The sequence below is a fragment of the Ylistrum balloti genome, unplaced genomic scaffold, assembly GCF_031769215.1.
Source record: "Ylistrum balloti isolate Yb309-2 unplaced genomic scaffold, AGI_CSIRO_Ybal_v1 Utg369772, whole genome shotgun sequence".
Taxonomy (NCBI): Eukaryota; Metazoa; Mollusca; class Bivalvia; order Pectinida; family Pectinidae; genus Ylistrum; species Ylistrum balloti.
In genome coordinates this window covers 1,054,828-1,182,926 of record NW_026781965.1, presented here as the reverse complement: position 1 = coordinate 1,182,926, position 128,099 = coordinate 1,054,828, and the positions used below count along the sequence as shown (strand labels likewise).

Genomic DNA, 128,099 nt, shown 5'->3' with positions numbered 1-128,099 from the left:
CTTGAGGTTGGCGATAAATGAGGGTGGCGATAGATGGTGACCGACAGGTACAAGTGATTACATATTCTTCACTTCCTTGTGTCAAAAGGACTTGCGATGGCGCCTAAGGTGTCACAAAGGCATAGAAATGTATACCGATGAAAAATATAAAGACAAAAATATTGCCAGGCACATGCCACATAGGGACGAAAATGAACATATGCATGCTATTGGCATGGTAGAGACTGGAATATCTCAGAATAATGTAGCAAAATAGTTTGGGTGCACATTAATACGATGAATGCTTTGTGTATGCGTTTTCATCAGGCGAAAATAACACCGGACCTGCAATGAACAGAACTTCTGGATGTGACGTAACGCCGGCGAGATAGTACACTGTACATACGAACACCGTATTTGCGTCATCGGTTCCAGTTCTTATAATTGGCCGCTTGAGTCATTCCAGGACTTGGACGGATCAGTTCTAGAACAGTACGAAGCAGATTGCGAAAGGCAAGTATCCGCCTGCGACTTAACACTATCCGTCCAGTTTTGCTTCAAAGTCGTAGAGTTGCGTGTTGACCATGAAGCCGGGGACATCTGCGATTCACTAAAATGAACTGGTTAGATGCGTCCTGTTTCACCTTGATAGCAGAAACGGTCTTGTTTGTACGTCAGTTCGGCGGAGGGATAATTATAGTATGAGTTGGCGTCATAACTCATGAAAGGACACTTTTGTTTAGAGTGGAAGGCAAATTGGTCGATATGCGCTACCTTGACGAAAGGACAACGAACGACTACACGTGTTTTCGGGGCATATCTACAGCAACAGAAAGTCATCTTGGTACCTTGAACTATTATATCACCAGGCTGGTCTCCAATCGAGCATGCTAGGGATAGAGCGACGTTTTTTGTCAGGAATAAAACCCATCTGCAACGGCATATGATATTACTTAATCAGATCCATGCGTGGCGGTTGTGTGGCATGCGTATTCAACATGTGAAATTGGACATGCACCAATTCATTTCTGTGATCTTATTTCATTCCCAAACGAACAATTCACCGTGTTTTTATGAAGATAATACGTTTTAAAGAATTATTTGGCTCAAAATACAAAATGTTGTTTTGCGTATGGGTTTATAGATTAAACAGTAGAAACATTGTGTATCTATGGTATGGAACGATATAACTGCTTGAACGGTAAACATTCTTCTTGTTGTTGATAAGAAACAAAGAAATGATGATAAAAGACTATCGGTAGTAAACAAAGTCGATCTAACGGTGCAGCTGAGGAAAAATAAAAGTGAAATGGAAAGGAGGATGTTTGGAAGGACCTATAACTCATACGATACAACGATTATATACAATACGACACGAAGATAAAATATTTAGGAGTGCTTGGGGGGGAATATGCATTCTTTCTCCTTGTTCCTTTCTCCTATTGCGTATGTACCACACTATACGTAAGACGTAAGGTGTTAGTGCGCTGGGAGAGTTAACCTTAAAGTTAGAATAACGACCCATCTGATTGGCTACCATTTAATGATTACATTTAGAATGCAAAGATTACGAAAGCGCCAGTGCTTTGAAGGAATGGCATCAGAAACAATTTTTGGACTACAAAAACGTGCGGGAAAGGATTAATGGAATAATGGATAACACAGTGAAGTAACCTGACATTGGAGACATTTTGGAAAGAAGTGATCATTGCAACGATAAGCGTGTTTGGTGATTTAAAAATCCAAAGGAGTCACCAGGAGGGAGATCACGCCACGGTACTACCGCGAGATATCCGGGCACATCCACACTATCACACTTGTTCTCTCGTTCATCGGTTCTAATCAATGCGTTCTCTCATTAGTACCAGATCGCATCTCCCGCGCCACCGGAAGTTGTGTGGGCTTATCTCCAGCACAAGATGAACGCTGTTCCGGTCTAGTTATTGACTGGACGCTAGATCATATTTAGTCGTCAGATATTTACAGTTATTGAAGTTTGTATAGAATTACACGTAGAGAGTAAATAGCCATTTGTTGTCATCCTTGCGCTATAATAAGCTAATCTTGATGATAACAAACTCTGCTTAAAACGCATTTTATTTGTTTAAGTTCTACAAATTGATTATTATATGATGTAATCTTCCTCCACAAAAAACATGTATGTATCATGTATATTACGATGTAAAGACACGTGTATGATGTAATTATATCACGTGATCATTGTACGCATATAAAACATTTTAATGAACTCCGACAACACTGTAACATCAATACAGTCATATAACATCAATGCTATATAAGCATACATTATTACTTATCAAACTGATATGTATACGTTTGTGTGCAGTTTTCGTTACAAATCATTTGGATTTCCATCGAAGTGGTGACTGATGAAGAATACTAGATTTTAGGGACAAGTTTTTATAGAATATACATTTCATCACTATCTGTTTGAGGGTGGTCTTTATGATTTGGTGAATTGATCCTACAGTTGTAATACATGTAAGATAACAATACACCAATGCTGAATTATCACTGCACAATATACTACACATAATCTGATGATCACTACACAATATCTGATGATCACTACACAATATACTACACATAATCTGATGATCACTACACAATATCTGATAATCACTGCACAATATACTACACATAATCTGATGATCACTGCACAATATACTACACATAATCTGATGATCACTACACAATATCTGATGATCACTACACATAATCTGATGATCACTACACAATATCTGATGATCACTACACATAATCTGATGATCACTACACAATATCTGATGATCACTACACATTATCTGATGATCACTACACATCATCTGATGACCTCTGCACATCATTTGATGATTACTACACAAGATCTGATGATCACTGCACATTATCTGATGATCACTACACAATATCTGATGATCACTGCACATCATCTGATGATTACTACACAAGATCTGATGATCACTACACATCATCTGATGATTACTACACAAGATCTGATGATCACTACACATCATCTGATCACTACACATCATCTGATGATCACACCATATCTGATGATGATCGACACATAATATTTGATGATGGCTTTATCGGATAATTCATCAAATTTGATGATCACTTCACAAAACAAAATAAAATCATCTCACAGTATTACTATATCTTTGTTATTTCCATGTTTCGCAGCGCCAAGGTGGGTCTGAAATATCAGGTAAGGAGTACTGGGAAGTCGTTCACTTGTGAGATAATTCGTATAGACAAGTGTCGACATACTCTGATAGTAAAAGCTCATAGAATAAATCTTAATAGCGCCTAATTCGAAATTCTCCTATACAATTTTACGGCGAGATATTCTTACGGAGGCGTAAACCCCGGCCCCTTATCTGCTGGCATCTCTAGGTCACGAAGGGTTCATTTAACAGTTACCATAGATTTTCCGGTATGGCATACTGCCGAGTACGTAGCCAGGAGTAAACCTCTGATTTCTAACTTTAAAATTATGGTTTGTGCCAGAGAAAAGAGCTAAGACCACGATAATGAACTGTTTGTGCACGCTTCTGTTTATCATAAAAACATATACTGACAGTGGAGGGTTGTTCCTGTTTCTTAAATCTCGAAACAAACAATACACTTTGTAATAGTGTAGTTCCGCGTACCTATATTACAAAGAGAACGCGGCTGTTTATGAGGGAAACAAGCCCTGTAGCCAGAACTTAATTGTTCCAGAAGAATTTTCCAGAAACTGTGTAAACATTACTCTGTAATAAGCATTATAAACGTGAAGTCGGTATATATGATGGATGACGGAACCGAGGCAGTGGTATACACTAACCACGGAACTCTCAGACTTTTCAAGACTAACATCAATTGTAAAGGTCATTTCAAGGTCATTGCCATACCCTGATATGTTTTGCAATAGTGCTTTTTCACAGCGTTTAACTCACGAGAGCAACAACTATACGTGTATCTAGCCATATGCACACTTTATTTAACACTATTTAAAACGATATCGCCTTAGTGTGATGTTTCTGTACTAGAAATAAACGTTTACCCTAGCAGTTTTAGATAAGTTCTAAACAAAAAATGCAAATTTGCAATCATCTTAGATAATGATGCTCTAATTTATAGCAATTTATTTGTTTCTAAAAATGTCAGGTTTGACACTCGTAGTCCATATGTGACAAGGGTTTAATGGCCAGCATCAGCGGGCAATAAACATTCTGAACGAAAGGCCATTGTTATGAAGTAAACAATCTAGACGACTTAATTTGAATGATTCCTGTGATTGTTCAGTAATGACGTTCGTCTTGGTAACTCCGTCGTTTTGTATTTGTCCTGTAAAATATGAAGGCGATAACATTATGACTCGTTGATTCAGCCTTCTCCATCAGTAAACAATCACACTGACGTGTATGATGAGTGGACATTTCAAGATGGCGGCAGGTAAAACGACGAGCACCTATGAAAATGATTTCAAAGCCCTTTTCTGTTGTTTTGAATAATTTTTACCGAATCTTTGCAGACAAATTTTTCCTGAGAACAACACAAAAGAAAAAACAAGCATTCAAACCGAAAAAATAAGAGTTACCGTTCATTTGAAAAAGAACTTTGTTAGAAATCTGACAACGAAGCGAAGATATCTGCGCTATATGTATATACATATGTATATGCCTAGCTCTCTTTATGAACTAGTCAATCGTGAATGTGTAACAGAGAAGTAAGAAATCTAGTAGAAAGCGAAAGTTCCTTGCGTCCTCTCTACATCGAATTCTCTTTTCCAATTACCAACTATTTCGGATAAATAAATTTAAAAACTCGTCTGTAAATGCCGTATAGATGAAGCCACGAGATCTCTACTGAAAGATTGGGGCCAGAATATTGGAACCTTAGTACGATGTACTTAATCGCCGTCATCTTGAAATGTCCTCTGTGGATCTCATACACGACAGTAAATCACTGTAGTCGGAAATTCTGCGAGTTATCATTCGACGGGAGTTAGTGTACAATACACGTTCTCGAGTATAAATTTTCCTCGCTCCCCAAACCCAAAACAAGCGGGATGTTACGGAATGCTAAAATTAATTTTAGCCTGAAGGCAGATAAACAGTGCAGGCGGCCATGTTCTTTTTTGTTTTAATACTGACATTCCTTCCGATGAATTTATACCTGATAAACATCTATATATAAGAACTTGATCACATCTGTACATGCGAAACACGCATGCACATTTTCATCCTAATGCCTGCCGCCGTGTCCATCCAGAGTTGCATCCTCTGTACAAGACTTTTATATAATTATATCTGAGGAATCTGCCAGGAAAGTTCTGGAGAATCTGCCCTGTATAAAATATAATACGGAGTACGTTTTCGCTGTAGAAGATCTGTATCTCGTCATCGATAGTTAGTGCGTTGTTCTTGTCACAAACACAATCTCCAACTGAACATCTCGTCTGCATTTCGGATACTAGGTCAAGGTGACTGCGGAGAACGCGCACTTTCGTCGGTGTCCTACATCTGCACTACGCATTTCCTTGTATATCTTCCAATTAAAATGTACGTGTAGCTCCAACGTCAGAATGAACAAGAAAACAGAGACTATAAATGTAAATATTACCTAATACTAATTTATTTCCTCTGTCATCCGTACGGCATTTTGGTGAGATGACGCCTTAGGAGGTTGTCCTAAGAGTTATTGAAATCCTCCGAATTCTTCCAACATAAAACACTTGTACGTAAAAAATTTAATTCTGATGCCGAGTCAATACTTTAGATAATTTTCTAATAATAATTTAAATAATAAAAAATGAAAGTTATAACATCTCGAGTGCCCAACATAATAATACCTCGTGCACTGGCCATATAAACATAACACTTAAATATAAATGTATATGTTAATTACAGTACTGATGAATTTCTAGACCAGTAAAGTATAACAAGTTACATAATGATGTGATAAATTTTACCTATTATCTTACAGTTATAACAGGAGCTATATTAAGTAAATAGAGAAAATAAGTCGAGTGCGCGAGTTCTGTTGAGCGCTTGAAAAGTGAAGTGTAGCGTTGGAGAAGTTAAGTCGAGCGCACGTGCGGTAGAGTCAAGCGTTCGAAATAACTAATATAGAAAATAATATTGTTCATGTCCTAAAAGTATGATATTTGTTATTATAACAATGTCGGACACCAAAACATTAAGCATGAAGATGTATTATGATAGTATGTTGTTCAAGTTAATTTTCAGTTTTTACAATTTTCCCTCTATGATTGGAAATAACTAAAACAGTAGTTTCCTTTATGTCGTGGATGGCATCGCCTACACCACTTTAGTTCACTGCGACTTTGAGAGAGTTTATTGTGAGAGCTATATACATGAACACAAATCGCGACTGACATATTTTCATGACTGGAAAGTTTTCTTAATATTAAAGCGTCAGAGTGGGCGTAAATAAAGATTTTTTTTCTTTCTAGTTTTTCCAAACTAATGCTTCAAGCTTATATTTGATACTCAGCATCAGTTCACACAACTTATAATATACACACCCTCCTATTATACCCACTGTAACAATCGTACTCCCACACAACTTATAATATACACACCCTCCTATTATACCCACTGTAACAATCGTACTCCCACACAACTTATAATATACACACCCTCCTATTATACCCACTGTAACACTCGTACCCTCACACAACTTATAATATACACACCCTCCTATTATACCCACTGTTACAATCGTACCCTCACACAACTTATAATATACACACCCTCCTATTATACCCACTGTTACAATCGTACTCCCACACAACTTATAATATACACACCCTCCTATTATACCCACTGTTACAATCGTACTCCCACACAACTTATAATATACACACCCTCCTATTATACCCACTGTTACACACCCTCCCCACTGTTATCACACCCTCCTATTACTCCCACACCCTCCTATTATACCCACTGTTACAATCGTACCCTCACACAACTTATAATATACACACCCTCCTATTATACCCACTGTTACAATCGTACTCCCACACAACTTATAATATACACACCCTCCTATTATACCCACTGTTACAATCGTACTCCCACACAACTTATAATATACACACCCTCCTATTATACCCACTGTTACAATCGTACTCCCACACAACTTATAATATACACACCCTCCTATTATACCCACTGTTACACTCGTACTCCCACACAACTTATAATATACACACCCTCCTATTATACCCACTGTTACAATCGTACTCACCACACACACTTATAATATACACACCCACACCCTCCTATTATACCCACTGTTACACACAACTCACACCCTCCTATTATACCACACAACTTACAACTAATATACACACCCTCCTATTATACCCACTGTTACACTCGTACCCTCACACAACTTATAATATACACACCCTCCTATTATACCCACTGTTACAATCGTACTCCCACACAACTTATAATATACACACCCTCCTATTATACCCACTGTTACAATCGTACTCCCACACAACTTATAATATACACACCCTCCTATTATACCCACTGTTACAATCGTACTCACACACAACTTATAATATACACACCCTCCTATTATACCCACTGTTACAATCGTACTCCCACACAACTTATAATATACACACCCTCCTATTATACCCACTGTTACAATCGTACTCCCACACAACTTATAATATACACACCCTCCTATTATACCCACTGTTACAATCGTACCCTCACACAACTTATAATATACACACCCTCCTATTATACCCACTGTTACAATCGTACTCCCACACAACTTATAATATACACACCCTCCTATTATACCCACTGTTACAATCGTACTCCCACACAACTTATAATATACACACCCTCCTATTATACCCACTGTTACAATCGTACTCCCACACAACTTATAATATACACACCCTCCTATTATACCCACTGTAACAATCGTACCCTCACACAACTTATAATATACACACCCTCCTATTATACCCACTGTTACAATCGTACTCCCACACAACTGTTACATCATAACATTTGTACCCCACATTGTAAATAATACCCGTATCCTCCCATTCTTCACAAACTTATAATATACACACCCTCCTATTATACCCACTGTTAACACCCTTGCACAACTTATAATATACACACCCTCCTATTATACCCACTGTTACAATCGTACTCCCACACAACTTATAATATACACACCCTCCTATTATACCCACTGTAACGCATCTGATTTATATTATTTTGAAAAAAAAATATTATGAAGCTGATATACACCAATCCACAGACGATACTATACACACCGGGATGTAGCAGTAGGAAGGCAGGTTATTAATACAAGTATGCAGTGATTAGTGTCGGGTACAACAATACACGATGCACGGAGATTTTGGTGTAGGTAGTATGGTATAATTAGTCACAGCTTGGAACTCATTACTGCAGCACTGGTACATATCTACCAACCAGAAACAGTTTCTGTTTTTCACACACCTATCTACCTATAAACCTGTAAACCCTATCAATAGATTTATTTTGCGATAATTTTCAAACAAGTCATATAAGCATTGACTTATTGCGATATGTCATTTATGGCTGATGTAAATGACAGAGGAGATTTGCATGTAAACATCAGGTGGATACATAGCACCTAACGTGAGATATAGTAGCTAAAGACATATAGAACCTAACATAATAAATGGTATCGAAACAGAAAAATTAAACATGAATTGAGAGATGGTATCAAAAGAGATAAAAAAAACTAGCGTGGTAGATGGTATCCAGAGAGAGAGAGAACCTATAATGAGAGATGGTATTCAAGGAGAGAGAGAACCTATCATGAGAGATGGTATTCAAGGAGAGAGAGAACCTATCGTGAAAGGTGATATCTAAACAAATAACGAACCTAACATGAGAGATGATATTCATGGTGATAGGGAACCAAACTTGAAACATGGTATCTAAAGAAATAACAAAACTGACGGGAGATGTGGTATCCAAGGAGATAATTTAACGTGAGGGAAATAGTAACTTAGTATGTAAATAATCTAACATGAGAGATGGTATCTGGGTGGATGTAGATTCTACCATGAGAAATGGTATCCGGGTAGATATAGATTCTACCATGAGAGATGATATCTGGGTAGATATAGATTTTACCATGAGAGATGGTATCCAGGTAGATATAGATTCTACCATGAGAAATGGTATCCAGGTAGATATAGATTCTACCATGAGAGATGGTATCCGGGTAGATAAAGATTCTACCATGAGAGATGGTGTCTGGGTAGATATAGATTCTACCATGAGAAATGGTATCCGGGTAGATATAGATTCTACCATGAGAGACAGTATCTGGGTAGATATAGATTCTACCATGAGAGATGGTGTCTGGGTAGATATAGATTCTACCATGAGAGATGGTATCTGGGTAGATATAGATTCTACCATGAGAGACGGTATCCCGGTAGATATAGATTCTACCATGAGAGACGGTATCTGGGTAGATATAGATTCTACCATGAGAGATGGTGTCTGGGTAGATATAGATTCTACCATGAGAGATGGTATCCGGGTAGATATAGATTCTACCATGAGAGATGGTGTCTGGGTAGATATAGATTCTACCATGAGAGATGGTGTCTGGGTAGATATAGATTCTACCATGAGAGACGGTATCCGGGTAGATATAGATTCTACCATGAAAGACGGTATCCGGGTAGATATAGATTCTACCATGAGAGACGGTATCCGGGTAGATATAGATTCTACCATGAGAGACGGTATCCGGGTAGATATAGATTCTACCATGAGAGATGGTATCCAGGTAGATATAGATTCTAACATGAGAGATGGTATACGGGTAGATATAGATTCTACCATGAGAGACGATATCCAGGTAGATATAGATTCTAACATGAGAGACGGTATCAGGGTAGATATAGATTCTACCATGAGAGACGGTATCCAGGTAGATATAGATTCTACCATGAGAGATGGTATCCAGGTAGAGAGAGAACCTAGTGGGAGTAGCCTTAAAGAGGGAGATCGTATTGAGCACGTATGGCGATATATGGAGACATAGAACAGTGGTTGTGTATTGAAAGAAGTGAGCATTTTAGTGTATGTCGGGGGGATGGTGGATGTGGTGTTGCAAATAACATAAAAATCATTGCAATTTTGTAGGAATGCCGTGAACGTGGAGAGTTCCAGCCATACTGTAACTCCCGCAAATTCCTACGTAGTCGAGGACTCCACAGATTATCGAGGTTACACCAACCCCAATGTACAGTCCAGGTCTTTCAAGATTCTACAGGACTCGCTCCAGTACGCAGAGATGCAGGAAGGTAGGCCTTAGACTGGACTTCAACACCAGATCCCGCCGGGCATGGTGACAAGTGTATGAAAAAGGCTCAACTATTTCTTGTAAAAATCGCTCCATGATTTGAAATATGGCTAGCCTTGTCATCTGCAGGCGATGCTTGAAACTTCTGTACAAGTCTTTGTTTGCAATATCTGTCATAACTGTCTGTTAATACTATTAAATGTGCTCATGTAGCACTCAGTACTTCACAAAAACAAGACGAGAAAGTTATGTGTCACGCTGTATTCCAGATAATGACTGTGATGGACTGTGGGCATATTCAGTGAGCAAAGCTCCTGTCTTCTTGTTTCTAAAATCAGACAATCAATTTGATCTATGGATTGTTCACCAATATCTCGTTATCCTGAAAAAACGATAGTTTGCCTGGGTATTTAAAGTGATATTACCATATATCTGTCCCATTAGGCGCTCATGTTTCCCAAATTGTGAAACAGATTAGTCTGGTTGTTGTCCGTACAGGCTTGGACGTATGTTATATCATGGACTCTTCGTGTCATCTGTTTTAGGTAAATGAAAACAACAGAGGGATTCCGAAAAAAAATTGACGAGGAAGCGGTGGACACAGGAAGCTGGAGTCTCTTAATGCGACTAAACATTATTCGTCGTCTACTCAAAGACTTTCAGGAACAAGAAAATTATTCTGTCACGCCGGTTCTAATATCCATTAGGGACTATTGCAATGAGATATATATATGGTATAGAACAAAAGGTTGTTTCAATAGAGGTGTTTCGTGGATAATTGCACTGGAGTGGCTCTACATTATTTAAGCATGGAACTATTTGAATTGAAATTTTGAAAATCAAACACAAGTAAAATTGCAATAAAAAATATATTCCAATATTCTAAACTGATTGTGTTGATATAAGTACTGATTACTGATATCTAAAGTCAGATGTTGAAATAGGATTCATGAATATAACATATAACTAGCAATAGACTGTTAGGTATGAAATGTGATAACATTAGATGGCTGTGTGATAAATCAAGTCTGTATTACCAGTTGGTTGTAATGACCAGATATAATTGCTCTTGTTCCTGACATGTCTACATCCACATCAATATGGCATTGTGATATAATACTGATTGATTTTTTGCCTATAATGATGTATTGTTTGTTTCTAAAGAAAATCAAAATAGATTGACCGGAGATGAAAGCTGTAGTAAATGTGAACAATACTCTGTTAATGAATTTTTGTATAGTCATGTGTTGTTTTGTTTTTATGTATATATGTGTTAACAGTACCAGGTTATTGATATTTTCAGTCCCAATGAAATCACTTTAATTGACCAGATGGGGTTTATCATCACCCTACCTGCTGGTTTTTTTTTACCTATAATTATAATCCTTTTATGTGTATAGATGAGATCAGGTTGTATATTTAATAACATTGGATACAATGAGTAGGTTCTCCAGTAATTTATATATATATATATTTTTGATTTTGATAATGCATGGAATTGAACAAAGATATTGTTATTGTCAATCCCCTTTTTGTTGAAAATTCCTCTCTTTGTACACTAGGATATTTACCAGCTTTTGGTATAGTAGCTTTGCCTGTTTCTTTGTTCACTCCAGTATTTACATGTTTTTGGTGTGGTAACTTCTCTCTCTTTTTCTGCTAATGACTGTATCAGAATTTACAAGGTTTTGGTATGGTAACTTCTCTCTCTCTCTTTCTGCTAATGACTGTATCAGAATTTACATGGTTTTGGTATGGTAACTTCTCTTCTCTCTCTCTCTCTCTCTCTTTTTTTCTGCTGATGACTGTATCAGAATTTACATGGTTTTGGTATGGTAACTTCTCTCTCTCTCTTTCTGCTAATGACTGTATCAGAATTTACATTGTTTTGGTATGGTATCCTTCTCTTCTCTCTCTCTCTCTCTTTTTCTGCTGATGACTGTATCAGAATTTACATGGTTTTGGTATGGTAATTTCTCTTCTCTCTCTCTCTCTTTTTCTGCTAATGACTGTATCAGAATTTACATGGTTTTGGTATGGTAACTTCTCTCTCTCTCTCTCTCTTTTTCTGCTAATGACTGTATCAGAATTTACATGGTTTTGGTATGGTAACTTCTCTTCTCTCTCTCTCTCTTTTTCTGCCAGTGACTGTATCAGAATTTACATGGTTTTGGTATGGTAACTTCTCTTCTCTCTCTCTCTCTTTCTGCTAATGACTGTGTCAGAATTTACATGGTTTTGGTATGGTAACTTCTCTTCTCTCTCTCTCTCTTTCTGCTAATGACTGTATCAGAATTTACATGGTTTTGGTATGGTAACTTCTCTTCTCTCTATCTCTCTTTCTGCTAATGACTGTAACAGTATTTACATGTTTTTGTGTAGAGTTCGACTTGTTATTGTGGTATATGATGTATGTACATGTACCCACATTCAGTTTGATTTATTTCAGGTTTTAATGTTGTCATGTCTGCTTTCAATATTGAATGTAAGATTCCTTTACTTATATATATATATATATATATTTCTGTATTCCATTAGTGTATATTTGATATAATTGTAAATACATTATTTAATGGTGTGAGTATTTTTGTAAGTATATACTGTACATGATACCCCATAATTTAAACTGTTAAATGGAATGAAACCCTTTCCATTTCAGATAGAAATTATACATATTAAAATAGAATACAACCTTCTGGTACCAGATTCAACACTTAAGGTTTCCAGTTATTGTTAAATCATATGTATCTTTTTGGGCTCAAATTCCATAATTTTACAAAAAAATGCATATTTTTAGGCATTTGATTTCACGAGCAAGATTTTTCCACCTGATTTCATGGATAAATCTTGCTCATGAAATCTACCATTGTTAAAGTTATTTATAAAAATGAAATTAGAATTATATCATTAACTTTTCATCATTTCATGAATACTCGGTATATGAATTTATGGATTAGAAGTACCATAAAAATTTAAGGAAATAAAATTACCACAAAAATGAATCATTTCTACAGTAATAGTGAAGTAAACCAAAAGACTGTATAGACATGGCTGTAATGTTAGGGTTAAGGGATATTACTGACAATTTGGAGACCATTCTATTTATCACTTATACCTGAATTACCCAACATCAATCTGGTACTCTTGTCTTTCTTCTGCAGGATATTCTCTTCTGATTATGTGCTTTCCAAGGAGAGTTTTATCTAATTTGTTGAGTGAATAAAAATGTTTTGTGCAAATAATGGTATTTCCTCGACTTTATGAGTTGTGATATACATGTATTATTAAATACTGATTTAACAAAATATTCCTACATTAATCACATCCATTTTTACATAACTTAAGCAAATAATAGAAATGTCATACAGACTGAAAGAGATCATTTTCAAAAGAAATGTTTAATTTGGTAAGATTAAGAATGAAAGAAAAATCTGTCATGGCATTATATGTTATACATATATATATATATGACCACCAGTCTGTCACAGCATTGGTGGTCAGTCATGGCATTATATACTGACAGTGACCACCAGTCTGTGTCACAGCATTGGTGGTCAGTCATGGCATTATATGTTATACATATATATATATATATAGCGGAATACATTTGTCGTGTTGATTTGATGATTTTTTTCAACTATATATATATATGACCACCAGTCTGTCACAACATTGATGGTCAGTCATGGCATTATATGTTATACATATATATATATATGACCACCAGTCTGTCACAGCATTGGTGGTCAGTCATGGCATTATATGTTATACATATATATATATATATAGCGGAATACATTTGTCGTGTTGATTTGATGATTTTTTTCAACTATATATATATATGACCACCAGTCTGTCACAACATTGATGGTCAGTCATGGCATTATATACCAACAGTGACCACCAGTCTGTCACAGCATTGGTGGTCAGTCATGGCATTATATACCAACAGTGACCACCAGTCTGGTCACAGCATTGGTGGTCAGTCATGGCATTATATACCAACAGTGACCACCAGTCTGTCACAGCATTGGTGGTCAGTCATGGCATTATATACTGACAGTAACCACCAGTCTGTGTCACAGCATTGATGGTCAGTCATGGCATTATATACTGACAGTGACCACCAGTCTGTGTCACAGCATTAGTTGCAGTTGCAGCATTTGTGAATGTGACCAAACATTTTGTGTCACAGCATTAAACTTTAAACAGTGATACAGAACACAAAATGAAACATCAAATATTTTATTCTTAAAAATATTCTGACACATGCATATATAGCACATACGTTCATATCATAAATTATTGATATTTACATGGAATGTTGCTTTCTTTATTTTCTGAAAAATGTTTGTTAAGATTGGACGGATTTGTTAACATTCACATCAATAAAAACACAATATAACTACTCTGACAAAATCATTGTGATATTGATAGATTAAGGAAAACTAATCATAGTGAACAATATGTATAAAGACATCTTGTCCCCAATATCACACACTTTGAGTATCCTTAAGCTAAACTGAAACTTTAAATAATTTACTAGACACTTAAACTCGGTTCTAAGTGCAGAATGGTGTCAGAAATACATCCTTCAGTAAGAAATATTACAGCAGACATTATAAAAATGATCTTACAGTGTAATGCATGTCTAGGTCTTCAGTAATGTTTCATATTCGCTCTAAAGTACTCATTCTTGCTTTTCAAAAGAGATTCAAATAAATACTAAATATGTCTTAAAGTTGAAAGTCTTTGTAATAAACAAAATATTTAAATTATTACAAAAAAAAACAAATATTCGACCTATATCCAAAACAGTATTGCAATACTTGTTTAATATTTCTTATCTTAAAAAACTCATTCTATCAATGACATCAGAACTCTTTATGCCAATGCCATTTACTGGCGGTTTTTCATATAAAAGACATGCAAAACAACAAGTGAGATAACAGAGAAAGGCATTCAACATGCACATGCTTATTTCTGGAGGAAGAGATGACAGGATCCACAGTACAGGCTGGCTGCCTACAGTGATACAGTAATAGTTTCTGTCCAACCAATAACAGACCTCAAGATGTAATTTTAACTGTAGACTTATTAGCATCAAAAGCCTAGACTGAATGTATCCAAAGTAGATGAGAGTTGTATTATGACTATAACAGATGTAAACCATTCTATATTGTCTGTATTTATGTCCTGTGAGATCCTATGGAATGGCTACTAGGTTTTCCTTGGCCCACTTTTTCATGGTCCTGACCATGTATTCCACCTGAGGGTTGCTGGAATTCCTCAGCATGTTGATGACGTCCCTCAGTGTGTCTCTGTAGAGGCAGACAAGGCTATATCAGACAAGCGCATAACAAACACAACCAAACATCAGAAATTTTCAAATCTTTTTATATAAGGTAGCCATTGTTTGGGGTAACATGACTTCCAGATCGCTGGTGGTGGATATGATCGTTGTCTCTTTGATTATAAATGGTTAAAATCACTGCATCAATCCAAAACCTCCCAAAACAAACTAAACAGAAGGCAGCAATCATATGATATATCATAGACCATTATGGAATCTACATTGAGGTTTGTTATTGAATATGTGGTTTTTAAATTTCAGCAGACTGATCTAAGTTTACGACACACTGACACTGACTGAAGACATATAAATATAAACCTTCACATCATATAACAGCTATAATGCACAATATCAATGATATGTTATATCTTATGATATATTTGAGTGGTATGTCATAGTATCAAATCTGATTCAATTTGTTTATCTTATTCTATTTAAGCCACTCCCCCTCTCCCCTATACTCACAAAATATATCTCTTTTTGACCCCTCCCCAACATATATCTAGATACTAAGCTTTCCCTATACTTACAAATGACTATAGATCAAACGATTTCCTTACTTAAAAGAAAAATGAAGCAATGATGTTTCTATGGTGAAAAATGAAACAAAACAAACAATATTGATCAGCGTGCCGTTAGGGCAGATCTTACAGCTATAGTAAGCATGCTGCAAGGTGAGAATTACATACATAAGCTATAATGAGATTATGTTCATGCATTGGTTGTAGAATTTTAAATATTTACAAATGACTATTCTGATAGACATGCATCCTACCACGTATATACAAAAATTAATATCTATATATCTGTTTACCCGGAGGAAATAAAATGGGACCATTGAACAGCCTATGTAATAAACAGTACAATATACCAGACCTAATGTAGACATTAGTTCTTCCTATCAGCATCTGAATCTGTTTATCAAATGATGACTTTAATGAGTGAAGTTATCAAATGAATATCTAAAACTTACATATTTGAAGTCATAACCTAAAATTAATTAATAAAGCTGATATAAAATCCTAGATAAATACATAACGTCACTTTCTATGTAAAATTTAATCCTTGTGTGCATAATTATAAAACTGATGTTAAACACGATATTTTATCAGTTTATATAGACCTGGAGGGGGATATCAACTCTGTATGATACATTTCCATTTACTCTCAAGAAAATGTGATGTCAGACGAACCTTTCAAACGATACATCTCGGCCTAATGTGACCACAAAGCTGAATGGACTATTCTAGTCAGAGATCAATATCATTAGAGAAGTTTAGTCAATTAAAATCTCAGACAAAGACAACACTTGTGTAGAAGAACCATGCTCTAATCATTTAGATTAAGCATGATTTTATTTTAAGAATTTCAAAAACAAAAAAAAATGTCAGCACTTGATCTTGTAGTCTAGTTTTGGGATAAGGATATTGTACTAAATTTATATCAAGGTTTGGATTGGATACAGCATTAGATCCTGTAGTTAAGTTTGGGACCTGGATACAGTACTAGATCCTGTAGTTAAGTTTGGGACCTGGATACAGTACTAGATCCTGTAGTTAAGTTTGGGACCTGGATACAATACTAGATCCTGTAGTTAAGTTTGGGACCTAGATACAGCATTAGATCCTGTAGTTAAGTTTGGGACCTAGATACAGCATTAGATCCTGTAGTTAAGTTTGGGACCTGGATACAGTACTAGATCCTGTAGTTAAGTTTGGGACCTGGATACAGCATTAGATCCTGTAGTTAAGTTTGGGACCTGGATACAGCACCAGATCCTGTAGTTAAGTTTGGGACCTGGATACAGTACTAGATCCTGTAGTTAAGTTTGGGACCTAGATACAGCATTAGATCCTGTAGTTAAGTTTGGGACCTGGATACAGCACCAGATCCTGTAGTTAAGTTTGGGACCTGGATACAGTACTAGATCCTGTAGTTAAGTTTGGGACCTAGATACAGCATTAGATCCTGTAGTTAAGTTTGGGACCTGGATACAGTGCTAGATCCTGTAGTTAATATTTTGACCTGGTAACAGTACTAGATCCTGTAGTTAATTTTTGGACCTGTACTCAGCACTAGATAGAGTAGTTAAGGTTGGGACCTGGATACAGCATTAGATCCTGTAAAGTTTGGGACCTGGATACAGCATTAGATCCCATAGTTAATATTTTGACCTGGATACAGCACTAGATCCTGTAGTTAAGTTTGGGACCTGGTTAAAGCATTATATCCTGTAGTTAAGTTTGGGACCTGGATACAGTACTAGATCCCGTAGTTACGTTCAGGACCTAGATACAGCATTATGTCCTGTAGTTAAGTTTGGGACCTGGATACAACATCAGACCCTGTAGTTAAGTTTGGGATCTGGATACAGTACTAGATCCTGTAGTTAAGTTTGGAACCTAGATACAGCAAAAGATCCTGCAGTTAAGTTTGGGACCTGGATACAGTACTAGATTCTGTAGTTAAGTTTCGGACCTGGATACAGCATTAGATCCTGTATTTAAGTTTGGGACCTGGATACAGCATTAGATCCTGTAGTTAAGTTTGGGACCTGGATACAGTACTAGATCTTGTAGTTAAGTTTGGGACCTGGATACAGTACTAGATCCTGTAGTTAAGTTTGGGACCTAGATACAGCATTAGATCCTGTAGTTAAGTTTGGGACCTGGATACAGTGCTAGATCCTGTAGTTAAGTTTGAGACCTGGATACAGCACTAGATCCTGTAGTTAAGTTTGGGTCCTTGATACAATGTGATTATATGCCAGTGCCTTACATCAGCCTCAGAGCCTGCATTTTAGTTTGTTTTGAGAACTAAAAGACATTGCTTTACAATAAGCCTGAAGATATATTTACCAGTTCTAGACCCTGTAATTTAACTTGTGACCTTGAGACAATGCTAATGGTCCTGTGTTTGCAAAAATGTGGTATATTTCGTTCTTATTTGGACAATCACACTGAGTGAATAGTTAAAAAGGCACAAACAGGTCTGTACAACACTGATGTGTCACGCTAGCAAGTTTGCTGAGAAAGAATGGAGCTGACTAGATGATCATACTAATCTACCAGTATTCATGCACACATCATCAAGAATATTTATGTATAGTAAGCTGTACAGGTTGATTACCTAACTGATCTATCTCTCTTTGATTTAAATCTTAAGCATTTTGAATACAGAGGTAAAAAAATTGCTTACAATAATTACTTTCATTGACCAAAAACCTCTAATTCAGCTCACACATACAGTATTGTCAAAAAGAAATTCTAACAGCTGAAGGCATTAACCTGCGTCTGATGAACGAGACTGGTATTAAACAATAGTCTAAAGGCATTCGGTAACCAGAAGTACTTGTTATACCATTGTATAAACGTGGTGTGCCATTAATACTTGTGATAGGGCTTGTGAACTACTACATTCGGCTCTCTAAATCTAGGAATCTCAAGTGTAGAACACTGTTATCATACTGTAACAACTATAATAAGGTCTTTGGTAATACTATGTACCAAGAGCAGGATTAAGAGGAAGTGATCATGCATGCACAGAATAAAGACAGGGGTCATGTCATCCTTGCAAAAGTTTGATCAAAGAAAAATCAGATAAGGGCTTTTGTTCTCATTAACATTATTGTAAATTATCAGAGAATATGTGTCATCTTGATCCTAAAAGAACTATCTAAATGAACATGCAGTTTTAGTGAAGGTATGTACAGGATTTACATGTTGTATAAGGAAACAAGATGCCAGGCTACCAAGACACTTTGTTCTCTTTGCCCCATTTTTTCATGGTGCGAGTGATGTATTCCACTTGTGGGTTACTAGTGTTACGAAGTAGTTGAACCACTTCCCGAAGTAGCTCTCTGCACAAATAAAACAGCAAGGTATAAATGTTACTTTCTCTAGAAAGCTAAGTAGTGTAAATAACTGTAAACAGATACCTTGAAGTCTAAATCATACTGTTTTTAAATAAAGGACAATAAAAGGGAAAGGATATAGCATTCTTAAAATTCATGAAAGCAACTACTGGATCTGCTTTAAACTGATCTTTTTATCAACCAACTTGAAAAATGAGAGCATGTTGTGTGGTATTGGTTATATGCAGACAAATTATTGAATCACTTAACATGAAAGAATCAATGATGACAAAGTAAACAAAAACTATTGACAAAACAACTTCCAATCCTTGATACCAGAATGTATTACACGATTCATTATAAATCTAGTATCCTCCTCTCTAATTTCAGACAACTATCAACAAGTACCTATTAGACTAAACTGACTGTTGATATTATCTAATGCTGCCTCCTGTACAGCTTGAGAAGTTTACAAAAGCCAAAATACAGGAAAATTTATCAAATGAAATCAGTTTTAGATCAAGATGAAGAAATTTAAATTTGCAAGAAAAATAGTATATTTACTTCATTAAAAAACAATTGTAAAGTAAATAAGCCCTGGTCAGAAATGCACTGAGCTATTATTTTTTCTCTGGTCATCCAAAACAGCAAGCTTTATAAACTGATTGGCCCAATAGTCTTCATTAGAGGGCCATACTCATAAGTTACTATTCACCCTGATACACCTACTCACTACATTGTGGAAATTATAATTCTTTGGAATGAGAGATCACTGTTGTGAACTAATCTTGGTTTATACATAATTCTAGGGAAAGACAGATCACTGTTGTGTATACTGACCTTGGTTTATACATAATTCTAGGGAAAGACAGATCACTGTTGTGTATACTGACCTTGGTTTATACATAATTCTAGGGAAAGACAGATCACTGTTGTGTATACTGACCTTGGTTTATACATAATTCTAGGGAAAGACAGATCACTGTTGTGTGTACTGACCTTGGTTTATACATAATTCTAGGGAAAGACAGATCACTGTTGTGTATACTGACCTTGGTTTATACATAATTCTAGGGAAAGACAGATCACTGTTGTGTATACTGACCTTGGTTTATACAGAATTCTAGGGAAAGATAGATCACTGTTGTGTATACTGACCTTGGTTTATACAGAATTCTAGGGAAAGACAGATCACTGTTGTGAATACTGACCTTGGTTTATACAGAAATATTGGGAAAGACATATCACTGTTGTGTATACTGACCTTGGTTTATACAGAATTCTAGGGAAAGACAGATCACTGTTGTGTATACTGACCTTGGTTTATACAGAATTCTAGGGAAAGACAGATCACTGTTGTGAATACTGACCTTGGTTTATACAGAAATATTGGAAAAGACATATCACTGTTGTGTATACTGACCTTGGTTTATACAGAAATATTGGGAAAGACAGATCACTGTTGTGTGTACTGACCTTGGTTTATACAGAATTCTAGAGAAAGTCAGATCACTATTGTGTGTACTGACCTTGGTTTAAACAGAATTCCAGAGAAAGACAGATCACTGTTGTGTGTACTGACCTTGGTTTATACAGAATTCTAGAGAAAGACAGATCACTGTTTTGTACTGACCTTGGTTCATGTCCAGCAATGATGAGTTGGAATACGCCCACACAAGCTCCTCGCTTGCCCTCCCAGTATTCAGGGTTGGGGTCAAGTCGCTCCAGTACATCAAAGGATTTGGCAGCATAGTAAAACTGACCCATCTGTAATATGTAGTTAAAGGTAATTCTATATGGACACTGACAGAACATATGAGATTCAAGAACCGATGACAACTCAAGTAAAAAACATCATCTGTATGATTTTACACTAATAATAAGACTTATAAAACAAGTAAAAAAAAAAATCTGTCAAATACACATTAAGAGATATAAGAGTATTTACCATTTAGTGTGGAATAGGAATAATCTATAGAAATCTAAAAAAGAAATTAAAAATCCTGAATGATACTGCTTTTATAAGCATATAATTTCTTTACTGACCTTATAGCAGTCATTAGCAATGAGTTGAAGCAGACTAAATGACTCTCCTGATGTCTCCATCTTAAGGTATAACTCCCATGCCAGGCGAGCCTTTCTGTTCATGATATCTGTAACCAACCACATGTACCAGATCATTATGTTATAAGGCCATTTCAATCAATTCTGACAACAAATAAATTGTCAAGGTGACCAATGAAGCAGTGTTTTCCATTTAAACCAATAGCATATTATAGATAACCAAGTGTTTCATCAATATCAATGTTTTAGCTATACAGAATAGATAACAGAAGTGATACTTACAACATCTAGCCAGCCAGCTGAGATAGGTGTAATCATTTTTAATCTTCTCCATCTGTATCAACAGGAACACCTGATGCAATACAAAGTACTATTATCAATAGTGACACCTCACACAATAAAAGTACTATCTGTCAATAGTGACACCTCACACAATAAAAGTACTATCTGTCAACAGTGACACCTCACACAACAAAAAGTACTATCAAAAACAAAATCTCAGGCTCTAGAGATTCCAGTTTTACAAAGCGTAAAGATTTAAAACATACCATGCCCTAACTTCAATGACCATTATTGACAGTAACCCTGGTATATCAAAGTAAGTCACTAATGTTGACAAACTTTGTCCCTACATAACACAAACCTCCTCTGCCTCCTTGTAGTTCCCTACTGCAGCTTTTGCCTGAGCGTAGTTAAAGTTAAACAGATCATCGTTGTAAAAATAGCTCTGGAAAATTAAGAGAATACATATTATCTAAAAAGTTGCAAGGTGAGTATATCATCAATTTTCTGTTCATTTTCTAAATAGTTTCAAAATCCGGTATCTTTTGCATATGATTATGGGATTGATATTGCTATAGACCTAGTTAAGGCATAGACTTCGCTAAAAACCTGAAGTTGAGAGAAAGATCTTGCTATTGACCTAGTTAAGGCATAGACTTCGCTAAAAACCTAAAGTTAAGAGAAAGATCGTGCTATAGACCTAGTTAAGCCATAGACTTCGCTAAAAACCTAAAGTTAAGAGAAAGATCGTGCTATAGACCTAGTTAAGCCATAGACTTCGCTAAAAACCTGAAGTTAAGAGAAAGATTTTGTTATAGATCTTGTTACTGGACAGATGTTGTTATAAATCTTGTTTAGGGAACAGAACTTGCAACAGACCTAATTAAGGGACAGACTGTACTCTAGACATTGTAGTCTAAGGATTAGTGATGATCTCACCTTGACAGAGTTGAGATAAATCAAGACATCTTCAAACTGTCGAAGTAAAAAGAAACAGGATGCCATACACTGTCTGCCAGGAATAGTGTCTGTAACAAATAGGTACATTGTATATGTAACAGAATTTTTAACATCTCCTGATCACTATAAAATGAAATGAACAGTATAACATGAACCTAAATACGAAACTTCAACTGTAGTAAATTATTTCATATAGTTATCAATACAGTCACACTTTGGCCAGAACTATGACATTGTGTATGTAGAAGATACTTACCACATTCACTGGCTGATCCTCCGACTAGTTGAAAGTACTGCTGGGCAATCTTCAAGTGCTCCTTCTAACCCAAAAGAGATCATTATATTTAGAGATATCCTGACCATCACTGAACTGACATGTTTTAACGCATCAGAGAAAATTTATCGAAACCAACACTATACAATGCCCTGTGTTACTGTGGGTGGGGGTACATGTAGGTATAACTTAGGTGACATGTAGTATTAGGAGTTAAAGTTATTTGTAACAGTACTCAGACATTCCTTATGTTGGTTTACTTTGAAAACTTACAAAAACTTTTAAACTGACATGACGATAGAAGTGCCATACCTATTAGATGTGTAGATGTTGGATCTTCATTGTGATGTCATAATAGCGCTATAATTGCACTAAAAAGCACCAATTTTCAGAGTTATTTAATCAAATGAAATATTAAAATCTTTGATTTTTAAGGTTGGCAAGAACTTTCGGCTGAAGTTGAGGTAGAGAGAGTAATTTCTACCCTTAGGATGATTGTCTTCAAATGTTTCATCCCTGGGTTAATATTGTCTTATTGATACCCCAATTCCAGACAAAGGCAGTATTTACAGTACTGCTCACACAATTACTTTTATCAAGGAAAGATCAAGGACAATTGTCCAGGAACTTAATAGTATAAATTAACCAACAACAGTATTGCTAGACTGATGGTATTTCGATTTAATGGTTAGTGGAAAGAACTCCTGTTTCAAGGACAACAATTTAATTGAAAATCTGATAATTTGTTTAACAAAAAAAAAATCGTAACTAACACCAACTAAAAAATGTTGGAACTGTAACAAACATTGAATTGTTACCATAGGGTTTGAAATTCCTTCATCATATGCTAATGACTGTAGATAAAACATCAAAACACGATGATCTGGTATTCATTATGATCTATTATGACCAGGACTTTATGTAACTTCATATCTTAAAAATCTTCATGAAAATATTCAGTACAGGATAACAAAGAAAGCAATTAACATATGAAGACAGGTGTCAGTGCTGGTACTGATGATGGTACTGACCGAACCCTGCTCCTGTCCTAAGGCTGCATTCACCACACCCTTCAGGATGTACTCCTGGGGAGTTGTCGGCTCAAGTTCTTTGATCAAATTGTAAGCTTCAGCAATATCATCTAAAAAAGTAATTGTATAAGCTTTTGTTTACCAACATACATATATCACAACTGGTATTATGTTCTCCATCTGATACTAAATACCTGTGAAATTAGTGGAGGACTTAATTTCACCATATTCTCATTCATCAAAAATAGCACAAAATTATCTATCAATCCTTTTTTAACAGCAAGTCAAAATCTTAGATAATATATGTTACAGGCCTGTATATATTGATACCAATGTATATAATGTATACACGAAAATCCGTACTTGTTAACTTACCCAAACAACAACAACAGTGAAAAAATTAGACCAGCAAAACAAAACAAATGCAGGGTACCAGTTACATACAGACACAACAGGTTGCCCTGTTTAAGGTAACAGGAAACAACTGGTTACTTTTGTTTGAGGAGACAGACACGACTAGTAACTTTTGTTTGAGGAGATAGACACAACTGGTTACTTTTGTTTGAGGAGATAGACACAACTGGTTACCTTGTTTGAGGTGACAGACACAACTGGTTACTTTGTTTGAGGAGATAGACACAACTGGTTACCTTGTTTGAGGTGACAGACACAACTGGTTACTTTGTTTGAGGAGATAGACACAACTGGTTACTTTGCTTGAGGAGACAGACACAACTGGTTACTTTTGTTTGAGGAGATAGACACAACTGGTTACCTTGTTTGAGGTGACAGACACAACTGGTTACTTTGTTTGAGGAGATAGACACAACTGGTTACTTTGCTTGAGGAGACAGACACAACTGGTTACTTTGCTTGAGGAGACAGACACAACTGGTTACTTTTGTTTGAGGAGACAGACACAACTGGTTACTTTTGTTTGAGGAGATAGACACAACTAGTTACCTTGTTTGAGGAGATAGACACAACTGGTTGCTTTGTTTGAGGAGATAGACACAACTGGTTACCTTGTTTGAGGAGATAGACACAACTAGTTACCTTGTTTGAGGTGATATATGACAAGGTTGAGTCGAGCCTCTGGGATAACATCTATGAGTGGGGGCAGCACTTGTAAGGAACCTTCTCCTCCACGAAATACAACCTTCAGATAGAAAGCATGGTAGTTACTAAACAGATCAGTTAATCATAATAAAGTATCTCAAAACATCACTATCTCAATAAGCTTTAATTAATCTGCTGGCCAGGAATCAAATAAAATGAAACATCCCTGAACATGCGAGATGTATGATATCGTTACAGTTTTTGATAGTTACATTGATTATTTTCTTTTCCAAACTCATGTAATTCATTAGGATAAAGATAACCCTATAAACGACAAATATAATCCTCAATGATATCCCATCATTACAATACATTTAATCCTATCTAGAATTACTATCTACTCTTGTTACTTACCAATAAGGTAACTAGATTACAACAAAACCAATGTATACAAGACCCATATCTAAGCCATAAATCATATTTGTATCACATGCAATATTCTGTAAAATGGTTTCTTCTCTGTGAGATTTGTGTATCCCATACATCAATATTGAATACAGGAAACATGTACAGGCCTTGCTCTAGTGAGCAATGTGGACAGCGACAATTTGTCTCCTTAGCTGGCCCCACAGTGAAATCACATTGAGGTAATCTTTAATATTGATTCTAAACACTGGACTGTTTCTGTCCTAACTCAGATTGTTCAGGGTATATTTTTCTTAATTACATGTGAAAGGATAGAATCCTTATTACTTCAATATATCCTTATTCAGTCTGACAACCACTACACAATGATTAGTGACCTTGTCCTTTGTGGAAAAATAAGGTGCACAGTGTTCTCTAGCTCAATGTTACTAAAAGATGCGAGATTACTAATAAAATATTCGTCTTAAAATTAATGACTCTAACTATTGATTTTATTATCAACAGCAATTATACAATGTGCTGTAGTAGCATCATGAGGCAGTCCATTTAATGAGAATAAAGTGACTCTTATGATACCCTAACACACAAGTGACCCTGATGTTATTTTTGACATACAGTTGACCCTGATGATACCTTGACAAATATATATGACCCTGGTGTTACTCTGACATACAAATGACTTTAATATTACCTTGAGGCATAGGTGACCCTAATGTTACCCTGACATACAACTGACCATAATGTGACCTTGACATACAAATGACCCTGATGTTACCTTGACATACAAATGACTGTAATATGACATGGACGCACAAACTACTACACTTACCATGTTATGTTTGATGAGATCTCGAGCGAACACAAATGACGGCGTAGACATTTCTTGTAAGCTCTTCAACTCAGCCTGGAAATGTCAAAATTGATTACTCAATACAGAACGGTGACAAGGATAAGTTATTGTATTAACATTGTAACAAATGTCTTAATCATATAAAGCAAAGATACAATGGCTGCAATTTGGATTGAAACTAACAATGATTCAACAATATGGTATTGTTAGGCAATATAAATATATGAGGATGTGAAATGAAAAGTGGTGATATGTTTCAGAAGTATCATCAATGTGACATGGCTATGATTATTGATATAAATAAAAAAAAAACAGAGTGATAAAAAGGACACCAGGAATTAGTTTTATCATTTAAACAGCTTCTGGTTTCATATATGGATGTAAAACAACAAAAGGACATAGAGATTTCATAGACAGATCATACAAATGGAAAAAAAATGATATTAGAGAAATGCCAGTCATGTTAATGTTATACCAGGAGTGACTCACATCATCACCTACTTCTTTAGCCTTTTCATTGTCATGTCCAAGGTCATTACAGGCCCTTAGGTTGAGTCCTATTGGTACCTACCTCTGCAGCTTTTCCACTGTAGAGTCTGAAGTGATTACAGGCCTTTAGGTTGAGTCTAATTGGCACCTACCTCTGCAGCTTTTCCATTGTAGAGTCTGAAGTGATAATAGGCCTCTAGGTTGAGTCCTACTGATACTTACTTATGCAGGTTTTCTATGGTACATTCTAAGGTCATTATAGGCCTTTAGGTTGAGTCTTATTGGTACCTACCTCTGCAGCTTTTCCATTGTAGAGTCTGAAGTGATAATAGGCCTCTAGGTTGAGTCCTACTGATACTTACTTATGCAGGTTTTCTATGGTACATTCTAAGGTCATTATAGGCCTTTAGGTGGAGCCTTATTGGTACCTACCTCTGCAGCTTTTCCATTGTAGAGTCTGAAGTGATTACAGGCCTCTAGGTTGAGTCCTACTGATACTTACTTATGCAGGTTTTCTATGGTACATTCTAAGGTCATTACAGGCCTTTAGGTTGAGTCCTATTGGTACCTACCTCTGCAGCTTTTCCATTGTAGAGTCTGAAGTGATAATAGGCCTCTAGGTTGAGTCCTACTGATACTTACTTATGCAGGTTTTCTATGGTACATTCTAAGGTCATTATAGGCCTTTAGGTTGAGCCTTATTGGTACCTACCTCTGCAGCTTTTCCATTGTAGAGTCTGAAGTGATTACAGGCCTCTAGGTTGAGTCCTACCTTACTTATGCAGGTTTTCTATGCTTTTCATTACAGGCCTTTAGGTTGAGTCTTATTGGTACCTACCTCTGCAGCTTTTCCATTGTAGAGTCTGAAGTGATTACAGGCCTTGAGGTTGAGTGCTATAGCACTGTCAGGGTACTGTTGTAAGTATACTGCTAATACCTCCTGTAATGCAAGCAAATGAATAGGTATCATTCACCTATCATAATTAGCACCATACATATTAGAAAATCTTCAATTAACAATTAATTGAAACTGCTAGCTCTACATGTTTCCAGGCTGATCATGACCATACCATCTTGTCATATCTATTCTGCATGAGCCATGTAAATAACTAGATAATATTGTACAAACTGCGTTAGATTAAGAAAGTTGTGTCAAATGTTTTCTCGTATTTAGTATATCTGCATATTTTGTTATACTGTTACTATTTTATCTTTTTATAATAACATAAGAAGTTTATCAGGATAACATTTATAAATTTTCTATTTCCTTGAGTTTGAACAATTTGAATCAACGTATTTCATCTGTGTTCACAGGATTTGAGAAAATGTTAACACAAAAAACATTCAGACATTTTATGAGTGTAACATGTTTTTAAGTGAATACTGAAGTAAAAAAATTGAGAGAAAAAAACCTGTCCCTTGTTTTAACTGTTTTTATCTCACTTACCTGAGAGACATCATAGTAGTCTAGTTTGTAGTAGCACAAAGCCACATACACATTTAGAGCCAGGTAATCTCTGTAATAGACAACACAACATTCTTCAAATGACAATATGTATGTATAGATTTCTTTATTAATATCAAATAATGCCTTTCATTTCATGCTGATTAATTCCTCGTGAAGTATGTATCCTGTGCTGTATATACATATATGCCTTGCTCCGTTATGTAAATCATACAGTCTATTCTGTTACGTATGCTCTATGATCTGGAGCATATGCAAAATATATTAAGTGCTGTTGCAGTATACTTTGAAGTCAATACAGAGTATGCCTATGTGTTATACGCCCAATGCTATATAGATTTGGAGGGCTAGTGTAATATTCCCTCATTTGTATGTCCCGTGCTGTACGACCTAAACTATCTGTATGTCAAGTGCTATGTACCTTATGCTACATCCACTGCTGTACACCATAAATACTATTTGTATGGCAAAAGCTGTGTGCTTTGTGCTATGTGCTGTAATCCCTATGCTATCTGTATATACAGTGCTGTATGCCCAATGCTATTTGTATGCCCAGCCCTAAGCACTTCATGCTGTCAGTGCTGTAAGCATTATCCTTTTACGTTCAGTGCTGTGTCTTCATGCCAACAGAACTGTATGCTCTATGCCATTTGTATGTCCAATGCTGTATACCATATGTTATGTATATTTGTATGTCTAGTGCTGTATGCCCTATGCTATTATTTTTATATGTCAAGTACCATATGCCCTATGCTATTTGTTACAATATCCAGTGCTGTATGCCCTATGTCACTTGTACATCCAACACTGCATGCCCTATGTTACTTGTATGTCCAGCACTGCATGCCGTGTGTTACTTGTATGTCCAGCACTGCATGCTGTGTGTTACTTGTATGTCAAGCACTGCATGCCCTGTGTTACTTGTATGTCCAGCACTGCATGCTGTGTGTTACTTGTATGTCCAGCACTGCATGCTGTGTGTTACTTGTATGTCCAGCACTGCATGCCCTGTGTTACTTGTATGTACAGTGCAGTATACCCAAAGTTACTTGTATTGAGTGCCTGACCTGTTGTCTAGGAGGATCCTTTTGTAGATGTCGATGGCTTCCTGGTAATGACTGCGGAGGTAATGTATAGAGGCCAGAGATAACTGGTCCTCTACTATGTCCTGTAGATTCTGATGGTAGGACATCAGTCGCTTCTCTTCATTAAACTTATGAGACAGATGAAAGCCCAGTCGGTTCTGGAGTCGGCTTTTTGGACCTGAAACATCAATACTTGTAGTTGTTATTCATATTCTGAAACTTTTGAACATATTGTATCCTTCAGATATTCAAAATTATAACTTGTTCAAAGTCATCACATGGGCACCTGTTTACTGTAAACAGTACCAGTTTAAAACTACAATAACCTGAAAGAAAAACATAGTAGAAATAAAACATATTAACTACATATAAGCTGATGTATGATCTATATCTTGCACCCTTATAAGTTAAAATCATTGATGTACCTTTCATTACGACTATACAATATATATACAGAATACCAGTATTTAAAATGTTTTGTTAAGTAGTTATATCGTGTATTCAGAAAGACCATCGACCTTAAGTTTAAAATAATCACATTTTTTCTTGATTAACTGAGAGTGATGTCTTATTTAAGATCTCTTTCAGAACACTTTAAAACTTCTGTATGTCACTGTAGCTTCATGTCCTGGTGTCCTGAGTGTGAAAGGAGACTGACTGTATCATGTCTAGATAGTGTTGAAACATGGAGTTGATATGAACATGGGCAAACACTTGGGCTACAGATTTGATCAAAGCAAAATTAATTACCTTAATTAATTTCAAGCAGTAAAATCATTCATTTTCATGGTGTTTTCATCATTGATTTTGTGGATCAATCCAAAAATCAATTAAAAATCATAAATAAATCAACTATTAAGAATTTGACATGAATTATTCTAGTACGTATCAGTGGTCTTCTTGAGTAACATCTATCCACAAAATTAAGAGTCCATGAGAATATATTTTTTAAACAACTGAATGAAGTTTTAACCACATGAAAAAAGTATTTAACATTATCTACACCATAAGGCAATAAATGAAATGAATTTTCTTTCTTGGATAATTCTGAATTACATCCAGTAATTAATACTATCATGCGATTCCAGTGTTATTCTGTGTCGTCACTCATGTCATAGTTTTTCCATTAAGATGTCACACAGAGGAAATGAGTATAAGATAGAGACAAGAAGGCTTTAAGAATAACATAGAAAAGAGATTTTGGGACAGATTTTTGCAGAAAAGTTGACCATGTGATACAATGCAAAAATGATCCTGAATCAGTTTCCATATCATACAAGACTAGTGAAACAAATATTTTCAATTTTAGCTTACCAGAGACTCCCCAAAAAATAAAACTTGTATAAGTGGGAAAACCATTCGTTTGAATATTGTTCCCATCAAAACACATTTAATGTGCCTCCAAGTTAAGCTTCCTCGAGTCACTGGGGTTATCTAGGTGTATACACTCTAATAAAGGAGTAGAATTACTATTGTTCTGTACTAGATCTTTTTTTTTAATTCATTATCACAACCAACAAGATAGCTCCTATCTCAAACATTAAAAATATCAAAAACAAAGTTAAAATGTTTAACAGTTCTTATGTAAGAAGTATTGCATGACAGCTTTTATACTTGCTTAAATATTGCTACCAGCAACTTACTAAATAACATTGACATTTATAACATGAATGATGTCATAATGGATTTGTTAGTAATGCCCAACAGACAAAACTTGTGTACTCCACTGTATCCTGGCAGTACAAATTTGATAGATTGACAAATATTTGTCCCTTGGTCGTGTGAATTTGGAATACCTAAAGGGCTTCATCACATAAGACTAACATTTACATGCGTTGTAACAGTAACGTGTAAATAACGCCCAGCAATCTAAATAACAAGGCAACATAACAGCATCTATCAACCAGACAAGCTCTAAAGAAGACCTAGATCATTTTCACATCACTGATTGAATTTCAACATATTTCAACTCCTGTCAAAAATATGAAATGACAAAGCTTACTGGAAAATTTTTGAATGACCATGACAAAATGGAATTCTACTTAGTTACCAAATGAGAGGTTCTGAATTAGTGAATTTTTGATTTTTCAATAAACTGTGCGTGTCACAGAATTCCTCAATTTCCTACAGCGATAAGGTCTGGCTCCATACCAGAGTGACCAAATATTCATATGTCCATGTGTGTTATGTTGGGGCTAGAAGAAACTTGGACTAGCCATAACATTTATCATATAATTCATTGCCATGGCATTGGTAGCCAAAGGAAACACACGTCATAACAGACATATTTTATCATTATTTACACAAAAACAAACAAAAAAAAAAAGGTTTAGTCAAACAGGAATGAAAATAACATACAATTTAATGGCAAATATATATATATATATAGATCTCTCAGTCATCACCACTGGACCTGATAAAGGAATGTGTTGTCATTGTGTGGACAACACATTCTGAAGATTTTATGCCCTTGCATATTGTTAGCCTTGTCACTACCTGGAATCCTCAGTATTGTATCTCATCAATCAGTCAATAGACCATTCTTGCTGGCCATTACAAACAAGCTATCTATGGATAAAATGATCCTACCGGCTACGTGAATTAAAAATAAGCTAGATTCTATAAGTAAGTGTTCTTTTATTTGTCACCCATGATACCTTGTGCCAACTTTCTACCTAAGATATTGGAGTGATTAGTATCATAAGAGACAATGATTTTGTTAGTTCAAGTGAAATATGATGATTGAAAATAACAAAAACTAAGAACAAACTTGTAACAGTAAATCAAAATGAACTATTTCCACAGGATATAAAATACTCACAATACCGCAGTTTAGTCTCTAATGGTTCATTAGGGTCTAGAACTAACTCAAAATAGTGATATTTATTAATACTACTCACTAATATCCTGATTGAGATTCACAGTACGAATCCTGTCCTTCACATGGAAATTCACATGTAATGAGTTCAAAAATCATACATTTCTAAGATCTTCATGATATAGAAAAAGATTTAAAGCCAAATATTCTTCTAGAACATAGCAACCAACTAGGGGCACATAATTTTTTTTAAAATACTAGGCAAGTGACCTCGAATAATATACTTGTTCACATTGCCATCCCACTGGCTTAGATATAAATAATTATATTTCACCATTTTACTCCCTTGTTTGTCAGTTTTGCAATCATACTACAGTCTTGTATAAGTGGTAATTAATGAAAATAATCAATGCTACACATATCAGTTAATACTCTCTTTTGTCTTAATATTTATTCATAATAAATTCATTTATGGTCATTATATGATAATCCATTTCATAGCAGCAATGGGCGGGACACAACTTAATTCAGAAGGAAAAAACAACATTCCTAGGTTTCAAAATGATGTAGTGTTGATACTTTTACAAAAATTATCCTAACTATACTGGAAGTAGAGTGTGAGTGATGTTTAATTAACGAATGATTGTGATCAGGATTGCAGTGAATTTCACAATTTTATCTTTTTTTACATAAGAACTATAACGACCAATTGTGAAAGCTTTATGATGATGAAATGATCACACACACAGAGTATATGATATAAGGTCACAATGGAGACAATAGATATAGAGCCAAGATTGCAAAGTTTGGTTCATGTGATTAAAATTTTGTTTCCATTTCATAGCAGAAAAAAATATTGAAAATACAAATTATTCATTCTGGTGAGGTTAAATGAAGATTGTTAGACTCTTTTTAACAAATCCAATATGAAATGGAAACTCATGTGGGATCCTTTCTGTATCCTTCTTGTACACGATAAGGATTTGAAATTTCATGTCTGATATTGAGATTTAATAAAGAATGTCAAAACAAGTTCCAACATTAAAAAGTTAATAGAATAATTTGTTATCAACCTTTATTTACAAAACAACAATATTGATATTTATTGTAGACTTATTGTTGACTGTATATCTGCCATCATTGAAAATAGAAGCAAAATTCAGGGTGCACATCATAAAGAAACTTCTAGCTTGCCACTTTGTGAAATATACAAAGAGGCATCGCATGGCATGACTGATATAATGCTTCAAATCCACAGAAAAACGGACAACCAGTGCAAGATCAAATGAAAAGCTTTACATTACCAAGGTCACTGGCTGCTCATGTGTACAAAGCAAGAGACAGAGTTTACAAAGATTACAGTACAGCAAATTTGAGCTCTATAAGCTAATACATGTTAAATATTTCCTGGAAATATTCAGCTCAAATTCAGGAATAACAATTTTTTTTCTTCATTTTTATGTTTTTTTCACTGGTTTACTTATAACAAAACACAAAATAATGTCACATATATATTGAAAGCATTTCAGCAAGATTGAACCACAAAAGCTTTGATTGTTGCTGAATTTTCTTCATTTTTCAATGTGAATGTTGAATGTATTCATCGACTTAATTTGTATTGATATTTCACTGCAATCATTTCCAAAATTCCAAATTGATCATGCATCAGATTTTATCTTTGGAACCTTATTTATTGCTGCAAACTGCACTAGCTTCTTGTAATAGATAATTTTAACCCAGTTGAAGGTTAATTCAGTACAAGTTAAGATTTATTTTTATAGAAATTGTAAGCCTAAATTCACTATACAATGTTTAAACATACAAATTTTATTTTGTGGAAATTCCATATAGATATAACTAGATCAAATTACAAACGTAAACTTCCAATGATTCAGTCATTAGTTTCTTTTTCATTAGCTAAACAGTGTGAAATATTTGTGTTATTTAAAATTGACAAGAATTAAGCCAAAAAAAGCAATGCAATTCTGATCCAATTAGAAATTATAAGTGAACAGTGAATCGACCTGCATATTTAACCAATACTTTGCATAAAATCTATCATCTAGTCAAGGACTGCATTCTAGATTCCACAATGTGATATATCTACTCAGTCTAATTTTATGTTAGCAAGGGACGTTTCCTTCAATTCTGCCTGTCTAAATAAATTGAACCTAGGAAAGATATTTTGATACTAACAATAGTTTTAAAAATCTTAAAATGTGCAAAACTGCAGGAAATTTGCCAACTTGTGCAAAATATCCCTTTAAAATCTTTTAAGATACAACGTTCCACACTATAATCTAGTCATAGCCATTTGGTTGGTTATGACCTGAAATTGTTTTTTCATGTTGTGATATCACTCTTAACACATGTTGTCACTCCAACAGAAAATGAACGAAAGTATGTCGTACATCTAAACTGTAATAATACACTTTTCGTTAAATTTAGTAAATCAGAAAACATGAAGCTGTTATGTAAAACAAAGTTTTAATTGCGGTCATTGTATGCAATGTATATCCCCAATGGTTTAGCTCCAAAAATAAATATGTTCGCCAAAAAATTCACTATTGTATACCTTGAATTATGACCTGAAGTGCCATGATCAATATTTTTTTTTACATCCTGGCATCCATTCTTGGTTGTAAAATCGAAACATATATATGGATATATACGATATTGAATTCATCAGAATGGCATTAACACTTAAATGAATGGGGAAAAAATTATGAAAAAATTCTGGAGAAGTATGTTATGTAAAGTAACCGGAGGACAAAAAGCTCACATATCTGACAAGTGGTATCCTAAAACAGACATTTATCATGCATTTGCAAACCATATGTACTGTTACAGTTTCTAAATGGCAAACAATAATATTTTTGGGCATTGTACAATATGCACATCAACATATCATGTAGGTCCAGTTCCTATTTAATTACTTTGACAGGAGTACTTTTTGGTTTAGCTTATATTTAACTATCTTGAACAAAACTAAATATTTTGAAATAATGTAATTCAGCAATATTTATATCTGATTTTGGACACACAGAAGTGGTTAATACTGATACTTGTATGCATAATTGATAGCAGCTATTGTCAATGTAAAAGTTTAGTATACTGTAAGAGATCTCAACTCTTACAAATCTTTTTACCTAGCATAACTGTATTGATAGGCAATTCATTTTTTGGAGGCACAATAGTGCTTCAATAATAACAGTAAATATTGTCTTACCTCTTTGGGCAGCCTTATCAGATTCTGTGTACATCCCAAGGAAAAAATAACAACAAGCTAAATTTATCCACACATCAGGATGGCAGCCATCTCGTTTTGTCATTCTCTCATACTCCTGAAATATGATATCATATGTTTTTAATGAGCTTAAAATAAACAAGGGACTTTCCAGTATGGTTGGACAAATGACTTCTAAATTTACATTGACTTAAGACCATTCCATGAATAAATTTTCTTTGTCAGAAAATTCTGCACCGCTATGAAACAGCAACAACTGTATGGAATGGAGCCATATATATGTAGTGTTATTCCTAACTATGAATTCTTGAAAATATACATAATGTATATATATGCAGTGTCTATGATCAGCTGATTTGACAATCAAATGTACTTCAATTAGTTCATTTCAAGATATCATAAATGCTGATGTTGTATAAAAAGGGAAAAAAAAACATCAATAGTAAAAACATCAAAAGTTGTTATAAATACAATAATTCTTGACAAGTCAAACTTATAACCAGCCAAAACATTTATTTAATAATATAACTGATGAAAGGTGCTTACCTCCATGGCACGTTTGTAATCTCCCAAATGAAATGCACAGTAAGCAATCCAGAGATCTGTTTCTTCATTTCCTTTTCCACTGATTCTACTGAACTGTAAGAGAAAAAAAGCAATGAATCCAAAACTCGAGTTTTCTACTGGTTTTTCGTGAAAGACATTTTTACATCAAATAGGCAAATTTGACTGATCAAAAGATATAAACTCATTAACTTAACCATTTTTTTTTTCACAAAAAATTGTTTTTATTACCTCTGATAAGGTTATTGCTCCAGTATAGTCTCTTGAACTTAAGAAGTCCTCTAACTTTGGTAACTTCTTCTTTTTCTTGTTTTCTTTGGCTGGTGTAGTTGAGCCAGGCCCAATGGCCGGCTTTTGCCTTGAGAGCATCTGAAAGTATATTATATTAATTAGTCTCCATGTCACATTTTGTTCTGTTTTATTTTTATTTGATTGATTAAAAAAACACTTATTGTTTGCTATCATGTTTATAAACACAAACTAAAGTCACTACTCAACTCAAGTCCACAAACAGGACATGAGAAATTCCATGTACTTCCAACTGGTCAATGATCCTCAAGTTAAAATGGTGTAATATATATTGATTTACAAAAGTTATTTTTACTGTACTATACTCGCATTTAGATAAAGATGCAACTCTCCCTCATTCATCTGACAAATTATTATAAGAAACTGATAACAAGTTTTATCAGGAACCAATAATTGAAAAACATGAAAAGAAATAAGATGAAACTTTCAATCTCTGTAAAACATACATTAATTTCATTCCCTTAGGTATCTTTGCTTATATTTGCCATATTTTTTATTATTCATTCTGAAGACCTCCTAGTTATCAACATATGAAGGGTGACGTCAAAGTCTTGCTTGGAGCACACAGGTAAGTTAAGGTAAATTATAAAGATAAGTTTTACAAGTTTATACACTTCTAATGCAAAACATTTCTGTTGCATACACTATGTATAAAATACGTAAAATTTTATCTAAAGCTAAGATAGTACAAAAGGCACACAAGAAAATACACTGGATGATTCACTCCTAAAAAAGCACTCTCATCATGGTAACAAAAAAAAAAAAGGAAAAACACACTTCACATTTCCACATCAGTCTGACAAAAACCAATCCTGATGTGCGCTCTCATTTCATAAATTATTCTTTGTTGGGTGGTAGAGTACCATTCCTACATTTTTTGAAGAGTTCTCTAACAGAAAGATAAAGTGAGTCTTGAAATTCAAGTGAGTCTTACATGAAAATCATGAGCCCAGAACTCAAATATTTAAGTCCCAAACATCACTGAGTTGCAGCAGCCAAAACATGTTTATAGAAATGTTAATGGCGTGTAGTATACAGAACGAGTTGGGGAATACAGATATGCCAAAATGTTTATTAAATGTTAAAGCAAAATATTCTTTACTTATTTCCTCATTTGCGAAACAAAACATCTATTTCAAAAAGGACCAAAATGTGAACTACATACAGTAGCCATCGACAATGGCACCCAGTCTATATTACCAATTTCAAGTTACTAAACGATTGTAATTGGCCAGTAAGAGTTTAAGCAATCAACTGTACATTTGGTTAGATGCATGACTTTGTTCGATCTTAATAATTTTGTGATTTTCACACATACAAAAGACACGATATTTTGCTAGTCTGTCATCAACAAATGAAAGTCTAAGCCTATTACATCTCGGATAACCTTTTCGCTTAATGTTGTTAAAACAACAAACAGTGACCAATCATAATATCAGAGTTAAATTTTGGTAATATGGAAATTATATTTCATTGGAGAATGTTAAGATAAACACTAGTCTGGAATAAACAATACCATTTTGATGCCGAATATGTGCTTCTCGTATATGCCGTCAAAACTTCTAGCATCTGTGTTGGTATGCACAGCACTGCGCAGGTGCGTAATAATCTGGGTCTGTTGATACCTTTAATTTGACGGTCATACTCTCAAGCGTTTCATAGATTATCTAAAGAGAACGCTGAGAAGGGGAGTAACTTTGTGTGATATTTGCGGGAAATTTAAAAGCAAATGAAATAACAAAAACAGACAAACGCTACTCCAATAGATATTTGAGGTGAGTGCTACGATACATATTTGTACAGACGTCTTTTGATTTATATAATAGTGTTCTGTAGTAAATCGGCATATCAGCGGCCATTTATTTTATTAAGTTCTTTTCAGTCGTGAATGTAATAATAATAATATAATAAATTTATTCAGGAAAGATTTGCACAAATGTATACAAAGCATGATAAATAATAATATATGTTACAAAGTACATAAGGTGGAAAATTGACATAAATAAAACATGCAACACCGGAACATAAAATCACAATATAGACAGCTGATATATATGTTAAACAAATCTATCCAAGGATAGCCCAAAAATCGTAACAATATACGCTTATTTCCGTTGGGGTCCTTCAAAATGTAGATAAAAACATTATCTGTCTCAATAGTAAACATCATCATTGTTATGTTTCTCTTTCATTTTGTCTTGAAAGTGACGTTTTACTTGAGATTTGAATTGTAAATAAAACGTAATTGAATGATTTAATTAAAAAGGTCAAAATGCTTTTGTCATTTTATTAAATGTGACGCATGGATTGATTGCACTGTTTTGGGCAAAATTAACCAATGTGTAGAGAAACAATGACCAGTGATAGGAAACAGTAGAAAGTACTTAGAGCATTTATTTCATTATTACATTATTGATTTATTACATTGTCATCAGAGAAAATGACAATCTGATGTTAAACGTCTTTCAGCTCGTCCTTTAACTAGGATAAACTTTTTCTTGAATTAGAAGCTGCATAAATCCACGTGTGAATTGTGAACATCTTTTTTCCTAACCGTCTAGCCAATCAGCATTAATAAATGCATAACTGGTTTAAACATATTTACATTCCATATTTGAATAAGTTCAAGGTTATAAATATTCTAATTTTAGCATTGTGTCTTTCTTATTCCAGAGATCATTACTAAGTTGAAATAATAAAAACCAAAACGAAACAAAACAATTGTGTATATTTAGAGTTTTTACCGCTGCTGTCCCGTGTGTTGACAATTCATGAGAATGTAATATAGCCAGATTTCCAATACAATGGTGTCACCATGTGACCTTGACCGTGACCTTTGACCTAACCATTGCACCATAAGAGGTATGGCTTTCCTATTTGGCATGTGTGATACCGGTGACAAGACCTTTCTGGTGGTAACAAAATTTTGACCATGTGACCTTACTATGACCTACGTTTGAAAGTAAAAAATAAAATCATTACCACAATGAAGACATAAGTGTTTCACAAAGTGTGCATGCTATTAGCACATGCCTTACACAGCACAGTTTTAATGTCTCACATCAGCATTTTGTTTCAACTGGAGGCATAGTGTTTCGTAGACACATGTTGTTTATTCGTGTACAATTTTGTTCATATACTCAAAATCCCACGATGATTCGGAATTATTAATGCACATGTACTACAATTAAATTTATCTCTGATTACTATTATCCTACACTTTACATACCTCAAAACCTGTCTGATTCACGCTAAATATGTGAGTATTTTAATTACAAATCTCGGATTCAGTGTAGCTCACTTTATACAGATGAGCTCGTGTGGTGATGCGGCCTCTCGTACATCTGATATCATTTCTTATAACCGAGAAGCATAGATATTGTGTCTGTAACGCGCTGGGCAAATGATTTATAATTTTCTTCAAATCAATGACCTTGACTTCCTTTCAAGGTCAAAAGCATGAAACGTGATAGAATATTCAAATGACTTCGTATGAGTAAATAAAATGCCCTGTGTATTTATATATATAGTAGAAAGCTAGGAGTAAATGGACATGGATGGTCTAACTCACTTTCAAGGTCACAGTAGTAAAAGATTTCGAAATCTTCATATGACATTTGAACATTTAAGAGAATCATATACAAATTTACATGTAATTTATTTCACCGCAAAGTACTAGAGAGTGTGTTTCAGGACCTTATGACTTAATTGAAAAAACATGCTTGAAAAAATAAAAAGACATAAAAAAGAAGTGATAATAAGTTTGATATAAACGTGAAAATTGCCAGATGAAAGCTTTTCCATAGTGTCCCTTTAAAAGTGATAGCAGAACAGCTGAGTGAACAGGCCCAATGGACCTCTTATTACCTGGTTTCAAATATGGACTCGGAAATTTCGTTTAACATATGTAAGTATACATCAAGGAATTGAGATATCTATCACTTCATAGCCAGAAGCTTCTCGATTTTGACAGGACATCATATTTCAAAATATACTATTTTCGTCAAGCACTATTAAAACGCTAATAGTGAAAATAATTCTGTCTTATCAGAAGAAAACATTGGAACGTATCGGGGACTATGTGACACAATGAGCATCATCATGTGCTGTTAAAATAAAACCTGATACGTTAACTGAATTTGGTTGGTGTTTACATACATGCATAAGTCTATTTCAATTTTTCGTTGTGATCAGGCAACAAAGCAAACCTTCTTCACCATGATTTCTCATGTTTCATAAGCCTTGTTATCTTCTATATAAAATGTTTCTTTATAAGGAGATTCAGAATGACGAAGTAGAATATTATAGTATTACATAGACCTACATAGTATTTGGTAACGATTACCTGTCCGGAAGGTGTCGCTTACTTTTGTACCCCCAGGGCGTACAGGTACGCTAGTGTAGTATACAAATGTACTCTCCCAGGTAAGCATTTTCTATATGCTCCACTAAAGTTAAATAATGTTGATTTTGTTCAATTGTAAAAATTGAGAGTATACGAAGCGCTACATTGAACTTTGTCGGGTATATACCCTAGCAATAGTGTAGGCCATTGTGACACTGGCACAGTTTGCCGATCATGTATAGAACAGAAAAGTACATGTTATATAGAGATTAACGCTTTCAACGTCTCGTTATGTACACGACATTTAACTTTATTTGAAGGAAGATGTCTAAGTTTCATCGATAGTTACCTGTACACGATTACAAGATCATCACACCTGAACAGGTAAATATTAACTTTTGTTTTATGCTAGTGTAGAAGTTTGAGCAATATTTTTGTTTCAATGTATATAGATATACACAGCTTTTGTCTTTGGTTTAGTTCATGAATATTATTACAGACTATTAATTTTATCTGGAAACGTTCCTTAAAGACAGGTATATAACAAGATACTAAAAACGTTGCGTTCTTATTTTCTTGATCGCCTTGTGAAGTTTTTGGTGATTACCAACCTGACAAATGTCTTTTGGTCGCCCATAGACACATTTGTCCAGAAGATGGATGCTTTCTTTGTGAATCTGTGTTTTTGTATCGATAAGGAATTCCATAAGCAAAGTTTATTCTATAAATCACAAATTCACCCTGGGTACTCTATAACACAATCTTTACAATAGAGAAATTGTACGGTCTTTACAAGACACATTTATAACTTGAGATGACGGGTATCAATGTCACAAAGGCTACAGTGAAACGGGTACATGCGGGCCAGATCGAAACAATAGCGCAAGTATAATGTTGTACTTTTTTCTCTACGGACAAAACACCTAGTAATTTCGTCCGGAAGTGTAACCAAGGCCTGGGATTGTAAAAAAAATGCGAAGTCCATAACAATCGTTGATACAGGTATACTTGTAACAGCTGATAACATATATGTGTATGTAGATATAGTATCGATAGTGTATAAGTGCAGACACATGTTATATTGGCCTATATATATATATATATATATACTTGTGGCTGTAGAGATGACAACTGCTTGTTCATTATAAATACGCTCATCTACGCCTTATTCTAACACAGGTAAGATTTTATCTCATATTTTCAATAATTTTCATAAAAATATCATAACCTAGTTTGTGATATGTTTAAAACGTAATAATATTACGATATCTTCTCATTTTTGTGGATACTTAAGTACTATTGACTTTCTCTGATAACGTTTTCAGGAATGTGTAGTAGATTTATATATATGTATATATATATATACATTGGACCCTCTCTGTTCACGAGTATAGCTATCTGTAGTGACTTTAAGTTAACCTCTAATGACCAGTTCCATGCTGCCAAGATTGTCCATCATACTTACAGCACTGGCAATTTTAATTTACGACTTCCGTAACTCCCTCGTCCTTGCCGCGTACGGCTTCGGCTGACAAATCATTCGTGATCAGAGCTCCCGCGCAACCGTATGTCAATACATCTTATTCGGAACTATAAACATCAGTCCTTGGACATCTACTCCCTTCCCGATATTACTGTCACCGACTCGCGTGTAACAATAATGTCAGATGTATCCCATCACAACTCGTTAATCAATCAATCGATCAATCAATCGATCGATCGACCGTCAATCAAATAAATGCAAGAATTTCACATATGCAACTCCGCAACTAGTGTTTGTGTATGATTGTTTTTTATTTGTGTAGATATAAATCCTGCTTGAATATCTGCTGTTTCAATGCAGTTTATAGCAATCGCTTTGGTTGAAGTCTTATGTCCGTGTTCGATCACATCAAAATATAAGGAAGCAGCGAATTTTCGGACAAGTGACATACAACAGAATTCAAACAACGTTATCTAACGCGTTAGATAAAACTTTCAGCCAGAGACTCGCTTCGTTAATAATAAAATTCTTCCCATAAGAGTGGGCTACAAAAATTAGATTTTGGAATTGCAAATTTCCAAACTTTCATCTGTATTCCTCAGGTTTTTACCTGTTGGTTGTCTCCCTTTTTCACTAGTCTTCTAGCGTTTGCCTTTGGGTACGTGGGGCCAATTTCAGAAGAGATATGTTACAAGATATATGTAGTTCCCTAATGTTATAAACATCATTTATATTTTCATTTATATGTTATAAACGAAGCACAAAACAAGAGGTATAACAGTCGTTGTACACCATGTACAACATCAACCTATTTGTTAGGGTATATTTTTCACTAAGGCATTCAATACAACTTCGTACTTAAATTAATTCGTAATTAAAGTATCGCTCATGTCCCTGTTTGTATCCTGAAAACTTGGTGAGGCTGCAACACACGAATTGATATGTAGTTTAAAGTGTAAAATAACCGAGGGGAAAGTAAACAGATCATTAACTTGGATGTCGCTTTCTTAATTGAGTCGTAATGTTCAATTTGTCGCTACCGTTTGTCACGGTCTGGCCCCTAACAAGTTGCAGTTCCACCGATCCGTGACCTATAACTCGCTATTATCACAACTGGGTTGACTCCCGCGATTGAGATGTGACTGGACGGTGGTGTACTTAGATTGGTATCTGGTGCCTTATGGGTTTGGTTCGGTAATAGTTATATCTAGGTCACAGTATTGTATGTCAGGAATCCGAGTAAGGAAACCAATAGACAACAGTCAGAAATTATAGATCTTCCGGATAGTAGAGTGACAGGTATTCCAATTGCAGACACTACTTTCAGCTATCGTTATTTGACAATATGTCTCCTTTTTGAGACAGAGAAGTCAGGAATCCGGGTATGGAAACCAATAGACCACAGTCAGAAGTTATAGAACTTCTGGATAGTAGAGTGACAGGTATCCGAATTTCAGGTACCTGTATTCCATAACAAGTATGATATACGTCTCTATCAAAGTTTGTTTCCACGGCCAAGGCCGCTTGGGACGAACATCTTTTCTTATTTTACTTGAAGATTTGACTAAGCATTTACTGGACTAGCTATAACAGCAGCTGTGACAGATGCTGGTGGTATATAAGTAATACATATTAAGAAGAACACGCGGATCAATCGACCTACACATACAAATGTATGACGCATTTTGGATGTTTCTGAAATTATACCCATCAGTAGTGTAAAACCACGGACTATGATGCCGATGCTGGGTGCGTCGTATATCACTAAAAAAGAAGATAAGGCTACCCCTCTCTCATTCTCTGTGTACATAAACTATTAATCTATCAATGACTTGGCATAGTTTTGCTTTTAGTGCCCGAGCTGATACCACGGTTATAAAAGGACGAGAATCTGTTTTTTTCCTTTAGGTAGACTTACGGTAAACTTGACGGAACAACACCGATTAACTTGACTTCTATAATTGTCTTAAAAAAAGCTAAATTTCTAAACTTATATATCAAAGTCCACGTTGTCATTCTTTAGAATAATATCTTAGCTTGTAAGTTGTTGAGCGACATGTACTTTCTGTTAATCAATATTTATGATTAAGTTGAAGTGAATGTGATAGATTCGATGTTATTTTCCGTAAAAGGACACGTGTTATTTCGTATGCTAGAGGTGCGCGTCAATACACGGGGCGCGAGCTGATAGACGAGCAGGTAACAGGTGTTACATGCAGGTGTGATACACAGGTAAGTTCTGTGATAAACTCGTCTTATCAGATTAAATACTCTTCATCATACTGATTTGATAGGACTTATAACGTGGATCATTTTACACTCATCTCGACCTATATCAAAGAAAACTGAGAAATACGTTAAATGGATGGATACGGTTTTGGTAGGCTATGGATTACAGGCGACTCATCTATAATGGTGGGTCATTTGTCATTCCCTGTAGGGCAAAACCAAAATTTAATTCTCAATTGGTGGCACTTAAAATCTGTGTATCCACATGTATTGTGTCAATATGATAACCTATGATTATCTCTGCCAGGTGTGTAGGGTAATGTCTGACTCGTCTACCAGCAATTTCTCAGTTTTGATTTATAGAGATTTCCTTTCTAGATACCAGTAGAAGTAAAATGACACCGTGACCTTCAGGCTGAATGTCTGGCTCGTGTTCTACTTCTATCGACTAATTAAGAAGTGATCATGCGGTCTCGAGTTATACCACTCTAGACTTCAGACCAGGTCTTTTTTTGCGATCGAGTTAAACCCCTTTAGAACCCAGATAATTTCTATCTCGAGTTATACCACCTAGACTTCAGACCAGTTCTATCTCGAGTTATACCACTCTTTACTTCAGACAAGGTCTGTCTTGCGATGGAGTCGAACCTCTTTAGATCCCAGGCCATCTATATCTCGAGTTATACCACTCTTTACTTTAGACAAGGTCTGTCTTGAGATTGAGTCGAACCTCTCTAGATCCCAGGCCATTTCTTGCTCGAATTATGCTTCTGTCTACTTTAGTAATAGTTATAGTAACACTCTAGAATTTTGACAATTTTTGTCTCGAGTTATACCACTCTAGACTTAAGACCATTTCTATCTTGAGTTATACCACTCTAGACTTCAGACCATTTCTATCTCGAGTTATACCACTCTAGACTTCAGACCATTTCTATCTCGAGCTATACCATTATAGACTTTAGACCATTTCTATCTCGAGTTATACCACCTAGACTTCAGACCAGTTCTATCTCGAGTTATACCACTCTTTACTTCAGACAAGGTCTGTCTTGCGATGGAGTCGAACCTCTTTAGATCCCAGGCCATCTATATCTCGAGTTATACCACTCTTTACTTTAGACAAGGTCTGTCTTGAGATTGAGTCGAACCTCTCTAGATCCCAGGCCATTTCTTGCTCGAATTATGCTTCTATCTACTTTAGTAATAGTTATAGTAACACTCTAGAATTTTGATAATTTTTGTCTCGAGTTATACCACTCTAGACTTCAGACCATTTCTATCTCGAGTTATACCACTCTAGACTTCAGACCATTTCTATCTCGAGCTATACCATTCTAGACTTTAGACCATTTCTATCTCGAGTTATACCACCTAGACTTCAGACCAGTTCTATCTCGAGTTATAACACTCTAGACTTCAGACCATTTCTATCTCGAGTTATACCACTTTAGACTTCATAACATTTCTATCTCGAGTTATACCACCTAGACTTCAGACCATTTCTATCTCGAGTTATAATACTCTATACTTAAGACCATTTCTATCTCGAGTTAAACCACTCTAGATTCCAGACAATTCTGTATTCTCGAGTTCAAACACTCTAGAGATGTCATATGTTCTATCATTAAAGACTATATATAGTAAGTGCGGCCAGATAAAGTCCACGAAGAACTTTCAGTTCTCCTAGTTGTCTAGTATCACAATCTGAATAGCGATAAAGCAATAATGATAATAAAACAAAACGAAAAAATCAGTTGAAATTTTATCATTAGATTTGTGATTACAATAGTGATTCGACAGCTAAACAAACACAAACATGCACCTGGAAAAGAAATCACACTGCATACTGAACAATGTTCCTCAGTTCCATGGACTGTTAATAAATAAACAGGCCTGGTGGATATATCAGCTTCACATTCTTTAATCAATATAGTTTTAAAAAAACAGATTATGGTCACTCAGTACAGAACTAGATATAATGCCAATCTGAGAACAGTACTTTGTTCTGGCTTATCGAGGGAACATAAAAACCAGAAAAGCAATTTATCCTTAAATGAATGACAGATTTTACAAAGTTATTTTCACATTGTACGTAGTCAACGCGATTTCCTCATATGATTTAGGTTGCTCTACAATTGCATATACCCTATATATACTCAATGTACATCTCTATGTAAAACGCTGTTGAATAAAAAAAATCTGATGCGAACTTAAAATAACTGTTTAAAACCGTGTCTAGACACACTGGAGTTGTTCACGTGACTGTTGGAACGGTGGCTTTGAAATTCCGCAATACTAATATACGTCAATCAGAGATATAATTTGTACGTTTTCACACATCTGGGGTTGTGTATTCACTGGTTAAATAAATCTATAAATATAGTATTTATCTTAAAACTTTACTGCAGATGTTAAAAATAGAAAGTTAATTATGATTACACGGAAGTAGGTAGCGACATGGTTACACTAAAGTTTACAGGGAGGGAGTATGGTTACACTAAAGTTTACAGGGAGGGAGTATGGTTACATTAACGTTTACAGGGAGGGAGTTTGGTTACATTAACGTTTACAGGGAGGGAGTTTGGTTACACTAAAGTTTACAGGGAGGGAGTATGGTTACACTAAAGTTTACAGGGAGGGAGTATGGTTACATTAACGTTTACAGGGAGGGAGTTTGGTTACATTAACGTTTACAGGGAGGAAGTTTGGTTACACTAAAGTTTACAGGGAGGGAGTATGGTTACATTAACGTTTACAGGGAGGGAGGTTGGTTACACTAAAGTTTACAGGGAGGGAGTATGGTTACACTAACGTTTTCAGGGAGGGGGTTTGGTTACTCTTAAGTTTACCGGTAGGGAGTTTGGTTACACTAACGTTTACAGGGAGGGAGTTTGGTTACACTAAAGTTTACAGGGAGGGCGTATGGTTATATTAACATTTACAGGGAGGGAGTATGGTTATATTAACGTTTACAAGGAGGGAAGGAGGGAGTTTGGTAACATTAACGTTTACAGGGAGGGAGTTTGGTTACATTAACGTTTACAGGGAGGGAGTTTGGTTACATTAACGTTTACAGGGAGGGAGTATGGTTACATTAACGTTTACAGGGAGGGAGTTTGGCTACACTAAAGTTTACAGGTAGGGAGTTTGACTTCACGAACGTTAACAGGGAGGGAGTATGGTTACATTCAGGGTTACAGGGATTGATTATGGTTACACTCACGTTTACAGGGAGGGAGTTTGGTTACACTAACGTTTACAGGGAGGGAGTATGGTTACATTAACGTTTACAGGGAGGGAGTTTGGCTACACTATAGTTTACAGGTAGGGAGTTTGACTTCACGAACGTTAACAGGGAGGGAGTATGGTTACATTCAGGGTTACAGGGATTGATTATGGTTACACTCACGTTTACAGGGAGGAAGTATGGTTACACTAAAGTTTACAGAATGGATGTACGGTTACACTAAAGTTTACAGAATGGAAGTATGGTTACACTACTGTTTTCAGGGACGAAGTGTGGTAAAACTATCGGTTAAACGACGTAGTAAAAAGTGGTTAAACGACGGCTATAGGTTATCTTCTGACAGCTATATTTTGTGGCCTGTAACTCTAGTGACAGCAATATTTTATAGTACATGTATGTGACTTTTATGATAGCCATATATTGTTGTCTGTTAATTTAAGTGATAGCCATGATTTATACACTGTATCAGCAAGCTGTAATGGTATCCATAAAAGCAATCGCTTAAGTTACAGACGATAACCTATGGCTGTCGTTTATGCTACAGACGATAACCTATGGCTGTCGTTTATGCTACAGACGATAACCTATGGCTGTCGTTTATGCTACAGACGATAACCTATGGCTGTCGTGTAAGTTACAGACGATAACCTATGGCTGTCGTTTATGCTACAGACGATAACCTATGGCTGTCGTTTATGCTACAGACGATAACCTATGGCTGTCGCGTAAGTTACAGACGATAGCCTATGGCTGTCGCGTAAGTTACAGACGATAACCTATGGCTGTCGCGTAAGTTACAGACGATAACCTATGACTGTCGTTTAAGCTACAGACGATAGCCTATGGCTGTCGCGTAAGTTACAGACGATAGCCTATGGCTGTCGCGTAAGTTACAGACGATAACCTATGGCTGTCGCGTAAGTTACAGACGATAACCTATGGCTGTCGCGTAAGTTACAGACGATAACCTATGGCTGTTGCTAAAGCTGCAGGCGAAGAAATATGGCTATTATTACAGTTTGTCGTACGGACCACAAAATATAACAGTGACAAAAGTTACAAACGATAACCTATAGCTGTCTATAGTTTACAGATGATGAAATACGTCTGCCGGCAGGTGACAAAATTGGACAATATCAGACAGGGTTTTGAGAATATTGGTTTTACATTGGTGTTTGTTACTCAGTGTACATTTTGTTTAATGATTTCTTTGTTTTCATCAAGTTGTAATCTGCCTTGTAGTTGTATAACTTTTCTGATTCCAGTGAGTTTTATACATGTTTCACTTTCCCTGTACGACTTCATGTTTGGTACCAATTGGATAGTATGATTCACCAGTAACTCGTTTTTTAATCAGTTGATATAGATATAGATGCATGTTTCCAGTGCTGTAGGAAATAGCGTTGAGAGGTGCTGAGGTGGAGAGATGTGAACACAGGCTGGTTTGTCTTGGCCTGCTCTCCTACCGGTGAAGATTCCCATCTTGAAACTTCATTAATCTCGCGTGATCATGACCGTCTACACAGAACCACAGAACTGTGCGTTCTCGGCACCAGGAGGGAAAGTACCTCACTGACAGACAAGAAGAACGGAAAATCATACGTTTGTGTTGTCGAAAGGGTGTAGTCCAATAGGAACAAACTTACGCTAAAATTAGCGAAACCATTTTCTGATGACGATTATGAAAAAGTAGGTGTACGTGTACAATAATCACCCTTAGTCGGACGTTTGTGAGTCATCAGTAAATCATTAATAAAGTGGCCGGACGCACTGTTCACTCGTCCATACGTCATCTGTATATCAGCGCGACCCTCTATCACGTAAAACAGTCGGACTCACTCTCCATTAGCACCATGGTCTCACTTAAAGCAGTCGGACGCACTATCTATTAGCACCATGGTCTCACGTAGAATAGTCGGACGCAATATCTATTAGCCCCATGGTCTCCCGTAAAGCAGTCGGACGCACTATCTATTAGGCCCATTGTCTCACGTAAAACAGTCGGACGCACTGTCTATTAGGCCCATGGTGTCACGTAAAACAGTCGGACGCACTATTCATTAGCCCCATTGTCTCACGTAAAACAGTTTGACGCACTGTCCATTAGCCCCATTTTCTCACGTAAAACAGTAGCACGCACTATCCATTAGCCCCATGGTGTCACGTAAAACAGTCGGACGCACTATCCATTAGCCCCATTGTCTCACGTAAAACAGTTGGACGCACTATTCATTAGCCCCACGGTCTCACGTAAAACAGTTTGACGCACTGTCCATTAGCCCCATTTTCTCACGTAAAACAGTAGGACGCACCATCCATTAGCCCCATGGTGTCACGTAAAACAGTCGGACGCACTATCCATTAGCCCCATTGTCTCACGTAAAACAGTTGGACGCACTATTCATTAGCCCCATTGTCTCACGTAATACAGTCGGACGCACTATCCATTAGCCCCATGGTCTCACGTAAAACAGTTTGACGCACTGTCCATTAGCCCCATTTTCTCACGTAAAACAGTGGGACGCACTATCCATTAGCCCCATGGTGTCACGTAAAACAGTTGGACGCACTATCCATTAGCCCCATTGTCTCACGTAAAACAGTTGGACGCACTATTCATTAGCCCCACGGTCTCACGTAAAACAGTCGGACGCACTATCCATTAGCCCCATTGTCTCACGTAAAACAGTCGGACGCACTATCCATTAGCCCCATGGTCTCACGTAAAACAGTTGGACGCACTATTCATTAGCCCCATGGTGTCACATGGAACAGTCGGACGCACTATCCATTAGCCCCATGGTCTCGCGTAAATCAGTCGGACGCACTATCCATTACCCTCATGGTGTCACATGGAACAGTCGGACGCACTATCCATTAGCCCCATGGTTGTCACACGGAAAAGTCGGACGCACTATCCATTAGCCCCATGGTGCCACATGGAACAGTCGGACGCACTATCTATTAGCCCCATGGTGTCACGTAGAATAGTTGGACGCGCTATCCATTAGCCCCATGGTGTCACATAGAACAGTCGGACGCACTATCCATTACCCCATAGTGTCACATGGAACAGTCGGACGCACTATCCATTAGCCCCATGATGTCACGTAAAATAGTCGGACGCACTATCTACTAGCCTTTGGTGTATGTTAAATAGTTTATAATGTATTCAATGAAAATGAATTAACTAATATAGCTTATGACATCTGAACCACTAGCAGCAACGATTTCTTCCTAAGACAGGTGTACTCGATTTGATACATCCGTTAACCGATCGGTTACCAGAGAAATTCACTTTGTACTGTTGAAGTACTTCCTGTTCTATGTGATCCAGCGCGGGAAAATAGTTGGTTTGTGAATATTGTGTAGCTTTATTATCTCATCACAAATCTCCTGTTTTAAGATTTAACAACAGTCATTTCCTATAGAAATATCCGTAGAAGGTTTCCCATTGAAACAATTCCTTTTTTTCAGCTGTAGATGATGTTATCTTGATTCACGACATTTCGTTCTGGATATAGGCCTTAAGGTATAGATCGGCAAATCAGCCGTCGTTGTTCCGGTAAATGATAACTTCCCGTCTTTAACTACGGACTTATATTACGATGACTATTTAATGTATGGACAGGTTTACTGTTCACCGTTATTAATGACCTGAACGGGCGTTATGACTACAAACCTTCCTACACAACCAACATACTGTATGACCTTTCATTTGCAGGAAAACGAAGACAATGGATTAAGGCATTTAATAAAGTCATTTCATCTATATGTCATCTAAAAACTTTAATTCTAATCACCGTCCCTCCCCATTATTGTTCAATGAACACGTCTCACGCTTCTAAGATGTGGTTGTGATTGTTCAATTTTCACGGTTTTAAAGTACTTTTAAAAACTGCAAGTGGGATGCCGATTTTAAAAGTCCCATCCCAACCTTATCTTTAAGTATTTTGCACCAGGTGTGATAGTGTTTAGCATTACTGTATATACTTATAACAGAGAAATGAGTTCGACTCACTGATGCTGTCTACATCTGCACCACAGTATATATCGAAAGGAGCTGATAGGCCAGTTCACTTGTTGCCATAGGAACAAACTTATCTAACTTTAGCAACTGCTATTCATCTCCCAAACTTTTGGCGTAGTTTCCCGATCTTTTACCGGTGTGTCTCTACTTTTCTAGTGTCCGAAGTCTCACCCCACGGGTCTGACCAGGCCAACATGGAGATTATATGGCTTCAGCGACCCCGCCCGGATGTACCATGGGGCTTCAGGATCGCGGGGGGCCGGGAATTTGGACAACCCCTTTCGGTGCAGAAGGTTTGTAAATATATTGTCTCGTCTCTTCTTCAAAACTTTAATGGCGTAAAGTTCGGGTCGGCTGAGCTGTAAATTCTGAAGACAAAGTGCGTGTATATCGGGCTGTTAAGGAACTAACGGGGAACTTTTCCTCGCATTAAAACGGCTCTGGGCAATGTTTGTATGTTAGTAAGGGGTAGCACTATACCATTATATACCAGGTATTGTGTGCTTGATTTAAAAAAGGCAGCAGATTCTTTTATCAACATTCGTTTTGTATTCTCCTTATTGTATTCTAAAATGACAGAAATAAATTATCGGTGTTTGATAAAAAAAAATATGAATACCTCTGATGGAAGCTTAGTTCATGGATAATACAGATAAATGTTTTCTGTTAGAATTAATCACGAACCATATTATTGCTGTTGAGATGAATGGAGTTTTCAAACCTATATCTAACTGAACCTTAAACTTTTCACTCTGAAGCAATATTTGTAGAAGACATGAAATTCATATTTCTATGTTATAAATGCGATGAAAATAAGATGAATTTTGTTACAATATGACAAAAATTTGAAAAATCAACCAGTCTATTATATTTATAGTTGTTGACTGATGGTGAATATTGCAGACTTTGTGTAACTAACATGTCTGTCTTCTCCATTGTTTGAGGTGTAATTGTAAAGCATTGTTGGCGTTAGTGTGTATTTGATGATCCGTGTTTTTAGAAAGATACACGTCCCTTTGTGTAAATCATCAGTACAGTATGTGCTGGTACTGTACACAAGTCGGTTTGTGCGTTTCATATAGTATATTACAGAATGGGTGTATATATATATATATAAACATTGCAATAGTAATTAATATACCCATCAAACCAAAGTGATTGGCTCATTCCTGGCACGCGCCTAAGCGTTTCCTGGACACAGAGACAATGATAAACATACGGTCAGAGAAAGTTTCAGTACAGTAACGCCGTCAGGTTACATAGTATAAAGAGGATTGTGAACGGACGATATGACCCCCATTAAAAGAGTTCTCTCAATGGAGCGTAAGTGCTGGGAATTGTGTTGGCTGTCAGAAACCATACTAAATTACCATGTAATTAACTTATCTAATTATGTTGATTAATTATAACCAGTGCCCCCTGAGTGGGCCCCTTTTTAGTTTGCCGGGAGATAAATACCGACTGGCACGTTTCAGAACGAGCCTTTGGGAGGGGGTAGAGGTACAACACATGTCCCCTGGGGAGGGGATCGACGGGGGAGTCTCTTCACTCCTCAAGATATAGGTTAGTTACGTCACGAGATGGGGCACTATCTTGGCCCATGGTGTCTGCTTGAAGTCCTGTTGTGGCCATATGCCACTAGAAACCATGGGTGGTATCTTTTGAAACTGATTTTATTTTTTTTCAAACATTTTACTCTGACAGCTTCGTGGATTTATGACGATATAGAAATGTTGAAAAGTAGGAAATGTGTATGTTTTTGTTATATATTCTTCTTTGTCTGGAGTTTATCTGCATTGCATTCATCGTCATCGGATGAGCTTTGATCAAATGAAGACTGCATTTGATTAGCATCTAGCGATATTGACAACAGCTCGTTTTCTACATTCGTTGATATTTTAATCTCTTGTGACTACTTTTCAAACTTATAATTCATATAAGGAAAGCTATCTGATAAGTAAACTTGTAAATTGACTCACACTCAAGTTGTTCTAAATGGGTTTTCGGGTTTACAGTTTTTACATATAGCATCTTTCAACACAAATTTAGAAATAGATACAGTAGAACATTATAATTTATCAATCTTTATCATACCGCCGTTTCCTTCCCTCAGGATTCGTAAGTGATGCAGAGGGCCTAAATTTTGAAACTAGTAGGCGACTGATGAAAACTTAAATTGATCGACGGAAATTTCAGAATTTAGTTGGGGCTGCACTAGCGCCATAATTTAACAAGTTTCGTTGTTTACATGTATCTAATAACGAAGCCAAGTAAATAAGTAAATTATTTCTAATGTACATACAAAATAAAACATATTTTGTTTCAACACATTTTGATTTATTCACGTAGCTGAAATCACTCGGAAGCACGTTTTACCTTTCGATGAGAAAACTTTCAAATGATCAAATTAATTACTTCCGTATTAAAAGAAATCTTTTTTTTTTCTTCAGGGTAAAAAGGTATATTCAAACATATTTTTGTGTAAATTTACTGGTATCGATTGAAAAAAAAGTTTACTTCTAATTGAATTATCTATAACATACAGCATGAAAGAATTCTGTTTTGTTAGGATAGGTGAGGTGGTGTTTGTGTTGAGGTTGGGTGGAGAGAAGTCGTCTGTGCCCCGGAGTAGGCGTGGTAGGGTGGTGAGAAGGAGTTGTCAGTGCCCCGGGGTAGGCGTGGTAGGGTGGGGAAAAGTTGTCTGTGTCCCGGAGTAGGCGTGGTAGGGTGGTGAGAAGGAGTTGTCAGTGCCCCGGGGTAGGCGTGGTAGGGTGGGTTGGAGGAGTTCTCTGTGTACCAGGGTAGGCGCGGTAGGGTGGGGAGGAGGTGTTGTCGGTGTACCAGGGTAGGCGCGGTAGGGTGGGGAGGAGGTGTTGTCTGTGTACCGGGGTAGGCGCGGTAAGATGGGGAGGAGGTGTTGTCTGTGTACCGGGCTAGACGCGGTAGGATGGGGAGGAGGTGTTTTCTGTGTACCGGGCTAGACGCGGTAGGGTTGGGAGGAGGTGTTGTCTGTGTACCGGGCCAGACGCGGTAGGGTTGGGAGGAGGTGTTGTCTGTGTACCGGGGTAGGCGCGGTAGGATGGGGAGGAGGTGTTGTCTGTGTACCGGGCTAGACGCGGTAGGATGGGGAGGAGGTGTTTTCTGTGTACCGGGCTAGACGCGGTAGGGTTGGGAGGAGGTGTTGTCTGTGTACCGGGCCAGAAGCGGTAGGGTTGGGAGGAGGTGTTGTCTATGCTCTTGAGTTGGTGGAAAAGGTCATCGGAGTAGTAGTCAATGTAGGGTGGGCTGAGCAGGAGGGAAAGGAATTGTATATGTCAGTGTCATTTAGTGTGATGGGGTAGAAGAATGATCGGGGAAGGGGGTTATCGCTCTAAACATTACTGGTATAGATCACGAGATCTTCATCAATGACCTAATGTTATCAGCAGTACGATCACTAAGGGGGAGGTAACTCGCGTAAAGACTGGTGGGATATTTCTCATGGAACTTACTGACTCATACACGTGCGTGCTGTCATGCAAACATAAACACAAATATCTGCTTATAATTCTCACCTTCTTCTGAACACTGGCCTACACTGTTTGTACAGATTATACGATACTGTTTGAATTTTCTTGTATTTATCTGAACACAAGCTCGTACAAATAGTTTTATGAGAACGTTTTCATTTAATTTTGGGCAATTGATTCCTAAGTTTTTTTCATTTTATTCGGATCAATTCTTTGTACTGTTACTAACTGTTATCACGGTAAAAATATCGCCATATTCCGCACATTTGTGTCTACAGACGTTGGGAAAATAGTGAATCTCATCTTTTCCTTAATCTTCACGTCATATTCCTACCGAATTACGTCATGATTAAAGGACATTATCTTTATATTTTTTCATCTGATTCGTTATTTAAAATCTCTTAAAGAAATGAAAACTTTTTTTTTGAAAATGCACATGGTAAGTACAAGTTACTTCTTCAGCATATAACACGCCTCGGAGTTAGTGTCTTATGGTTCACTAACATTTAGGGATAAGGGGGCTATCATGGTATGAGGCGACTTATGTGAAATCCCCATACACTTGCAGTACTGCTCAGCCACTCTACCACGTGGCCCTGAATGACCTTGTGGCATTGATTTATCTGAGACTGCAATAACAACAATTAACTGAACCTCCCACCACATGGTATCCGGCTGTGTATATACAAGTGTAAACAATATTAAGGATAATTAACGCGCTGCTTTACTGTTCTACCCGGGAGTGAAGCGGAGGCAACACCAGTCACACACTTCTGGCAGTCAGGATCCATACTCAATAATGCTACTAATGATTAAACACGATTAATCTATATAAAGATACTTTAAATCATCTCTTAGTGCAAACTACTTTTCTTTGGATATCGGACTGTTAACTCAGATTTACCGACCCACACCTCTTCTTGCACGAACAATATTCAGCCTTCCCTCCATATTAATTTGAAGACTGGAACGGTCTTTTATATATCCGGGATTGATTTCCGTAACCTCGGCTTCCTGATGCTTCTATTTGATATATCCCCGAAGAACGATAACATGAAAAAGATACGTGATGTTGATGTGATATAAATGGGGTAAAAGATAAGTTACAAGAGTTGATATGACCAGGACGTATTACATATCGGGACGTACGTCTGTTGTTGTGTACCTCGCTGTTTCCATAGCGTGTCACCGGCTTCAAGGTGATTCTGTAGCACTAATCTGTCTAAACATTGACAGGAACACGTGTAAAGTACCCCGGTGATAACGCTAATCCATATGACAGCCATATTGACCTGTAGCCGTACAACCGGAAACAACATAAGATACGTTCTCCCTATCGACCGACTGCACATGTTATGTAATGGTGGCAGATATCTAACTTGATGCTCATATTTTATGACACTGAGCGATTTTTAATTAACACGAATTGGCTTGGCGACCTTGACCTTTATCGTTGCATTCAGAAAAAGGCTCCTTGAAAAGAAGTAATTGTTGTTCGGATATTTCCCAACTATTCCGCCAGCATTGCTATGGTGACAAGCAATGCTTAATAGAATCAAAATTTCTATTTATTAGTGTCCCCAGCTATGTTGTTGCGCATTATTTAGGTCGCCGCTGACCTTGACAGAGTCTGGAGACAACGCCAGATGTAGATAATTATAGCGATAGTGGTGTAAATGGTAGTTATTTCGTCAGTACTTAAGCTCAAATAAAACGTTAAATTGGATTGGCCAGATCTGTGCCATGTGAATATGTTTTATTTATTGGATTCCAGCAGATGTGACTGAGCAGTCTGTGTTATAGACTGCAGACCCTACTTCCGGTAGGTCAATGGAAACAAGAATAGTACAGACTCCTCACGTAGTGTTTATAAAGGCTTCACTTGTAGATCTACCAGCACAGCAAGTGTTGTATCTGTTCTATCTCGTTTCGTTAAACATATCTGTATTATGATGAAGCCCAAAAGAACGAACATTTTACAACATACCCTTTAGTATAAGGTAACAATTTTAGTGGTCCATTTATTGATATAGTGCTAACATCCATATCTTTTCTATAAAATAAATACTGTTAGTGTTAAGTGGTCAGTTATTTATACATTTGTGTTTGTAATAATTATAAATAAGTCTCCATGATTTCTAACATATTTCTTGTTATTTACGAAATGGATATTCCTAAAATATCTAGAAACGACACACAGAAAAAATGAACTAAAAACGACACACAGTTACAGAAAAAAACAACAACTAAAAACGACACACTAACTGAAAAACGGTTAAAACGATAGAAGTCAAACGAAACGATAAATGACATCGTATTCCACGTACACGTTACATTTATATAGATATGTTACTATACGGATGTAGATACTTGGCTCTCGAGTATACAATACATTTACACTTATAGATATGTCTATATTTCTCCACTAAATTACAGACAAATCTCGATTAAACATTCAAACTGGTCATATCACATCATTAATGTTCCAAACCTCATAGTGATAATGCTTACCAATTGTACAACAAACACATTAAATATGAAGGGACGCTGAATTTCTACGAAACTGGCCATTTCATGTCCCATGATGACTAAGTAGACGGTTCCATACTTCTTGTCAGGGCTTCATTGTCACAAAACAGACGATTCCATGTCCTGTCTGTATTTCCTTGTCACGAATCAGACGATTCCATGTCCTGTCTGTATTTCCTTGTCACGAATCAGACGATTCCATTTGTTCTGTCGGTATTTCACAAAATAAGCGATTTTGCATGTCCCGTCATGATTTCCTTGTCACAAAACAGACGATTCCATATGTCTTATCAGGGCCTCCTTGTCACAAAACAGACGATTCCATATGTCTTATCAGGGCCTCCTTGTCACAAAGCTGGCGGTTCCACATGTCTTGATTATTTCCTTGTAACTAAGCAGACGGTTCCATACTTCCTGCCACGGCTTCCTTGTCACAAAGCTGGCGATTCCATATGTCTTGTCTATTTCCTTGTGACTAAACAGACGGTTCCATACTTCTTGACAAGTATAAAACAGACGTTATGGTTATCTTGTCATAGCTGGGTTTCTTTATCATTACATTGGCCATACACCAGGATATTCCTCACACAAAGTTGTTCGCAAAAATGTGAAAATTGCATTCATGTTCAAATTTAAATATTAATGACGTCACAATCGTAGTTTTACTCTTCAAGATTGGAGACTAAAACAGAAAGAAAGGTTAGGTTTACAAAAACAGTGAGCATGCCGGCTACATTTAACAAAAGTTCACAGTGTGTAGGATGTCGATAGAACGATTCGATACGTTAGTGATTGTCTTTGATCTCAAAACTCAAAGTCTAAAATCTGCTACAAAGGTTCTTCATATTATGTCAATTGTACTGGACATGAAATCAAAAAGACAAGAAATAGTGAGTAAACTTTTGCATATTTCAATTTTTTCATGAAACTATTTCAAAAGGAAACGTAAATTTTGGACGTAAATACTTGGCTGTTTCATCATGGAAGATTTCAAACGAACCGGATTAAGATCCTCGTTTCGATGGTGATTTTACACGAATATATATTTAATGGCATGTATTAATTCGGACTTGTAAACACCTACAGAATGTAGCACTAACTTAAACTCCCCTTTGTCGATTGTTTTCAAAGAAACCTGTTATACTGACTACTTTGAATTAATCTTTGGGAGTTAAGTACACTGCAACGATGCCGCCAACCACGTGTGCTGAAATTGGAGCATGGATCCATCTCGAAGATGGACGATAGATAGGTTGATACCGGAGAACCACCCAAACAATCTTTACACAACCCCAGAGCCTACAGTAAAGCACCTCTCGAGATAAGCCAAGAAATCTGATAGCGAATTATATCTATCTGCGTTCTCCGTTAGTCTCTGAATGATGGCGGACACTGAATAGTTTTTAACGAAAGCAGTAGCTCTTCGGAGGAAAATGCTTACGATACATATCCATTTTATTTAATTTTTTTTTCTCTCAAAGATTTGGAAGTTTTCCTATCTGTTGAATAATATGTCTACTAGATTTTGTTGTCTTATGAAGAAAATTTCAGAGAGTCGGCAACACGTGCGTCAGCGCGTTAGATAAGTCTGCATCATAGGGAAGTGGAGATTCCCGTAAACACAGGAGATCGACAGCTACACAACAGTCAACCATCTCTTTATGAAAGGTTATTCGGAAGGCAAACACGATAAAACCACATTAAAAGACAGCAGCATTTTGAGATAGAATCGCGCCGATAATTAGGTATCAAACTTTCTCTAAACTTTTGCCTTATCTTTAAACTATATGTTGCATGATAAGCCATAGGACCGACTAGTATAGTGTGTATCCCGCTATCCTTCACATCCTTTGAAGAGAAATCGTTTACTAAAGCTTTTTAAGTAGTTGATGGAAGGCATTTCCAAGTTATGTGTTGTGTAAAGATGTACTAATAAAAATTGGTTATGTCCTTGTAGCATAGTCGGTTTCGCTTTTGAAATAATTTTAGATATTATATGCTGGTAAAAGCAAATTTCTTTCTGTTACTAGCCCTATAGATGCCACAGTCAATCCACAGCGAGCTAGCTAATAACAACAGGAACAGTTTAACAATTCGTTAGAAATACATACGGATGATTTTTAAAGACGACTTTAAGAGCCGGCAGTTAATTTGTTTATGTCTACAGATATTAAACATTGGGTGGATCCACTTTGAACGTTCTTTCACTTGCATCCGTTCATATCATATCACACTGAATCTGCCATTACAGATTATCCAATTATGGAAAACTCTAGTGCTAGATATATTGGTGTAGGTTAACAGGATTATCAAAATATTAATGAAGCTACAAAAACACCAGCGCTGTCCCCCACTATCTGTCCTACCATAGTCTAAGCCAGGTACCCAATAGCAACCATCGTTAAGTTGGTATCGCCGTGTGGTAATGAATATTGTTGAAGCAATCTTTTTTTAGTTACTTTTCCGGTTCAAATCGTATTATTATCGTAATATGTCTGTAGACAAGGGAAATATACACTGCTTTAACGTTATTTGATGTTGTTAACGACGTTTATTCGTGTTTAGTATACATCAGTTGTATTTATCACTTAACCATCAGAGTCAAGTCGAATTTGAATGCTACATTACGCAAGGAATAGTTATTGTTGTGTGAGATTTATGAGATATAAACTCATAAATATCGAAAACACGTACAGCACGTGAAAATTGAGTCGGGTTTAAACGTTCTCAGCCTGAGATAGCATTTCTCAGATTACTTTATCACTATAGATCGTAGGAGTCGAAGTTCAATGTGATTTTGCTCGCCTAAATTGAACATGTTGCGCTGGTTTCATCTTCTTTGAGAATCCTAATTATAAATGATGTAAAAACTTAAGCATGGTTGGATGTTAATGACCTACTGTTGTTTTTTAATGATCATGTGGTATTATACTTTGTTTTTATATGTAACTGAAGCATAATAATAAACAGAAAACACGGTATATTTTGAAAATATTTCGAAACAGAAAAAAAGACGTTTAGATTCGTTTCATGAGCTTCATTCCATACAAGTTTACCGAACTAGAAGTGACTAGAATATGTGGTGACCGGACTATAAGTGGCTGGAATTTATGGTGACCGGACTCTAAGTGGCATGAATATGTGGTGATCGGATTATAAGTGGCAGGAATATGTGGTGATCGGATTATAAGTGACAGGAATATGTATAAGCCCCTGGATTGTGTGATCACTGGACTATCAGTCCCTGGATTATGTGATCACTGGACTATTAGTCCCTGGATTGTATGATCACTAGACTATCAGTCCCTGGATTATGTGATCACTGGACTATTAGTCCCTGGATTGTATGTTCACTGGACTATCAGTTCCTGGATTGTGTGATCACTGGACTATTAGTCCCTGGATTGTGTGATCACTGGACTATCAGTCCCTGGATTGTGTGATCACTGGAATATCAGCCCCTGGATTGTATGATCACTGGACTATAAGTCCCTGGATTGTGTGATCACTGGACTATCAGTCCCTGGATTGTTCTGGATTGTGTGATCACTGGACTATTAGTCCCTGGATTGTATGATCACTGGACTATTAGTCCCTGGATTGTGTGATCACTGGACTATCAGTCCCTGGATTGTGTGATCACTGGAATATCAGTCCCTGGATTGTGTGATCACTGGACTATCATTCCCTGGATTGTGTGATCACTAGACTATCAGTCCCTGGATTGTGTGATCACTGGACTATCAGTCCCTGGATTGTATGATCACTGGACTATCAGTCCCTGGATTGTGTGATCACTGGACTATCAGTCCCTGGATTGTGTGATCACTGGACTATGTCCCTGGATTGTATGATCACTAGACTATAAGTCCCTGGATTGTGTGATCACTGGACTATCAGTCCCTGGATTGTGTGATCACTGGACTATCAGTCCCTGGATTGTGTGATCACTAGATTATGTTGTGTGATTTTGATTATGTTGTTACCAGACATATAAGTGGCTGCATTTGTGGTTACTGCAGTATTTTCTAATGAGATAATTGTATTCATAGACCATTAGTGTCTTGTCTTATAACCTGCCTGTTTCTGGTAAGATATTTAGAGAACTGGACCATTAGTGTCTGGTCTTATAACCTGCCTGTTTCTAGTAAGATATTTAGAGAACTGGACCATTAGTGTCTGGTCTCTATAACCTGACTGTTTCTGGTTAGATATTTAGATAACTGGACCATTAGTGTCTGGTCTTATAACCTGACTGTTTCTGGTTAGATATTTAGAGAACTGGGCCATTAGTGTCTGGTCTTATAACCTGACTGTTTCTGGTAAGATCTTTAGATAACTGGACCATTAGTGTCTGGTCTTATAACCTGACTGTTTCAAGTTATAATATATATTTAGATAACTGGACCATTAGTGTCTGGTCTCTATAACCTGACTGTTTCTGGTAAGATATATAGATAACTGGACCATTAGTGTCTGGTCTGATAACCTGACTGTTTCTAGTAAGATATTTAGAGAACTGGGCCATTAGTGTCTGGTCTTATAACCTGACTGTTTCTGGTTAGATATTTAGATAACTGGACCATTAGTGTCTGGTCTTATAACCTGACTGTTTCTGGTTAGATATTTAGATAACTGGACCATTAGTGTCTGGTCTTATAACCTGACTGTTTCTAGTAAGATATTTAGAGAACTGGACCATTAGTGTCTGGTCTCTATAACCTGACTGTTTCTGGTTAGATATTTAGATAACTGGACCATTAGTGTCTGGTCTCTATAACCTGACTGTTTCTGGTTAGATATTTAGATAACTGGACCATTAGTGTCTGGTCTTATAACCTGACTGTTTCTGGTTAGATATTTAGAGAACTGGGCCATTAGTGTCTGGTCTTATAACCTGACTGTTTCTGGTAAGATATTTAGATAACTGGACCATTAGTGTCTGGTCTTATAACCTGACTGTTTCTGGTAAGATATTTAGAGAACTGGACCATTAGTGTCTGGTCTTATAACCTGACTGTTTCAAGTTATAATATATATTTAGATAACTGGACCATTAGTGTCTGGTCTGATAACCTGACTGTTTCTAGTAAGATATTTAGAGAACTGGGCCATTAGTGTCTGGTCTTATAACCTGACTGTTTCTGGTAAGATATTTAGATAATTGGACCATTAGTGTCTGGTCTTATAACCTGACTGTTTCTGGTAAGATATTTAGATAACTGGACCATTAGTGTCTGGTCTTATAACCTGACTGTTTCTGGTAAGATATTTAGAGAACTGGGCCATTAGTGTCTGGTCTTATAACCTGACTGTTTCTAGTAAGATATTTAGATAACTGGACCATTAGTGTCTGGTCTCTATAACCTGACTGTTTCTGGTTAGATATTTAGATAAATGGACCATTAGTGTCTGGTCTTATAACCTGACTGTTTCTGGTTAGATATTTAGAGAACTGGGCCATTAGTGTCTGGTCTTATAACCTGACTGTTTCTGGTAAGATCTTTAGATAACTGGACCATTAGTGTCTGGTCTTATAACCTGACTGTTTCTAGTAAGATATTTAGAGAACTGGACCATGTTTCTGGTAGTGTCTGTTATAACCTGACTGTTTCAAGTATATAATATATATTTAGATAACTGGACCATTAGTGTCTGGTCTGATAACCTGACTGTTTCTAGTAAGATATTTAGAGAACTGGGCCATTAGTGTCTGGTCTGATAACCTGACTGTTTCTGGTAAGATATTTAGATAACTGGACCATTAGTGTCTGGTCTTATAACCTGACTGTTTCTGGTAAGATATTTAGATAACTGGACCATTAGTGTCTGGTCTTATAACCTGACTGTTTCTGGTAAGATATTTAGATAACTGGACCATTAGTGTCTGGTCTGATAACCTGACTGTTTCTAGTAAGATATTTAGAGAACTGGGCCATTAGTGTCTGGTCTTATAACCTGACTGTTTCTGGTTAGATATTTAGATAACTGGACCATTAGTGTCTGGTCTTATAACCTGACTGTTTCTGGTTAGATATTTAGATAACTGGACCATTAGTGTCTGGTCTTATAACCTGACTGTTTCTGGTTAGATATTTAGAGAACTGGGCCATTAGTGTCTGGTCTTATAACCTGACTGTTTCTGGTAAGATCTTTAGATAACTGGACCATTAGTGTCTGGTCTTATAACCTGACTGTTTCTAGTAAGATATTTAGAGAACTGGACCATTAGTGTCTGGTCTTATAACCTGACTGTTTCAAGTTATAATATATATTTAGATAACTGGACCATTAGTGTCTGGTCTGATAACCTGACTGTTTCTGGTAAGATATATAGATAACTGGATCATTAGTGTCTGGTCTCTATAACCTGACTGTTTCTGGTAAGATATATAGATAACTGGGCCATTAGTGTCTGGTCTCTATAACCTGACTGTTTCTGGTAAGATATATAGATAACTGGACCATTAGTGTCTGGTCTCTATAACCTGACTGTTTCTGGTAAGATATATAGATAAATGGGCCATTAGTGTCTGGTCTCTATAACCTGACTGTTTCTGGTAAGATATATAGATAACTGGACCATTAGTGTCTGGTCTCTATAACCTGACTGTTTCTGGTAAGATATATAGATAACTGGGCCATTAGTGTCTGGTCTCTGTAACATGACAACTTCTGGTAAGATATATAGATAACTGGACCATTAGTGTCTGGTCTCTATAACATGACAACTTCTGGTTGGATAATCTGATAATTAGGCAATTCGTCTCAGATCTGATAACCCAATTGGTAGAAATGTTTCAAATTTGCTCACCAAGGGAGATAATCTTACTAAAAGCGAGATCCAATGTGGATGAGAACTATCGCCATATTGAATCCCTATGTACTTTTGTCTTAATGAAAAGCGATCAGATTAACACCAGGTGAAGTAAACCCCATCATGATGGCATACACTCATTTCTCACCCTTGCACCCCCCTCCCTCCGGCCATACCCCTCCCCACTTCCACACTTCCATTTTCTAAAAGAAACTCTACATATTGGATATTGGATTTTCATACCGACATTATATGGCTGGAAAGTACGTCATTCTGAATCAGCATTTGTTTGTCAGAAGACTTGTACTCCAGTCCTGGCTATATATTAGACTGTATGATTACCAGTCTGTATATTGACTCCAGGTCGCCATGCTCTTTCGAGAGGCATACTAGACATGTCCATTAAATAGAACACAATTACGATGAATATTGACTGAAGGGGGAGTTTAGTTCAGGCTGCTCTTTATAAAGTTCCGACATTTTTCTTAAATACAATGTCCAAGCATGATATGCTTTAAGCTGATCTTGTGTACAGGGAGATGATTATCGCATACCGGACAAATTATGATTTTGTAAATAGTAAAGAATCAGTTTTCATCCTCATGGGGGATGTTTGTTCTTCGTAAAACAACACTATGAGTGTTAGGAGAAGTATTTGACACTAACATAGTCTGGCTGTTCAGAACAGAATATGATTTTGCCTTTTTCAAAGATAAGAAAAATGAAATATAACCGTATCACTACATCTAAAAGTGTTTATGGTTTGAAATTGTGGAAAACCATTTGGAATAAAGCTGTGTTTGATTAGTGGTCTGTGAAGAAATTCTATTTTGAACGATCAGTTTCGTCTATAAGAATCAAGTTGATACCTGTTATCCTGAAGTAGAGGAAAGCAGATTTTATCCAGCGTCCAGGGATAGACGTAGAACGTTCAGCAGTAGAAATAATAACAAATATCAGCTGAAAATCTGAAAAGATCACGGCTTCTGTAAAAAAAGTTAGTTATCGGTGAAACAATGGATTATGGAAGTAAACACAAAACAATGCTATTTCATTGTCTCATTACAATAACATGACAATTAAATTATCGGTTGAAATCACACCGATAACCACTCAACGAAATCAGTCAGGCATAGATATAATACTTATACAGCGATTGATAGTATTGATCACATTATGTCAAAGCAGTACAAAGTTAGACCCCTTACTGGGATCAAACATGTTAGAAAAAATTCATCAGAAATGTATTATCTACACATGTATCATGTAAACGATACTAATGGGTACACCTCTCCATGTGATTATGTCATATCTTAAGTGCTAATGATATTCGCACGAGCATACATAAGCAGATATACTAATAATACACTAAGTGCAAACAGAGGTCAGAGGTGAACAATAGTAAACAGAAGCTACAATGTTGAGATCTAGGGGGTCAATGACCTTGTACTTTGTTTCGATGAGTCTATAGCGGAGGAATTCCCCTCAATGCCTGTGACGTCACCAGTAAGTGTAGGTGGGAAGCCCTGCTTCAGCAGCCGTTTTACATACCTGAGTGTTGATTCATCACATACCGGAAATACTTCAACCGTCTTAACAATGCCAGCATCTCGTGTGATTGAGGAATTCGGAGAGTTAGGTTATACAATTTCTCCAATAAAACCACTGACTGACGCAACTAGTTTTCTTTACTTGTTTGACACAAATGAATGATAAGGGTTTTTTTTATCAATATAATGCATACTTTAGTATAGAACCATTTAATAAGTAACAGTAGTACTCATGAATCACACCACTGAAGTTAGTTGTCAATGAGTTACATCTTTTTAATATCACATTAAGAATGCTAAGAATAAAGAGTGTTATGGTGGCAATCCTATCTGTTCGTGTTTACGTGTTGTTCATAATGTACGATATTGTAGGGTGTTTATAACATATAGTTATATCTATACAAGTGGTTGACTGGCATTCTTAAATTGGGAAATTATCCAAATACTTGAGGGAAATGTAAAAAAATTATCAATGAGTTGTATTTCGGTAGAGGTTTTGTTTTTTTAATGAGGAATATTTAGAAATCAATAATATAATATATGTTCACCTTCATATTCTGAGTGAAAAGTTATAATTGTTGTGTTCAGAGAAAATGTGTGTCAGAAACCGCATATAGAAATAGGATTATACTTCACAGAAATACTACTACGTGGTTTTTACAAGACTGCGTGATAGTTTCAATAATCTGCAAACAGCATGACTAATTGGTCTTTTGATGTGTATTAAATGAATGAAATTCTCCTACACACTAGCTAAGCGTTTGATATTTTACATCTTTCAGTCTTTCATGTCCTTCAGTATCCGAGGTTGACCAGTTTTAAGACACTTAGATTGCCACCACACAATAAACACAGCTTCCTATATTAGCGTGTAGTACTTTTCAGAAGTGTATGACATAGTTACTCTGCTTTGTTAACTTTACAGAGGATAAAGCATAGACTTATATTCGGTACGCTGACACTGTCATATTGTGACGCACTGACTCATTCTACAAGCCTCCGCGTTATGAATGAACGCTGAATTTACTAGCGGGTGGTAAAAAGAATTTATGTATTGTTCTCATAACAATAAGCACTTGTGATGTCATTTAATCCCTCGTTAAACAGTAATTTAATAATAAAATTGGACAGTTTAACTAAAGTTTCAATCATTAAGCTATTGTTAGCCGAGAAGACGACACAGTAAAACTATCAGAGCCTTGATTAGGTGAGCTTATAATTAAAGACATTTCACACATAATTTCAAAACTTTTATGTGTCAACTAAAGTTTGTGCATTTTCTACTTGAATATTAATATCACAACTACAGCCTAAACAAGAATATTTGAAATATTTTTGAAAGAGAATCACGGCATTCAAATTCATGTGCAATTCCATTCATTTCAGACAAGGTGTATATCATTGGAGTTGGTTTCAATGGTACCTTTAAGCCTGATTTCTGTCGTGTCATGTATCAAACCGATCTGTTAGCCAGTGATTTCATAGATCGTAGTTCACCAGGATTTGTTTATTTTGTACGAAGTTGAAAAGCCTTCAACAAGAAAAAAAATATTATATATACTTTCAATATTTTATTTTAATTCAGGTAAATCCCGGAAGTGTGTCCTGTCACAGTTTGAGTATTGGTGACGTCATTCTCAAGATTAACAACCGTGATGTTACGAATGTAACCCATTCAGAGGGACAGACCATACTTCTGAACGCCGGCAACCTTCTGCAACTAACTATAAAAAAGTAAGTGAATCCGATATGATTTTACTTCTCTGATGAAGAGTGAGTAGTAAGTATTCATTTATTTACGTTCTTTATGTTAATTCAGTATCAAATATGAAATTCATTGATGTTTGGGGTTGGTGCAACTCCTTACCGGATGTACAATTGTTTCGACCAGTTTAGACTGTCTTCAGTCGCCTCCTCGTTGTCAACAATTCAAGCCATTGTTATCACTTATTCTAAATTTGTATTGAAATTTGCTACTCATTTAGTTGTCTTTTGTACAATCCTTAGACAATTGATCATATAAGCATCGGGTCTTTTTAATGTGTGGCCTGAGGGGTATTAATTATTTCATTTTTAATGATTTTTAATGTGTGGCCTCACTGGTATTAATTAAGATTTCATTTTTAATGATTTTTAATGAATTTTTTGAGGTTACCCCTTTTTAATTATTTTAATTCACGTTCATACCTTCACGTCATTGACTTTTTTCCCTTTTGATCTTTATTTCTTCCATGTTGTCGATCGTATTCGTATATTATGTGTTGATGTAATTACAGTTTACGTTAACAAGATTTTCATTTAAATGATTTCCCCATTTCCTTTGTTGATTACTTTGTATCCTCACACCTTACACCTCCCGTAGGGATAGTTTACATATCATTCACACGATTACTTCATTTTCTCAAACTGGGTTATCATGGCATTTTATATCCATCTTATGTATACATACATGATTAAACGTGTTAATTCTGTTAGTGTAGACATGTTTAAGGTTTAAACCTCGATGTTTAAATAAATCGGTGTATAAATTGCCGTGTTAGGTTATGCTTGAATAAAACACACATAAATGAATAGCACCGTCCAATACAAGTTAAAATCACTGGGATAAAACAATGATGAATCAAACTGCATCACACAGCTGTTTCGTCATTCTAGAAATCGTCAGGGATGCTTACATTTTTGAATAGTGAAACGTAGAATGCAAAAGAGGAAAATTTGATAAATATCGGTATTGCATAGATTCTGAAAAAAGCCTAGTATGTGTATACAAAAATTGGAAATATAGTCAAATTGTCATACTTTCTATGCTGTTCGGACGATACTTGCAATGCTATCATGAACAATGTTTTCGGAGGGAATCACAACGGTTTTAATCAAAACACCTGGACGATTCACCTAATTATTCTAGATAATCATATGGAAAATGATAAACTCACGAATAAGTGATGTTCTGCAGTATTACAACACTCTAGTATTAACAGCTGTGTGATTACCATTGTAAGGGTAAGGCTAGTATGTAGGTATGGCTGTACACATGGTTTTATCATATACATCACAAACAGATACCAGTGGCACTCTATGCAGATCCAAACCATCTGTTTATCATTTGTAGGCATTCGTACCAGAACTCCCACATTTTTGTATGTATCTATTAAACGGTTGGGGGGCAAGGCTTCAATGCCCTATGTTACAGCTGAAATTAGATCAAACTATTGAACGGGTATCACAAAGTAACAAAGAAAACAATCAGGACATCATAATGATATTTTAGACAGAAGGATGAAAGAATCATGGTTTGATAAATAACAACAAAATGAAAAACAATAAATGTATATATAACAATCTACACGAATAATTATATACAGACATTCATTGTAAAGTAGTGATATATATTTGTTTATTGTTCAGATGAAATAAGGTGTGCTCTGTGATGTCCTATGCAATATAAAATCTTACCTGTCGTTTTATTTTACAGGTGTAGAACTGTGGCTGCCAGCGCGCCGGTAAGTCCTACACACATGTCTAAAACAGCAGTGAGTTTTACAGCCCCTACTAGTCCCACCTCCTTCCGAAGTTTCTCACCTGCCTCTGAAGGTTTTTCAAATTACCGAAATTTCCTCACGGACGACGAATCCTTTGACAACGCTAGGTACTTTACCTCTCTTCCCAGGCATGCAAGTATTTCAGGTGTCAGTGGTCATGGAATGCAAAGCACACCAAGGGACCATCAGTACGATCCCCATCAGTATGGGCGCAAAAACAGCGCTCCGTACGGTGTAGGGAGCTATACTATGCCAAAGCCCACACCATACCGACCAAGTGGAGGTAACATACCCACATCACACAATAGGAGTGGAAGTGACAGTAGCGGGTATCAGACATCGTCATACGGACCGAGTCCCAACACGTTTGATTCCCCCCTGTCTTCTGGCACCCAGCCAGGCAACTCATCATCGTCTTCATACAAACCATCTCCGGCATCTTTTAGTTACGGGCCAGGGCCGGGGATAGCACCTCCATCGTATGAAAGTAGCATTGAAGACAGAAGGGGAGTTTCGTCAAGTTCGCCTGCCTACCAACGACAGCATTCATCAGGGTCATCCAACAAGGAAAGTGCTTATAATCAAAACGGGAACATGTACTCCCCTCCATATGAATCATCAGCAAGGTATACGCAAAGTGATGATACTCCCACTCCTCCAAATAGGTCATACGGCAATTCTACTTCCTATTCACCTTTTCAAAGACAACCATCAAGAGAAGCTGCCAGACATAATACTTACGAGCAATCAGCCGGGCAGGATTACCCCTCTTACAAACAACAACCGGCGGAGGTAGCACAAAGTGCTGGTTACCATAGGCAACAATCATCAGAATATCAAAGACAACCATCTTACAGTTCAACGCCACAGAGCCCGCTCTTGGATAGATGTTCCACTGGACCCCCTCGGAGGCAGGTATCCCAGAGTGCTGGAATATCTATTGATAATTCGACTCCGAGAGGTTTCCAGAGACAGGGGTCATTTGGTAGTGACCGAGAAGCTGTCAGCTCACCAGTGCCAGTTCAGAGACAAACATCATCAGGGTCGTTTCCAAAATCGCCAGTATTCTCCGCCACATTGTCATCTACTTCACCGCCAACAAACAACCATGTGACAAATGAACAAACCGGAACTTCCGGTTCGACATCTTATGGAGAGCCTACGTCACCATCTTCAGTGAAATCAAGTGGCACGGGCATCAACAGCATTGAGGATATTTTGTCACCTTTTGAGAAATTCCCAAATTACTATAACGATTTTATTAACAGCACTAAACCTGTTACAAAGCATAATGTAGATAGAGGAGTGTCGGCAGATATTTCGGATTCAGCGAGGAGTTACAAATCTCCAACACTAAATAACTCGTCAGAGCCCTCTAGACAACCTCATTCGGATATGTACGGCGTAAGATCACCACAACCATGGGAGGAAACCCCATATCAACCAAGACAGTTATATGGAGACCAAATGGGTCCTTCACCTCCTGGAGTTCCACCACCTCCACCCCCTCCTGTGGGCCCGCCTCCACCCCCACCCCCTCCACCACCACCACCAGCTCCACCTTTCCCCTCGGCAGGATATGTTCCAACCAAAAGACCAGCTTACAAGGTGAGGAAATACATAGTTTTATTTTTTGTCTCATCTTTTTTATTTTATTCATTGTTGCCATTTTAAAATTCATAGTTAATATTCAAAATCATCGCATGCTTTGTTAAATATAAATCCTTGATTACATCCATTCGAGTGACAGTATTTGATCAATCACATCGATTCGAACACTGATTCTGTGCTAAACACGATTTTATTTGAATGTTCTGTCAAACATGATCAGCATGCAATGATTGAGGTTATAGACTAATATGTCGGTAGTTTTATCATAGGTGATTTAATGTACACCGTATTAATGAAATCATGCAGGGTCTAAACTTCTGAAACAGAAAATTATAAAAATTAAATATGTCAAATCATTAAGTGATATACCGATATATGTAAATATACTAAAAGATGATTCCTGATTTAAAAAATCGCATTAATGAAGTGCAGGACACAAAATAACAAAAAGTAGAATTCATGAATTAATATATAGTGTTATTTATAGATATCTATGTAACTATACTATTCATGACAAGGCATACCGTATTTATGAAGCTAAACACGATAAAACCTTACAGTAACAGGCACGTGTAAGCATTAGAAATAGGCCGAGGTATTCTTGGAGTGTAGCAGGTAAGGTATGTACAATGCATCTGTCTGGTGCAGACAAGATAGACTGTTGCCATGGCTACCATAATAATATACAGTCAGTCGCACCAGAGCGAATAATTAGCCGAGAGACTGGTATAGGAGATGGTTTGCTCATTTGTTCTTTCTCAGATCTTTAAAACATAATCAGTTTTCCATATGAATCACAATGATTAACAAAGTATATATTAAATGCTTTAGACAATTTCCCACGTAACCTTTGGCCATGTTAATCCAACGCCCTAACACTGGTAAACGCGTAATAGGTTCTCGTATTGTGGAAAATGTATATTTAGACTTCGTGTAGTCGTTGTGCGTGGATCTCACTTGGTACTGTGGTAATTGATATATAAATGTGGTATACAATTTTCAAGGCGGAACAGGCCGACCTATATGTGTCATGTGGTTAAGAATTTAGTAATCGGAATTGTGTTATATACGTATATAAGATAATAGTACATTTACAAAGACAAGTGACGGAGACAAAGCTATGATCTAATAATATTAATATTTCCCCAATTTAATCATCAAAATACTTGCCAAAACACATCTTTACAGAAAATCTTTTAATTCTTTGTTAATGATAACTTGCCGTGTACAGTGTTTAAAAAACCGGGGTGTGTTAGACTATAAAGACCTGTTGTTTGTATTCACTAGTGCTTTGTTTTCTTACATGTTTAATCTCATTAGTCATATGCTACATATACTTTAAGCGTCTCCGACTCCGTCGGCTGTGCTGGAATTTAGTTCAATATCATTGTTTGATAACTATAATTAACCTTCATAAATAGAATATGAATGTGAGTTATCTAACTGTCCTTCTCACCTCCAGATAAAATGGTAACGTGCTTTGGGAAAACTCCACCTCCTTCAGATAGTTCCTGCATAGAAAGCGTTATGATTTTCAAGACATATGCACTTTGATAAACTTAGTTTGAGACATTTTAAAGCACATCTCAGCAGGAGAAACTTACAATATATGCGACGGGAATGATACGCTATCCATCAACATTGCAAACGTTTGGCATTGTTACAAAACATCTTCTACCTACATGTTATACACATTGCCACCTCATATTCGGGGTTGTCTGTTATGCTGTCATACTAAGATGTGTTTGTAAGCTCCTCTAAAGTACTGTTACATACATTTTGCGTTGTGGATGTTTCAGTCAAGGGACGAACGCACCCCCGGGGACGGTAGTCCCGTGCCCCCCGGGATGGGACAAGAGAGGGCTGTTCCCGATGCAGTGCTTAATCAGATGATGAAAAAGGACGGAAATGCTAAACCATTTGCCTACATAACTGGGGGCATTGATCTGAAGGAGTTCAAAAACAAGAGAAAGTAAGAATTACACTGTATCATATAATAATGTTACCCTTATCTGTTGAATACAGGACATTATGATAACTGTAATGTACATTGAGATATCAGTGTTGACCTGGTAAACGATTTCAAGACACCTATTTAATATGGCAAAGTGACAGTCACTTGGTACCGGAGTCTTTAATGGAGTTATGGCTTGTATATGTCATCTGAGGTAGTATATTTAACTAGATAATTGATATCCACGTGTTATACGCACGAAATGTTACATAAAAAGGTAGATACATGAAATATACAGTCTCAAGAATAGTCTTAATATGTTAATTAAATGTGTGACGAATAGTCAGTGTTCCTGTGGCATGCGATTTGGAACTGTTGCACACTGGTGAATTGCGTACCATCAGTCCCGAATGTGTGTTTACTATAACCTAATGCAATATGTTCTCGGAGCCATCAAATTACTGGCTTGTTAATGGTTTCCCTCTGTGATTACATAATAATGACAGAGCCACTGTTGCAACCGAGAAATTAAGAACATTTTTCATATAGGACTAGAGAGTGACAAGTGTCAATAAATGAACAGTGTTCTTTAGCCTTTGTCTTTTTGGTCAATTAATCATACCAAATAGGATGAAGGAATGACATCTCCTAAAACCTTACAAGAAACTCATGCCAGATGTTTATATTGCTTGTAACGTTTCCTAATGTTCTCAATGTTACGTTAATTGATCCAGTTTGATCACATCTGATTTAGATACAAATCTTATTCTTGCTTCAACATCTACTCTAGGACTTCCCAATGTTTTACATTTAAACACAACTATAAATCACAGTTTCTTGTGTTCTTAGATATTAATTGTTGTCAAGTAGATCTTATCATTTTACATGTCTTAATATCGATACGATACATTGATACATACTATATTTGAATGTTTATAGTTATCAAAACATGTTAAAATTTGTCCTTTAATTCCAGCCGTCCTCCACCACCAGTGATGCCGAAGTCTTACAGAGGACCTAGTCTGAACGATATAGAAACAGATTATACACAGCCTGAACCTAGAAGACAACAACCACCGCCACAGTCGACTCCCCAGCAGTATCAGCCTCCAACCCCTCCTTCCCCAGCTCAGTACCAGTTTCAACCCAAACAGCCCCAATTCCAGCCTTCCCCTTATCAACAACAACAACCGCAGTACCAACAGCCACAATATCAACAACAAAACAACAACGATTTCTCGCCCATTAGGATGCCGCCCTCCCCGCCAGTCAGGGGTAGCTCTGGGTCAGTATACAATAATTTTGCAATCATATGTAGCGATTTTAATTGTATGATACTGGAATGAAAACATTTAAGGGCCGATTTATTTAATCGAAGTATTTGTATTTTTTTGTCTCATCATATCTTATTCTCGATAATCCTTTGAATTATCTGTTATGTAATGTTGAGTCTTTTGGAGATCTTAGCAAAATAATTATTATACAATATAATGGGGCTGCTAGTCCCTTCTTTACAGGACTGTTTGTCCCTTCTCTACAAGACTGCTAGTCACTTCTCTACAAGAATGCTAGTACCTTCTCTACAAGACTGCTAGTCCCTTCTCCACAGGACTGCTTGTTCCCTTTTTACAGGACTGCTAGTCCCTTCGCTACAAGACTGCTAGTGCGTCTCTATAACACTGCTTGTCCCTTCTCCACAGGACTGCTTGTTCCCTTTTTACAGGATTGTTTGTCCCTTCTCTACAAGACTGCTTGTCCCTTCTCTGCAAGACTGCTAGTCCCTTCTCTATAAGACTGCTAGTCCCTTCTCTGCAGGACTGCTTGTCCCTTCTCCACAGGACTGCTTGTTCCCTTTTTACAGGACTGCTTGTCCCTTCTCTACAGGACTGCTTGTCCCTTCTCTACAGGACTGTTTGTCACTTTTCTTCAGGACTGTTTGTCCATTCTTTACAAGACTGTTTGTTTATCCTTTACAGGACTGCTAGTCTATTCCTTACAGAACTGCTAGTCCATTCTTTACAGCACGTCTCGACATGTGTTTCTTCGGGGCTGGTATGCCTTTCCTATACTAGGACGGTCAAAACTCGTGTTAGGAAATGTAAACGCTAGTCTGTGGCTTTATAGCAAACTGAAATATATTCCTGGGGGACAGGATATATTAATTATGCTTACAATAGTGATTATTCGTAATTTTGACTTCTTTAACGTAATACTTTTACACTTATTCTGTTACCCCTAGTGCTATTTTTGTGTTACTTCTTGATGTTATTCTACATAAAGAACAGATCATTGCAAATTGGTTAGAATAGCATTGTATATTGTATAAACGTGTTTTTGTTTATTTCTTATGTTGGTTTTGGTTTTGGCTTGATTGCAAACTTGAAATGTATAAGTGGCATATGTAAAGTAGTGAATAAATATGAAGGGTGGTAGGGACGGTTTATCACGGTTATCTGCTCTCCTGTTAATATAAATATAAATAATAATTTGTTAGATCTATTATAGACGATGAAACAGTTTGCATACGCTACCACTTCTCTACGCTGCTCAATCATCTTTCACCAAAACCATTCAGCCAAACATAATTGAAACATATGTTTACATTGTGTAGATATCCAAACTTGTTACCAAAACAAGGGATGATTAAAAGTCGTGTTTGAAAGCGTTACAAAGATATATAGATTGTCAGTTGGTTATCAATAATACTATATGCTGTTATGACGCGGTTTTTTTCTTATTCATTATGATTATATTTATGTTCTAAATCAGTTAGTATTTTAAATTCATTATTTTTTTTACGTTTAGAGTAATATGTAACAACAAGTTAAGATTGTTTTGACTAATATGTTACAGCAAGGATGGAATCTGGTTACTAATGTTTGATGTGTTGTTGGTTACCTATGTTACTATTTTACTACTAATTGGATGTGTGGTTGGTTTTCTTACAGTGATCTTCTTACACATTTTCTCTAATGCATCTCTTCTTGGTCATCATTATTCCATTGCTAACCACGTCATCATACAGTGTGGGTTTCGTTCTGAAACTAATGTCACAGTATTGGTTCAAAGTACTTGCCAATGACATGTGCTAATATCTGTAATGTTTATCAATTGTCTTTAATTGCAGCACTGACAGGTTATGCGTGGTACTTTATAATTTTCCGTCCTGATCTCCTAAGGTTGTCTCTATTTTCAGCAAATATTACCGACCAATACCAAGCCCTGACATACCCCATAGAAAACTATCTAACTTCATTATACCGCCCAGAAAGACCATTCGGTGAGAACTCGTGTATGTCCGTCCTCTAGTGCTACCGAAATAGAGTGCATAAAATGCTGGATGACGTCACGGCGTTGAATGTGACAAGGACGGCCAGACGTATATGCGCTGTGCCTATAGCGATTGCTTCTGTCCAACATTAATCCATGATGACGTGTTGTCACACACATATAGACTCTTAACCTTATCATAGTTATCACAGAATGATTTACGTAAAGCTAACATTTTCAGTTTTGTGTTCTGTGTGCTATTTTACCCAGGATTATTAGTTTGAATCCAGTTATTTTCGTTTGTCACTAACACAGCTACTCTTGTCAGTAATAGGGTCATACTATCGATTTTATATTTGAGGTTCAAGACATCTCTTTATTTCTAGTGAAGGGAATTAACTGTTCAATTTTCTATGATCGATACATCATTCTGTTTTAATTATTTAAGTACCATATTTCCCATGCGCACTGATTCCATTACAGTTTTTCGCTCATTCACTAAAAAAATCGAAAATCAATCTATTTATAAGTTGCAAATTTTACATTAATTTTGCATGTGGTTCGGTGCGAATGAAATTACGTTAAGATAATGTCTTGTTGTCGCTGAAGAGTGAATGCAGATATTGATAAATAGGTGAATGAGATTGTTATTTTTAAAATTTGAAATCACTCGACAATTATGACAACTGCATGAGTTCAATAGTGATAATTTAGATCTTTGGAATCATTAATGCGTATCTTATGTTGAAAATATTAAATGCTAGCGGTTTGAACACACATTAAATTTGTTCAGTTAAAATGCTAACGTCTTCATTACATAATTTATATCAATCCTTTGTGTTGAAAGACATTTGAATAGAGATAGAAGGTGTTATAGTGTACCTAGTTACTTCACTGTTTGGTGTATTGTGAAAGTATTTACATTGTTTTGCAATAACACAATTTGAGTTAACTGTACGTTTATCTCTTTAAAAGTTTTGTCTCATTTTCGAGAATATCTGAAATTGAATTATTTCTTGAATCAACCAATATACCATGCATCGTTTCTGTTTGCCTAGTGTGTAGTCGAATTGCATAGCTATGGTAGCCTGCAATATAGAGGGATATGTTTGATGTAATGTACGTACTGATGCACGTGTTTGTAATCACCTGATACCTCGTTTTACCCAACCCGACACTTACAGCAGAGTGTGGAATTGTAATACCTCTATTCCAATATAATAAAATTGCTGTGCAGTGCTATTTACGCTAATACCTGATACAAGGTTTGGAATGTCTGCAATAACGTCCGTTAGGAAAATGCAATAAGGCTGCTGGAAATATGTATTTTGATTTTGGTCGTTGATGTAGCAATAACGCATCCTTCACACCTTTTTAAATATACAAAGTCAAATAAACTTTAAGATGTTGGATTTTGAAATTCAGTTCTAATAATTCCAAAATTGCGTTAGATATGAACATTAATAAGAATGTATAAATGTGTTTGCATGGTCAGATGTGGCGCTTTTAAAACGGAAATCTTCTGGTCTATTTTCAATTATTATCGTTAACTTTGAGTGATGAGTGTTTAAATGTTAATACGCATGTTGTTTCATTAATTACAATCATCTCTGAAGCATTCAATATCACACAAACACCCTTCATATTCATTTTTCATCCGTCTATTCATTCACAGTAACCTTTTCTTTTGTTTATTAACTTATATTTAAATGGATATTCATGTATTTTTTCAGTAACTCAGAAAAACCCCTGAAGGACATTGAAAAGTCAGCGGTCTATCAGATGATCCAAGAGAGCGAAAACGAAGGTAAGATTGAATCACCCACAACACCTATATCACCAGCGTTATTTCAATTAATACAACAAACAGACAACGAACGCAGTTCCCCGGAAGTTCCGGATTCGCCGGTTTCGCCGTCGTCAATGTTCGTTCAAAGGCGGGCACATGGATTGTCATTCCAGGTGTTGCAATGGATGACGGAGACCGAGGACCAGGAGGAGGCAACCGAGAGTATGAATTGTTACACAATATACTCTGTTTTCTGCTTTTCGCGACCCTCATTACAACCACCAGGCGTGCTTTACTTTTTACCATTGCCTCCTGTTACATCACGATCCTGTTTCCAAACACCTGGCTTCCCATTTCATAATACCTTCCTGTTGGCAGCCATGGTTTGTCTGTCTCCTTATCCGAGTGTCGTGTACCTCTGAGCCTCATATTGGAAGTTATAACAATTTTTAGGATGAGTAATTTACCATTCCCATAAACTGTATGTACCCTTATTTATTTAATAACCTTTCTACATAATCAATGATCATGTTGACTTCAATACCAGCGTACTTATTATTGAATTAGATATGACTATGTACTTCAAATTTTATCTAATGCACATACTGGCATAGGTTGCAAATTATTTCGGTCTCCAATTAAGTGAAACTGACTAAAATTTTAGAAGCGACCATAACATATATCATTATGGATATTACATCATATACAATAAAAGAGAACTAAAACAAAGATTTACAAGGAGATCCTTGAAATCATGCGTTCTGGAGGGGTAAACGTCTTCTGCTTCATTGATGACACCAGCTACGCACGTCTTGGTCCATCAAAGTAAATACATGTGACATCACGCTGCCAGATGAAAAGGTTAACAACAACGGAACCACTGGCACACTAACGGGCATTAAGGAAATAATTGTAAAGTTTAAAGGTGTTTTGCTTTCTCTGTCGGCTCACTCATTTCATGGCTAGAAATGTCTAAGTGATTCTAGGAAAGATGTGCGATTCTTTATTTCAATGCTAAGACGTACAAAAACACAGACATATTATCACATACCTGTGTGTCCATCAGTGATAGGCTCATCATATACTTTTCTACTTGTGACGCACTTTACAGTAAATAAGGAAAACGCAAAAACAGACGTGAACATGTGTCAGGTATGCCATGTCTATCTCCCAGCTAATCCCTCCAAAATTGCCTGAAGAGGGTTCGGTGGAGAATTTAAGACAAACACATAACTGAATGATTAGGTGCTTTGTACCGTAAGACAAACGTCGATTCACCAGAATCTTTTGATACTTGGTATTGGATGAACAACTCGGTACTCTAAATGTATTGTTTTCATACCATAAATTGGTTTTCTATTGACAAATTTATTGTTCTTAAATTTTCCACTGTAGTCTTAAATTACGACCGCCTTTATCGTAATGTTGCTTTCTTTGTGTGTCGACGTTATAACATAATTACTATGGAGTAACCTGTTTAACTTCACCAAAATATGTAAATGCACACTCTGACTGATGCTATGTATGTTACATATATTGGTATACTACTTATATATGTTATCCTTTTATTGTACTTACATATATTATACGTATGTACTCCTTAAATATGTGTATATAATATTTACTTCTGTACATTATATCTCTAATACATGCAAAGATGTCACGGCTAAAAACAGGAGATAATAGTTAAGGCGAAATTTACACCGTTTTCTTATCGTATATCAGAAAAAAACATTCATGTCGTTTGGAAGGTAATTATCAAATTGAGTTAAATATTATACCTATGCTCCAGAATTTAGTTGAAGTAATTTTTACATCTAGCGAGGATTATGTTCATTGATATATAAATGCAATGTGGCTTTACTTACCCACTGCTAATCAATGACGAGAAAATTGAGGGATTTTTATATGAATTCGAACAAGTTTTGATTTCGTGGATAAGATATATATCATATTGCTCAAACTCATCAGGTAATTCGTTATAGTATTCATTCTATAATGATTATAATTTTGAATGGTAATTTTAACAAATATATATGATTGTCAATATTATCATTTAGGTAAGCAACAACCAAGGCGTAATAGTGCTATGAAGGACCCGACATTGCGTCACAATGCTGAAGACGATGAAATGAGATTCAGCGGCCTGAGAAACAGGAAAAAGGATATCCCATCTAAGGCATTCAAATGTTTAAATAAGATGACCAGCAACACCGATGTTCCCGCTCCTCAGAAAGTAGCCAATGAAGGTACGATGAAAGATATATGAAGCCAGAATTTTTAGAGACTGTTGGTTAAACCTCTGGGACGTCGTAAGTTCGACCTCCAATTTCCTTTTTCCACGCATATCTAAATACATATCGGATATCAATGCTAATATTAAGGTTTATCTGCTTGGAATAAAAAACTTTTACTTTGGAAATGCTTGTCTGTGAAAAAACTGATAATGTGTAACCTATCAATTAACGCACTGTAATAAAGATTTTTCTCTATCAATGTGTTTCTAGTAGCACCAACCTGGTCAAGGGAGATAATACGTCAGAAATGTTTGAATTGTTTGATTTGTTTTCTTTTCAATATTTTCAAAGATTTTTTAGTTAGACATTCGACTTTTAAAGGACTGTACTTACATTAAGATATTTCCTGATTGTTTGTAGAAGACCAGGAAGAACCCGTTGGAAGGTACGACCAAACATCGATACGATACACGGGAAAGCACATTCCGTCCCCTTCATTTCGTGTGCTTCAAAATTGGGCCGAAATTGACCCTCTACCCGTCCAAAAAGGTAAATCACACTTTACTTCCTCTTCCTAATTTTCTTTTTCGCATGCTTTAAATTGGTTGTCATTGAACATTATCTTCTTCCTAATGTATCCTTGCATATTTATATATTATATCGACTGTATTTCATTGGAAATGAATATATATCTTTCTGATTCTAACTTTCGTTTTCATATGACCTAAACGTGCAATACCTTATACGATATGAGTTCAAAACTTACTCTTATAGGTTTTCCATTTTGTGACTTAATTTGAAGAATATAGAGGTTTGATTAGTCGAATTTCTAAAGATATAAAGCCAAAGTGAAAAGGGGCCCCAACTTTCTGGTTTTTACAAAGTCTGTTAAGATGTTTTTTTTTTTTTTTTTTTTAACATATATATATTGAACACTGGCTTCTTAATTCTGAAATGGTCAAAGAGGACATTTGACCTTTATCCATGACTAATAATTATCGAACTCTGTCCACGTGTTCGTGTGATAAGATATACACTCGCTTTGCACGCACGGATGCTTGCACTGATCCACAAATCTTTCCTATATATTCTCTTTCGCTAATTAAGGGTATAATGCTTAGAATTAATGATACCTTTTTAAAAATATTTTTCACACTTGCTTTTATATTTAAAAAAAAAACAGCTTGTTAAACTTTTTTTTATTACAAGATTACAACCTCGGTCTTGTTTTTTTTCATCTGTGGCCAACAGAAAAACTACGTTCTTAAGACCTCTCCTATTTTCCCCTTCAGAAGTAAGGAGAAACTCTTTCTTCCTATTGAAGAACTGAATACCAACGATTTCGTGATTATGTGTGTCACTGTTTGTCAAATCAACATTACAAATTAAAGTACCCATTAAGCTTGAAGAATAGAAGCTGATACGAAGTCTTACAAATGGGATAGTCTGTAGCAAATAGGCCATTATTGGAAAGATCTCCTTTTGACTGTTCTTACTACCTGTTTCTGTGGTTTATGTGTGGTGATGTGTTGGTGGTTACGTGGTGTGTCCCTGTCAAATGTTGAACGGATCACAAAAGGGATTAGTAAAGAGTGCAGTTGTAATACCACAGCGATAACTATTTAGACGCCAATTTATCACTAATTAAACCATTTCCAATGTCATTTTGATTCCAAATAGATCTATTGATTCTTGTCAATGCATATTTGTACTTTTATCGTTGTATCCAGTAGAAGACATGATAATTGACATTACAATGTTTAAAAAGGTTGATTCGGTTAGAATGAAAATCATAAAGAATTTATGTCATATTCGAAACCATTTTGATATGAAAATGGAAGCTTGCTATAGCTAAGTATTTCGTCTGACGTGGAAACGTCATGCATGCCATATCTGTTCTGCAGCAGTCTTGTTATATCTCCCTGTGTCTCCTATACCGGCTCATTGGCCTTCCCTTTCTTGTACCTTACCCTAGCGTCTCAACCCACAACCCAGTCTGACGATGACTTAGACGATTATGACGATGGCCTACCTGATACCCTGAGCGGGGACGAGCTGGTCGACCGACGTTACATGGGTGGACATATTCCATCCCGTGCATTTAAAGCTCTTCAGATGTCGATTGAAAAAGACAAAGAACACCCTCCTCCAGCAATGGGTATGCCCTGTGAAACCATACCCACCTCCAGACCTGTTGTTTGTACTGTCCTGCTAAGCTTTTGGTGTATATGCGCTACATTTAAACATCTTCTACATACTTTAAACTAATTCTCTTTCGTTTCTAACTAGCGAGTTCCTCATCTCAAGTTTACGGCAACTGATCTTTCGCGAAATTTTAATTGCAAATGAAAAAAATGTTTACATTATTTCATATGGATAACAATTGAGAACCACCTACTAGTAATATGAGGGCATTTCCGGGTGGATATGATGCTTACTCTCTACACCTTTTTAAAGGGATAGGTGTTGTTAAAATGTCACGCCTTAAAGAAAAATGTTGTCGTTGTTTGTGTTCTATATAACTATCCATGGTGAAAGAAGAATCGTCCCTCGTAAACATGCTTATTTTCTCCCAGTGTTAACTTCGGCCATAATAACCAATAAATTCAGACTTCATGTACATTTTATCTTGACTATAATGGATGAAACAGGCGAAAGGAAAACTCATTTCTATGTGAACAGTATTATCAATGAAGTAGACAAAGAAAAAAACATTGCTCCCTCTGTCCCTCTCTCTCTCTCTCTACATAAACACGCGTGAATATTGAAAATTAATGACGTGAAAAACTTATTATATTACCACCTAATGTTTGTGAATCTATTATCAAGTATTTGATATACATTGCGATCCAAGTATTACCCTATATACATCAGATCACTGTATGCATTACGACATCACGATTTTTCTGCTGCCTCCGACAATATTTTTTTAACATATGTAATTGCGTGTTTACAGAGGAGCCGGAGCCTGAACAGCCACCAGTCCAGGCTGCACCCCAACAGGCTCCCCGGAAGCTCATGATTACCACACAGAGTCGGGCTGTACCGCCCCCACAGGAGGACACACCGAGCACAGACTTCTAGGCCAGCAGATTGACCGAGATCAGAGCATTCGGGAGACAACGCTTACTTTGATGAATTTCACCTCCAGTGGTGTTAGATATATTGAAATTGGATGTCAGTGATAGCAATGAAAATCAAACATATATATATATATATATATATAGATGTTTACATATATATTGATTTATTTGTAAGCGAAGGGATGAAAAAACACTATTATTGACTGCCATTTCCTCTAATGAACATACTTTTTAAATTTACAGGATTATTTTATTTTTGTGCTTTTTACGTCACTTTGAAATCGCCGAATTATGATAACAGCTCGACATAAAAGCACTTCTTTAAGTTAAGATGGCTCTAGAAAGACTTGAGGCGTGCAATACACAGGAATATTTGCATTATTGCCCAACACATATATAGTTACATGTTTGTACCATCAGTAATTACGGATATATATATATATTATATAGTTACTAGTATATTTATACATAATTCGTAGTCACTAATATGTATATTACGTGATTACTAATATGTAAAGTATTTTATTACTGATAAGGAAAATGTATATTAACATTACATTTTATATAATTATTAGTATGTATAATAACTACATTTTTTAACGTGTAAATGATATTTATTATTCGACGTGTATTTACAAGATATGTTTACCGGCAAGTTCATATAAACAATTTGTTATCGTATATACGTCTTAGAAAAAGAATATATGTAATAATTGTTATATATGCTATATTGAAGTACATACAGTGTACGTTATTACTAGTATGCACTACAGTGTCATAGAGAAAATGCCAATGTAGTTTTAATTATCAGTATGATATTTTAAGAATGAATTTAGAGATAATATATAGATCTATTGCAGATATATTGTATTAAAACTATAGAATACCCTATAACTTTTAGAATCTTGTCCGATGAGTTTTTCTTACGCCTGTTTTATGAAATGTGTTCATAATTTCATTGATAATGTGTATTTTCCATGCCTATATATGTGTCGAAAATGTTTTTTCCCATGAACTTTGGATATATTACGGTAATTTGTCACGTGACCTACGTCTGAATGACGTGTCACGTGCCGTCTAGATGACCAGTCCCGTCTATCCAGGCACTAGAAAATGCGCGTGTTCGTTTTACTTACAATGATTTAGAATGTATATATACCGTTTTTATTGATTCACTTTCATCTTTTCCATTATGTTTTTTTTTTATTTCTGGATCTGTGCAATATTTCATATAATAATTTATTGCGTTGTTTTAAGTGTAATTCAATCATATTATTACTTATTAGTAAATCAAGATAATACGAGTGTTCGGTTAGTACCACGTGTAAATGTATATCCGGTTTATCAGGCGATAGTGATGTAATTTGTCTCTTATAGAACACGTAATATTTGTGTTTATGACACCAAATGATATTCGTGTTGGTGGAATAGGCGGTGTGTGATAATTTATTATATTATATATAAAACGTGTGGTTTTGACGTTAGCCCTGTTGAACAAGCATGCTCTCGGTGTGACGGATTTAGAGGTATTCTTTGAATAGGGAAGGATACACCTAAAACGAATCTCGTAAGAAATGTGTGCCTTAATGTACGATATGTCCTTATTAATCAAGCGAGGTAGGTTTTCAGATGCTGTTAATTTACTATTATCTTAGGAATAAGAAAGTTGAGATATGATGGGATGTGCTGTTATTTAATACTTGTTAGTGTATTGGTCCGTCACTTTGTCACCATAAACCGTCCAGATACTTCCGTTTCCGAGCAGTCTGTTAATGTGTGATAAAAGCTCAAAAACAATTTCTGTTTTATACATGTAATTAGGTTACAACTTTGATATCACGTGTTTAAACATATAGAGATAAATCCAGGAATCATTCGACGTATAAATCACGGTGTGTAATACATTTTAACCTAAAACATATGGCTATTTGTGTGATCTAAAACCAGTGACTTAACGTTATGTACAGTTGTTTTTATACACGATATCATTTACTATATTTTTTTTACATCCCCCCCCCTCCCCCAACAAAGAAGGTTTAAAAAATCTCAAATGCAACCGATATCCAATCTATAACTTTATCGGTTTCAATCAATGAATAACGTTGAATGAGATAAATGTACAATCAATTCATTGTTAATTATATCCAAACAATCTCAATAATGTCATAAAGAGTAAGATCGATTGGTTCTAACAATCAATTACGTCTCTAAGATAAAAACCCTCTGGTGTAGTCTTAACAATCGAGAGAACGTCTAAAAGCGATCAAGAACATCTGTAGGACAACGTCGTCAGGACAACAGCCTGCCGACGTAGTCCAAACAATCGAGAATGTCGATAGGACAACAGCCTGCCGACGTAGTCCAAACAATCGAGAATGTCGATAGGACAACAGCCTGCCGACGTAGTCCAAACAATCGAGAATGTCGATAGGACAACACCCGGCCGACGTAGTCCAAACAATCGAGAATGTCGACAGGACAACAGCCTGCCGACGTAGTCCAAACAATCGAGAATGTCTTGTAAGATACAAACATACTTTTCATCGACCGTTACATTTAAAGCTATAGCGTTGTATATTTTTTAAAGATAAGAATACATTATATTTGTTTTTTTACCAGTTTGTCCTATGCATGTATTACTAGTGTAGGATAACTTCTAGACATTTCTGTATCTACCTAGTGTTGACCAGGATTGTTCTGTATTGGAGGACACACTGCTGCAAGCTTTCTTTGTAATAAAATATTTTAAAGAGTGGCTGAAATCGTTTTCATTTTTATTGAATATATGCAACAAATTTTTATATGTTAATGAGGTAAAAGACTGCCATTGTCTCTATTGATGTTACTGTGACGTTTATAAACATTGGTAATTTCACATTATTTAGTGTAATCTCTTTCTTTATTTGATTCTTTTCATTTAGAATAGTTGCTGGGAAATACCTTGCAGTTCTAGGTTTTGCATGTGATGATGTTTGCTTAGTGACTGCCCTTTCTGTTGATTCACATCTTCCAGATGACCAATTGTTGAAGTTTGAGTGTTTTTTTACTCGCTAAAACAATTTACATACAGTAAACGAGCCTGTAGGGAACGATTTGGCCAATGCCAAGGCGGTGCTTTATAGACGTTAGCGTGTGAGGAGGTGACGGGGTCGTTTTTTATATCAATAAAACTTTCCTATGTATCCCTTCGTAGCCAGACAAATGCTTCTTGGAAACAGTTCTCATGCTTCACTGCTGTCACGCCCATCCATATTGGTAACGTGATTTGTTTGGAAACTACTAACGGCGGTCATTGTTACAAGACCGGGGCGAAAATACTTTAAACCATCAATATTTCGCTGGTATTTGTTGAGAAGTTTCAGACAGAAACAATCTCCCCGCCGTTTTACCTTTATCTAACGGCATGAAATCTACAATCACGTTATGGGCGGTTACGGCGGACCTCATATAAGGAAGGACATATCTAGGCGCTAGCCCGTTTTTAACAGGAGATCCGAGATTGTTTTGGTAGTAATTTGACGCTAGACTGACGAAATTAGTTAATGCTCTGGGCGAATATGTTCACTTAAGAATCTTTAAAGAAATAGACTGGAAAGTCCGTTATTTAAGCGTTGATACCAGTGGCTTTGGCAAATTCGACCACTGAAGAAGTTATTATCGCGCAATGTAGTTTGTTTCGGGCACACCGTACAAACACGAATGATTAATTAAGATATATTGTTGACGCATATTCTCGTTCGTTCAAGCCAACATATATCATCATTCTGATTGACAATACTAAACTTTTCTTGATCTTTTATTTTGCTTCATTAAGTAATCATTTTTCTAATTATCCAGTTGAAATTCTTTAAATTAGAAAATGGGATATTGATACTCTTTATCAATGGTGGCCTTGACTCATACCCGACATAGATTTAATGCAATTGTGCAAAATATGTTTACTAATGAAAAAAAACTCGCAACCATTACTTACAAATAGTAATGAGATCGACTTTTCCGACGTCAGTCAGCTATTTGTATAACATCTCTACAACATACCATAGACATCCTAGCAAGGATCTAGGTGTACCCCTTTCAGTGAACTGTCTTTTTTCTATTATCTTTCAATAACGTTAACATCCATTTTTCTAATCATGTCCTAATTAAGTATACGCTTATCGCACCGTCCAGGTCTATTTGCGTTGGTTTATTTGAACAAGGGGAAGTAACTGTAGGCTGATGTACATCGAAAATTTCCTCGTATAATCTTCTATTTCTTGTATTATGAACTTTTGAATAACACACACGTTCGATGTCATCATTGTCCACAAAAATAGCACGTGGTTACCTGAATAAAATTGACTTAGTTCAAGAGTTTGTTCTCATGAAAGCTTCGGAATTTCATCACTGTAAACATTTGACCATGATATTAATGGCGGCAACACAGTCTAGACACCCGTTCAATGTTCTTGTTGTCTTAATCATTACCGTGACCTTGTCAACAAAGTCTAGACACCTTTTCAATGTTCTTGTTGTCTTTATCATTACCGTGACCTTGTCCACCGAGTCTAGACACCTGTTCAATGTTCTTGTTGTCTTTATCATTACCGTGACCTTGTCAACAAAGTCTAGACACCTGTTCAATGTTCTTGTTGTCTTTATCATTACCGTGACCTTGTCAACAAAGTCTAGACACCTGTTCAATGTTCTTGTTGTCTTTATCATTACCGTGACCTTGTCAACAAAGTCTAGACACCTTTTCAATGTTCTTGTTGTCTTAACCATTACCGTGACCTTGTCAACAAAGTCTAGACACCTTTTCAATGTTCTTGTTGTCTTAATCATTACCGTGACCTTGTCAACAAAGTCTAGACACCCGTTCAATGTTCTTGTTGTCTTTATCATTACCGTGACCTTGTCAACAAAGTCTAGACACCCGTTCAATGTTCTTGTTGTCTTTATCATTACCGTGACCTTGTCAACACAGTCTAGACACCTGTTCAATGTTCTTGTTGTCTTAATCATTACCGTGACCTTGTCAACAAAGTCTAGACACCTTTTCAATGTTCTTGTTGTCTTTATCATTACCGTGACCTTGTTCACATTACCGTGACCTTGTCAACAAAGTCTAGACACCCGTTCAATGTTCTTGTTGTCTTTATCATTACCGTGACCTTGTTCACGAAGCCTAGACACCTGTTCGATCTTCTGGATGTCTTAATCATTGCAGTGACCTTATTTACACAGTGTTCTTGTTGGCTGCATCATCGCACCGACCTTGTTTACACAGTCTAGGCACGTGTTCAAAAAGCCATTTGACACAATGCTCGCGAACACCTTCGTTTTTGACGTCAAGCATGTTCAAGACTTCTTTAGATAATGTTTTCAATTTTTCAAGCATCTCTAAAATTAGAAATGTGTATTTGAAAGGTTTCCACTTAATGAATTCTAAAAAATTAATTCAAAAATATAATCATGCCCATATTAAAAATTGGTGCTTGCTGCTTACGAGCAAGTCATGCAAACTGAGTTTTTGATGAAAAAACTGATCTGGAATTCCATAGATAGGAAAGTACGGATCAGTAACAAACAGAAGTATTAGAATAAGTCGCTAAAATGTGAGATCAGTTGTAAACAATCTCCTTACTGTGTATCACGTTTTACAGAGTCTATAGCTTCTTACATACAAACCATTTACATCATCGATAGTTGACACAGTTTTACATATATTGAATATCTTGCCTATAGGTCGTAAGAGTTGACCGTATTTTATATATATAGTCTATTACACTGTACCTATGTCTGATTTACCTACAGTATATATATTCTATAACACTGTACCTATGTCTGATTTACCTACAGTATATAACATGTTATTTATATTCTATAACACTGTACCTATGTCTGATTTACCTACAGTATATATATTCTATAACACTGTACCTATGTCTGTTTTACCTACAGTATATAACATGTTATTTATATTCTATAACACTGTACCTATGCCTGATTTACCTACAGTATATATATTCTATAACACTGTACCTATGTCTGTTTTACCTACAGTATATATATTCTATAACACTACCTATGTCTGATTTACCAACAGTATATAACATGTTATCTGTATTCTATAACACCTTACCTATCATTCATCATATTTTATAGCTAATTGTCACTATAAGCGATAAGTTTTAATCACAGAACATCTTGATTTCAGGAAAAACATCACTATGTCATAATAGAAAACAGATTTCCTTTATAAATTAAAAAAAATATGAAGATACATTCAAATATCTTGCTTTAAATATGTCCTTTGGCTGTAGCAGTTAAACTATTCTTGATTCAGTTTATCGTAAACTTTTCCGCTGAGCTCTCTAACACTTCTAGGAAACTTCATATTCTTTGACCAGGTCTATAACACAATTTGTCTACCATGTAACAGCTGATCTACAATTTATGCTTAATTAACAATAAATAACACTTTAAATATGATTTGTGACATTGTATATAATTACAACACTTCAACTATATTTTTGTTACATTGTATGTTATAATACTATGTTTATAATTCCTTACACTACGTGTAATTGTAACACTTTAAGTACACATGTATTTTTTTCTGACGTTATATTATTGTTGTAATTTTAGTAAAACTTTATATTTCACCTGTAAATAAATCAATATTGAAATACAGGCAGTAACATCCGTCATAATAAAAGCATTTATCCTCCGATTCTTCGCCTACAATATATTACATCCACATACAGCCATCACACTTTACATACAGACAATAGAACTTCCGGGTTTTGCTACAAACATTCTCAAGTGTTTCATTTGACTTGATTCCAACATTTTCTCGTCACCTGTAATTTGTTTTACGTGCCTGTACTTAAGTTTTCGTCTGCAGTGTGTAAATTTTCAGTTTAATTTACTTTATCCGTAATCTGAAAAATGCCGACAATATACCTGACATCACCATCAGACTACACTTTGCATTATAATGAGATCTTGATTTCCATACTTTCTGATAGGCTAAGAGAGTGTCACGTGACAACCGTGGAAATAAATTGGTAGAAAAATGATGTTTTGAAAAACAAATTGATTACGTATTGAAAAGCGCTGCGACACTTAAGAAACTGATTAATAACAGCAGTAAACAGCAGTAAACAACAGGTAACAACAGGTTGACTGCTTTTACATATGACGACAAGCATGGTAAACAAGTATCGTGTATTGTTATATCAATTTTGTGATATTTTAGATATAGATAAGATCAAATATACATTTATGTTGATTGTTTTCTCCGTTTTACAGTTAATACAATCCCTAAAATAAAAAGTAACATCGTTCTGTATCAAATCTAATACAGCCATTTAATTTTGGTCTATAAATGGTTTCATCGACATCAGAAAAAAATTCAGCCTCGGTCGATATGCTTTTCTTATGTTGGGAAATCCATGTATTATCCTGAAAGGCTCTATATTTGTATATTATAGTCTATAGTATTTATTTACTTGCTTATTTACAGGGTTTTTAAAAATATTTATTTATTTACTTGTTTATTTTGAAACCGTGGAAGACGAATGAATTATTCATAATATCTACTTGGTTTACAACAAAACGTCATTTAATGATAAAAAAGCTGCTGAAAAAGACTCCATTTACAACTTATGCGGATAGGCAGTTACAAGATTTTACAGGACATTTCTAGAATCTAAATGAGTTTTCTTCGAAACAGTTATACACATGTTGTCAGTTGAACAGGTTCAAATCAATCTATCACTACTTTGCACTACATGTCCCGGCTATACCCAACAATAACTATTTAATTTACTCACGACAATCACAGTAGTTAGGCTCGATTTTCATCTCAAGGCGTGAAATTGCATTTTAAAATTGTCATTAACAAACAAACGTACGTGGAAGTCCTAGGTAATTAATATTTTCTGTAATGATTTGAAGAAATATGAGTCTTTTTACTCTGCAATCCCAATCGATCTTAGGACAAGGTAGCCACCAGGTAATCAGCATTATATAAAGGTATGATCAAACGAACAGAGACTGAAATAAGGCTGATAAAACTTTAAACCATTCTTCAACTACACTTACTCTGTGAACACTCACTCGGCGTTAAACCATTCACCAGCTACACTTTCTCTGTAAACACTCACTCAGCGTTAGACCCTCTCTAGCTACACTTTCTCTGTAAACACTCACTCGGCGTTAAACCCTCTCTAGCTACACTTACACTGTAAACACTCACTCGGCGTTAAACCATTCACCAGCTACACTTACTCTGTAAACACTCACTCAGCGTTAGACCCTCTCTAGCTACACTTTCTCTGTAAACACTCACACGGCGTTAAACCCTCTCTAGCTACACTTACTCTGTAAACACTCACTCGGCGTTAAACCCTCTCTAGCTACACTTACACTGTAAACACTCACTCGGCGTTAAACCCTCTCTAGCTACACTTACACTGTAAACACTCACTCGGCGTTAAACCCTCTCTAGCTACACTTACTCTATAAACACTCACTCGGCGTTAAACCAGTAAGTAGTATGATAGCACAAGGATGGCACTGTATTACAAAAACACAATTATTATGTTGTATCATAAACACATGGCGTTGTATGAGAATACAATGATAGTGTGGCACTATACAAACAGGAAAACGACGTTTGATTTTAAAGACGCAAACACCGTGTTCATGTTAAAGACACAACCCTAACTTTGTATCAAACACCCAAATCTCTCTTTGTATCAAACACCCAAATCTCACTTTGTATCAAACACCAAAATCTCACTTTGTATCAAACACCCAAATCTCACTTTGTATAAAACACCAAAAACTCACTTTGTATCAAACACCCAAACTAGCTTTGTATCAAACACCAAAATCTCACTTTGTATCAAACACCCAAATCTCACTTTGTATCAAACACCAAAACCTCACTTTCTATCAAACACGCAAAACTCACTTTGTATCAAACACCAAAACCTCACTTTCTATCAAACACCCAAATCTCACTTTGTATCAAACACCAAAATCTCACTTTGTATCAAACACCCAAACTAGCTTTGTATCAAACACCAAAATCCCACTTTGTATCAAACACCCAAATCTCACTTTGTATCAAACACCAAAACCTCACTTTGTATCAAACACGCAAAATTCACTTTGTATCAAACACCCAAATCTCACTTTGTATCAAACACCAAAATCTCACTTTGTATCAAACACCCAAATCTCACTTTGTATCAAACACCAAAAACTCACTTTGTATCAAACACCCAAACTAGCTTTGTATCAAACACCAAAATCTCACTTTGTATCAAATACCCAAATCTCACTTTGTATCAAACACCAAAACCTCACTTTGTATCAAACACCCAAAACTCGCTTTGTATCAAACACCAAAAACTCACTTTGTATCAAACACCAAAATCCCACTTTGTACCAAACACCCAAATCTCACTTTGTACCAAACACCCAAATCTCACTTTGTATCAAACACCCAAACTAGCTTTGTATCAAACAACATAAACTCCCTTTGTATCAAACACCCAAATCCCACCTTGTATCAAACACCCAAATCTCACTTTGTATCAAACACCCAAATCTCACTTTGTATCAAACACCAAAACTCACTTTGTATCAAACACCCAAAATTTCACGTTGTATCAAACACCCAAATCTCACTTTGTGTGAAACAACTTAAATTCCCTTTGTATCAAACACCAAAATCCCAACTTGTATCAAACACCCAAATCTCACTTTGTATCAAACAACCAAATCTCACTTTGTATCAAACATCCAGATCTCACTTTGTATCAAACACCCAAATCTCACTTTGTATCAAACACCAAAATCTCACTTTGTATCAAACACCAAAATCTCACTTTATATCAAACACCAAAATCCCACTTGGTATCAAACACCCAAAACTCACTTTGTATCAAACACCAAAATCTCACTTTGTTTCAAACACCCAAATCTCACTTTGTATCAAAAACCCAAACCTTACTTAGCATTAAACACACAAACAAGGAAATTAGCAAGAAAATCGTTGTATGGTACATAAATGTACACAAACATGACGTTGTGTGGTACATAAATGTACACAAACATGACGTTGTGTGGTACACATGTGTAACCAAACATGACTTTGTGTGATACACAGGTGTAACCAAACATGACGTTGTGTGATATATACACACAAACGAATCTCAAGTATATTTAGCAACATAACATAACTATTAAGGGAGTGTATACCCTTCATGACAACACGTCATTATTATTTTAATAACACTCCATCTTAACGTGCGCTGATATTGTCAAAAACAAAGCCACATGTTTACATCATATGTCTTGCTAAAATTATCACAACGAAACAAACACTTGTATCTGTGTCATGTTCAATTTATAAAAAAAAACATACAGCTACGTCTGAGTACTTAAATGGTCACAAAAACAAACAGCTACATTTATGTCCTATAAGCTGAGATAATCACAGACAAACCGATGTAGACTGACCATATACCTAGATTTAAGCCCTACATGTTACAAGATGATATACATTCTGTTGGCTGAGATTGTTCTAGCTGTACGCTTAGATTAGACAAGGTCCAAATACAAGTAATATGTCATAAGATGATACCACACAGGTTTTCTGGCACTACATGAGATGATGGAACTGGTCTCCGATTCATTAACACCCTCTTTCGTCGACCGGAATTTCTCGCGCGTGATTCCTAGTTCCAAATGGGAGTTTCACGTGCAGAGTATAAAAGCTCCGTTGCCATCACGATATAAACAACATCAATAGTTTACATATTTAAAAGTAAAACATGAAATACACAGAAAAGATAATCATCTTGCGCGTAACAAACACGTAAAGATATATTGTTTTTACAGCAAGAATTTAACTAAAAATAGAATAAACCAGGAAACACAGATTCCAACGCTGAAAGCCCCCTCCCGTACTATAGTAATATGTGTATGTGTTCCCATTAAAATAACATGTTTTGCGAAGTACAAGTGAGCCGGGTGGCATTTTTCCCGTGTGCTTAAATGTGTATCCTAGAATTTAGAATTTTAATTTATTTTGTTCATGGTTTGAAAATCTCAGCGTCCTGAAATCTAACGTGTTTTTTCCGGCTGCAAGTATTTTCATGAGCTAACCAGTAAAAAATCAAGTGGTTTACGTTTACCAAGGTTTCCATATGTGTAGGATTATATTCCGTATATAACATTAGTGTAGGGGCAAAATTCGCTTGTTTGAATAAAGAAAAAAACCTTGTAAATCTTGACTATATTTCTCTCTCTCTCTCTCTCTCTCTCTCTCTCTCTCTCTCTCTCTCTCTCTCTCTCTCTCTCTCTCTCTCTCTCTCTCTCTCTCTCTCTCTCTCTCTCTCTCTCTCTCTCTCTCTCTCTCTCTCTCTCTCTCTGTCTCTGTCTCTCTGTCTCTCTGTCTCTCTCTCTCTCTGTCTCTCTGTCTCTCTGTTTCGTGTCTGCCATAGCGGGATTCATATGTGGGCGCTCTATCCCGACAGGTCTTAGGTAATTAAACGACACGAATGCATAAATCACACGGATTAAAGACATGTATTGTAAGCATATACACGAATCATTTGCGAGGGAAAGAAAGCATTTCTAGACAAAGGGGAAAGACAGCACTGGAAATATTTGTAATAAACAACAAAATAACGTGTTGGCTTTTTATATGACAATGGAGCGTAATCAATAAAAAAAGGCGGGAAATGTCAGGATTAAAAACGAAAAATTTCGATTATAAAAGACGTAGTGCTAGGTTTTCAATCATTTCTGAATTATATGAAGGATGAACAATATTAGTCGAGATATCTCACAAAAGAGTGAGCGTGTTAAAAGTTTCAAATGATCAGTCATAAAGACTTCTCCTAGGAGAGGTTGGATTAGCGGTAATTTAGAGATGCCACTCCCGACTCATAACTACCAGTTTGATATATGGAAAACATTCATACGAACGTAATTCAACTATAATTGTTCTTTGAGATTAAAATACATCAGCATGGATGCGTTATTCGCCGGATATCATATCAGGTTCGGTAAATTGCAATCTTTCTTCGCCCTGCAAAACATTGATGTATCACTCCGCAGGCAGGTGTCAAGACTTGGCTGCTCCGTTATGTTCCCTGATTTTTTGGACAAGCCCTATTAATCAAATTTCATTTGAACAAAACACAAGCTCTTGGTATATTGATTACCTCCCCGGGGACTATAGCATTTGAATATTGCGTATTCCCAAGTAAAAATCGTTAAAACGAAATTTACTGTTAAAGATATGTTATAGATCCTAAATAAACCAATTGGCCAGTCTTGCATCACTGATAAAACTCTAATACGAAATCAGCCAAACGCCGCCTGCAAGGGACTTCCACATAATACGTCGATAAGTTTACTGTTACAACTGATAATTCTCGTAATACCGTTTTGCTGTTTTCTCACATTTTCTTCTCAGTTTAATGTCGGTTGCACGTTGCCTCTGGGAGGGATATGTTCGCAGTGATTGTAATAGGTTAACGTCTTCTATTCCACTCGATCGACGGACATTATCGACAACAATTTTATTTCGACAAGTCTGTATCGTATCCATCACGGCCGCGTGCATCTACGGTGTTTCCCATTTTTATCTGTAGTGGCCATTCCTCGTATTTCCGTTAATAACTGTAGGGTGGTTTATTTTAAACGTTGATTTTATGTGTACACCTTCGCGCTAGCGTGATATGGGTAATGACTTTACAATATAATATTAATAATCACGACTGTTAGATATAAATCTCCGCAACCACATACGTCAGACACTGTGGTCAAAGTGCCTAGGCCACACTCGTCTGATCAAAGCGCTCCTTGGTGGTAAATCGTTAGTCAGTACAAAGAAAATTACGGTTACAAACAGACATAAACTTTAAAAATGACAAGATGAATAATTTAGGTCTCATTAAGCGCAGAGCTTGAACACATATTGATTATATTTTCTTGTTCTATCTTTGATGTATTGAAGACTTGATATGTATAATACCATAACAAACAAGATAAGGAGAGCGCTTTACGGAACGGTGCTTGTGCCAACGTTTAAGTGCGCCATTGGTTGACTAGGAACACCAATAGCCAGAGAAAATCCTGAAATGATTTCAACGATATGTTTTATACGTTCATCGCTATACTTATAAGGAAACTGTGATAAGAAAGTCCGGGGTCGATAAAACATAGGTGATGTACTGCCCTGCTTTAGTGATGTACCATGATGAAAATTTTAGAACAGGAATGAAAAATATGGCGACAGATCAGAAGAAGAGGAAATGATAATCAAAGATGAAAGTTTGAAAAAAAAACAGAAATACAACTTTCAGCCAAAGTATTGTTGTTGTGCTATTTCAGTGTCAAGCAATTTTATAATATCCGTTTCCATGATCACAGCTGTTCTGGTGCTATTTCAGTGTCAAGCAATTTTATAATATCCGTTTCCATGATCACAGCTGTTCTGGTGCTATTTCAGTGTCAAGCAATTTTATAATATCCGTTTCCATGATCACAGCTGTTCTGGTGCTATTTCAGTGTCAAGCAATTTTATAATATCCGTTTCCATGATCACAGCTGTTCTGGTGCTATTTCAGTGTCAAGCAATTTTATAATATCCGTTTCCATGATCACAGCTGTTCTGGTGCTATTTCAGTGTCAAGCAATTTTATAATATCCGTTTCCATGATCACAGCTTTATAATATCCGTTTCCATGATCACAGCTGTTCTGGTGCTATTTCAGTGTCAAGCAATTTTATAATATCCGTTTCCATGATCACAGCTGTTCTGGTGATTCTAAAGCCGATATCAGAACTGGCAATTATGTCCGATGTTATCGATAGTCCATTTAATCGGTTCATGTTTCTATAAACATGTTGATTTTTTAATTAACATTACACATGGTCCCTGTCTCACTGTTAATCAATCATACGCTCAGATATGTCTCAATAATTACGGTCTTCTTCAAGACAAGTCCTGATTTGTTTTCTTGTTTAGACAATAGATATCTAGTTCCGGTCTTGTGATGTGGGCGGTGTCATTGATTTCATTGATCACGAGTCCTGTGCAAACATTAAAATATTCTACCTGAAAGAGAAATATGTGTTTTAGTGATGATTACAGTGTCCAGGGTTTCGTTTTGTCACGGCTTATCCCCTCGTATTTCTAACGTAGGTGGCCTACATCCAAGTCATTATGTAAATGTTAACTTTTAGAAATAAAGAGCTCAAAAGGGTAAATCATGAAGGATGAAAAAAAGAGAAAGAAACCTTACTTTCTACAAAGTACACATTTCACTGTACGATTCTTCACAGCAGTACAACCAGAAACATTGATATCATTATGTAAGAACGGATGATATGTCAGTACAGATGTATCAGCAGTTCGTACATTGACCACAAGAACATATTTTTATAAAAATGTGAATTTGGGTATAACAATATGACATTATATCGACATGCATACAGACATCGGTATTACAACATGACATTATATCGACATACATACAGACATCAGTATCCCAATATGACATTATATCGACATACATACAGACATCAGTATAACAACATGACATTATATCGACATACATACAGACATCAGTATTACAATATAACATTATATCGACATAATACAGATATCAGTATTACAATATGACATTACATGTATATCGACATGAATACAGGTGTTGTTGTGACAACATGATACTATATAGATATGTATATACTTTTTTGCTACAAGGTGACATTACATTAATACAGGAATTGATACTACAACACGATAATGTTAGGTCGAATACGACATCCAAATATCATCGAACATCTAGTGTCACTAATATTTATTTTGTATTGTTTTTGGTTTGTCAGATTAGAAACGCAACTCTTAGTGATAGCCGAATAGTAATATATAACATAGCTCTAATTTTATTATATACTTTAAACAATGCAAAGAGGCTGGGGAAATGAAATGAGAACGCTATTAACTGGAATGTTGATTCAGGAAAATAACTAGTGCCCCGCCATAGTCACATTAGCACGGGAAAATCACAAACATAAGCATTGTAATTACACGGATGCAGTTGATGTCACTAAAATATTTTCTAACACAAGAACTTGTAATGATATGGGTATTTCTAAAGAGATGAATACGGGTGTAACGAATAAAAACACTGCTCTTTTATCGATTCTTGTCTGGAGAACACCAGCTGTGATTTATTTCCCTGTGTTCCAACCCCTTTCTCAGCATCATCCTCTCTCCGAGTATCGCTCCATCTTTCCTAGTTAGCGATTTAGGGAGTGCACGAGCGAGGGTTCCTGTAAATCACAGACAGGATGGATGTGTTGGTGAGCGTGATCAATCCCCATTTTAAAATCGGGACCGCAGTCGCTCTCAGATGTCTGGTTCGCTTGAGATATTTATGGTTTTAAAGATACATCGTCTCTGAAGGTATTTCCTTGCGTCTCAAATGAATGGCGAATCTTACTTACATATTTCTAAATATTTTATCAGCTGTTTCCTTAACAAGACATTTTCATTATTGTGATAAACTCTAAAGTTGAAGACATAAGAAGAAGGTTTAAATGTAACAAGGCATTTGAACCAAATTTCCAGACATTTGCTTCGGGTACGTCGGTCTACATTTCCAGAAGAACCTCCCCTAAATCGATCGCGCGTGCGCACGTGATATGTAGAATGAGAAGTTTTAAAGATTACAAATTGTGTTGTCGTAGGATGATGTGAAAATCCTGACACGCAAACCTTGTTAATTACAGCGACATGCAATATTTATACCCAATAAACGGGTGATAGTAGCGAGTCATAAAAGTCACATTACACCACATTATTCCATGGCCCAGTCAACACCTTATACATGACGGCGTTGCGTGAAGGAATATAAATTGATATTACCTTAAATTAAGAAAATTATTTGCAAAAGTTAAAAATAAATGTTCTTAATATCTTTCCGAATCCATATGTATGTGATTTGTCTAATCAATCGATCCATTAAGAACATGAAATGATTAAAGAAAAAATAATAACTTGTAAAATTTAATACCAGATTGTCCAAACATCACAGGCAAACATACTTTCTTCATTTATATCTTAACACAAAAAATCGCTATTCTGTGGATAATAAAAACCGAATTTATAATGTACAAAGTTATGAGAAATGATAATGTATGCTATAGTAATATCTGCACAGTATTTCAACAAATGACGTCTACTTCACCAGTTCCACGCCATTCATTTCACCAGTCACAATCCGCAACATGGCGGAAATTGCAAAAGTCAGCAAAGATTACCGCACGGCGGTGTCCTTATCAAAAAGTCGGCAAACCGCACTACGAATCTATTTCATTGGTCGCCATACCGTACTACAGAATCCATCTCATTACTCGCCAAATCACACTATATCACGTCGTCCATTTCACCAGTCGCCATACCGCACCACGGCGTCCATTTCACCAGTCGCCATACCGGACCACGTCATCCATTTCACCATTAGCCATAACGTACCACAGATTCCATTCACTTCTCGACGAATCCTTCCATACCATGGAGTCAATTTCACCAGTCACCATACCGAACCACGGCGTCCATTTCGCCAGTCGCCATACCGAACCACGTCATCCATTTCACCATTAGCCATAACGTACCACAGATTCCATTCACTTCTCGACGAATCCTTCCATACCATGGAGTCAATTTCACCAGTCACCATACCGAACCACGGCGTCCATTTCGCTAGCCGCCATACCGGACCACGTCATCCATTTCACCATTAGCCATAACGTACCACAGATTCCATTCACTTCTCGACGAATCCTTCCATACCATGGAGTCAATTTCACCAGTCACCATACCGAACCACGGCGTCCATTTTGCTAGCCGCCATACCGAACCACGGCGTCCATTTCACTAGCCGCCATACCGAACCACAGCATTCATTTCGCCAGCCGCCATACCGAACCACGGCGTCCATTTCGCCAGCCGCCATACCGAACCACGGCGTCCATTTCGCCAGCCGCCATACCGAACCACGGCGTCCATTTCACCAGCCGCCATACCGAACCACGGCGTCCATTTCGCCAGCCGCCATACCGAACCACGGCGTCCATTTCACCATCCGCCATACCGAACCACGGCGTCCATTTCACCAGCCGCCATACCGAACCACGGCGTCCATTTCACCATCCGCCATACCGAACCACGGCGTCCATTTCACCATCCGCCATTCCAAACCACGGCGTCCATTTCACCATCCGCCATACCGGACTACGGCGTCCATTTCACCATTAGTCATTTCTTAAGTAGTGATACGCAACACTTTTTCACCAGTCGACATATTATGCAAGAGGTGTTTTTCACCGGTCGACATATTTTAGCAGGATGTCTTTCTTACCAGTCGACATATTTCCGGTAAACGTCTAATTTGCCAATCGGTTCATTTCAGCTATGCATTTTTCCCCAGTCAACATATTTCAGAAAAGCGTCTTATTCACTAGTCGGCATGATTTCTCTAAGCGTCTTTTTCACCGATCGATATTTCAGCTCGGCGTCTTTTTCACCAGTCGATATATTTCAGCTAGGCGTCTTTTTCACCAGTCGATATATTTCAGCAAGACGTCTTTTTCATCAGTCGATATATTTCAGCTAGGCGTCTTTTTCACCAGTCGATATATTTCAGCAAGACGTCTTTTTCAACAGTCGATATTTCAGCTAGGCGTCTTTTTCACCAGTCGGCATTATTTCAGTAGGGCGTTTATTTCCAATCTAAGCAGGCAATCACTCTCTCACAAACACCTAATTGAAATCTAGAATCCATTCTCCTGTCATTATTGCAGTAGTTTCAGGAAAGGGGTTGCTAATTTGAAATTATTTATACGGTAACTAAGTTTAATGTTGTTTTGCGTGGAGGCTATGCACGTACTGATTAAAATCCAGTTCTACTAGATCATGCTAAGGTCACGTGGCTTACAACTGCAAGGTCACTTGGTGCCATGTATGTAATGAAGAAACACTATCAAAGTAGCATTTGGGATCCAGAGTCAGCATTGAATTTCAAATTAATCTTATAATGTTATAAAGGAGATTGACTTCCTCACTCTTTCCTGACATTGGGATGTTGAGTAAATATAGCATCCAGACAAATTTGGGATGAATAATATATATTAAGATAAATTTGCTGATCAAATTTTGTCACTCTTTGTCCCCGATTTTATTTAGTTAATGATTGCTAAAGACAGAAACTTTGTCCCTGTTTGTCCTGGCTTTATATGGTCCATGGTTGATAAAGACAGAAAATTTGTCCCTGTTTGTCCTGGCTTTATATGGTCCATGGTTGATAAAGACAGAAAATTTTTCCCTGTTTGTCCTGGCTTTATATGGTCCATTGTTGATAAAGACAGAAAATTTGTCCCTGTTTGTCACGGCTTTATATGGTCCATGGTTGATAAAGACAGAAAATTTGCCCCCTTTCGTCCCTTGGTAAAAAGATACACATTTTCCCACATCACTTACAATATTTACCTCTAACGAACATATTCTCTACAGGTCCAACAATTTTGGAAAATTGAATCTTAATGCAGGCATTTCTCTAATGACTTTGAAATACGGGAGATCAAAAACTAAGTATTTAGAAATGAATCTTTGATTTAAATTTCTTATCGTAATGATGTTGTGCAGTAACTATGATGTTGGTACTGACAACCAGACAATCAGAATTCCCTAGAACACTTCTGACAACTAAATAAGCAGAGAAATCAAGAAGACTCCTGACAAACAATAAAAAAACGACCAAAGAGAATACTGAGAACGAGAGAAACAGAGATCACAGAGAAGACATCGAGATAATCAGAGATCATTGAAAAACATCGAGATAACCACAGATCATCGATAAAACAACGAGAGAAACAGAGATCACAGAGAACACATCGAGATAACCAGAGATCATCGAGAAAACAACGAGATAATCAGAGATCATTGAGAAAACATCGAGATAATAAGTGATCACCGAGAAAACATTGAAATAATCAGAGATCATTGAGAAAACATCGAGATAAGTGATCACCGAGAAAACATTGAAATAATCAGAGATCACAGAGAAAACATCGAGATAATCAGAGATCACAGAGAAAACATCGAGATAATCAGAGATCATTGAGAAAACATCGAGATAAGTGATCACCGAGAAAACATTGAAATAATCAGAGATCACCGAGAAAACATCGAGATAATCAGAGATCATTGAGAAAACATCGAGATAATCAGACACAGAGAAAACATCGAGATAATCAGAGATCACCGAGAAAACATCGAGATAATCAGAGATCATTGAGAAAACATCGAGATAAGTGATCACCGAGAAAACATTGAAATAATCAGAGATCACCGAGAAAACATCGAGATAATCAGAGATCACCGAGAAAACATCGAGATAATCAGAGATCACAGAGAAAACATCGAGATAAGTGATCACCGAGAAAACATCGAGATAATCAGAAATCACAGAGAAAACATCGAGATAATCAGAGATCACCGAGAAAACATCGAGATAATCAGAGATCATTGAGAAAACATCGAGATAAGTGATCACCGAGAAAACATCGAGATAATCAGAGATCATTGAGAAAACATCGAGATAATCAAACACAGAGAAAACATCGAGATAATCAGAGATCACAGAGAAAACATCGAGATAATCAGAGATCACCGAGAAAACATCCAGATAATCAGAGATCATTGAGCAAACATCGAGATAAGTGATCACCGAGAAAACATTGAAATAATCAGAGATCACCGAGAAAACATCGAGATAATCAGAGATCACCGAGAAAACATCGAGATAATCAGAGATCACCGAGAAAACATCGAGATAATCAGAGATCACCGAGAAAACATTGAAATAATCAGAGATCACCGAGAAAACATCGAGATAATCAGAGATCACCGAGAAAAACAGATAATCAGAGATCACAGAGAAAACATCGAGATAATCAGAGATCACCGAGAAAACATCGAGATAATCAGAGATCATTAAGAAAACATCGAGATAATCAGAGATCATTGAGAAAACATCGAGATAAGTGATCACCGAGAAAACATTGAAATAATCAGAGATCACCGAGAAAACATCGAGATAATCAGAGATCACCGAGAAAACATCGAGATAATCAGAGATCACCGAGAAAACATTGAAATAATCAGAGATCACCGAGAAAACATCGAGATAATCAGTGATCACCGAGAAAACATCAAGATAAAAAGTGATCACCAGGAAAACATCGAGATAATCAGAGATCATTGAGAAAACATCGAGATAATCAGAGATCACCGAGAAAACATCGAGATAATCAGAGATCATTGAGAAAACATCGAGATAAGTGATCACCGAGAAAACATTGAAATAATCAGAGATCATTGAGAAAACATCGAGATAATCATCACCGAGAAAACATTGAAATAATCAGAGATCACCGAGAAAACATCGAGATAATCAGTGATCACCGAGAAAACATCAAGATAAAAAGTGATCACTAGGAAAACATCGAGATAAAAATAAGAGATCACCTATAAGACATCGAGATAATCAGAGATCACCGAGAAAACATCGAGATAATCAGTGATCACCGAGAAAACATCAAGATAAAAAGTGATCACCAGGAAAACATCGAGATAAAAATAAGAGATCACCTAGAAGACAACAAAATAATTAGAGATCACTGAGAAGCTTTCTAAACATGAAATAAGCAGAGATGACTGAAAGTACTTTAGAGAACGATATAAGTAGAGCTTCTGACTTCGAGATAACCATAGATGACTTCTGACGACGAGATAACCAGGGAAGATCCTTAAGACCTCTGACATTGAAGTAGCCAGAGATAACCGAGAAGGGGAGATTAGTCGACATTGAAAACAATACAGGTCACTGATTTCAGACAAACCCCTTTATTTGGATTGAATCCTTCTCAAAGAAAATTTTGTAATTTGAGATTTTCGAGACCTTGACTTTTGAATGGTCATTTCGTAATCATTTTTAGTGATGTTTATACATTGCAAGAGATGTTAAACATGTCCTCGCTATCTGGTATCACTCTTGCAATAACAAGACTGCCGTTAATGATATATTTTTTCTCTCTCGTTAAGCCAGTTAAGGGATAGTGTGACCCCTGTGTCACACTGAATACCTTAACACTGAACCAGCTCAAACTTGTAAAGTCTTAGCGGGAATTTCATTTCCTATAGGAAATATTGCGCCATAGTTCCAAGCGTCTTCTTATTCCCCCCCCCCCCCCCCCCCCCCCCCCCTCTCTCTCTCTCTCTCTCTCTCTCTACACTGATTACGCTCCACTCTTTACCCGCGGCCGACTGTGACGTTACCGCTCGGTACCAATGTAGCTCTCATCCTTGGGACTTATTCTGCTTAATCGAAAAAATCGATGAAAGTTGTATCTTTTTACGCATATCCTTCTGTGAAAACAAAGTACCTAGTGCCTTATCAATGAACTGGACTCCCCTATCTCTGGCACCTGAAGGACACCAAGAAAGGTGGTGTCCCCTGTTTCTGTCTGACAAAATTGGGGTCGGTTGATAATTAGGTAGGTAGATAGGTAGGTAGGTAGGTAGGTAGGTAGTAGATAGTTAGGTAGATGGATAGGTAGGTAGGTAGGTAGTTAGGTAGATAGGTAGGTAGGTAGATGTGTAGGTAAGTAGGTAGTAGATAGTTAGGTAGATAGATAGGTAGGTAGGTAGGTAGTTAGTTAGTTAGTTAGTTAGATAAATTGGTAGGTAGATAGGTATGTATGTAGGTAAGTAGGTAGGGAGGTAGGTAGGTAGATAGGTATGTATGTAGGTAGATAGGTATACATGTATGTATGTAGGTAGGTAGGTATGTAAGTAGGTAGGTAGGTATGTAGGTAGGAAGGGATTTCGATTTTTTTAGATAATGCTTGCTTGCTTGCTTTTGACAACGACTTCTCAAGTACCGCACACTGATTAGGGAGTTGTTTATACCCATGTCTCAGGCATGTATAAATATCACATGTATGGATTATGTTAATTATAATAATATCACTAGATCTCGGAACATCCATGCTTTTTTTCATTTTAAAAAAATGATGGCCTTTCCTGTATCATATGCTGAGTATAAATGAAATCCATCAGACGTGATATGATATGGTTCGCTTATAGTCGGAGGTTCCGGATAAAGGCCGGCAAAGTGATTCCTATATTACGCCCCCTCCCCCTAACCCGCAAAAGGACTAAACAAAAACATTAAAAAACTTGTTGCGGAAAGGTGGTTTGACGGGGGGCTGTTGTAGTAGTACATTGGATATTATCAAATACGTTTAGACAGGGTGACGTAGCTCTGGTCATTAGCATTATTATCTTAGAAATAAAAATAGCAGACAAAACAACGGGCAATGCAAGGAGCATGCGTCACATTAGGTCTTTATAAACAAAAATTACTATTACTATCAAACTGTACAATATCTCTCTGTATTTTTATTTGATTGAAATTTCAAAAGAGATAAACACTTTTATAGATAGTGTATTACTTAATATGTCAAACTTGTTTTTTATCCTCGTATTAAAAAACAGTTACTTAGATCAGTGATACTCATGCGCCATGCCAGTGCTACTTCCGTTATCAATACTTCACAAGTTAAACATGACGACTGAAAAGTCATATACGGGTAATGTTACCTTGTCCGTGCAACACACTTTTTGTTGGAAGTATGAACTGGACGTGAAGTAAGTAGAGGACTCCCTCCTCCACGAACATCCTCAGTTTTTCTAAAATCTTTCAGAACGCTGTCACAATGCAGTGCAAGAAGTATAGAATGTCTCCCGTCACAGAGACAGCCACTAGCGGCGGTGTCAACTTGCGGTCTGGAAGAGGCCACCCTGGGGAATGGCTGTTCCATTAGTCGTGTCACTTCGACTGTCAGAACTTTGAGAACATCATACCCTCTACTTTCAAGACACGTCTCATGTCGTTGTCTTACATGTATAATAGGAATTCTTTCAAACCGGTAATCTATTGCTGTGTGAGAGAGGTGGTCTGATGACGTGGAGACCGAGATTACATGCTTTTAATCACCAACATCTTTCCTGTAAATTACAATTTTCAATGACAATCTCTAGCAAAGCTAATAATTGAAAATGAAATCCTAGAGTTAAGCTCCTATAAATGGTAGTATTGACGATGCTGGGCTATTAGAGCTGATACGTCACGGTTGTAAAGAAGATTTCAGCATGATGTATTATGTTATAAATCTGTATGACATTTCAGCATTTCCGTTGCAATATACGATATAATCTCCTTTATCCCGTACCTCGACGTCGACACGAACGATTAACTGATTTACGTTCGTATCGATAATATAAAAGATATAAAAAATATAATCATTTCCCGTTTTGTACAGTATTATGTACATAAGTACACAGAGAGATACAAATGTGCGTACACAAAGGTGAGATATACAGACACGCCCGTTCTGTACAGAAGTATGTATATAAGTACAGAGAGATACAAATGTGCGTACACAAAGGTGAGATATACAGACACGCCCGTTCTGTACAGAAGTATGTATATAAGTACAGAGAGATACAAATGTGCGTACACAAAGGTGAGATATACAGACACGCCCCGTTCTGTACAGTAGTATGTATATAAGTACAGAGAGATACAAATGTGCGTACACAAAGGTAAGATATACAGACACGCCCGTTCTGTACAGTAGTATGTATATAAGTACAGAGAGATACAAATGTGCGTACACAAAGGTAAGATATACAGACACGCCCGTTCTGTACAGTAGTATGTATATAAGTACACAGAGAGATACAAATGTGCGTACACAAAGGTGAGATATACAGACACGCCCCGTTCTGTACAGAAGTATGTATATATAAGTACAGAGAGATACAAATGTGCGTACACAAAGGTGAGATATACAGACACATCCCGGTCTGTACAGTAGTATGTATATAAGTACACAGAGCGATACAAATGTGCGTACACAAAGGTGAGATATACAGACACGCCCGTTCTGTACAGTAGTATGTATATAAGTACACAGAGATACAAATGTGCGTACACCCCAGGTAACATATATAGGCACACCCCGTTCTGTACAATATTATGTATAAAAGTACAGAGATATACAAATGTGTGTACACCCCAGGTAACATATATAGGCACACCCCGTTCTGTACAATATTATGTATATAAGTACAGAGAGATACAAATGTGCGTACACCACAGGTCAGGATCTTCTTGTAGTTAGCTAATGGATACCTCTCTGGACAACAAATGGGAGATTCGTCGCATGCTCCAAGGACACGGTCGCAACAACATAGACCGGTCCGTTTTTTAGTTCCTTTACACACCTCTTGGGGTCTTGACCTGAGCTTACTGAAGGTTATCGGTCTACTGACCTCTGCACACGTGCATATATACCCTTACGTTTAAGCGTACTCAGACATACACTCCAATAGGCTGGTTTATTTGATTGGTTAGATTTGAGCATGTTTTATTTGTTCCATCTAACAAATGGGATTAGACACAAGTATTCACAACTTAAAAACGCATTCTTCCAAAAAAAATAATATTGGATCCATTTGATCTACGCATTACCGACCCTGCGGAATCCATCGGATCCGTTTGTTCTCCGCATTACCGACCTTGCGGAATACATCGGATCCGTTTGTTCTCCACATTACCGACCCTGCGGAATCCATCGGATCCGTTTGTTCTCCGCATTACCGACCCTGCGGAATCCATCGGATCCGTTTGTTCTCCGCATTACCGACCCTGCGGAATCCATCTGATCCATTTGTTCTCCGCATTGCCGACCCTGCGGAATCCATCGGATCCGTTTGTTCTCCGTATTACCGACCCTGCGGAATCCATCGGATCCGTTTGTTCTCCGCATTACCGACCCTGCGGAATCCATCGGATCCGTTTGTTCTCCGTTTGCTTTTACTTGGTCTGGTAGGTGGCGGTCATTTCGTTTCTAACTTTTTGTCAAAAAGATGACGTCATAATTAAGAATCTGATCCATTGAGGAATAAATCGCTTATTTGTCATTCAGTTAAAGTGCAAGGGAAACTTTACAATTACATTTATATAATTATCTACCTGACTGGCTCCAACAGATGGACGTCCAATCTTACTGCAGTCACGATCAATGAATTGGGTTTGGCATTGTCTCTGATGACTGATTTGTCAGGTAACAATATCTGATAATACATTAAAGGTAGTTATATTTCGTCTGACCAATGTTAAAGCTGGGGAGCTATATAACATTAATATATTGACATGACCTGCAACATGTTACACAATCATTGACCCTGCACACCATCTGTCACGGGTCAATCCCCTTCGTTTTATCAGGTTCGCCCACGATTTCAATATATTGTAATATCCTATTTTACTGTATTCTCACTCTTTGAGTAGATATTACAAAGCAGAAACAGACATATTTGATGTCAACTGTTTTATTTGGGATGTTAATTCATATGTACCAAGATACAGTTTTTATCATGTTTTTCAAACATGAAAACTTTACACTAATAATCATACACATCTATAAGAAATATCTTTATTTTGAATGTAAACAACATATTTATTGTTTAAAAAGAATTGTTTATGGCTGAAACCGTAGATATCTTCAGTTTCCGCTATCTTCTCATGTAAAAACCCGTTATTGTTGAAAAAGACCAAACAAATTAGTTAAAGATTCGGAGACTGACATCCTTTTAATAGCCAAAGTCGGTTTAAAACTTGCATCACCAGAATGACATACGTAGACAGCTGTCTGTAATCGTGTTTGCTTCCTCAATTACAGGCGCCAGTTTTTATTGACAAAATATAAGTAATTTATATACATATACATACAGTCAGACACGAAATACTATAAAATAAAAAAAAAAATCAGGATCGATTGAAAATAGAAATGTGTTTTATTTATTTCATTTCATGAGAAGCGCAATTTTTAATCCTCAGAATGTTTTTTTATATAAAACGCCGTATTACTTTAGGACAATAATTGATCCCTCTCCGCCAAAACCAAGTCCCCCTGTGAGACCAGAGCTACAAGGCGGAATAATTTTTAATCTTTAATGGAAACTGATCCAAGACAGATCAGTATACAAGAATAGAATTCCATGCCCTGACATTCATATTGCCTTTATCAACCAAATCATATCGCCCCGTTTTTCCCTGTGATATTAAGAAGGTTTTTGATCACGCACACTGTCTAACGTTACGTGGTATTTACGCCAATCGCTACATCTAAACATATGTTCCTACTACGTTACAGATTGTAGATAAACTAGAAATGATATTTGCTAATAAAAGTCGATTTTCATATCATATACTGCTTTTTGATATTGATATTGTCTATAATTTTTTGACTTACAGAAACTCATCAAAGTGCTCTTTTTTAGTTAATATATTAGTTTGTCAGGGGACTGTATAATATACTGTACAATAGGAGCAAGCGTCGGGAAGGATGACGTTTTACCAGTAAAATTTCGTCTATATAAACTGTAAAAAGTTTACATAAAATAATCTGAGATGTTGTTCTTAGTACTAAAAGGAGTATACGTGTAGTATAATTTAGCGACTACCTCACAAACCACAGCAGACACGTGAACATGCTAATTACACGCTAATGTTGTTATGACCTGTAACAAGAGATATATGTGTTACTGAAAACACGTTATTTAAGAACTGGCTACATCTATCAGCTGTTTTCACAGGGATATCGTGATACCTACAATATCATTCCTAAGATCACTAAGATCACATAATTGGAAACAACATGTACGTGTTCTTGAGACAGGTAAGGAATTTTTACATTTATCTGGATTTGGTGAAAAATTTACATCTGATTCATATCGTGAAGTTTGGGTTACTGGTTTGAATGCGATGAAGTTGTAAGGAGAGAGATGTGTGTGGGAGCGAGCGTTTCTTGATTGTGGTCAGGTACACACCTGTTACTGTCATGATACTGATCTACATATTTCACGTCTAGATATTATCAGATATTGAACCAACAAATATGTTTCATTTAAATTGCAGATATGACAAATGTAGAATACGACGTAATACCGTTAATATATTTCAATTAAAACAATGCATATGTATATATTATTTTCGTAATGTACAGTAAAACTATCACAGTGTTTTGTATAAATGTAAGTCGATTCCATAACACCTTTTTATCGCAATACTACTCTTATATCTGTATCATGGTACCAACTACATATTGGTTTGTTATGACATGTGATTTGACCTAGAAGGGATGTGATTTTCTGAAGATTCCAATCGTGACGTCATTACTTCATGACGTCATATGTATTGTGTCGAATCAAGAAATCGAATCATTAAATTTAGATTTTGTATCGATCTAGTAAAATGCAGTTTTTACACATGCTTGCAAGAGTATGTGAATCATGTTATGAACAGAATCGTATAGTTTTTATTTTCACCTCAGATAATGAAATAGAGACTTAAGTAAAACCCTCTTTTAATGTTGTTCAATTCTTCAAAAGTAGACATGTATGATTTAGTGAATGTATCGATGTAGCCATTTTCCCTGCTGAATTCATGCCCTCTTTGTCCGTTTACTATGATTCTATAATGTAATTGCTCTGATGATCTTTTGTACACCAATATCTCCATCGTGTGTAACGGGAATATTTTGTATCATATCATGTTTTATTTTATCTGATCTAACTTAACAGCCAGCGATGGTGTTGTAAATACCTAGCTACAGGATATATACAGCATGTTTTCTTATGTCTTGTGTCTATTTCGTAAATACAGATATATCTCCATACAGTCCAAAATATTGTCTGGTGAAGTAGTAAAAAATTAACAAAACAATCCATACTCTCCTTGTAGATTAAACTATTTTGAGAACATAAATTGGTCACTTTAAGAAAAAAATAAATTGTTAATCTAGCAACAACAAACAGGTTCTTGCTTTCAGATTGGATCATCATATAGTTACATAGACAATTTCTTTGATCTAATAAGGTATCGAGTTTAGAATTTTACCATTGAACTATGAGTATCACATGTTTGTTTTATCAATGAAAGTTCAATCAGACACACGATCTCAACCAACAGATGTTCTTTGAATCAATGGTGATATTTCAATAGAAACGTACACTTTGAATTAACAAAAAAAAAAAAAAAAAACAGAAACAGAAACAGATATCTATCTGAATCGGGATAACACGCCTCTTCGTCAAGGCACAAACTCTAACATTTGTATGTCGTAAAAGGAAAGGAACAAAACTTGCTACCCACCTTTTACTCCTGACACAACGATGAAACAGTGTAGTAAGCATATGTCACATCAAAGATGGGAATAAACTACATTGTTGTTATTTCTATATTTTTTTTCAGAAACAAGTTTCAGGTAGTTTACATTTTACTCAGTGCAGTAACGAAGTGTGATTTTCTGTAGAACGCGCTCCTGAACGGAAAGACATCTCTTGATGTCTGTCTCGAGAGTATACTGACAACTCTTTCCCAATTGTCTCATTTGTTTTTAGTGAGAAGGTGGATCAAGCAAGATATTGGTCTACTAAATACATGTATGATATCACTGCTTCATGAGATCCGAGAGGGATATTGGTGTGAATCACATGACGTAACTACTTCATAAAAATCAGAAAGAGATATGAAACTATATAGGTCTACGTCACATGACGTACCTGCTCCCAAAGACCAGAGACAGACATTAGTGTAGTCACGTGACGTACCTTCTCCCTAAGACCAGAGACAGACATTTGTGTACGTCACATGACGTACCTATTCCTTAAAACTAGAGACAGATATTAGTGTTCGTCGCATGACATACCTGCCTCCTAAGACCAGAGAGTAATATTAGTATACGTCACGTGACGTACCTGCCCCCGACAATCAGAGACAGACATTAGTGTTCGTCACATGACATACTCGACCCCGACAATCAGAGACAGACTTTGGTGTACGTCATGTGACGTACCTGCTTCCTACGATCAGAGACAGACATTAGTATACGTCACGTGAAGTAACTGCTCTCTAAGCTTGTTTACAGTTTATTGTACTTTCTGAATTTGTTTTCAACAGCACCATTACTGATTTCCCTATATACTTTTCCTATCCCTGAGATGAACAATGATTTCTACAAAACTTTATTGCAGTCATACTTCATCATATCATTTAGCAATAGCATTTTCTTCATAGCTCTTTTGTGACCGACACATTTTGTCCCTGAAATTATCAAAAGGAATCGAAACGTTTTCAAATTGTAATATCTTGAACAACTTTAATTTAGCGATGCTGAATAGTGTTCTACAAGTTTACATTAAAGGGTTATGTGTTTAATTACTTTCTGTGGGATTAATGTCTTTTGTAACAACTATGTCATGGAACGGACACCTTGTAAATCTCTCTGATTTTGTTTGTGCTTCACAAGGTTAAAAAGACATTGGAATGGTTACCGTTTATCGAAATCCATAAATTATATTTTCATGATAACTGCAACGAAACTATTGATTTTATTGAGTGAAGTCCACATATGACACCAAGTTCTTTTAATGAGGGTAGTACTACTTTGCTTGGCAGTTTGTATTTAAAGTCGACCGTGAATATGCTATGTGTTAGCGGAAATGAGGACTATTTGACTTTTACCTGTATCAGAAGTCAGTACTTAGTTTACATTGTGTTGTTTAGAAGTAAGACATCATTTGACTGTCAGTTTTACACAACGACTGTTCTTGGTTTGCAGTTTTTTTTGTGTCAGAAAGCCGTATATGACTTTCACTTTCACTGGAAGTCAATACTTGTTTTGCTATGAGTTGCTGGAAAGAAATGGATATTTGACTTGTACTTTAAGTCAGTGCTTGACCTCCTATGTGTCGTTAAAAATGAACAATTGACTTTGTCACTTACATTTGTAACCAACACTTACCTTTGTCGTTTGTAATTGAAATCAGTGACGGGCTGCACTGGCTGAGGATGGATAACCTAATGACGTAATACGACAAGTCTCTCTTTTTATGACATGAATCCCTAGCAATGCAAATTTTGATATAAAGATACAGTCTGGCATTTTAAGACCTATGTCCCTTTACCTAAAGAGAAACACACAAAATGCATTTTTACAGTATCGACATAAGAACACCATATTTCCATCAGAAAGAAATACTCCCGAAGTGACAGCTCTTTCAAATGTGACCATTTGGTACAGAAATAAATTGCAAAACATATCCTATGTGTGATCGTTTTAGCTCGTTGTGATGGTTGTAGCTCTACAAATAACACTTAAAGATAACGTCGAGACCGATGTCCTTAATGGCTAAAAATGTTTCGTTTTTACGTATGTGTGAAGTACTGTGATATGTTTGTCACATCCGCCTAGAAGGCGAAGTCCTCGCTGCACATTTCTCCGGGTCTGTTTGATTCGGGATCGCGCCTAATATTAGGTGTATCATAGCATATATTTATATCCTTGAAATATTTGTTTAAAACATTAATCATATTTAGAGGAAAGCATAAATGAACAGAAACAATAGAGAAATGAAAGTGCGTATTTCGGAAGTAGATTATTTTTTAGAGAATCTTCACAGGATGAGAATGGAAAGAGAAAAATGTCTGGCAGACACGTACTTGTAAGCCTTCAAAACGTTTTCATGCCAGCATACATTTCCAGTGATAAAGAATACCTAAAACTGAAAGGTCAATGGCCAAAGGACAGCTTACAATGGTTGAATCAGAGAAAATTACCCGGCAAAAGCTTAAAAAGGATGTTATAACCATGTCAGGGTACAAAATAAATCTGTTAGATTAAGGGACAAACTGAAAACTATGATATTTTAGCTAGGTGGGAAGGAAACTTAATGCTCAAAGCTAGGATGTTCTAGATAGATCGAAGGAAAACCTGAAGCTGGGATGTTACAGATAGATCGGAAGGAAACTTAAAGCTGTGGTGTTCTAACTAGATGGGAGGGGAGCTTAAAACTGGGATGTTATAGATAAATCGGAAGGAAACTTAAAGCTGTGGTGTTCTAGCTAGATGGGAGGGGAGCTTAAAACTGGGATGTTCTATATAGATCGGAAGGAAACTTAAAGCTGTGGTGTTCTAGCTAGATGGGAGGGGAGCTTAAAACTGGGATGTTCTATATAGATTGGAAGGAAACTTAAAGCTAGGATGTTCTGGCTAGGTCGAAGGGAAACTTATAGCTGTGGTGTTCTTGCTAGGTCGAAGGGAAATTTAAAGCTGGGATATTCTAGCTAGGATCGAGGGAAACTTAAAGCTGGGAATGATATTCAAGCTAGGTAGGAAGGAAGCTTAGAGCTTGGGTGTTCTAGCTAAGTCGGGGGAATCGACGTTAGGATGTTCTCGGTAGGTGGAAAGGAAACTTAAAGCTGGGATGTTCGGGCTAAGTAAGAGAGAAACGAGAACTACAATGTTCTAGCTAGGTCGGAAAGAAAACTGCAGTTGGGATGTCCTAGTTAGATCGGAGGGAAACTTAAAGCTGGGATGTTCTAGTTAGGTCAGGAGGGAACTTAAAACTATTATGCTCTAGCAAGTCCAGGATGCAAATTAAGAATTAGATGTGCAACCGAGATGTAGATTAGGAAGGAAACGTTTAAATATATAAAACCTTGTGACGTAGTTGGACTAGAATAGAAGAAAATAAGTAGAACATACTGGTTATATAAAGGAATACATTTAAAACTTACGACCTACATTAAAATTAGACAAACCGGTTTGTTCAAGGGAAGAACCTAAAAATAGAATATACTGGTCTCATCAAGATTAACGGGGGACCGTCAAATACAGCAAAGAAAATACCAACTTGTCAACAGAATCATTACCTAAACTCAGATTGAATAAAACTAGAACAAAACATAAACGTGGAAGGATTTACATGTAAATCATTGAAAAAGAACAAGGAAAGTAAGGTCATGTGTCCCGGAAGAGTAAAGATTTTCTCTGCTTCATCGACGATACCGGCCATGTAAACCTCATTAAAAAAAAAGTAATGTCACGTTCCCAAATAAGAACAAGGTAAACAATTAAGGAACCAACGGGTATGCTAACGAGTATCAAATACGTCCAACTTCACATCACATAAGGAAATAGAATATTTCCCAATAAGATCATTATGACGATCGTAAAATCTCCCCATTATTTCCATTATGGGTCAAATCCAAATCTAGCATATACTAGCTACAGCAGCGGACTTGACGCATAGATATGAAGGTTAGGTCCTGAAAGAAATCCTGACTAGATTCTTATAACATACACATACAAATTACACCGTCAGAGGCCAGTAAAACTTAATATGTCTAATTGATTATCATGCAATAATCTTAAATTTAACATGTAGAAATCAATAACCTATTTAATAGTTATTGCTTAATATTGCATCGATGCAGACTATGCCATTCACAAAGCAATACTCATTCCGAATACCTTCGTAAACCACCAGAAAACGAAACAATTTTCCGTGATAATCAATAGTACAATCGTAAGCGCTAATTACACGTGGGCGCACACAGGTAGGAAGTCGCATTGACACACTTCTGAAATTTTGTAATAATTGAACTAACTTGATATTTTCTTTCCATATCTTCATTTATCTTGCAGTAGTAACCATGGATATGTCGTAATAAAAATCGTCGAGTTAGTTTTTATAAAGACGGCTATGTCCATCATTCCGACATTTCTACATTGACGTTAATATCTCTGAGCAGGTAGGATCAACAATATTATATATTTGTATAGTATGTATGCGTTGTACGTGAATCCTAAGAAGATCTTCCCTTGTGTTTTTCGTAACATTAAGGTTGATGTATATAGGAGTGGTTGATGTTCCAAAATGTCAGATTATGTTGGAAAGCTGGAACACACTCCAGAAACAGAGATATTTCATAATGGCGTGTCAGAATACTATGGACCGATGCCTTCGAGTCGCCTATCATTGCTAATCGTAACCACCATTGGACGTTCGCCGATATTGTTGATTTAGCGATAACGGTCCAACATATGTGGCCATTTGGTGTTCCTGCAACTTTGTTTCAGTCTTACGACCTTCTTGGCTTTTGTTTGCCATTACTTTTCCCTTATCGAGTCGCAGAAACAAAAGGATTCTCTTATCTTGTGTTGACTAGCAAGATAAAATGGCTCTTTAAAAATGTTTCATTCCTGCAAATTTTTTCAATTGGTAAGCGTTGTGATTTTACATGAGAACGCTAGTTCTACATACTCATATGGAAGTCAATTTTAAACTGATGTCGTGGGTAGATTTTCCCATTTATTTATACTTTGGTATCAACGAAACACCAGCAAACCTGTCTGAGGAGTTTAACGGACCACTTCAGAACCACGTGTCATTCAAACCCAACTTCATCATCAGGATTACTGGCATGGAATGTGGAAGCAGTGCGGCACGCTTCATTGGGCTGCCACAGTTGACAGAACAGCGTTAGGGGCAGAACAGCGAGCTACAATACCGGATCAGCATTGATCTTAAGGGTTCGTGGGCAAAACGGATATTGATTCATGCAACGGACAACCGGTATAAACTAGTCACGTGACGGCAATTAACCGTCTTTTAAATAACAAGACGAAACATACATTTAAATGCCTTTAATCGCCTTGATCAGTCCAGGAGATATATGAAGAAAGCCAACAAAAAAGCAAAGGTGACAGCTCGTCCTCAATTAAGGTAAGGAATCTGATTTCATTGTTTACTGTATCATAAAGTAATTTCGGACGAATCGTCGGTAAAAATCTTAGAAGTAAAAAAAATGTATAGGCATGAAGTATTGTGGACGATATCCTCATAAATGAAAACCCCATTTAAAATGTTTTCTATAAAACAGTGAGAAATCGTTTTATTTTTGTTTGTCCAACGTTTCCGTATTGTAGACAGCGTATGTGCTACATAACTCGAACCATATTGCGACGCACGTTAACGCCACTCGGCGACACATGGCTATGGTATTAATTATTTGATAATTACGCTGTAACTCGGGCGATGTGATGTCTTGCATCGAGTGAATATGCAATCACATTGTATTTAATATCGAATGCCCTTTTAAGTACAAATCTTCTCAGCACGTCTCAAGATATGTTGTATATGACAGGAGAGCACTTTTAATATCAATTACCAATTGCTCCCAGTGTTAAGTTATCAGCATTTCATATCGACAAAAATTTTAAAGAATAATTCTGCTTTACAGTGATGAAGCCATATAATTTCTATTTGCTCCTGAGAAGTAAATTAAAGGCACAGAATAGGGTATTATATTTTTGGAAAACAAAAATTGCTATTCAATAAAATATTTTTGTATTATAAATTGTAGTTTGATTACTATGAAATGGACCGTACATATTGAAATGTATCGTGTACAAAACAGAAGCAAGAAGGACATTAATGTTCAATCAATCAAAGCCACAAAAATAATGTGACTGTTATTGTTCACAGAAACAAGAACATCTTCCGAAATTTGTTTGTAGCGTGTGGAACCATGTGGATGAAATGTGAAATTGTGATTTAATTTCAAATTTCTTAACTGGTAATTAGATTACTGGTGTCTTATGTATAGTCAAGCTAAATGGTGGTGGTAGTGATATATATGATGATGGACCGAGAATCTAAAAGTTCCACCAATTCTTCCTGCTATGACGAATGGCATGTCTATTTTAATTTTCTGTTCTCTAACTTTTATCGGTTGTCTTGATGTCGTTTGCGATAAGATTGCAGTACAATAATTACTGAAGTTTCCTGACCTGGTTTGGCGTTGACAAGTTAGACACAAATCGATTACTTATAGACGCGCGTGCCTATTGATCGCAGAAAGATTTAATTTATATTTTTATGGCTAGATATGATTAATAAACATTGTTTTTTACGAGAATAATGCAGGACCGTTTTAAATGTGTCGATTGATGCAGTACATGCAAAATAACGGAACATGCGACCACGCGCCAGATTCTAACATTACCCAGTTAGGGAGATATTTGACGTCAAACTGTCTTTACGTTTAAGAAATATATCAGCGTAAAGATTTCTGACTACAGATCCATCCCATGAGCGCACGTGATATGTCACTAGATGTTTCTGAAATTTGGATCAGCTGAAAAACATATATGGCAATTTATTTAATGGCGTTGCGTATGAGAGAGACATTGGTGAAGTAACATGAATGTCTAACTTATGAAGCGGACATGGACATGAAGCTTCCGGATTTTACTGAGGAGTAAATAGTTTATGGTACGGACGTGGTACTTGTGACACGGTGAATGCATAAGTTCTTCGCGGCTAATAGATTAATGAGGTGAGAAGGCTATTTTTACATTTGTCTCTGAAATATTCAGTCTGGGTTTTATAGAATTATACAAATATTCACGTCAACAGAACAGTGCTGTCATGCATAAAATTGCATTTTTGTTAATTAATTTAGATCAGATACGAGATTCTAATACAAATTGTTGAGGCTTCGGTGGTCTGAAGATGCCACATACAAGTTTATTTAATTTCCTTATTTTTTATTTCATTTTTAATTTTTTTTTTACTAATTTTGAATAATATTTGACAAAAATTAAAGAATTAATTCAGTCATGTGTTTCTAATTATGCACATCCTTTATTGAAATGTCACTTCCATTTGTGAAAAAATATTTATTACATTTTAGGAGTAATGCAAAATATTAGAAAATTATATCGGTAACAAATTTTCATGTTTAACAAAGATAATATATAAGACAGTTCTTTCACGCCAATGAAAATAAAGATATAAGCCAACTAGAGATGCAATCACATAATGACAATAACATTTTACGTTGAGTGTGTTAACACGTGTTTGTAAACAATAGCAAACGATCACTGTTAAGTGTCCCTTGAGTTCTTCCTCGACACATTATCTGTTATCAAACGCACCAGACTGACTTGGGGGTAATTTGTGTAACCTAGTTAGCTCCCTACAGCAGGTGTCAGGGGACAGGGCCAGTTAGGCCTGCGTCTGATTGTCATGCTACGGTACTGATATTGTATTGTTATTTCTGAGCAGGAATTCAATCAATTCGGTCTTATTCACTTTACAATGTAACTTCACTGTTCAGTTGATTGATGTAAATATCAAGTTTGGCCAACATTTATAAAGCAGAATCTTTGCAATTTTTATCAAATATGAGAACCACCGGGTTCTTCATGTTTTATGCATTTGGCATGTATTGTTGTTCCGTCTTAATAAGAGATATCTATGATTAATCACTGTGTTATGTAATTTCGTTGGATAGGTGGTCAACAAAAAAATGAGATTTAATGAGTATTATAAAGCACAATAATCAATATTGTAATGAAACAAGACAGTAATGTCTACGTTATGAGCTCCGCTTTTTAATCTTGATTTTGTTTTATCATATTTGAGCGAATATACATGTGATAGGATTGTTTCTGTGAAAATAATTGTTTAATCTGTTTATTCTTGGAAGCTCTAAAACTATCTTGTGTATTGTGTTTTAACAAATTATATAATAATCTTAAACGTAAACAATATCTTTGTTTATTTATTTATTTAATTTTTATAGTTTTACCGATTCATTTCGATAGAACCACTTTAATTAATTATGTCAATTTATTTCTATTTAATTATGTCTTTGTTGTGTAATGATGACTTACCTAAAATATATATTCAGTTATATATATGATCAATGAAGTAATAACGACAATACGGACAAGTAAATTGTCAAAATTTCGAGGCAATCTGACCTTTACTTAAGACACAAAATATCACATAAGTAACATCACATACATAAAACAATTATAAGTTATAAACTATAATCAAGAAAGGTAAACAAAAATTTAGGTGTCCCGATAATCCCTTTAGGCGATGGACGCCGAAGACCCTTTATAAGGGCAAAAACTGTCTTATGTTCTTGTACGAAGCACGGCGATTCCAGTATCGAAAATGTGTGTTTTTCCTGAAAATCTCGGTAATTATATATGATATTCAACCATGTATGTATCTTGTATGTATTGTAACGACACATTAAATTATTTTGATTTTTGAATTGCAGAAATGGTATATTGATATCTGCCGAACACATTCATTGCCTTGATATTCAGTATCTTGTTTTATCAGAAATATTAAATACACTAATTCCTAGTCGTGTACGAGGCGTGTCTATTTACTGTGGTCCTCTGTCAAAGAACATGTGAATGAGATCAGAGAATTTAATCTCCGATGTTAAATATTCTTATGATATTCTTCAGCGACTACTTGGTAACACATGGTAATTGTCCAATATTTTCCGATGATAAAAATGTTTTTAAAAGAAGTTCATAAATATTATATAACAATTTCGCAGATAACGAGGACGTTGTATTAGAATATATGTATGAATGTTTTGGCTGCCAAACTTTCCCCGTGAGATGGTTGAGGAAAAGCATGTCTTCCCATCTGGTGGGATAAAGAACATATTTTATTTTCTCTCAATAAGTGTACGTTTGCTAAGAGCATGTTATTTTACAACTTACATACGTTTGTCATAGTTTTGGAAAATATCGATACTTGTTTCTAAAGTGGTTACATTTAATTATAGGTTTTTTTTTTTATTGAATTAGAAATATGATCCAGTAATTGTTTCTGACAACATGATATATTGATAAAGACATTTCTTTTAATTTTGAATATTCGAGATATGTACACAGTTACCTTTATAGGTGCATAAAATTCTCTATTATTTTCTCTGTTGCGTGGGATCTATTAAAAAGTGAGACCAGTGGCATAGCGAACGTGTTTCAATGCCAACTCACACAGAGTAAATAGACAGTTTTTAAACAATTGTTCCCATATCGAATATTTTCGTCAATGATATCAGGTCATCAACCATTTCTTTACAAATACACTGCCCATGTATTCTTCAGATGATTAAACAGCTGGTAAAACAACGCCAGTTCCCATATACGCGTCTTGGCAATTAAATGTGTTTGTTTGCTTACCTCGTTCAATGTTTTTTTTATTATTTGCCATCGAAATTAATGTTTAATATCTATTCCAATACAGCATTTTTTTTTAAATAAACGTTTTTAAAGACGAAACTAGATTTGGAAGAACCAGAAAATGTCTGAGATCACGATTCCAGGGTGTGGCATTACTGGACGGATTAAGCATGCGTAAGAATTTGGTGATTATTAAAAGCATTTGTAATTTTCGCGTTGATTGATAGGTCAGGAATAGGGACGTATCGGCATCAAATGAATATCGCATGTGCCATTGGTAACATTTCCTGGCGTAAAATGACACGCAACATTGAGAAAATGCTTGTTAAAGAACACAGAGCAAAGTGTATGGCATCACTTTGCTAATATCTACTGTCTCTTAGTGTTCATGTCGTATTTGTCTAATTAATTTCATTCTGATATTTCTGCACGGAAAATACAGCTTTCAATATACATCTGTGCTATACCTGAATAAGATAACAATCAAAGCAATATCTGTATTTATGTCTCCATGTTCTGGTGCTGCCGGTTATGATGTATGTTGATGCATTTTGATGTGTTCCTGCATTTTATCATACAATATGGCTACACTTTATAGGATAGCAATATATTTCGTTGTGTGATTTCATTGTGATACTTTATATGCTTTATGTATTTCCTTACTCAGATACGCGTATATACATAGACTGCGAAGAATGCGAACGGAAAATATCTTTTTTTTTTACTTTAATAGAAAATCATATCGGGGAAACCAAAGACCCTTCATCATTTCCGCACCAATGACCGTAGATCGATTTATCCGGTTCTGATCCGGTCCTGGGCCAATTATTTAGTTGTTACATGGTGGACCGAGACAAACATATCTGCCTAGTGAACTGTGTTTTGATTAAATCTACATAGAGTTTGCCAAGAAAATGAAGAACCATTTCAGTTCTTATTCGGACAAATTATGACGTGTAGAACATGTTACCGAGACACCATGACTGGTAAACAGTGTGGTCATATAGACAAGGTGGAGTAGGTATAGATTTAAACCCCGTCTTGTTCTGGGAATTTTAATTACTGACGATATGTCCATAGTTGTTAATCAATATACACCATTGTGTCTTTGTTACGATGATTAATACGGATTCTGGTCTCTACTGAACTGTGTACTCATTCAACATTACAAAATTTATGGATATGTAACGACTAGGTGAAATCTGTCCGAGACGGAGAAAACTTCAGGTCTTCGGAATTATTGTAAAACAAACAAGAAAATAATTTCTCCATAAGCCTTGTCATGTGTACGTCGATGTATTTGGTCAATATTTATTCTGAATGTGTCATTTTGATCTACAACGTACATATTCATCTTAAGGTTGAAATTAACGTTAGATATTTTTAACATAGCACTTGATATCTTCAACAAAGAGCTGTATGTTTGACACGCTGACACTGTTCAGCAGACATTGGTGTATTTCCTTGCGTCCTTTTTATAACGCGATGTAAAATGGGATAAATAAGGAAAGATTTGTATGGCGATACAACTACAGATTGGAATCATTTATTATGTAATAATTTTGTGCTCTGTAACTTTTGTTAAAACACTGATACAAATAATGTTTTATTAAAATTGGCCAAACAGCGACATAAGATGATAGACAAAATAACAAGAGCTTGATGCCATGCTAGATGAGCTAAATAACCAATATATAAGATGAGTTAGATACATGTAACTGGTCATAAAAATGACGATCAATTTTTAAAACGCAATCAAATCGATAACTACCAACAATTTTGATGAAAATGTCTTCAAGTGGCATTTTGCGTACATCAAAATGTAAATTTTAAAAGTGCAAAATGATAACGAATCCTAGAAGGACAAAACTGTTGTATGGTGCAGCTTATTTCATTGTTCGGTAATGTTGTGTCTTATTTAAATTCCTTTCGATTGGCTAAATGAGTTATAATTGGTGCTATGTATGATGGATTAAATAAGTATGATTGGTGCTATGTTTGATTGGTTAAATAAGTTATGATTGGTGCTATGTACCATGGGTTAAATAAGTATGATTGGTGTTATGTATGATGGGTTAAATAAGTATGATTGGTGCTATGTACGATGGGTTAAATAAGTTTGATTGGTGCTATGTACGATGGGTTAAATAAGTATGATTGGTGCTATGTACCATGGGTTAAATAAGTTATGATTGGTGCTATATAAGATTGGTTAAAAAGCTGACGAAATACCCCCATGTAGGATGGTCTATACATGATTGTTACAATGAAATTTGGCTGAATATCTAAAGACTGATACGATATAAGATTGAGGGAACAGCTCAAGATAGAAAAAATAGAACTACAGTCGATTGGTGCGATATCAGGTGATACCAAATGTATCCTTTTATGTGGTGTAATAACTTTTATCAATCATAATATTATCATAATATGTTTATCATCAATGTTATGAGAGCCACTGTTGTAGTTTTATAGACAGATATGTTTATCATCAATGTTATAAGAGTGACTGTTTTATAGACGGATATGCTTTATACAAGAAATGTTCACATGGCTCACTAGAACTTAATGGTGAAATTATGCATATTAGTATATCTAGAAGTTCTCACATTTAAAAAATTAACATTTGACACAAAATGTATGTTCCACCAGGTGATCTTTGAAATTCTGCGACATAAAACTTGCTGTTGCTTTAATGTTAAAACATTTGGATTTTTGACATGGCAATTGTTTTTTTGTTAAAACGTTTCAAACCGTTTCAAGTCATCAACACCACACTTTCGATGAAAGAAGTAGATATGACCATCCTGGAAATTTCTATTCATATACAGCGCAATTAGTGATGTCTTCATGTCCGCATTTGTCAGTTGGATCTATATCTAAACTTCTGTCTTTGATTCCTGATATTTTAACAAAGCCTTTAAAAATTCCGAATGAAATCTCTATTTTAATTGGGATTCATTGCCACAATCATTGTGCCATGATTTGAATCAAACGAGAATAACATGCTTTGGTCTATAAAAGTGTACTTTGATGCTGAGCTGCCGTTTTTTTTTTACATTTCAAGTTTATGTGATAAATAATTCAGCCTTACTCTATGATAACCCAGGATGCAAAGTTCCTTTACCTTACTTCCGCTACAATTGACTGCGCATGTCTTAATTACAGATCTTTTGAACACATTATACAATCTACTTCTGATGACGTACTTTATAAATCACCTGGGATCGAAGGTACTATTAGGTAATTGGCTGAATATATACCTTACGTACATAGTGTTTTAGTCGACGAGTTAAGCTGGGATGAAACAATAGTTCTATTCCAATGTCTTATGCATGTTTTTCATAATAAACAAGCTCAATAGAATTGAAGACTTTTTTTTTAATTTGAAATTTGCCATAGAGTTGAGAGTTCTAGTATTCTATATTATATTGGTTTAACAAGATGTATGATTCCACATTGACAGCTATGAATCATTCCAGATATTGTTTATTGGTATTTAGGATGAAGTCTAAAGTCTGTGAACAGGAGTAACGTGACCAGGTCGTGTGGTCACGATGCCTCGGGAACCATTTGTTGATTAAGTTAAAGGTCAACTCAGGATTCGATCAGATTCCGTATATCGTGTGAATGTTTGACACAGATGACCACTTCCCACAACACATCGCAGGCAATACCCCCCTTTCCTTACAACAATTAGCTGTACATCAAGTTGTACTCATTATTACAATAACACCACTGCCTTTCGGTGGTATCTACATCCTAAGTGTTTTCCCAGTTTGTATGCCCCTGGATGAAGAGATCGGGGCCATATTGTTTTTGTGCTTTCTGTTTGTTTGGCTGTTGTCAACTTTAACATTGGCCATAACTATTGCTTTCATATTTGGCATGTGTGTTCTTTGTGACAAGACCTTTCCGGTGGTACTAAAAGTTTTGACCTTGCGACCTTTGACCTACATTTGGAAAAAAAATTGGTCAGAATTATTGAACTACAATTGCCAAAACCCTTATCACAATGTGGACATGAGTGTTTCACGAAATGTGCAAGCAATTAGCACATGTCTTACACAATACGGTTTTAATGTCCAAATTCAGAATTTTGTTGCAACCGATGACATAGTGTTTCATAAACACATCTTGTTCTAACATTTCATAATACCGTTTCGACTTATTTACTAAGATTGATCGTAAAATTATACCTCACGGTTAGTTCTAACTATGGCGTCTGAAGCGGCATCTTAACATCTATCTCTAATCGGCTAAATCTAGAGCAGCACGTAATGACTATATCGAGATATCGGTCACCTCTTTTGACCAAAAAGTAGGTGGCGCATGAATATTATTTCAGGAATTTTGAAATAAGAGACGATTATGTAAAGAATATCTACAAGGGACCGAGAAAAGTAGTTATATGCATATCCTATGTTTTGTCTCTCTATACAGTTTGGTTACCGGTCGAATATATATCGGTATTGAATGAAATGTGAACATATGTTTGGAACCTCTCTCCCCACTTTATTTACGTTCTTGTATGGATACTTTGCTCTGGTTTTCTATAAGGAAGCATACTTCCGTTGGCTGTGAGCTTCCAATTTCTGGCTGTTTTGTCGCATTTTTTTCATAAACGTTGATCCGATTTTGTACTGCCATATCCATAGCAGTTTTACATTAATTTAATAGGAATTGAAGTTACCTTGAAATATAACACTGAACTATCGAGCAGGTGAACATCTTCTCTGGTATAACATTAGGACAGAGAGGAATGTTAATGACGTGGACAGTGATGAAGGGATCTATTGATCCCTTTGGTTCTTTGATTAGTTTCCAATATTTTCCTCTTGATTAGACAACTTTAGAGCGATACATACTGCTTAACTGTCGCACATTGTGACACCAAGAACGCGCTATAAATATAATTGTGTCGGGCGTAATGACCACCATGGACATGAACGGAACACAAATGGCCAATTTGAGCCAAGTTGACGAACCTTGTGCCGGTCCTGTAACCGGAAATCGCGACACTGCTCTGTGTATGTTTGGGATGACTGTTCATTAAATGGTGATATTGACAAGTAAGCATCTCTCGATAGAGGAAAGCTCGGTACTCTTAACAAGCCAAGAATTAGTCACATGTCTCCCCTTGCGGCTAGACCCGCAAAGCATGTGTCATAAATTGCCTCTCTGCTGTCAGCTAAATAAAACTTTGACAACGATCATCAGCGCAAGTTACGTTTCATAACACTGTGTGTTCCTTTGACCATATGACATTGTACAGAGCTAGCTGTCACTCTTTCCACTGCTAAAGATGTTACATATCGGAGTTTTTATCACCTAATCCTATGTACAGATATAATAATTTAGCCTACATTTAAGAGTGCTTTCCTGACAACCGTTTTTCGACATAAAATGACAATATTGAAACTTATGTACTTTTCCGCCTGGAAATTGTGGATTATACTGTAATCCGATTGTACTAAAAAGGATTTACTGTCATCGGGCATAACATTTAGATAATGAAAACCCGAGGAATTTGGCAAGATTTTAGGTTGAGAAACAGAGTTACATATTTATAACGATATAAGATAAGATTCGGTAACATAAAATTACATTACATGGTTCTGGACCAGACGAACGGATTATAGGTAACAAAAGTGGGACTTGACGACGACCGAACTTAATTTAGAAACAAAAAATGTTTGTTTTTCTAAGTAACGTTATCAGATATCGTGATACAGGTATTCAGCATGAATTTATCTTACAATGATACAAATATCTGTAGCTGTTGATCCAACATTGATACAAAAATTCGAAGCTGACGATCCAACCTTAGCACAGACATCTGTAGCTGTTGATCCAACATTGATACAAACATTTGTAGCTGTTGATCCAACATTGATAAAAACATCTGTAGTTGTTGATCCAACATTGGTGCAAAAATCCGAAGCTGATGATCCAACCTTAGCACAAACATCTGTAGCTGTTGATCCAACATTGATACAAACATCTGTAGCTGTTGATCCAACATTGATAAAAACATCTGTAGTTGTTGATCCAACATTGGTGCAAAAATCCGAAGCTGATGATCCAACCTTAGCACAAACATCTGTAGCTGATGATCCAACCTTAGCACAAACATCTGTAGCTGTTGATCCAACATTGATACAAACATCCGAAGCTGTTGATCCAACATTGATACAAACATCTGTAGTTGTTGATCCAACATTGGTACAAAAATCCGAAGCTGAAGGTCCAACATTGATACAAACATCTGTAGCTGTTGATCCAACATTGATACAAACATCCG

General features: G+C 36.3%; 2 protein-coding genes across 7 annotated transcripts; one reads left to right on the top strand and one right to left on the bottom strand.

Moving 5' to 3' along the window:
• Nucleotides 1–14,597: 14,597 nt before the first annotated feature.
• LOC132543903 (intraflagellar transport protein 56-like) lies at nucleotides 14,598–70,760 on the bottom strand. Of its 6 annotated transcripts, XM_060207451.1 has the most exons (19): nucleotides 38,014–38,061; nucleotides 36,420–36,557; nucleotides 36,171–36,263; nucleotides 35,607–35,721; nucleotides 33,682–33,693; nucleotides 29,542–29,737; nucleotides 28,457–28,526; nucleotides 27,848–27,949; nucleotides 26,500–26,574; nucleotides 25,242–25,344; nucleotides 24,186–24,295; nucleotides 23,137–23,200; nucleotides 22,860–22,948; nucleotides 22,282–22,365; nucleotides 21,921–21,990; nucleotides 21,621–21,727; nucleotides 21,208–21,341; nucleotides 19,441–19,580; nucleotides 15,604–15,689 (listed from the first exon to the last, which is right to left on the bottom strand). In XM_060207451.1, the coding sequence occupies exons 1-18, from the start codon at nucleotides 38,014–38,016 to the stop codon at nucleotides 19,469–19,471; spliced, it is 1,677 nt and encodes a 558-aa protein (XP_060063434.1). In that variant the 5' UTR covers nucleotides 38,017–38,061; the 3' UTR covers nucleotides 15,604–15,689; nucleotides 19,441–19,468. The 6 variants fall into 6 exon arrangements, with proteins under 6 accessions (XP_060063435.1, XP_060063431.1, XP_060063436.1 ...); XM_060207452.1 differs by lacking the exons at nucleotides 19,441–19,580; nucleotides 38,014–38,061 and adding an exon at nucleotides 69,696–70,760 and having other exon boundaries at nucleotides 14,598–15,689; XM_060207448.1 differs by lacking the exon at nucleotides 19,441–19,580 and having other exon boundaries at nucleotides 14,598–15,689.
• On the top strand, nucleotides 51,946–86,480 carry LOC132543904 (cell surface glycoprotein 1-like). Its single transcript, XM_060207455.1, is given in 11 exon segments — nucleotides 51,946–52,127; nucleotides 67,825–67,973; nucleotides 69,715–71,389; nucleotides 73,192–73,364; nucleotides 74,323–74,631; nucleotides 78,350–78,627; nucleotides 80,466–80,654; nucleotides 81,063–81,191; nucleotides 82,618–82,800; nucleotides 83,599–83,631; nucleotides 83,634–86,480. Coding segments are annotated over 11 exon segments (3,411 nt in total). The 5' UTR covers nucleotides 51,946–52,028; the 3' UTR covers nucleotides 83,828–86,480.
• The last annotated feature ends 41,619 nt before the right edge of the window (nucleotides 86,481–128,099 follow it).

Excerpts from the sequence above, each read along its gene's own strand:
- LOC132543903 (XM_060207448.1), bottom strand. Across the intron at positions 28,527-29,541 it reads AGGATCCTCCTAGACAACAG|AGATTACCTGGCTCTAAATG; the intron begins GTCAGGCACTCA and ends TGTCTATTACAG. Across the intron at positions 21,728-21,920 it reads CAGCTGGCTGGCTAGATGTT|ATATCATGAACAGAAAGGCT; the intron begins GTAAGTATCACT and ends GGTTGGTTACAG.